Raw genomic sequence first — 144,179 nt, 5'->3', positions numbered from 1 at the left:
TGCTGCTTGGATGGGCATGTTAGCAATTTCATCTAAGAAAACCCAAGGCTATTCAAGGAAGAGCAGGCAGGGTGCGCAAGGAATTATAAGATTATGGCCCTTAACGACCAAATGAGGCGAGTAGCAGTCTCATTAAAAAGAGCTTGATTGCTGCGATTGTCTCAAAGAATGTTGCTCTTTATTACTAGGTTGAGTCCAAATATTTTAGCTCATGCCAATTCTTTTAACTCTTATATTAATATCAATTTAAATAAGTATGGTATATCTAGAGTCAAAAGCAAATATTCTTTTTCAATAAAATTGGGAACAGACAATTTTAGAGATTTTTTTTCACCATTTCTTTTTAAGACAAAGGGTACAAGTACGCTATCTACATATTGAACAGTTAAATTCTGATTTACTGATTTAGTCAGCGTTGTAATCTTTTTTTTTTTGTCATGCTAATTTAATAATGTTTCTGACAGTATATAGTATATTCCAATATAAGTAGAACAAAACCATGAAATTGAACAAAATTACTTTTTCTCTAAATGAAACCAAGGTCTCTGCTGTGGAGTTAACCTTAGCACCACATGACCTTCTGTTCATATTCTAGCTTCCATAATGAAAGGCGTGGGGAAGTACTTGCTCATAGGGTTCTGGTATTACATAAGTGACTGTGGAGACATTGAGGGCGAGCCAAAAATTAATCGGTGCGATTAATTACAAGAGCCATATGGTCAGCAGCGTCTCAGTGCCATTTCCAGTTAGACTGCTTGGGAGGTGCTTGGAGGCCTGCTGACATTTACACAAAGTCCCTGAATCCAATATTACAGGCTACAGTCTCTCTCTCTCTCACACACACACACACACACACACACACACACACACACACACACACACACACTCGCTCTGTCACAAAAGCATTAAAGAAAACAAGCTTACATTTTATCTAGTAATTAAAAAATATAATTATAATAAAAGACCTCATGATTACAAGTTCAGATCTCACAATTATAGGAAAAGTTATGGTATTGTAACTTGTAATGATCTGGTTAATTAAAACGGACTACATCTTTCCTTTTTTAATGGAAGTGAAAACCCACCACAGACAGTGTGAAACGAGGACGTAGCTACAATGATGGCACCCAATTCGCAAACCAATGACATCTCCAAGTTTTGAAACCTGTAATGTTAAGGAAGATTTGACTGGCTTGTCAATCACAAGTAAACAGCCACCCCGTATATTCCTCCTTTCTGACACTTAGAATGACCTTTTTTTTTTTTAGGTATTATTTAGTAAGACCCAAAAAGATTAACTGAGATGATAAACACTGCAGGAAAGTGTTTACAGAAGCCCACATCATCCTTCACTCCTGGATGTACTCTGTGTTATAGGTTTAAATGGGCTGACTATGAAACAGGAAACCTTTTGGTCAGTTGTCATTGATGTCAATAGTAGAAGTAATATATGTAGAAGTATTGCTGTTACATGTTGGACTGCATTTAAAAGACACTTTCAGTGAGATCTATTTTCGCTGTTACTTTAAATGTAACATTAACTGCATACTTGAAAAACACCATAATAACAAAATGACGAGACAAGCATTGACAGCAGTATCTGAAACACCACCAAGTCAGCTGGGTGCATTTCAAATGCAGGACTTTATATCAACGAAGCATTAGTTAAGCAGTTTACGCGGGAAGAGAGTGACGTCCAGCTGGTCAGACTAGAGCATAATGACTCGAGATGGTTCTGTGATAGACTCACGACCTGTTCAGGGTGTATCCTGCCTCTCGCCCACTCACCCCTCATGGCCCTGAGTTAAACAACTGGAAGAAAATTCATGGATGGATGTGAACATACTACTATTAATGACACCCACATTACGTTACATCACTGTTTCTCAGTGCCTCATACATGGGTATGGAGATTGAATGAGATAATCCCATGATTACCTACAGTCTTTGTCGTAGTGTTGAACTATTTCAGTTTAAGCTCTCGATTTTATTTATTTCCTTTATTGCCAAAATTACCCCTTTTCCCGTGTCTCCTATGTTTCCTTGTCTGTGTCTTCCTGTGGTTGAGTATGTACGCTTCTCATCTTTCAGCATTTACAAAAGAACAATACAGTGATTAAAAAACACCCCACCACCAGTTAACAGTTGGTAAAATGCAAATAAACCGCTCAATGTTTGATTGCCTGTTTTTCTCCAGTCGTCCCTCAGTTTACTGAATTTACTTTGTCCTAAGGGGGAAACTTAGGTTTTTCACTCCTAAGTTGTTTTCCCTACCATGGTTTCTTGTATCTGAATACAAATTTGTTGGTTGAATGGCTGAATTAGGCTTGTAGTAAGTAAGGACACTGATGCTCAAACTGAGTAGAAAAGCACTATATACAGTAAATGCAGTCCATTTATCTATAGGTAACAACAATTGATAATTAGAGGCTTAACTTTTCATAATTATGAGATGGAGTGGTTTGAGTGATCAATAAGACTAGGAAAGTGCTACGTAAATGCATTCAGTTAATTACTGACTGATGAGTAATCAGGCAATAGGAATTCATAATGCTGGTATTTGTGTGTGTGTGTGTGTGTGTGTGTGCGTGTGTGTGCGTGCGTGTGTGCGTGCGTGTGTGTGTGTGTATGCTTCCTTAACCATACTCCACTGTTACCAATTTCCATAAATATTTACTTCCACCAGTCATTTATTATTATTAAACCATAAAACTTTTGTTGGCGTTGAATATTTAAAACATTGGTGACTCCCCCCTGAAAGGAACACGTCATTAGTGACTAGACTTCAGCACAGGTCACAGATTTTTTTCACTTCTTTCTAGTGACTATATGTAAGTATGAATGGGAAATTGAAGTTATTAACAGCAGAGAAGATTCAAGAGCTTACTTAATCAAAATGACAGGTGATCGTAAAGCGTTAAAAATGACAAAGCAGAGGATAGCACTAACACTCCTCAGAAATTAGATGGATACTGTCCCACCTGCCAAAGGCTGTATGAGTCATGGTAGACACTAGTTACATGGTGAGTGTGCTGTATACACAGCAGTCGTATTAATCATGCATACATTCCCGTAGGGAGTGTAAGGATTTTTCAGCTCCAACTCCACATCTCCCTGCTGATAAACACTTTTCTTGGCCAGAAGTGCAACATGTAGGGAACTCTGAATAATTGTGTAAGCAGTGCAGTTAGTATCAAGAATGCTTTTAAATACCTGCAATGTGTTGTAGTGTTGCATTGCACTGATGATGAACAACACCTAAGAATCACTGTAAATATAATGTAAATATAATGAGTATTTCTGTGAGTTTATGTTATACACTGATTGACCATTTTTTAGGTACACCTGTTCAACTACTCACTGATGCAAAAATCCAATCAGCCAATCACAAGGCAGCAACTTAGTGCATTTGGTTATGCAGAAATGGTCAAGGTGGTCCACTTTAAATGAATCTGAGTATTAGAATATGGAAGAAAAGTGATTTACACTTTGACTGTAGCTGGGTTGCTGGGTTTGAGAATTTCAGACACTACAGCTCTACTGTGATTTTCCCACACAGCCAGCTCTGGGAGGAGAATAGTCTGAGAAAGTGAAAATATCCAGTGCGCAGCAGAGCTCTGGAATAAATGCCTTGTTGGAAGGCAACAATAACTTAAATAACTACTTGTTATAATCAAGGGATGCAACATGTCTGGAAACACAACACGTTGAACACTGAAGCAGCAAAAGAGTATGGGAAATATATTTCCAGGTCTGATGAGTCACAGTTTCTAAAGCTAGATTTGGGTGGGTGGCTGGGTCAGATATGGTGTAAACAGCATAAAAGCATGCATTCATCCAGCCTTGTATAAACAGTTCAGATTACAGAGGTTGAAGGGTGTGGCACACTTTTCTGGGCCCACTTGGCACCAACTGAGCATTGTTGGTATTGTTGCTGACGACCTCCATCACTTAATGACTGGAGTCTACCCATTTCTGATGTTTCCAGGAGAATAATGCCGCCATGTCATCTAGCTCAAATCATGTCAAACGTTTTTCTTGAGCATGCCACTAAAAGTCCACTGCACCCCAGTGGCCTCCACAGTTACCAGATCTCAATTCAATAAAGCACCGTGTTGGGTGGAATGGCAGATTCACATCATGGATGTGCAGCCTATAAAGTTGCCGCAACTTTGTGATGCTATCATGCTAATATGGACTAAAATCTCTGAGGAACGTTTCCAGCACCTTGTTGAATCTATGTCACATCGGATTAAGGCAGGTCTGAAGGTAACGGCAGTAAAACCTTGTATTGATATTGTTCAGTGAGCCTCCAGGAACAAATACATGTTTCTCTTTTGATTAGACATAATAATCACAGACCGGGTTCAAATCAGCGAGTGCTGACAATGTGCGTTTGTGTTGGCTATGCTCAGTGCTGCTTTTCATGAATGTGTAGCATATTGGTGTTTAAATACGCAGCCAGTGTGTTCTTGATGTACATTAAGATTTAGTGAGATTTCCATTCATTAGATAATTTAAATATTTATGCTAGTGTTTAGTACATTTGTTTCATGACACTGAAAGACAATATCAAGGATCTCATAGTGATCAACATTTCTAAAGATGAACTGTCTGAGTTTCAGTAAAGTCTATACAGATTTTTCTTCATATTAAGATTTACACAGTGACAGCCTCCAGAGATTTAGCAGCAGGCAAAGGGTAGCTGTAAAGAAAAGGCTGATTTAAAATCCTCCAACCAATATAAGACAGAATCTGCCTTCCTTTCTCTAATTATTTGTTTATCCTTGTGGGTCAGACCAGCCTAAAGTTTAAAGTAGGTAGCAGTAAAAACTAAGGATGCTTTGTGTAACAGAAATCAAAGGGAAAAAATGTAATATTGCAGAACAGTTCAATAAAAAATGAGTCCAATGCACAGTAATTCTGGAAAGCCAGACTGAGCCACAAGTAATGATCATTTCTGACCAATTGTAAAGCTCAATCTTTGGCGGCTCCGTTGAGCCTCATGACTCTAGAGGTTAAAGAGAATCTGAACAAAATTGCTAACTAAATGATCTCTCAGAGGAACCAGTCGTTTGTTATCAAGTCAATTAACCAATGGCACACACCCACAAAACTCACACATGCCTATCAAATTATTTCATCCTCAAATGCATAAAAAAGGAAGAAAAATCCTGCAAATGATTCCACACATTATCTTTAATTGCACTGGTGTACACTGATGTACTCATTGAGTAACTACCAGCCTTCTATCTAGTATGTTATTATAGCTGTGCCTGTAGTTGGACCTGATGAGGACTTGTCAGAGAAGATCCAAATGTACTTGATTTTCCGTGCAGTGATTGACAACAGCTCCGACTGCCCTAGGATATTCTGTCCTACCATTCCAGGATGATAGGATTGAATGACGGCTTTTCTCTCTCTTCAACAGCATTTTACTTATTAATCACATTGAGCGTATGAACCGTGAAATGAAAGCCAACCCGCTAAACTACTCTGGCCTTGACTAAATAAATGATCCTCCAAGGGAAATAACTTTCCACGGGATTGGCTCCAAGACTATGCAAAATGCCCAAAATATGTTGTAAATCAAACACTGACATCAACCCCGAGAAGGATCAAACGAGCCTCTTTGGAAACTTTAGATTGCAGGAGATTGTTATAAAAAATACGAAAATTGCAGAAGTCCTTTGTGCACGCTTGTTAATACCAAGTGTACTTTCATCATTATTATTATTTTTATTTATTTATTTTATTTTTACACTCCTTCAGTCCAGGAAATCTTGGCATGCATGTTGTTTTTGGATTTCGAGGCAAAATCTAGCTAGTGTTACTGCTAATTTAAGAGGAATGCGTTCCAGATAGGATTTAATAAGACACATGTATTTCGCCTAAGAGCAGACTTTAAAAACAGGAGACTTGAACATAGAGTGTAGTATGCCAAGCCAACTCCCAGGGAAACCACAATTTTCTTAACAACATAAATACAGTAGGGCCTAATGCTGCACAGCTTTGCCACATTATATGAAAATGAGTCAGTTGCATCTTTTGATTCATTTAAATGAGCTCAATGAACTGTGAAAAATGTTAATTTACTTCATGGGGGCCTTTTGTGTTCCACATCCCTAAGGAAATGGCAAGAATACATTTGGAAAGTTGGACCAGCTCAAACTTGGTTTCCATTCAAATATGATGTCACTCTTTGGGCATGGTGAAGGATTTTATTTTAGGTGAGCTTTGCTTCACTGATACGTGATGCTTTTGGTCTAATAAAAACATGAGGAAGAGCTCTTAAGCCCATATTTAAAAATAATTACGAAATAAAAACTTGCAAGGTGTGACTCCATTTAGAAAATAAGACACTCTGAGTTACAGGACACGGCAGCGTGCATACACGCATTTACATCCTAGTTGCTCTGTATATATCTTAGTTCAGTTCAAGCTTCATATACGAGGCTCTAACTACTGATTTGCATGTTATGTGAATTTAGTTTGATCTTTATGGTAGGACTTTTTTTCTTCATTTTTCTTGCATCAATTTAGAAAAAGATCAAAGAGTGACACTGATATAAAGCGTATATGCCCCCTGGAATCTGTGGACATTATAATTCAAAATGTTTAATCTGCGATTATAAACTATGGATGTTCATAATCAACCTCAACATTTTATCTGATGGCTCCGTTTGTAAGAGGCTTTAAAGCTATGTAAAGCTTGAATGATAATGACACCGCCTCTCACTTTCTAGACTTTTTTCCTCTCTATTCAGTGCTCAAACTATTGTTCTGTTACAAACTAATAAAATCTACCTCACCAAGCTCAGTCCTGCGCCGAGACATATCAATACAGGCATTTATTTTAACAATAACAAGCATGTGGGATTCATACTGATCATTTAACTTGGGGGGGGGGGGGATCATGTTGGTCTGTGGGAGAAATACATAGCCTGTGAGTCATGTAGCACTGTTACATTGAACCTTGGCTTATGGAGCTGACGCTTACTTCCTGAAGCAAAGGTGCAGTGTTGACCACAATCCCTCCTTTCACTCCTACCAACTCTGCACATAATAGATGTAGAACGGCAGTTCCCAGCTATACAAATAATCCTCAGGGCAAACCTGATCTTGAGCTTGGCTTCAGACGGGGAATGTGTCAAACATATTTTCCATAAATCAAAAACACAGTTATGACTATTGAATAGCACTGAAAATATGATATTTTTCATTTAAATTGAATTCAATTTCGTTTATTTAGTACCGCTTCACAACATGAGTCATCTCAGGGCACTTGATGTAGTTAAGGTCTTGACAGCATTATAGAGAGGATACCAACAGTTCCTTTTTGGGGGGTTTGCAGTTGACATCATGGGATAGCTCTGTGTTAACAGAAAGAAACCTCCAGCAAACCAAGGCTCAGGAAGGCCAGCTGTCTGCCCCGACTAGTGGGGGTGAGGAGAAAACTGAAGGCAAAGAAAAAAAGTGAACTAAAAAACTAAAACCCAGAAGGTTGTGAGGCTAGCAATGCAGATCAGGACCATGCAGCTGAGACACACAGGAAGAAACAAGGACAGAGAGGACAGATGACAGACAGGACAGGGCAAGAAAGAGAAGACACAAAGTTAATGACATGTAATAGCGGCATATAAATGCATAGGGAGTAGCATGTAAGCATTAAATGTCTGAGGGGCATTTTCCTTGGCAGTGGAATGGGGCATTTGAGGGCAATTGTTGGTAGAAGGCTGTCTGTGAACTGTCATTGTGTGCTACTGTGAGGTTTTTATAGAGTGCGATGCAAAAGTCTTGAGTCACCCCCTCATTTCTTTATAGTTTATCTCCAAGGACCAAAAACCTTCTTGTCATTTGTAAAGTGATCTTGAACAATAGGTCTCCAGACTTTCTGAAGTTTGGACTCATCACTCCATAAGAGCTGTTGACACTGTTTTTAGTGCAGTTCTTGTACAATTTGTCAAGAAGTCTTTTCTCTCCTTTTCCCTGCCTTAAGACTTCTTGACAACCAGCCCTCCACTGTGAGCATTTCTTTTTCATTTATAGGCCTGTCACTACTTTTTTGTCCTTCACTTGTCCAGTTTCCTCAAACATTTTCAAGGACACACAGCACACCATGCTGAGATCTGCCAAATCTTCAACTAGCTCTTTGTGAAAAATCACGTGTTTTTGCAAAAGGTTGCAGTAACAATGTGTCAAGCGATAATATGTAAAACTGGGTTCGTTTTTGTTATGTATGGCTACAACACTTGGTCATCCCTTGAGCCAGGTTTTTTTTATGCCTGAATAAGTCAGAGGTGTTAATGTTAATGATTTATATGAAAAGAAAACGTAGAAAAACTGGACAACAAAAACGAGTGAAAAAGCATTAAGTGTCCAAACAAAAACATAGAAAGAGCTTCAGAAAACCTGCAGAATTATTGCTCAAGACCGCTTTAAAAAATGAAAAGAAAGTCTGGCTACTTAAAAAATAAAGGGCAGATTAAGACTTTTGCACAGTACTCTAAATATTACATTTTTCACGTGTAGTTACAGAAAATAATGCTTTAAATATTTGCAATTGCAACATACACACCATGTTTAAAAGGGACTGAATTAGGGCTACATCACAACTGTCTCACGCAACTCTGAAGGCAAAAATCCAAACTGTATTCCCACCAAAACCTTTACAAATAAAGTAGCACTATGCATCAGGCCTTTTATTACACCAAAATAGCTTGGAATAATTGTTAGTCTTTTTTTAGGGCAGTTTCTTTTATTAGAAAAAAAAAAGACAAATGACCTTCTTTGTCTATGCGAATGGAGATTAATGGAGATTTATACCTTTAGGTAAATTTGAGTGCAGCAGTCTTGATGACTGTTCATCAGAAGGAAATTCAGGACGCCACTATAAAGGTCTCAGGTTTGTGCTCTTTCAGGCTTCGGTTGCTGAAGATGAGAGTGGTTTCATGTGGTGCAGCCTGTGACAAGACAAGGCATTGATGAAGGAAACAGCAGGGGCCACACACTCTACGTCCCATCTCCATGGTGCAACATATTAAATTCTCATTTACTGACAAAAGACATTCAGCCCTGCTGTTAGTCACACTAGTTCTACAACAAGTAGTGTCAGAATGAGAGATGGCCTCTCTTTGTCTTAATCACCGTTCAACATATTTGCTCTCTAAGCCTTTTTCAGTAGCTCCAAACATGAAATTTTAAATGCAGTAAAGGACAAAACTTATCAGAAAATTCATACTGAAGCACTTGCAGTAACAAGTAGGAAGATAGACACTGCTGAGTACTTTGATTGTTTTTTTTTTCATGTTTCACATCCAGGAAATGTAAATTTTCTCAACACATTTTGGTTCCTATGTTGACAGACTCACTATTTTCCATATCAAACGGGAATTGGAAAGAAAATCCTTTTACCAGAGGCATCAAAATTCCTACAGTACAGTAAGTGGTTTAAAAGCTGTGGACAAGGATAAAAAAAACACGACTGTCTGTTTAATGGGTGGATTTTGACATAGAAATACCCTAATCTGCTGTTTCTTCTGTTGTAAACAGAAGTACTCAAGAGAGCTTTGTCAAAGGCAGCGCCATCATTTTACTCTGCTGTTTCCCTAACTAACCCAAATGCTTTTTGGTAATTTCATTTCTCACTGTGCAGTTGGCTGTGTATTTTAGCAAATTTAAGCCTACGTGTTGAGTTACACAGTTATTAACAGTGAAGGTACACACATGCCTCTAACCATTTTTATTTAATTTCATTTAGAAAAACAACCCCTAGCTGCCTGGCTCGCACCCTTCAATTTTGAATACAGCTTAAACCAACAATACAAGAATTAGTACAAAGTAAAGGGCCTCAAACCGCCCTTAAGTTTTAAGGAACACAATTATTTACTTTGGCCTTTTTCAAAGGCAGAATTGTTATAAGAGCATCAGTATTATTTCATTGATTTTTGAGTGTTCATAATGTTTTGGCTCGCTGAGTGGTAATAATTAGAGTATTAATGTGTACTAATATAAACTTAGGAGGGATACACACATTTTTTTCTTGTAGTTCTGTGACTTTGTATCATACACCCAGCAGCCAATTTGTTAATACAGGCATCCAATCAGATAACCACATGGCAGAATTTATGTGTCGTTAGGAATGAACACAACCTCAAGACCTCCTGGAGCTCACACTGAACATGAGGATGAGGAAGAAAGTAGATTTAAGTGACTTTAAATGTGACATGATTGGTGGTTCTACATGTGCTGGTCTGAGTATTTCAGAAACTGCTGATCTACTGAGATTTTCCCACGCAACCATCACTTTACAGAGAATAGTTTGAAGAAGAGAAATTACCCATTTAGCAGCAGTTCTCTGGGGGAGAATGGCAGAGTTCAGAGAAGAATGGCCTATCTACATTAAGGTAATAGGAAAGAAACAGTAACTCAAATAATCACTCATTACAGCCAAGATATGTGAACATGCAACACATCAAACGTTCAGGGAGATGAGCAACAGCAGTACAAAACAACCCTGGGTTTCACTCCTGTCAGCTAAGAACAGGAAACTGAAGCTACAATTTGCACTTGCTCCTCAAAATTAGACAACAGAAGATTGGAAAACAGCACCCGGTCTGATGAGTCTTGTTTTCGACTGGAACATTCAGAGGTTAGAGTCCAAATTTGGCGCAAACAACATGAAGGCATGGATCCATCCTGCCTCGTATAAACAGTTCAGGCTGATGCTGCTGGTGGTGTAAGGGTGCGGGGGATATTTTCTTGGCACACTTTAAATGTCATTATTGTTGCTGATCATGTCCATTCCTTTATGATCACACTGTAACTGCTGTATCTTCTGATGGATGCAGGATTAAGGTCCATCTCATGATGGCTTCTTCACCGTGAAAACGAGTTTGGTGTACTTAAATGATCTCCATGGTCTCAATCTAATAGAGCACCTTTGGGATGTGGTTGAATGGGAGATTGATATGGATGTGCAGCCAACAAATCTGCAGTGCCCGTGTGATGCTATTACATCTATATGGAACAAAAATCTCAGAGGCAACTTTCCAGCACCTCAATGAATCTATGTCAAAAAGTAGTAAGGCAGTTCTGAAAGCAGAAAAGGATCTAACCCAGTACTAGCAAGCTGTACTGAAAAGCCTGGGGAATGTATGTCTAATATATTTTATTTCAGTTATTTCAATGGGTGATTGCAAAATCAACACGGTGGTGCACTAGTTAGCGCTCTCCAGGTATTCCTGCTTCCTCTCACAGTCCAAAGACATGTAGTTGGTGGGGCTAGGTTAATTAGTTATTCTAAATTTCCCAAATGGTGTGAATTGGAGTGCAAATGGTCCTCTGTCTCTCTGCGTCAGGCTGGCAACCTGTCAATGGTGTACCCTGCCTCTCGCGCTATGGTGGTTGGGCTAGGCTCAACACCCCCCCACCCCCCAGTGAGAATAAGCAAAAGAGAATGGATGGATGATTGCAAGATTCATTTTCTTGTTTGTTTATTTTTTTCTTTAATTATACCCACATATTTTTTTAATTAATGGAATATAAAACAGGAGTCATCACATTCCCATGATCTCCCATATGTAACCTAATACTGATTTGGTTGCATGATGGAGAAAAAAAAGGTTCTGCTTTAATCAAGACTACTATTGTGGTGCCATTCTAAATAAACTTCATGATTAATGTCTTTCTTACCCCTTAGTGTCTTTTTTGGTTATGTAGATACATAATACCAGGTTGTAGCGATCAAGAAAGTTTGGTTGTGTTGACTTTCAGGTTATATTTGAAGCATAAACTTTTCAAAAAATACCCTAAGCAACAAATCAAACAAAACAGCAATAACAAACCACAAAATGCATCTGACAAAGTCTGAATCATTTATGTGAAACCAGTGGAGACTTTGGTCATTCAGAAGTTTATCTTATCGCTCTGCATGCAGGCTTAAGTCTGCAAGGTCTTTAATTCTGCAGACTGGTGCAACACCCGTATGTTAAGAATGCCTTGATTCAACTGAGTGCAATGTTTCTTACAACATGACCAGAAATTTGCATAAAAATAAATAAATTAAAAAAAACCCTTTTCAGAAACATTTGTTTCTGTAAGATAAACAGGAACAATAGAGAAGTTCAGCAATAACTGGCAGTGGTTTCCTCAGTGTGCAAAATGACTGTTTATGCTTAATCAGGAACTTTTAGGACTTATAATGGGAACAGAACAAATAAATAGCAAAAACCCAGACACAGAATGAAGAATCTCCCTAAAAGAGAAAGACATTTAAACACACATTTCTCAGCTGATGGTAATATGAAGGTTTACCCTCACACCTACATAAGATCTGCTGGAAACACTGTATTTACAAAGTGAAGCCTTTTATAATAGAAACCTAATTGGAATAATGACTGCATTCTGTATCGCAAAATATTAAAATATGATTGTTAACATTTCCTTGACACACTGCCCAGTGTACTCTGCATTCACGGCCGGAGTAGGTCTGTGATATTGCCTCGCCTTTACTCATTCACCTTGTTCACAGCAGCTTTGGGTGACAAACCCAAACGGAGCATAACACGCTGAGGAGTGTTGCAGGGAGAGGTATTGGTGCCCAGAGAATGAAAGCTGTTCGCGTTCGACACGCTTATGTCAATGAACTGTGATCTCCTAAAGACACTACAACCCCACTGGACACAGTTTCAACTGTGTGAAGCCTCAGGGGCATGCCAGGCCTGATGATGAGTGTGCTACGCAGCCATTCTCCATTTGAAGGCTCATGTGAAATTCATGTACCTGAATCTTTTTTCAGGATGATGCATGCGTGGAGAGAGAAAAGAAAACACCACAAACTTTTATCCACCTGTTTGCCAAATTGATGATTAGTTAACAGCGAGGGCCAATAAATACAGTTAGTATTGGGTCCAAGCTTATATTGGCTATTTCTTAACAAATTCTTATCCCTTCACAATAAAATAGAAAAGAAACAACAGTGTTGCCACTGCATAGTTAGTTTAATGCTAGTTAAACTATTTTTAATTGAACTATACTACTACTCCTTATATGCTTTGTGTAAGTGAAGAGTCTTTTGATATATGTTTCTAGGGCTTCAGCATGTACAGAGATTAAAAACACTCTTCTGAATAGAGATGGTTTACTTTTAGGAATAAAGAGGTTTTAGTTTAATTTGTTGCACTTTCCTGTTAACAACAAACAGTGTATCTCTAAGCTTCAAATGAACATTTCTTTCTTTTAAATAAAGACAAAGCTCTACGGAGAGGGGTTATTTATAAGACAACATTCTATCCTACTCCTTTTTTTTAACAAAAAAAAAAAAAAAAAGATAACTTGGCACCTACTAATTTAATTGCCTTTAAATCTGGTCATTTAGAATAATTTACTCTTTCGGTTCAGCGCTGTGGGTGGCTTGTTTCATATATTATTCTGTGGAATAACAAAGGTGTTAAAATTGGGGCCATTGTAGAAATAAATCATTTCATAGAGCAGTACATCAGTGTTTTGACTCTGTCTTTAGAGCTGAGTGAAAATCCCATTACCAATTATCGCAGCTGCCTGTTACCACATGAGGGTAAAGCTGTTATTATAATGCAGGTTCTCTTTTCTTTTTTTTAAGACAAAACATTCAGTGGCAACAACCAGAGGTAAAAGCGACTGTTTGCACAAATCATTTTTCTTCATTACTTGCTCTGCAAAAGCAAGAACCATGTAAATGACAGCTACATTCTAGGGGCGATCGTGGCTCAGGAGGTTGGGAATCGCATCTGTAACCGGAAGGTCGCCGGTTCAATCCCTGGCCTCTCTGTCCTGGTCGTTGTGTCCTTGGGCAAGACACTTTACCCTACTTGCCTGGTGTTGGCCAGAGGGGCCGATGGCGCGATATGGCAGCCTCGCTTCTGTCAGTCTGCCCCAGGGCAGCTGTGGCTACAACTGTAGCTGCCTCCACCAGTGTATGAATGTGAGAGTGAATGAATAGTGGTATTGTAAAGCGCTTTGGGTGCCTTGAAAAGCGCTATATAAATCCAATCCATTATTATTATTATTATTATTCAAACAGCCAACTTAAATATATTTGTGAGTATTTTTGTCTCCTGGATTTTCTGGGAGTCGTCCTCTAAAACTGAAGAAATCGAAAACATGTTTCCTGTCTCCCCTCTACTGCTGATAGCTGTCATGTGACTCTTCCTCATATTCATCTGTATAGCTCTTTATAATTTAGTACCATAAAAAAGTAAAAAAAAATTTGACTTCAAAACAAATCACAAGTGGCAGATTATTTTACAGGCCAACGTCAAATATGTTGGAGGCTGTGGACCTGCTCTGCCTCACCGTTTGCTAATTGGAAGGTCGGCGGTTCTATCTCTGGCTCCTCAAGTCTGTATGCCAAAGTGTCCCTGGGCAAGACACTGACCTGAACCAAATTGCCCCCTGATGCATCATCAGTGTGTCAGTGTGTGCGTGATAGGTAAAAGCACTTAAAGTGCACAGAGTGAGGCACAGTGTTAATTAGTGAAAGCGGCTTGTTGTGTAAAAGCTCTGTGTGAGAGAAAGGGGCTATTTAAATAGCAGCTATTTTATCCAAAGCCCTGAAGGTCATTTTGGTACTTAAAATAAGGTTTCTAGATTCAGTGTGCTACAAGTATTTGATTTGAAATGGATCTAAAGACTTGTGTGACAGGAAATAACAATGTGATGTAAATCACTGTGACACTTTATAAACATTGTGCATTTTCATGGACTTTTGAATGTAACATTCAAATTTGCAGAACTGTCAGTGTAAATTCATATAAAAATGTGAGTTCATTGGTTGAAATATGCCATCATGTCCTAACAGCATTTATATTCTTATTGAATCAGTGACCTGTAGTGTGCTGATCGGAGTCTACAAAAGACCCATCTGAAATATTCTTGCAACAATCGTGAGATAATCTTGAAACGCAAAGATAAATTTAATAAAATTCTTCAACACTCATTTCTTCTAACATTAAATGGGCCACATTGACTGAATGGGGAAAATGGCATAAAGCAGCGGTCCCCAACCCCCGGGCCTCGGACCGGTACCGGTCCGTGAGTCGTTTGGTACCAGGCCGCGAGAGTTGAGGCTCAGGTGTGAAATGGTGTGTATGGTTTTCAGCGTTATTTTGTTATCGTTTTGATCGTTAACTCGGTTTTCCTGGGTCTTTTCACGTGTGTTATGAATAAATCTTCTTTTTTTCGGTACTGGTACTAGTTTTATTTTGTTGTATTTATCCGCGACACCTTAAAGGCCGGTCCGTGAAAATATTGTCGGCCATAAACCGGTCCGTGGCACAAAAAAGGTTGGGGACCGCTGGCATACAAGATAAGTACAATCTCTAAATAGTGCTCATAGAGCTCATGCATTGCACTAGCGCAAGCTGGTGCTAGCACTATCAGTATTTAAAAAGAGAGCACAGTGAAAAGATTGTATGAGATTAGGTTTTGTAAATCACCTGTAAAACCTGTAAAACTAACCACAGCTACGAGCGCTACCTGGGGTTTGCACTCAAACACTGCTTTGCCCCATTTAGTAAATCTGGCCTCTATGTGTGGGTAGCTTTACTCATGATTTATAAAAGTTTCGCTGTTTTCTAGATGATGAGGTCTTTTGTTGTTAAATATCAGTGGAATTGCATGTGTGATGATCCACCCTATGTTATGCCCCTTGAGAAAGGAACTGCCTAAAACACATATGGAACAGGGTCATCAGCAAAAATCTCTTTACCTACACTGCCACCTTCAATGCAATCGTGTCACTGTGCTTTCTTTGTGAATAATGCTTTTTTTATGCTAAAACCCAGTTTGCACTGGTGCAACACGTTAGTAAATCTGGCCCTATGTATGTTAAAAGGCTTACCGAATCATTTACGATCTTAAAACATGTAAACATTAGTATCGCAAAATACAGAATGAGATCTTTACTGGATACATATTCTAATGCCTACAAGTGTCTCGACAACATCAAAAGACTGAGCTGAGCGAAAGCTCTCCTCTTTCAGTTTCTGGGTATTTTCTGCAGGCAGGTCCCCACTGTGTAGTTGTAACAGCAGCCTGGATGGTGCTCTGGGCCACTGCAGGGGCAGATTATATAACATCTTAATATTGTACTGCAAAAGAGATGAAGTCTCTCAGTGATAGTGTGTGTTTACCCCCTGATGTAGATACAGGATTATACCTAATAAAGCTAGACAAACAAGACAACTAAGATTTCCAGAGAAGCAAGATGCCTGCAGTGCATGGAGCAATATTAGATTAAACGCAGGGTGTTTTCACGCATGGAGGAATTTTTAGCACTCAACGCCCAAAGAGGCTTTTTGTGAGCCCCAGAGGGACATCCTCCCCTCCCTTCCAGTGTTACAGTAAAATTATTTTTAAATCAAATTTGTTAACTGGGGTTTAATTTGCTCATGCAAGATGGAACGTTTTGTTTAGCACACAGTCAAAAATTACATTAAAATGCATAGATTTGTGTGATTTCTGTTAAATGAAGTAATAGAGTCATTGCATTTATTCTACACAGAGCTCATGCTTACTGCCAGACAGAATGATTGCCCATAGAGCCATTCTGAGTGTGGTATAAATCCTAAATTGTAGGTATTTTTTGTCTTTTGAATTCATGACCTTTGCATTTTATATCCAGTGTGTATGAAAAAGAATCATCTGATTTCAAAGAGCTTTAGGTCTGCAGCGGTTCACTGGTAACAAATAAAACAGGTACTGCTAAAGCGAGGGGATTTATGAGTTTCACGTGGCAAGCTCCCAGCCCATTACTTTCAGTCAAGATGGCGATCGTGCAGCAGAAAGACTTCTGGGGCCCAACTTTTGGTCACTGGCCACCAATATCTCGCTGTTTGTGATTCTTTGTTGTGGGGGTCCATCAAATCGCAGAACAACAGTATTGGCTGCATTAACTCCAGACATGCATGCAAAAGCTGGCTATCGTATGGACGTATGCCGCGAGTGGGAGAATTTTCTAAGAGAACATTATAAGTTTTGTATGTAAAACCTTTAACATTTACAACAAGCTTCTGTGTCCATTGCTTTAAAAACTACCTGGAAACACACACAAGCAAGCATACATCCACCCCTGTGCTCCAAACAGTTAACCAGCAGAAGTCTGCAAGATGATAAATGAATACTGTCACTCAGCTAAACACCCACTTGCACTTTTATTACAGTCGTGTTCTCTAGTAAAGTCTTTTGTTTTGTTGTAATTTTTTTCATGTGTGCAGTGCTCCAATAGCAGAGCGATGTTTTTCTTCAAAAATTAAAGCACTCGCACGTACCCCAAAAAATCAGGATAAACATCAGAGCTTGTCCCTAACTACACAAAAGAGTAGTTTTATTTTGAATGGACTCTTGTATCTCTGGTAAAGTGCACACTTCAATAATAGAGCAAATTTGACTAGACAGAGAAGTGGCTGAAAAAACCCGTAACCCTGTGACCTTCACGCCACCCACTTTTGCACATCCATCCGTGGGCCATTAGGGGAGTCGCTGAGAGAGTGAGTGTCACTTTGCGTTAGTCCAGCAGTCTTGTCCATTCATTCCATCCTGTCTGATAGAATACAGTCATTAAACATCACCCTCTGTATCAAACCTGAGTACTATTTTATGCAAAGACTTTGATAATGTCTGGGTGAAATTGCTGAGATGATCTTCATACAGGAGGATTCTGGTAATCCGTACTACTGCAGCTGGCTGCTGTGGCCTACTTCCGAAAAAAGCGTTTAAAAAAAAAAGAAAAGAAGTGGTGATAAAACATCAACATATTAAAAATGAAAAGCACTTAATTATTCTGCATGTGTGAGTGCAGAAGGTGACGTTTAAACTAATCAGGGACTTTAATGTGTGTATGTGCAGAGTGCAGAAGGACGTATTTATTTCATGCGATGTGACTTCTTTCAATTTTACCAGTTATGAGCATTATTTAAGGTCTCACAGTTTCTCGAGAGGTTCTTGGATGATCTGCATGGATGATACATCCTGCCCATTGTCAATCATAATAACACATAACTAATTTATAATAGTTACACAGGGATTTACGAGTTTATTAAAAAATAAAAACCTTAACAAACAAAACACGCTTACTACTGATTTAGTTGGCAAAAGAATACACACACATATACATATATATAAAAAAAAACACCCAGCACGCCCCTGCGGGCGGTTTATCCTTCAAGCTCGGGTCCTCTACCAGAGGCCTGGGAGCTTGAGGGTCCTGCGCAGTATCTTAGCTGTTCCGAGGACTGTGCTCTTCTGGACAGAGATCTCCGATGTTATTCCCGGGATCTGCTGGAGCCACTCGCCTAGCTTGGGAGTCACCGCAACTAGTGCTCCGATTACCACGGGGACCACCGTTACCTTCACCCTCCACATCCTATCTAGCTCTTCTCTGAGCCCTTGGTATTTCTCCAGCTTCTCGTGTTCCTTAGCTCGGTCATTCTCCACCACCCTTGGGGGCATCTCCCATTTTGACCTCGGGAGATATATGTATGTATATATATGTATATATATATATATATATATATATATATATATATATATATATATATATATATACATATATATACATACATATATATATATGTATATATATATATACACACACACACACACACACACACACACACACACACAGTGGGGCAAAAAAGTATTTAGTCAGCCACCGATTGTGCAAGTTCCCCGACTTAAAATGATGACAGAGGTCAGTAATTTGCACCAGAGGTACACTTCAACTGTGAGAGACAGAATGTGAAAAAAAATCCATGAATTCACATGGTAGGATTTGTAAAGAATTTATTCGTAAATTAGGGTGGAAAATAAGTATTTGGTCACCTCAAACAAGGAAAATCTCTGGCTCTCACAGACCTGTAACGTCTTCTGTAAGAAACTTTTCTGTCCCCCACTCGTTACCTGTATGAATGGCACCTGTTGGAACTCATCATCTGTATAAAAGACACCTGTCCACAGCCTCAAACAGTCAGACTCCAAACTCTGCCATGGCCAAGACCAAAGAGCTTTCGAAGGACACCAGGAAAAGTATTGTAGACCTGCACCAGACTGGGAAGAGTGAATCTACAATAGGCAAGCAGCTTGGTGTGAAAAAATCAACTGTGGGAGCAATCATCAGAAAATGGAAGACATACAAGACCACACTACAACGGCAGGGAATCACATCACGTCACGGTTCGATATTTTTTCGATACGAAAAAATGTTCATGCCTTTTTAATTTGTCATTTATTAAAATTATAAATATATATTTTAACTCAAAAGTACAGTTTTTAAATTTAACCCTAACCCTTGTGCGTGTTTTTTATTTTGACAGCGAATGCGCACCTGCAGACCACTTATGTGCAGCCCTGGTTATTTAGCTCGTCATATTGCAGCCACAGAAATTATTTTGTCCATGAAACCATAAAGCTGCACTTTCTTTTTGCCTTATAGTCTGATTTGTCATAACTTCTCCGTTTTGTGGTAAGCTTTTCTTTGGCTGTCACTTCTTCACCCTGACCTCTCTTATTTGGCTCAGCAGAACTAAAATATATATCCTGCTGCTTTTACACACACACGCACTCACATAAGCTCAGCGATTCTCTGCGCGATCAACCTCTCACATGTTTAAGCTGCGGGAGATTTCACTTGTCATGTTTGCATAGTAAGCTAACGATTAATAAGACGATGTCAGAGGAATTGGTGCACAAATTATCATCACTCACAGATCAGTGCTGTCGCTCTCTATACACACAGTTCGCACGATTGCAAAGTGAAAGCAAAAAACAAGGGCAAATTCAAACGCGACTTCAATATGTCACATATTGACAGTGGCTCACCGATGCCAATGACATAATTACCCAGCTACATTTCTGAAAGAATGCAAAAGCATTGACATATATTTTTCCTACAATAGCCCGATGGGCAGGGAAGAGATAGATTTTGGTAGCCCGACTGAAAAAAATCGCTAGCCCCAGGACGTCGGGCTAGCGATATTGCGAGCCCTGTATCTGATTGAGGAATCACTCATCTTTGGAAAAGAGAGTTTATTACAGAGAAATGGCTCTTTCCAAAATAAAAGCTATACTATACGCTTCTTCTGGGCTATATTCTCAGCAGCATAAGGAGAATCATGTGCTAACAGCTGTCTAAATGACTCGGCTAAAGTTAGTAGCATGCTTGTTGTTTTTGTCTTTGCACTAGGATGATGTCGGCGTAAATGTGCAGTCATATTCGTTGTGTTCCCACTAGTGCTTTCAGGTTAATCTCGTTGAAATGACCTTAACGCCACAACACGGCAAATCTCCGTTAACGAGCTACCGCCGATCGCCCCGTGCATGGGGCTAGACGGCCAACACGTTAACGAGCTAACTGCGCTAACACACTAGTTCCCACCCATGTAATTGAGCATTGCATGGCACATCCAACATACTGTTTTACTTTAGTCCATGACTCGCTTACCTTCAGGGTCATACGTCACATGAAAACCAAAATAATTCCAAACGCCAGATCTGAATGAGGGTGGGGGAGGTCCATGTTGCAAGGAGAGCTTAACTTCTGTCTCGCTAGCTTGCCCTGCGCTCTTCCTTCTGACTATGCTGTCTGTGTTGAGGGCTCAGTGGATCTGCGCTCGACAGTGCAGCCTAGGCGGAGTAGTCGAACGCAGATTCACTGAGCGCTCAACACAGACAGCATCATCAGAAGGAAAGTTGATAAAATAAATTACAAATGTTGTATTGTTCGATACATATGCGTACCGAACCGAAAGCACTGTATCGAACGGTTCAATATCGATACGAATATCGTTGCACCCCTAATATATACACATATATATACATATATGCGCGCTTGATAGCATATGTAATATCGAGGCGCTGCATTTTTATATCAATTCAGAATCCAGTTGGAAGATAAAGAAAGAGTATGTTTCTTACAATGCATAGCAGAACAAGATAATCCATAAGCTTTTGGTGTGTGTTTATGCTGATAAAAAAAAAAATGCATGCATTGGCTTAAATAAATAGAACAGGGGTTAGGATTGTATTTTACTGCCTGTGTTTCTGTAGCTTGTATTCACTTGTACTGTTACAAAGGAAGAGGGCAATAGGATGACAAATAACCGATTTATCTTACCAATATTATCTTGGATAAGAGCTTTGGCCGGAGTTGCTGCTTCAGTGAAAAATTTGCTGAATCTGATCGAGATTCACAACTATTAACTTTGCAATATAATGCTCTGATAAACCTGCATGCAGGAGCCCCTTCCAAAAAAATACTGCAGTATGAAATTCATTGGAAGTTATGTGCATCTTAAAAATGTCCTGATAAATTCTAGATTTAATCTCTGTAGAGGAAACTAACTAAATTCTCATGGATACAGCAGAAGCACCAACTTCGTATCCCTGGTTGTGGCACACAGGAAAAAAGAGATTATTTACAATAATAATTTTCAAGTGTAAATCCAGACCAAATGTAACATTTTGAAATAATATTTGAGTCTGAAATTGCAAATGTTTCAAATATATAAATATATATATAAATTTAAGCAGCTCTTTTTGAAAAATGTACAAGGGACAACACTATAAACTTGTAGCTCATCCAGACAAAGGACTAATGATGTCTTTCTGTGCTGGGGCATTTGTCCATTATCCTGCCCACAACTCACAAGAATCTCTCATGGTTCTGCTGAATTTAATCAAACTAATGCTACAGTCACACTAGGGAAAACAGTGGTTGGAGACTGTGGCTTGATCAAAATTGAAGGTATTGCACACTCAACTTCTGGACAATTACTTGCAATTGGTCTCAAATGGAAAATAAATACATAAATTAAAAAATTCACTGCAGTCACTGGCAAACCATCAGTTTTTCCTCGTCGCAAGGAGATTGCAGTCCTGCTTTAGTGTGACTGAGTCATTACAAACTATCATCACCTGAAGGGTCTTCACCCAAATTGTTCTCAGCTGTGCTTTAACATCTTCAAGAGCTGAACTACTTATGCCTAAAACCCTGTCTGAAAAACAAGAGAGAATGACTTATTAAATCACTGTCATAATAATTAAAAGCAGAGGTGGCAAACGTACAGACAAGTACAGATATTTGTGTTAACGAGTAGTCTGGTAAAAGCTGTCGATTTAAATAATTTTCTCAGGTGAAAGTGAAAAAGAGCTGAAATATACTCAAAGTATAAAAATAAAAAAATAAAAACTATTTAAAGAGTATTTCTGCCAGCTATTTCTGGGCAAAGGAAACCGAATCTGATGTCATATTAATATAATAATGAAATAATATTAATGCAAGGAAAGCCATACTTCAATCTAAATTCTACTTCTAGTGGAAACACTAAAAAATGTGGGGGGGTTTTAAAAATGGGGTAAAAAAAAAAAAAAAGCTCCATATGTTGTTGCCTTCATTGTAGATCATGGCTTTTCCTCCACACCTAAACAGGAAATGAGTATAGACAGGGGTTAATGTTATGTGGGCTTCAACAGATGTGGGAACACTAAGACCAGCCGTAGTGATGCAGTGTGCAGAAGACTAATAATAATTTCTATTGACAGCTCCTGTAGGTTTTCTTTGTGCGCAGGCTGCGGTCAGCTGACATGTTGCTGCTGCTGGTCTGAGCATTACTCCTTGCTGTGGAGTTATGCAATGCAATTCATCAAGATAAAAGCAGATGTTGCACAAGTTCTCATGGCTGATTTCCCACCATTAGACGGCATGAAGCTAGTATGAAGGAAGAATTCAATGAGTGAATCTCATCAGCATCATCAGCTTAAATTCAATGTGATCTCTGCCAACCTTGATGTAACGAAACAGCTGCTCTGCACCAGTTAAACATTTTACGACTGCAACGCAAACTAACCAGCGTAGCATCCACCAAGCTCTCTGTTATTTTCATGCAATAGTGATGGGATTTCCGGCTCTTTTTAGAGACCCGGCTCTTTCGGTTCGGCTCACTAAAAAGAGCCGGCTCTTTCGGCTCCGAACCGGCTCTTCAGGTTGTTCTGTTGCTTTAATTAATTTATTATTAACAATAATATAAAATTATGCACAAAAGGAATTACTAACGTAAAAACAAGTGGTTTTATTTATATATGTTTATATATAAATATATGCGGTGGCCCCTAGAGACAAAACACGTACAAACTCCAAAACACATTTCTAGCATGAACTGAACTTCCAAAGCAGAGCTACTAGATCACTTAAATTACACAATTGAAAGCATGTGTGTATTGTTTGTGTATTTATACACAGGCACTCATATATATATTCAAATAATTTAAAAAAAAAAGTTCATTTACCTGTTATTACCACACACCAAATCCGGTCGTTGGTACTTGCTGGCTTGTGTAGCCAAAAGATAACAAAGGCTCAACACTGCGCCCAGCATCCTGGAGCACTTCTGTTGTCTTTTGTACGTGTTTTGAGTTTTTATGTGCTTCTGAGTTTTTATATGCTTCTGAGTTTTTACGTGCTTCGGAGTTTGTATGTGTTTTTACGTGTTTTGGAGTTTTTACGTGTTTTGGAGTTTGTACGTGTTTTTACGTGTTTTGGAGTTTGTACATGCTTCAGAGTTCGTACGTGATTTGAAGTTTGTATGTGCTTTGTCTCTAGGGGCCACCGTAAATATACTTTTATTTATTCACTCCACATAAAATGTAATAAATAAATCATATAATACAAAAATCAACTATTCACATTTCAAGTTTTAACTATTTAAATTTTCAGCTTTTTCCTTTCACAAATTTAAAGTGAAAAGAACACAAAACACTGCAAACCACAACACAATTAAATATAAATTATAATATGAAAACTAAAAGAACATGCATATTCTCTGTCATATGGACCTGCATGAATAAACTTTCTCAATCCTTTATCATCTGCAACCGAAAATAGTTGTGGATGATTACTATACCTTTCTAATGTTGTTGTCCCTGCCTCTCTTTCTCTCTCTCTGGCTCTGTTCCTGTGCTACTGAGTGTAACTACCGCCCCTTCCCCCCTCTGCCCAGCGTAAAGCACAAGGCTCGCGTGCAGAGTGAAGCGGAAAAAAAAGTGCGAGAGAGAGGCTGAGAGAAAGAAAAAGAAAAAAAACCACGTGACGGCTCGCGATAAGGAGCCGGCTCGCGTCGTTCACGTCAAAGAGCCGGCTCTAAGAGCCATTTCGTTCGCGAACGACCCATCACTATCATGCAACCCTAGTAAGTTCACTTCAATTTGTTTTGCACAATTTTTCACAAAACGAAAAAACAACATGATGTACAGCTCCAGTATCCCATTAAAAACTTGAACTGTCTGAGGACATTACATGTAAGTTTCCAGTTTACCACATGTCACCAAGCAGTCCTTAGATTTACAAATAATCTGTCTTCCGCCCGTTTCTCTCCCTGGGAGATACAGCAACTGGACCTTTAGCTTAACTGCACAATATTTGTTGAGCTGTTAGAAATGTTGCATTTAAAATGTACCCTTTAAGACTTATTGGAGCAGCGCGTTAGTAACCATTTTTAAATCCCGGCAGAACTGCAACCATATAAGCTAGCGCAATAAATATTTTTGCATAGCAACCCTGAGGAGTTGTACTTACATGTTATGCATTCAGCTTGTCCTAGGTTATGGTTTCCTTCCACATATTGTTTTGCAAAACTTGCATAAAAAGCATTTGCAGCAACAAAAATATAATATTCCAGAAAAAGCTTTACCGATCTGATCAGCTGTTCATAGCACTTCCTACCTTGGAATAGACGTCAGCATGAACTAACGCATGTCCCCCATTACCTGCCCAAACCGGAAGTGCCGTCACATTTTGTGGGAAACGTGTTTTTTTCCCCTCCAGGGCCTTTTTAAACATATACTGGTGTTATTCAAATTGCAGTTTATTTTGATGTATTTTATTTATTTATTTATTTCAAATTTGCATTATAATATTTATTTTCATTTTTCCTTCAGTATATAAAAATTGGTGTATCTCAAAAATAAAACTATGAAGACACCCAAAATAAAATTCCTGTGGTTGGAAACTATTTTGTGCAATTTTTTGGCTTTTACAGTTTTGAGGGAAATACATTTGAAATTTCTCTAACTATAAATATGTGTAAAAAATATATATTTTTCTAGTTTATTGCACTTTTTTGCAATTTATGTAGTTACTATTGACTTAATGCATACATATGATTAAAATTCGGAATATAACAGATGTATTGATGTATAGAAACTTGAAATGCTCCCCAAAATAGCACTACAGCATGTAAACATATAAAGATAAGCTCTGGCGGACTTGGTTCTATGGTAGATCTTAATGGGTTAAAAAACACTACCCCCTTTATGCTAGCTCCTCTTTTGTTTCACTATAGATAGATGCTGAAGCACCCCGACCACAACTGACAGACACCTGCACAAAAAAAAAAAAAAAAAAAATGTTTCAGATTGTTATGGACCTCTTCAACCCCGGAGCGCTATAAATGATGCATAAATAATGTTTGTTATGTATACCGGAATAGGAGTGTCTCTCAATTGTTACTGGTCCCTTGATTTAGATTAAAATTGGTTTGATGTTTGAAGCCGTGTAATGACGGGAAATAATACCTTCCCACAAAAAAGTGTTAAACTTAACGTAACAAACCTGCTTTGAAAATGTAAGGAGTGTGTTGGTATTTCACAAGAAGATCCATCGGTAAGTAAAATCACTGACAGCGCTCGTCTTCTTCCATTTCAAAGAGACTCAGATATAACCTCGTACATGCTTTTCAGCCAAATAGTTCTAACCATACTAGGCTCCATTTAAAATGGAGTCAGAATCGTACTACTGTATTTCCATAAATATTATGATGTATATGGGCTCAGAAAGTGAATTACCCTTTAGTAAACTTTTTAAGTAAATGGGCCAAACTGCTGTGCATAAACCACATGTTCTTCCACAATCTGAAGAAGGCCACAAGGCTGAAACGCTGGTACATTTTTGCTTTGAAATTTGCACGTTTAATAACTGTGCAGTTTTCTAGAAAAACAAAAATAAGAGTGATTAAAAAAACCAGAAAAACGCTTAACTATGCACACAGCTGCTTTTGCAGCTTCATTTATGTTTCTTCAATGTTTGTCAAAATCTGAAGCCCAACAGGCCTCCTGTGCTTAGTTAACTCATAATTAGACAATTGCAGTTTGGGAGAAGGGCTTTGGCAAATTGTGTAGCTTTGAATTCTAGTCATTGTTGAATGGTGCAAACTGATTAGCTTAGAGTCTGATGGAATTGAATTGCTTAATATGGTAGTCCCAAAAAAGTGTGCTCAATGTGACACGCTTGTGTGCTTCCTCTAAAGTGCTTCTAAATGATGATCTAATATTTCTGAGATACATCTCCACAGTGATTAGCTGATATTTTTCTCTTTGAGAAGAAATTGTTTAATTAGCTTGGCCTTTCCAGGGAGCTTAACCTTTAAAATGTCAGGTGAAGAGGTTTTAAAATAAGTGTGCCATATTCTCAGAAAATTTCTGTTTTAGTGCGCTCGTGATGACCTATAGAAACATGGCAAGAAAGAAGGTCTGACAGTGATGAATCTTACAGCCCAGGGCAATTTGTTATAGTTTTAGATAAGTTCCTGGAAATCCCTTTTAAAGCAGAACTCCCACTCAGGTGCACTGACCCAACTGGGGACTTGCATAACAACCGCCGGTCCAGACTTTTGATGAACTCGGGGAATTTGTCATATTAGCTTTGTGCTCAGGTAGGTGCTTTTGTTTCAACATAGCATTAACCAAAAATCTGGGTTTACTAGATAGGCAATAGACGATAAAGTATAGCCATTCCGCTCGCTGACAGGACCATTTGTTTGATCCGAGGCAGATCAATCCAACTCTATCTTCTTCGGGTTTCCTCTGCCTTTGTTGTCACCACTCTAACTGTCTTTAGTAATCATCAGCTTTCATGTCAAATAAATGGGCTGTCTTATTGCCGGTGTTGCCGAGGCTCCACCACCGTTCAAAATAAATGGAAATGAATAAGGGTTATTTCGCAAGGACATACGAACATGCAGAGTAAACGTGGCCGAGCTATAAAGGCTCCCGTCAGAGCGAATTGGATCACTCGGATGACACGACTGGTGCACTTTACCTTTAGAAGAAAGAAAGAAAATATGTGAAAATTTAATGACTCTAAGAGGAATATGATGTTCAGGAAATGTTATGTGATAAACTGCAGCATGCCCCCATACACACGCACATACAAAGGAGGTTAAAAATAAAAGTTACGGGTAAAAAAATTAAAAAGCATTTTTGCATGTTCAGTGTTTTTATATTGATTGTGTTATTTTGTTGATTATAACAATGCAGTGTATACTCATACCTTTTTTTGGACATCTGTCAGTTCAAAAACAGACACTAGTCTCATGAATACTGCAATACCAAGTATTCTTACTTTGGATATTCAAGACATTTCCTATGCTGGTGTAGCTGGTGTACTTCTGTCCATCTGTTGCCTTCCTTAATGAATTATTCACACAGTGTATGCTGTGTCAGTCACACAAGAGATTTGACGCTACATAAAACCATCACCACAGTTTGCTACTGAGTTTTTATTTGATCTTTAAAATACTTCATAGCAAACTTGTTTTGTGCTTTGTCACTTATTACAGTCAGCCTTGCCCAGCACCTGTAATACCTGATCTTGATCTATCTTGATGTGTCTTTATATAAAATTTAATAGTGAACCACATTAATTTTTTATTTTCTGCTGTTGTTTGGCTTGTTTCTGTCTAGTTTCTTTTATTTGTTTTTTTCTGTTTTCCCCACGTTATTTCATCTTGTATGAATCACCACTCGCAGTAACCTTTCTGAGCTGGATCCAGCTCAGGCTCTGGCTATAGTATTTCACGGAGTCACATTATAGTGCAGAGATTGTTTTGGAGTCCTTGCATCCCTGCAGTTGAAATATATAGCCTGACTGTGGCCTTGCAGATCTTCTAATATAATTATAGCAGTAGTTGTTTGCCAAACTGTACTCTGGAGCCTCACCGTGCTCCAATACCACCCGCTGCTGCCCCTGACAGCACGCTATATTAGAATATAATATGCCTCAGAAAAAAATGGGGAATTTACATTGCAGTTCATATTCCAGTGTGCTCTTTCTGGGATAATTTGTGAGTTCAAAAAAAAAAGAGAAGAAAAGAAAACGACTTCATTCTCACGTGCAGACAAGCTGCCCGGCTCTGGCCTCATCAAACACTTGTCAATATCGTGATTGGGAAATATTGCAAGTGAGTTTGGCCGTCTTCGCTCCGACAAAAAGGAGAAAAAGTGGTGTCATTTTATGCTTGCACTGCCACGCCGTTCTGCGAGAGCATTGCATTAGGCTGATTACAGTTTTATCTGTCAAATGAATGCACAGAAATAGCTGACATAACATTATGTTCCAAATCCAATTTCATATTGATTGACAGTGTGCGATTCACCAAGCCCATGCAATGGCTTTCTGCACTATTAGAGCATATTGTGATGTTATTTGCATTGGAAAGAAGGGGCATTTGCTGGGAGTAATTAGTTAAGCTCCCCTGACTTTGGAAATTTAATTGCAGGTACAGTAGAAGCAGCTAACAATGGGATAACTGAAGCATTACAGTCTGTGTGGGACTAACAAACAGCAGGAGTCTCCCTCCTGACAAACAGCAGACGCACAAACATGCTAGCATGGACATACAGTGACACACGAACACTCAATAGAGTATATGTTTGCTTCCAGGCCTGTTTTTTATTATTATAGGCTGACTAGACAGTTGCCTGGGGCGCCACCAACTGGAAGAATGCCAAAGATGAGAAAGAAAGATATTATAATTGCCCCAGATCTTCTGAAACTGACATCCAGTACGCCCCATACTTGTTAAAACATTGGCATTGGCTCCTGACCGCTTCGTTCTTTGATCCAGTAATGACATGCAATATCAATTTCCCAGCTACTGAATGTTTCATTCTAACTACAGAGACGCTGAGTGCATTTTAACAAGTATGGCAGAGCCTCCAGAATGTTTATCACTCATCACGGTCTCGGGTCTTTAGCGTGTTTTCCCGTAAAACCCTCAACCTTTAATTTTTCCCCTTTACTCGTATGCTGGGAACGGGCATGAGGGAGTACCACTGGTTTAATATCATGCGGTGAACGCATCTGGGAATGTGTACGCACGCCTGTGATATAAAGATAAACACACACACGCACACCCCGCTTTTCTAACATGCCCGTGGTTGTCGTTATTCACGCACATTTTATGAACAAGTGAATTTAGTGCTGCTCATCATATTTACTGCTCAGCCTACACAAACACCTTATGTAACAGTGTTTGTCAACTCACCTTAAACTCTAGTATTTACTCATGGAGAAAATGTCATTCACACGATAATGTGCAAGACTGCCAACACCCCCCTTTTCCTTTACATTAACAAGTTTATATTAACAGGAGTAACAGCTGAAACATAAATCACCGGATGTGGCAATGTAACAAAACAGGCACTGTTAATCATTTAAAAGGATCACTGACTATTAATGGTATTTCGCCTCACCTTTCCCATTATCTGTAGCAACCAGTTTGTTTTCCTCTCAATTAGACACGCAGGCACTGAACAACACCCATCTCCTATTACTGGGATATGGCAACTGAGGCCATGGGGGAAGGGAAAATAACAGGCTGCTGTTGTTACTGATGCTGCTGCTGCCACTGAGGGATTGTTTTGAGTATTTCTTGGCTGCATTTTTGTTTCTTTATTCTCTCCAACATAACTTGCTTGGCTCTCAACCCTCTGTCACTCCCTTTTTGAGGTCTTGAAATGATTGCGTCACAGACGTCTGACCCGAGAAATCAGAGTCAGAGACATGTGACGTCCTTTTTTGTCTTTTCATATATCTGCATATAGCTGTGCATAAAGCATATTTGCCAGTATACAGGAGTCCCTAAATGGGTTCTGTTCCACAAATCCAGTATCATTAAATTTTGAAAATATATATATACTGTAATTTTATTTTGTTTTTTTCACCAGACACACATGTCAAACGGTGCCATCATTAATCGTAAACGCACAGCGATTTGCCCAGTGCACTCACGCGTGTGTACATAACCATGTAGGTCCTGTACATATTTGTGTGTCAGTTAGGTGGGGGGAGTAGATACCGTTCTGTGTGCTGACAGCCTAGTCCATGTAGCTCAAGCCTCATGTGGTGAAGATGTCTTCCTGCCACAGTGAAGTGACTGCTGTGGTCGCATAGTTCTGACTGTGCAAAGCCCGAGGCGAGAGACTGAAGTGTGTCAGCCTGTGCAGCTGATAACACCGCCTCTGTCACAGTCAGGCCAAAGAGTGTTTGCCGGGAAGCCAAAGCTCGTGATGGGTTTGTGACGCAGCATACAGTGCCATTCAAACATAGTGGAATTGGGGTGGGCACTCTTTCTTCATGCGCTGAACTGTGTCACGTCATTTATTTTGCACCACTAGATGTGTTTTCATTTTCCTCATGGGGAGTTCACAACGATTATGTCTGAACATCTTTTCCATCAAAAGGTTCTGCCGCTTGACATACAGTGAGTTTTATCCCAGTGGAGATATTTTTACACTTTGTTAACCAAATGCGATTTCCACATCGTACCGTGTTTTTCACAAAATGTTTTTTGTTCAACTAGATTTGTTGCTTCTTTACATCTGTGTGACACTCTACCACAATGGCAAGAGCTTCTCTGTCTCCTTAGGCCATTGCCTTCCCACAATTTCTTTCATGGAAAGAGGTACTGACAGAATAAAGAAGCGCTCCTTGAGAGCAGACTCTCTTATCAGCTCCCAACATCTGGCCAAGACTGATAGGCTCTTGGAAAGGCTCTCCAAATATCTTTGAGTTCAAGCTGCATAATGCTTGTTTAACTGCATCCCTCCTACAATACTAACTCAGCCCCCTCTCATTATGTGTCTTTCACCAGAGGAACTTGCTTTTATGATTACTTAAATGAGTTCCTCAGCAGGGCAGGAGTGATGTGAAGAAGCACAGCAAAGGGTGGAAAAATGAAAGACTGAAAGGTGAGTAAAGCCATAAGTGATAAAAGTCAATGAAATTGGGTTTGAAAAGCCCCTTTCATACATTACAAGTCCTAAAAATGTAGAACTTGCAAACTGTTGAGAAGAAAAGCGGTGCACCTTTTTTTGATTGCAGAAAATTGCCAAATTGAAGCCATCATTGATGTTTTAAAACAAATGGTCTCAGTGCCTCGTTATCCGTTAGATTAAAGCTCCAAGGTAATCTGCACCAGATTTAAGAATTTATCCAACCACCTGGTTCAGTAGCTGCGAGTCACAGGTGCCAAGCCTCTGATCGCAGCAAAGGAGGGTGTAGCAAAGCAGATGTGTCACACAGAGCCAGATTTGTTCTTGTCACAACAGTCTGACATGAGCAGGATGGACCAATTAATTAAGTTGAGATTTCTTCTCTTCTGTTTGCTGAAGAGTTATCTCCGTGCACAACGAGATTTGTTTTCATGTGATCTTGAAATAATTAAAATGTAATCATCAAAGTGGTGTTCTTTTTGTGACAAAGAGCATTTTCTTTGGAACCCACCTGCGGTGTTTTGTTTTTATTTGGTGGCTTTCTTTTCGCCTTTTTCTCCCCATCTCCACCCCCCGGCCCCCTTGTTTTTAAAGACCAAATCCCTGCGTATACCCAGACCTGCGGAGCTGACTCCCACTGTTCACCAGAGGAGGCTGTAGGCAGCGAGGCGCTGTCTCCGACACAAATGGAGTTACCAGCTGTTTTTTTTGACCTGGCAGCGAGGAGCTTCACAGGAAACGCAGAGATTCAGAGAACCTCCTGCAGACCCACACATCTTGGCACAGATGCTCTTATCAACCAGTAGGAGTCACCGGCTCAGGTGAACTCAGCCAAATGAGTTTTGTAGAGTTGGAGAGACACTGTGGCCATGGATTACATCTCCATATGAACCTTTTACACAACCCAGATGTCATCCAATGATACATTTTAGGCTTACGAATATGAATATAAAAAGATGGGCCATTTGATTCCCAAATGCTTGCAACACTGTAGTTTTTTGCTTAATTAGAGTGAGAGGAAAGCCTAAACTCGGAGCTGCAGAGCTGCGTGTTAAGCCATACAGAAAAAAAGCCATAAAGCACTGCAGTGTTTGGACCTTTGAATTTAAAAAAGGAATTACGCAAATGTTTTGAGGTGCATTCAAATAAAAATAATGATTTATAAAGTATCCAAGTAATGATATACTCAGGAACAGATGGAGAAAGACTAAAATTGTTTCACATTTTGTTGCTTATGGTGATCTTGCATCCTGGGTACCCACCTTTAAACTGTGCATATTGTACATCTTCTGTGCTGCCAGGTTAATAAAAAGTTTGCTATTTGTAGCTTCTTTGCAGCAGCATCTGTATTTGAAGCATCGTCTTCTGTCATGGTTTCAATGTTGTCCTTTATCAGATTAAGATTTATTGTCAGCGCAAAGAAATTCGACTGTTTTTATTCCTCTCACACTAATACAGTAGACACACAAACAGCAAAGCTGAAAGGCAAGTCGAATGCAATGGATTTGCATATCCCTTCATCACATATCAAGAATTTGCCTCAAGGGGCTTCACGTTCTGTAGAGCAAACGACACCCTCTATCCTTAGACCGTCAAGATGGATGAGGAACAGCTCTCAGTAATGGGCAACGCGGAAACAAATATGTGAACTCAAGCTTGGCTGCTTGGCAGAGACACAGCTGCAAGGTGGCAAGATCCTCTGCCAAGGCAGGAGCTAAGTTGGAGGTTATGATGCTTTCAGTTTGTCTTTTACAAGCTATAAAGAAAATAGCTAAAAGCTGAATTCTATGAACTCAGATGCAAATTAGACGATTTTCATTTGAAATTGGGGGTCAGGGAGGCTTTTGGCTTTTGCTGACAAACAGCCTTGTGGCCAGGTAAGGTATGTTCCATTATTTTATGACAAATGAAGCACATTTAATGCCTCAAATTTATTCAAAGCACTTTTTATTGTAATTCTAAACACAAAGAGATGTCACTGCAGGTAAAGGAGTCCATCAGTAGGCTGGAAAAACAAACAAACAAACAAAATAAATGAAGAGAGAGCGAAGCCGAAACTTTAGGAGTGGTTAAATTAACCATTTAGTACAATTGGAGATAAACCATCTGGATTTCAGGAGCGTTACCACACCTCCAAACATGCCACTTCCAGTTCTTATCTATATATGACACCCCCAGCTTTACAAGCTGTTTATTCTCGCTTTCTTGTCCCTCCCTCGCCTTTTTTCAATTCTTTCACTTCTCATGGGATTTGCCAGGCCTTCCCCAAAACGCATCTCAATTCATGTTTAAGCCATCTGCCTTTATCTACTAAAAATGCTGTCAAACCTAAAATGAGGATGTGGGCCCAGATACTGAATCTTAAAAATGATGAATGTCTATGAAAGCTCAGAAACAACAAAAGGCCTGAAAACCCACAGAAGACAACTGGAGTGCATGATGGCAGATTTATTTCCATAGTTAAAAAAAAAAACAAAAAAAAAAAACCTTCACTCAACAACTGAGACATGCCATCATTAATGGAAATACAGGTAATCTACAACAATATGGAAACCACTGGTTACACTCAGGAACTGGAAGACCAGATTGAACTTCGCCTAAAAACATCTCAAAGAAAAGAAACCCTTGGACAGATGTGAAGCCAAGGTGAACTTATATCAGAATGATGGGAAGAGAAAAAGTATGGAGGAGAGAAAAAGCTCATTAGCTGAAGCATACCACATCATCTGTCAAGCATGGTGGAGGTATTGTTATGGTATAGGTGTGTATTTCAATAAAGGAGTGAAAACCTTTATAACCATTAAAATAAATCCTTATTTTTAATACTACATTAGTTTGTCCAGTTCATGAGCCTCTGAAAATGGGCGACTCTGTATAAAAATGCCACTAATTTTAAAGCTATTCCTAGAAAACGTTTTGTTAAAGCCCTTAAATAAAAGCTAAAACTCTGCACCTCTATCACATCTTGATTGTTTGATTTAAATTCCACTGCGCTGGCGTACAAAACTACAAAAATCATGTCTTTGTCCTACAAAAATATGAGCCTAACTGCATTCAATATGTTCAACGTTTATGCAGCAACAGCAGAAACTTTCCAGCTGGCCAGGAGCCACGAGCTCAAAAAAGTTTGAGAACTACCGACATGAGGCAATCTGTGGCAATAAATAATAGAAACTCCTTCCACCTGCTGATTATAAATGATTACCACATTACACATGTTCGCATGTCGAGATTATTTTCTGATCCTGGAGAAAACATAAGCTTGTTATGTCGGGATGACAAAATAATTACCCAGCAATCACGAGCAAATCAACTCTAAAAATAGCTGCACTTATTGCCTCCAGGCCTCCCACAGAGGCACGCTGTCATTTTTAATAAATATTAGAGTTTCTAACTTATTTGCTCACATATCCTCTAATGGGCAAAGACGAAGGTTCCATCCTGTTGTGTTAGGAGGAGGATGCAGGGAACAAATGAATAACTCTTGCTGGTAAGCCTTGCCTTGCTCTGAGCTATTGCCTGTGAATCATCGTCATCATCGTGAGATAAAAAGAAACATCTTTTCATCTGCTTTTTAGTCTCTTCATTACGCCTGCTCGAGTAACACTCCTCTCAAATCCCCCCAAAAGGCCGGATCATATAATTATTTGTTTTCACGTAGATTGTATCTTCACATTTCTACACTCTGTAATTCCTGCAGAGGATAATGCGCCATGGCCAAAATGTCCTAATTGCAAATAATGCAGCACAGTCATCGTCATTTAATATCAATTATACTGAGGTCTTATCTCAATTACTTGGGCTCCCCTTGTAGCGAATAATGCTTTTTCTTTGTAGGTTTTGTTTGAAATGATGCATGATTAGGTTGGTTTACACAGAGAATCAGCATCTACTGTAAATGATCTATTAAACAGCTCCTTTGGTATTCCTCCAAATAACTGTTTTGCATCGCTTGTAACCAAATCAGCAGGTGGTCTCTTATTCCCCCTCAAACCACAGCCCGTTCTACGCTTTGGGAGTGACAACATGTTGCAAACCACCGATGAGATTTTAAACCAGGCTATGGTGTGATGTGAATTTGTGGAAATAGCAGGCAAGAAAAATCTTCAGGTCATGGTTTAACATTGATCATCATGACTTCAGCCTTTAGGGTCAAGTAACCAACATCCTGAACTTTGGACACAGAAGCAATAAAGGGACCAGAGAATCGATGTGATGTCATCGCAGTTTTTCCCCAGAGAGCTGCCCAGTGGGGGGGGGGGGACAGATGTCATCTGACCCCTGGTGAAAAGGAAGTGTCACTCTCTGATGACGAGGTCATGCAGCATCATTGCTGGGTTGACGCGGGTGACTAACACACACCTTCACGTGCATGATCCTAGTTCCATATTATTTATTTGCTAATGATGCTTGACCAGCTGCCCCATACTTGATCTCACTGCTGGCTCTTATAAATGCCAATAAGAAATATGACTGCAAGAAATCAGGTTGCATCGTGATGCTGCCTTTTAATGCAAAATAAAAATAATGGTAGAAAGTTAAACACAGAATGCACAGTCTGCCCTGTGTTAAAAGGAACTCAGTACATTGCAATATCAATAGCGGAAGCCCCAGTCATTTGGAATGCAATTAAAAACTCAATTTTCAAGGCGCTTTGGTGAGGGTGATAAATGGGCCAGTAATCCCTTAATTGTTCTCTCACAGAATCACAGGGGTGATAGATGTTTCAATAGAGGAGTACAACTTAAAGTAAATAACACGAGTTTGTTGATGGCTGTCTGATATTGGATTATCCCCAAGTTGTCAAAGAAAGCCGAATATGTATTTTGCATGTTTATATTTTCAGGTGAGGTCAATAGAAACACTGCAGTATGCATGTTTTTTGCTTTCTTTTAGACTTGTTTTTTAGACGTTTTCAGGACCACGGACAGTTCTGTTGGCTCTGCGTACCCAGGGCGCTCTGGGTGTCCTACAAGTATTTATCACACGTAGCCTTCAAAGTGTTGTTTTCTCGACAGTGGATCGATACAGTGATAGCGGAATTTCTTGCACACAAACTTTTTAGATATGCCACAAACGTGGAAACAGAAAAAACCCGCCGGTTGAATCATATGGTGCAAATCCAGCGTCTTCATCGAGCCTTGAAATGCAGCAACTACCACAGCTGGAAGCGGCCGGGCTGTACGGAATCATCGGCCACCTGAGATTGCAGTGTTTTTCTTTTTATTATTATTTTATTTTTTCTCCTTTAATTGATTCATCCCACAGCAGGCTAATATCGCAAGTGCTGCTCTTATAACTTGTCGTCGCTTGCGGGCTGAGGTTTTTTTTTTTTTTTTTTAAATTTAACATCAGATCAAGTTTGACCAACATTGGCGGATCCAATCGGAGTCCAGATCAGCTCCTTCTTTCCCCCACCACCCCCACCCCTCCTCCCTCTCTCCCTCTCTATCCTTCTTGCTCACTCGGTTCCCCCTCTCTTTCTTTAGTTGCAAAAAAATGCTCTGCAGCTGGGCAGCACCTCAATGAATGAATTGGTGCACTGTGAGCGACCATCATCTATCCGCTGGATTTTCTTTTGCGCCCGGCTTTCAATCCAGAACATATGAATTTTCTTAGGCAGAGCCTTTTAAGGAGTTGAACAGACAGGTCGGAGAAAATGGCACAGCGCGTGGTTTTCTTTCTACTGTGGCTCTTTGACCGCTCATTCGCTGGATTTCCCAATCAGATAAATATCGGTAAGTGTTTTGTTGTTACACGGCTGCAGATTTGTGATTTTTGTTTTTAACGGACATTTGAACTGCAAGATTGCGTTTTAAAGAGGATACGGCGCGCGGAGCTCTGCGCAATGATAAGAGACCAACTTGATTTCTCATATGTTGCAGGCTGAAATCCACTGAATTTAAAAAAAAAATACATTAAAGCCACTACTGACTGTGTCACTGTCATCTTTAGGGTTTTTATTAAACATAAGATATACGTGACACTGGCGGTTCATCTGCGTTGTCCGAAGAGTTACAGAGAAGCGCGCGGGTTAAAAAAAAATAAACATAAAAATTCGTATTCTTTTAAATAACAGCTGCGTGTTTTAAATCACTACACGGAGTTCTCCCTCACTCCTTAAAATGCCGGTCAGAGCTGGCGGTCGTGTGTGAGCGCTTTGTCTGATCTCGGGTTTTCATCTCTTCCAGGGGGACTGTTCATGCGTTCCACGGTGCAGGAGCACAGCGCGTTCAGGTTCGCTGTCCAACTCTACAACACCAACCAGAACACCACGGAAAAGCCTTTCCACCTCAACTACAATGTCGACAACCTCGAGTCGTCCAACAGCTTCTCGGTCACCCATGCCTGTAAGTCTGCTTTTTTTCTTTTTCTTTTTTTAATGTGTTTCTGTGCTCGAAAAGTGACCGCGATTATTCACGAGCTTATAGATGTTACAGCATCTGCAGGAGGAAACAAGACAAGTTCTTCTCACTTCACTGTGATTCTTAAAGTCACAGCGGGGAATAAAATTAGGACGTTTTCTCGCACAAATCTTTGTTCTAATAAAATCATGTTTTTTTTCTTTCAATATATCCTGAATTTTCTAGAAATTTCTCCAACATTTAAATGTGTCTTTCACATTTTTAACGACATCGGCTACAGTTAGGGAGCACGCAGTGTTAGTACATTTATGGCACTCCTGCATGAGTTTTACGTGAGCTGGTATGAATCCCACATTGTAAAAGAAGTTCCCTTGGCAACATGCAGTAAACATGCTGCCAGTTGCACAAACCAGGGGCTCAGCCCTGGAGGAGTTCACATCTGTAGTCCAATTTCATGGAGTTTATAGATTTTCAGCGTCTTTGTTATAGCAAGTAGTGTGAATGCCTTTAATTTCATCACACAAATGATGTTTTGTCTTATTATTTGGTTATCAGACTTCTCTTGTGCAACTGGTGTAACTTTGCTTAGTTGCTGATGTAGTAAATAACCTGTTTTTGTAATCCTTTTAGCTGCAGTTTCTTGAAATAAGCAGAAACACAGATTCAACACGAACAAAACTGGAAGAAACAGGCTCCGGAGAGCCATTTTGTTATGTCATTTCAGAGGAGGAGTTCAGTTTAGGCTGAATGGCTGACTTTGTGGGCACGCAGCTCTGTCTGGATGGTGAGGTTGTGTCCCTGTAACCCCTCTGTGGCACGCTCATAACGGCCCCTCTGACTCTCCCTGTGCCAGAGCGCCTCCGCCTGCTCCGTCCTCTGACTCCCCCCTGTGTTACAGTGCATCTCCCCCAGCATTGCAGAGTCAGCTCATTAGCACTCAGCCCTCATAGCACCTCACCGTGCTGTCATTGGGTGAAAGGGGAAAAAAATCCATAGCTCCCCAACCAACGCCAGCAAATGAGTTGGGCTCAGACCTGCAGAGGAGGTGGGTCTGAGCAGTGAGGGAGATGAAGCAGAGCATCCTATCACAGGCAGCAGAGCTGCAAGTGCCTTAACAAAGGCATCCATAAGAAACAATAAGCAAATGAGAGTGAATAAATAATAGATAGTGCCATGCAATTTCACGCGTGTTGAAGAGGAAGGGAAGCATAGGAGAGGAAGGCTTGATATCAGAATCTAATTAAATTTGGGGGCAGACAGAGTTTTAGCAAAAGGAAGGGGATCCTGTGGGAGACGTGACCCCATTTCCTGCTGCCGTGTCTCTGCGTCTCCATCAAGAGCACTGTCTCAACCCTGCCTTAAACTTCAGATGAGAAAACTCTAAACCTTTCATGATGCAAACAAAAAGATGGGCAATCATCAATGTCACAGTGTGGTGCTTTAAAATGCATGTTTGATAACTCGTTCTCTGGCAGAGTGCTTACCTGCTACATCATATTAAAAAAAAAAAAGTTGCGTGCTTAACACACAAAAAGTCTTCTTAATTGCAAAATCAATGCACGATCTGATGCCTTTGTCGAGCGAGTGCCCTGAGTCTCTTGTCAAGCTGAGCTCGCAAACCGCAGACAGCTCATGCTGAGCTCACAACAGTCCACAAGCACCTCCGATTGTCTCTACCGATGTACTGAACAAAGTAGAGATGACGGTTATTAAATATCACTTATCTGCTGACTTCTAGGCCTAAGAGATTTTGCCTCTAGTGATTGTGGAGCTCTTGTGCTCTGGGTTTTACTTTTGTCAGCACTGCTGTTTGTTCTGCAAGCTGTCACAATTATTTAGTGGACATTCAGATTCTCCTTTGTCATCAATAGCCCCATGTGAATGACTCAGACCTTTGTCAGCAGCAGCACACATCTACTCTATGAACAGATGCGGTTTTACAAAAGTAGGGTTCAGGGAGTGTTTTGAAACAAGCTCCAGTGCTTTGATTAAGATGAGATCTGGCTTCTTTTTGTTTTTCTCTGCAGTTTCACATTTGATATTGCTTTAGTGAGCGTTCCCTCTTTGGTCTGGGACAGCCAGTGCCAAAGCTCTCCACTCTGACTCATCATAAAGATCACGCCCCCTCATTTGCTGCGCATCCTTTAACACATAATGCAATACTGGGAGAGCAACTAGAAGGCGTGCACAAATTCAAATTAAACTTCAGTTTAGCTGCTGAGCCTTTCAGAAACCAAGCACAGAAATCCAAGAAAGCCTGCTCTTGTTTCGGAACCATTTCTTTCAAGCTGGTTTGAAGCTGTTAGCATGTGCTGTTAATTGAATTAGTGGCCATCAGAAAAGAAAAGAAAAAAACAATGCGTGGCTTCAATAATCCTCGAGGCTTTGCTTTGTACTTCAGCGACTCGGTGTGTGCTTTCGTGGCAAGACTGTTGTTGCTTTGAAGTGACATCAGAAATTGCGAAATGTGTAATTACCAGTGGAGGGATCCATAATAGCCATGGAAGCTAGGAGTCAGGAATACCCACAAAGAAGGCAGGAGTAGTTCAAAGCAAAGGGTACCAGTTTGAAGAAAGCACAGCAGACAGCATTAATGCTCCTGATGGTCACGGCTAGCCAACTTAATGGCACCACTATCCTTTTCTCTGCTGTTTACCCTTCTTCTTCTTCCTTTACCTGAGGCAGAGGGGGGAAAAACATCAAGCCCTCTCTGCCTCTCCTTGCCACGCTACTTATTAGATTACTCGCCTTGATTCCTGTTAAAGGCAAATTTTGCACTGGTTGGCTTTTGAATCTCATCTCGCTATTCCTCATTCCTCATTCTGTCATTAAGCTAATGGTGTGTGTCCCCTCTGCCAGCCTTTTTTTACATGGTCCTACCCTTCTTTTATTGAATCCTGCAGCTCCTTAAACCTTGTAGCAGATGCTTTTCTGACGCCACCGTTCACCCACCTTCTCCCGCCATTGTCAGCCACAGATAAAACCGTTTCACTCCGAGAGTGTGGAAAAGAACACTGGTAAAACTGGACATTTTGACTGCATTTGTCTTTTTTTCTAGTTACAAGAATAGGAAGAAGGACAAGAGAGTACCTGCAAGGTGCACAGTGTCACTGTAAAGAGAAAGAAGGCGAGAGGAAAGGGATAGTTTGAGATTTCAGGAAAAGCACGTTTGCTATAAATATCTAACAAATATCTTCAACACAGCTCTGCATGTTGCACATTGTGTATGTGTTGCACTCTGACTTGGTGTTAGATTGGATGTAATGCAAGACGATCTCTGGCGATCGTACGTGGGAATACTGTAAGCATCGGAACGTGCGAGAAGCCTATTAAGGCACATTTAATTTAATGGCCGCGAGGAAAAACTCCAGCAGATGCTTGTATTTACACCGAGGTGGGAATGTCAGCATCACTGATGAGCACCATCATGAGTACTCCAGAAAGCAATGCCTAATATTTGTCTAGACACTTCATTCGAAAAATCATCTTTACTAACCTTTACCTTTAACCTTTACATCTGCACATGTTGCTGAGAAACACCAACGGTCTCTTTACACCAGCGGCCTGCTCTGTGACCGAGCACATGTGACAAATGACATATGTTGCGGAGCACACACTGAAAGAGCCCTTACTAAATATTTTCATATACTTTAGCTTTTGGGGGTTTGTTGTGGAGGTGGTGTTGGTGGTGTGAATGGACGGTAAACAAAGCGACAGGGAGACATGTTTTTTTGCAGTGCTTGGTCTGAGAGAGACAGGGTATGGCCGAGAGAAGCTCCTCAGGTGATTGTAGAGGTGCCACGGTTCTTGTTCTCGCAGGCTGTAACTCAGTTTGAAAGGTGTGACGAGGGAAACATGGCAGCTGAAAGAGGGAGAGGGAAGCTGAGGGGGGGAGGAGGGATAGAGACAAAAGACTGCAGTGAGAAAAAGCAAGAGGAAAAAAGAATATAAGTAAGGATGTTTTTTAAGGTTGCTAAGTGTGTTTGTGTGTGTGTGAGTGTATAACCAAGGCAGAGAGAGGGAGAGCTCTTTAGGCTATGGAGGGGGGAGGTTGTACCAGGACATGCCATCATAGTCCAGCTGTGTTGAAAGCACAGATGGGGGTTTGTTTGTGGATGTACGAGCCATGTGCTTATACACGTTTGTGTATGCATGTATGTAGAGACGTGCAAACACCCTTAAACACTACAAGTCTGGTCTGGACCTTAATATTTGTTTCTGGGTAAATTTTAGTGTTTTGTGCCGAATGCCTCTTGACACACTTCATCATTCATCAAAAATAAAGGTCAGGGTCAAAATATGGTGGGCTTGCTCCATGATTTTGGTGCAAAAGAAGAGAATTTGAGAAAAGACATAGTTTTATTATATATGCAGACTACGACGTTTTGCAAAAATAAAAATAATCCCCCAAATTTAGCTAAAACATGTATTTCATAAGCACAGTGACTGTGCAAAATCCTCTGAGGCTAACATAAGCCACGCTACAGTGATGTGAATTTGAGGCCAGCAGGCCGGGGCTGTCTCAGAGGCCTGTTTGGATGGCTTGATATGGGCCTAAGTCAAATGAGTGCTACAGAAATGGCCACGGATGAGGTTACATGCTTGGAGAGCTGCAAAGCCTCTGGGAGGGGAGCAGGATGTCAGCAGAAGAGGGTGACTGACAGCCCTGTTTTCAAATAACACACTTAAAATGTAAATTTAAACAAAAAAAAACAAACCTGAGTTTAAAGATAGATGACAAGTTATCGAGTTAGGGATGCTCTGATCCGATAGTTATGTCAGCTATTTGTGTGAGACTGACTCAAACAACTGGACAACTGGAACATTGATGGCTGCAGTGTTCAGTTCAGTTCTGTGCTGCATCTTGCGTCAGCAGTGCACTCGCATAATTTAGCTACGAGCTCGTGATCTCGTTTCGATTGTGAACAGGGGTCAAGTGAGTGGATGAAAACAGAAAAACACCACTCATATCGCCATTAACATAACAAGCTCTCGTCAACTCGATTAGCAAAATACATTCGGTAACTAAGATGAAGTGATAGAGAAACCTGAAATTTGTTGTCTTGATGCCACTTTGAATCCCATATGGGGCTTAAATTATTTACCAATCCTGCGCTGCTTTATTGAAGATGATATCAACACTGCCCTCTGATGAACAAGAGGAGCTGGCTGACCAATCCTTGTTGATGGCGACTGTGTCCAATTAGGTCACAATTTGTAACATTTTTTAATGTGTTATTATCATTATTATCTTTTAAGAGCTACTTTGGAATCATAAGTAATTGTTAACACAAGTGCTACAGAAATAACTGCTAGTTTAGCAGCACACTGCATCTCATGCTTAATGTTACTGCTGATACAATTCTAATGAGTTATCCTGAATTTCTTGCCGTTTTCTTGAAATACTCCTGGCATGATTTCAGCCACTGCTACTGTTTGCCACAGTCATATGAGGCTTCCTGGTAAAGCCAACACAAAAAAAAGAGCTGGAAAAATTCCAAAGGCCAAATCTCCGAAGGGAACATTATTTTGACCTAATTTGCTGGTCATTAGATGCCCTTCGCTGTATTTTATTAAGTCGGGCGCATAGCTGAAACAGTAATGAGATTCAAAATACAAAAACACAGAACACACTCCAAGGCAGTTTCAACACAATGAATTTTTAATCAGAATTTCAAAAGATCTTCTTAAACCCAACCTGAGAAGAAGTGCTGCTGTCGGGGTGTTATTTGTCTTGGAATCAATGTAGCTGGCAGATGTTGTTTGTTAAAACAACAGATTTCCTCCCTTGCCACCGCGGTGGCTTCAAATCTCCATTTATCTTTCACAAACGCCGGGCATTTGGCCACTTTCAGCAGCTGTGAAGTCAGTGTAAGGAAAGAGTTTTTTGATTTTTGAAATCAGCATATCCTATGATTGCATCAAACATTTGTGTTGCTGCTTTTAAAGATTTCTCCAGCTTCTGACAGTCATCAGTCTTTATGGGTTTTTTTTTTCCAAAGTACTCAGACCATCTGGCGAGTGTTGGTGTCTTTGAATTGTCTATTGATTTCCTTTATGTATCTGCTCAGTTTTCTTGGGCAAATATCATAAATTGTAAGTGATAAGGGGGAAATGGTTATAGATGAAATGTCATGGCACACTGAAGATATCATTGTCAGCAGATGGCATTTGCTAAGATAGCCAAACAGAATGATTAGAATTTCCATTGTTTTAATGTGATAACTGATGCTTTTATATTGTGAGTGAGTCAGTGATTGTGGGCTTTGAAAAAACCAGCAAGACAGGCCCATCTCTGCTTCACACATCAGTTCACCACAACTCAAATAATGGTGTAGTTTCTGAACTATAAGTCGACAACGACAGGCCAAGTCTGCGTTCCTTTATTGAAGATGATATCAACGCTGCCCTCTGATGAACAAGAGAAGCTGGCTGACCACATAAAAGACGGCAATAAACACTGCAGGAACCACACAGGAGGAGACACGCAAAATCTTAGTGGTCCATTAAACAAATTCGCTGCTGTGAAGGAAACACTGTTCCCGACGAGGAATGGCGTCTAAATGCTGTGCATTTTAAGTCAAAACCAACAGGGAGAAAGCTACAGTTTTTTTGTTGTTGCTGTTGTTTTTTCTCTTTCTTTTCTTTTTTTTTCTTTTTTTTTTTTTACAAACGGCTTATATCAGGTGCATCGGGGATGTGTGTGCCAGCAGTCTAGCTCCGTGTGACGGCTGTTTTCCATTTTGTTAGCTCAGTGAGCAAAACTTCTCGAGGAGAGTGGGCAATGTTGTTTGTGGCAGAGATTATATTTCATTTCAAAATGTCATTTACCTGCATGGAGCAGATGTGAAAAGCCAAGGGAGGAGTAGATTAAAGAAAAGAAAAGGAGGCGCATTTTCAAACCTTGTCACTTGTAAAGATCTGTAACACTGTAGTCAGCATTTTTCTTTTTTTTGAAACTTTTATTCTCCCTCTCTGTCTTTCTCATTTCTATCTCCATGTCTTAACATATATTTAATCTCTTCCACAAAGCCCATTACAGTTATGTTCTTGCAGCTATTGCAGTCACACTCAGCTAGCTATTGGCTATTCACTAGACTCCCTGACAATACCCGTAATCACTGGATCAGTAATCCCCCTGCTTGAGCTGGAATAGCACATCCGCATCGTGCTTCATTGGAAGTTTCTGCATTGGTTTGGCTTCACCGAGTCTTAAGGGAAAGAAAGAGAACTCTCTGGTCTTCTTCAGAAGGAGCTGCGGACTGCATTGTCCTAACCAAGGTCAGACAGCGTTTGACTAAAATGCTTTTATGATCTTTCAAGAACCTCAAGAACCTCGTTCATTGACACCGTTGGTGCTGTCTAAACATACCAAAACACTTGGTTTAAACCATCAGCTTGTTTTGACGTTCCTCTGCATGTGTGTTGCACTCAGTTTTATTTGTGTATGTGTGTGCTAAAGACAATCTAAAATGAGGAGGACGTCACTGTTGTGTTGAATTCAAAACACCAACAGGGAGTGTCACGATGTACTCTCCCAATGAGTAAATATTGGATCACAGTGCGATGGGGCTTCCAGCTCTCCGTCTGCCGACTGAGCAGATTGATCCGCACGTTTCTGGCCTGTTTCAAAAGAGGCAGTCGCTAGCAGAGCCCTGCCAAAGCGGCATGTCTGTGCAGAAACAAGGGCTCCATCATAACTGATTGCTTGTGACAGTTCACAGTCGCTGGGCCACTGAAGCATCATAACCTTGTGAAACTAGTGGATGAGCACTCATACATGCTGAAGGAGAGGAGGAGGAGGAGGAGAAGGAAATAAAATTATTAGCATATTCCTTGCAGTGGTAGAAAAAAGAGAAAAAAATGCGAGTAACACTCACTGTGCCGTGAATGTGGTTAATATTAAACACATCTTACACAGTCAACAACATAATGCAGACCAACACCTTTGCAGATTTACAGCCAATTACGGCAACAGTTGCAGAACAAAACCGCTAGCAGTGTCAGAGAGAGAGGGGGGGGGGGGTCAGCTGGTGTGATGGAAGTGCTAATGACAATCAAACAAGAAGATCTTCTGGCAGGAGATGAGGAGCAAAATCTGCATGGCTGTGATCGCTTTAGTTGGATCGAATGCTGCCACCATTACAAAAAAAGCACCGATTTATTTCAGAGTGTTTAAATCTACACAAGCGCTGTGAGGAGAAGAATGAATAACAAAACAAGCGTGGGTACGATTCTTTGAATCTGTCCTGGGTAACTATAAAGCAGAGATTGGTGCTGATGAAGGTGGCTGTCCATCATTTTCTCCATCTTGTGTTGGGAAAACGCGCATCAGGCAAAAATGTTTAAAAGCAGCACGGCGGTGTGGTTGTGCTTTACATATTTCCTACTGGTATTCTCCCATCCTTAGAGCTCACTATACCCATGAGTGAGAATTAAGTGAACATGATGTGCTCTTTCAACCATGACCCTCCTCTCTTTCTCTCTCCAACAGTTAATTCGGAGAGTGCTGTTGTGTGGCTCTTGCCATTTCACACATGGATACGTAAAACCTGTGGGCGGTAGCTCCCAGGCCGCTGTCCATGTTAGTGTGTCCATGCATAACTGTGCTGTGAAATATTGAAGTGTTCTATCATTCTACCATCAACTATTCGGTAGCCGTCAGTGCCATTCCTTAATTGTTATTTTTCAACCCCACCCCCTCCCTCCATAAAAAAAAAATCCTGGTTGTGTGGCTTTATGTGGCGCAGTGTGGCCTGCAGATCAGGGAAGCAAACTTCATCTGGACCCATGACAGAGCTAATCCATCGCAGCTGCAGAATGAAAAGGCCGTTTGGAGTGAATCTATTCCAGAGGCCTGAATGGAAAGCTTCTCACAGAAGCCGGTGCCCTTTGCAGCCCTGACAGTGTTAGAATGTGATGAAAAAGGACATGAACGAGTTCAGTGGATTAGCCATGTTTGTGAAAGAAGGGAACAGTGGACGAGAGAGGCACAGTAGATGGAAAGATGAAGTGACCAGCAACGGTGTTAGCGCACGCTGGGTTGTGCACATGCAAGTGGTGTGAACTGGATTCTCAATCGCTGACACAGAAGCTCCCACTTGTACGCTGAAGTTGAGTGTTTGGAATATGCTGTCAGCTGATATGTGAGATTTTATACATCTCTGCGGATGAGCCGCACCCGCTTTCTAGCAGAACTGCGATGGCGGCGATTTGAGGAGGAGCCAAAAGTAGGACTTTTGAAATTAACTTTGTGTAAAGGAATGTACAATATGTTTAAAGGGTGGATGCCGAATAGCACCTTTCTATTTCTGCTGGAAATGGAGAGTAAGACTGAATAACATGTATTTCTCCAGTGTGTCAAGGGCGCGCATTTCTCATCAGGCTCGCTTTATGTGCCTTTGCTTTCTTCTCAGGACTTTGTTCATTCTATTTTCCTTCTGCCCATTGTAGTGCTGCTAGTGCTGCTACTGTACATGCACCATCACTAAGCTGTAAGGGGATAGACTTTGGGTCTTTTATGCGTAAAGAAGCTTAAGTTTGGAAATTGCTCTCATGTGGCCAAAGTTTGTGAAAAGTCAGTGAACATTTCACTCCCAATTTCTGCGGTTTGTCTCTGAGTAAAGCTTTTTAGCCCTAGGACACCATGTAAGTGAATGAAATATTTAGGATTAATGAAGCCTCTTGTTGCACGAGGGGTTAACCAAATCCTGCAATGGGGACTCAAATTCTGAATTTAATAAAATGTTATTATGAAATTTAGGTCAGAAAATTGTGGTATCAATCATTGTGTATTTAAAAGAATGATAAAGAGTTTTTAGTTGTAGTTTCAAGCCACCTGTGACATTAGCTATACCTAGAATAATTTTGTGAATGCTGATATCTTGGAGCTCAGCTGCATTGCTAAAAGTTGGTCCACTGGGCCAGTCAGTCAAGTGCCAACAAAACCGAGAGAAAGCAGAAATGAGCAACATGCAAAAACAGCTATCAAGGCTGTCCTTTGTTTGCAAAGCTGCTATTGCAAAAAAGTAAATGGGTTCTCAGCATCTCAGTAAAAAGGTGCAACCAGCTTTTTGGAGGTATGACCGAAAAGTGATCTGAGAAAAAAGCCTGACTTGAATTTGACTTGTATCCCTTCAAGGTAATCTCCTCAGGCAGCACTGCAGCGCTTTCAGCATTCCTGCTAGTTTCACACTGTCCTCTGATTATCTTTCTTGAACTGCTTCCATTTGATTTCATGATGGAATCCAAACATGCATTGAGAGCAAGCGTCATTTCTGCTTCAAACTGACCCAAACTTAATGCTGAGGAACATCACTGTTAGGCCGAGTTAGAGCTTTAGGTCTGACGCACAGTGTTGTTTGGCACTGCAGGTTTTTCCTTTTTTTAAAATCTATGCAGGGAGTTCATTCACCAGCTTCAGACTGTTCATTCGGAGTATTACTGAACCATCCTAAGATCTCCGTGTGAGTAAAAGCCAGCACAAGCTGTGGCTCGTGGCATCCTGAGCGCTCTCACAGCAGATGGTTTATTGGTCCACCGGTTTGAGCACCGAAACAATAAAACCTTTATGCAGGCACGTGTTTATAATTGCGTTGCATCACAACACCATCGATCGACTGCTGTAGTTTTATCTTGCTTGATATATGATTTCAACCACTTAACTGCACAAGATCTGATTTGTTATGCTATTTGTTTCATGAAGCCTCAGATCTTGTCATTGGGTGACATGTCTGGACAGCTAGAAAGAAGAAATTCTCACTTTGTGGTATTTTCAATTAAATACAGGGTTTAGGTGATTAGCAAACCACTGGATGTTTTTATATTTACCATTTCTGCAACATCCCTCTATTATTATAATAATTATTATAATTTTATTAACAAATAAGCTATTGATATTGACATATCCAGGACATGGACAAGATACATATAAGAACAACACAAACTGGAAAACAATCTACTATCCACCATGTTCCAACAATCATTGGAATAAGGGGATAGTAGAGATATAAGAAGACGTGTAGTGTGTATAATGTGGAAAGAACTGCTGTATAACTATATTCAGCCAGTGATCAAATAAAAGAAGGGACAAAATAAGCTAATAGTAACAGTAATAACAACAGTCTTTTTACATTCTTGCTTGATATACGATTTCAAATGCTCGGCTGCTCGAGGCTGCGTTTGTTGTAATATTTGTTTTAATGATGTCCCAGATGTTTTCACTGGGTGACAGGCATGGACACCTGTTGTCATCCAATTTGAGAAGAACTCAAAATAACTAATTTGTGGTATTTTCAGTTAAATATAAGATTTAAGAGATTAGCAAACCATTGAGTGTTTATTTATTTTCTGGAAGTTGGCCTGTTTGCGGGGTTTGTACACAGCCCTATATAAGCCTTATCCATTTATCTATGTCTCAAAAAATATAGCGGATAGTATTTTGCTTTCTCCAGTCTCTTAGTCTCATAAAATGAATCTATTACAGAGTGTCTTTGTCGGGATAAAAAGAGATATTTTAATACCTGTGGCTTATTATGACTTGATTACATTGTAGCATGGCGACTATATCAGGCAATATATCAGACTGCTATTAAGTCTTTTAATTGGTATGTGTGCCCAGCACATCCAGACAATGACGAGTCCACTGAGAATAAAAAATAGGAGGTCTTTTCATCAAATGAGAAAAGAGAACCTTCTTGCCCGCTATACGAAGTGGATCTCAAGTGAAGCCACTTACCAAAAATCTTTATTTGTATTTGTGGGGAAATTGGTTTTTAGAAAAGTGTGCATGCCGAGGCCCCAGAATATAAGGGGATTACAACTTATTCCCTTACATAGCTCTCCGTTTTCCATTTCAGCCTCTCCCCTACTTCCCCCTAGCTTTATCATTCAGGGACGGAGCACCATCTCAGGAAGGGCACTAATAAGATGAAAAGTGGTGTTGGACTCTACATACTTAACTATGCCGGCACCAAGGCTGAAAAGGAGAGGGAAGTCTTTAAGTGATGCCTTCAAGGTTAAACAACTGGTCCCATCTCCTGTCCTCATTGACTTATTCTATTATTCTTCACTGAAAGACAAAAGGCTCGGGGAGAATGGGCTCAGAGAGGTGCTGTTTTAAAATTCTCTGTACTCTGTAATCAAGCTTCACAATGGAAATCCTTCATGGCTCGACTTGGATTGTTCCACCGTCATAGGATATGGATTGCAATATGAAATTTGATTAGTGTCACCAGGGGCAAAGGCTTAGTTTACATGCACGGTAAGCAGACCTCGTGAGATTGGCAGATAGTCATCCCGTCTCAGTTTCCCTAGGCAGCACACTCTTGGCTTTGCAGGTGCATATAACTCTGACTGTACACAAAAAACAGGCATCCGAAATCCCCCTAAAGGATGGAAACAACCAGTCAGAAACATTAAAATCAGACGGTGTTCACTCTAACAGCAGCATGAGACTTTCAAGACTTCTTGCTGTTCAGTCTTGCAGATGAGGAAAAGAGAAAATGACAAACACACACTGGTTTGTGAGGCACAGACGGAACTGGGGTATACGTGAGGTCAGAGGGGGGAAAGGGAGCATTTTGACACTGATGGAAAACTATGTGTGCCTGCCAGATATCCACGAAGTTTACTCTTATTTTTCTTTTGTTTTTTTAACAATCCATCCAAATGATAGCAGGAACAGGAGAGGTTTGCGGCTGCCAGGTATTTTTCCCGCTGTGGTGAATAGAATTCAAAACAAGTCAGTTGGGTGCAGCACTCTATACCTGAAATATCACCACAAATCTTTACTCAGGCAAGCCCAGCTCTCCTGTAGTCAAGTCGAATAATTTAGAGGCATCTTCTTATCCCATTCCTTTAATCTCTTTGATGGAGCTAAGAGGTTTTTTCTTATGTCTTCTTTTCTTAAAGGCAGTCCTTAGGTGAGCTGTTTCCTGCAATTCAGCAGAGCCAATCTGCCCATTTTATCAGAGACTGCTCTCCCACAAAGAATGACCCTATAGGTCGATTGTGTGAGAAGCTTATTACAACCAGTAGTGTCAAAATTAAGCAAATTCTAGCAGCCGCTAGTCTGGAGATATACATTTTCCAGCATGTTTACTGTTGTGGACGGGTTTATTTCACCGTGTAGCTACTTAAGTTTCTAAAAGGGTCCCACATGTAAATCAAACCCCAGCGTTCTTGTTGAAAGTCAAGTGCTGGCACACCTTTGGCGGCTCGCCATCCCTGTAGTGCAGTCCACACCAGTCTTCTTCTACGATCATCCACCATTCTCTTCCTCCATATTCATTTGCGAGGAAGGGCATGCTTTAGTCCCGCAGTGCTGATTGGGAGGATTAGTGGTATGTGAGGGACTTTGTCACCAGCTTTCTGGGAAATCCAATTACAGAATATCATAAGCCTTACATGTTTCACACTTGGCTGAATCCTCCTTAAAAATGCACACCGGCAGCCTCAAAAGGGTCAGCGTTTAGCAGCTGTCCTCGCTCTGTACAGCGGTGACATCCTTCTGAAGGTGAAAGGAACGATCATCTTTGAAAGGATAAGACAAGTCCTGTAGCACTCCTCTTGCCTCTGCATTGCAGCAAATGGTAGACTACACAAGCCTGAGAGAGAGGGGATTGTTATTTGTTCAATGTAATGGGCCAGTATCTCAGAGCATGGCTGTCAAGGTGAAGCGAGGGCCAAGGGTTTAGTTCTGTTATCTGCTTCCACAGATAGTCCTTAATTGCATGTGTCAAGGAAATGACATGCAGTGGACAGGGCCAGGCAAAGTGAGATTTCTGCATGTATCGCTTGAGTGCTATCAAACTGATTTTCCCAGAGATGCTCGGCAACTTGTCCAATCGTCCAGCTCCGCCACTACAATGTTATCTGAACTTTAGAAATGTCCAGCGCATTAAACATAAGAACAGCACTCTCGTGCAACCTCCTGCTCCCATACTCTGCATCACAATGAGCAGATGGCATCGCCACAATAATAAAGACATCACCGCATGCGCAGGCCAGGTCCTCTGTGTACGCAGTGTATGTCTGTTTGACCCGCACGGTGCTTCTCAGCCCAGTGTGTTGTTCTGTGTTCAAAGAAAAGCATGATGGTAGGACCAGAAAATATCTGTCAGAAGGAGATGGAGTTGAGAGTCATTGAGTCCCTTGAGGTTTGTTCACCGGCCATGCTCACAAGTACAGGACTATATCACCAAGATGGCAGGTGGAGAGGAGAGGGAGCTGATGGGTGAAAGGCTGCAGAGAAAAACGAGGAAATATAGCAATAGTTAATGAACCTTAGTGATGCTACGTGCGTGGACTCCGGATTTAACCTGAGTGACTCCGGTCCCCTGGTCAGTTTCACAGCTCACTGTTTCATTCTGAGTCGCAGCAGTTGAAGCTTTAATGTGTCAGGCGTTATTAACGAAGGCACAAAGGCTTCGGATGCAGACCATAAACGGGACCTGAGCTCGACTTAGAAATGACGTTGGCTCAGTTCTTTTTAAAACATTATTTGACAGGGAGAAAACCCGATACCTGCTTTATCTGTGCCCAAATGATAAGCACCACTTTGAGTAAATAAGAATTAATCATTCATATTTTAAATGTATGAGTGATTTTTTTTTTTAGCATGGTTGTTGCAGTAACACCATATTAACATAATCAGTTTCATATAGTTGTCACAGAGTCCTATTTTTTAATATTAGTACTAGTACATTATTATTTTTTAGTATTAGTTTTCCTATTTAAAAATGCTTGAAATCAAAGCCATCACTTTCGTATTTAACTACTTTTATTTAATTAGATAAATTAGCCAATATTTGAAACAGTCATGTAAATGAACTGAGATACATTTCCTGATATTTTAATCCTGTGTCTGAGATAACAACACCGAACAGCTGGCTGTGTCTTGTTCGGACCTACTGTTTTTTAGGTCAGATATCATCCTTCTGTGAGAACGCTGTAATACAATACAAACGTTCTTTGCTAAGAAGTTGCACAACCAAGATTGCAGGCAGCCAGTCAGACATCACTTTGATAGATATAAATGCTTATTTGAACATTAAGGTTACTGGACAGTTGCCTTTTTGTGTGTGGCTGTTATTAAGGTGTCATACAAATAGGAAATCCACAGGGTTTTTACAGTTTGCAGTGGTGTACACTTTATAGATACAATAAAACGCACACAGCCATTTTCTGTCAGGAATTTGCCTTACGACGCACTTCGGTGCAGCTTAACGTGACGAAAGTGTGATATATGAATCTTTAAATGCCGTTTACAGAACAGTGCATGAACACACAGATTCCGATTAGGTTTGACAGTCAGTTTGTGACAGTTGCTTAAACGCTGTGTATAATTATACAGGAGACACAACACAAGAATGCGACAGGGAGCATCAGTTGGACAGTTTAATATGATTGCTTGAGAACAGCATTTTATTGTAATGTGAGCTCAATCTCAGTTCATTTCAATTCAATTTACAAAGCACAAGCACTTTGTCATGGTGGGAAGGAAAAACCCACTTTTAACATGAAGGAACCTCTAGTGGAACCAGGCTCAGAGAGGAGCTGCCGTCTGCCGTCGTGTGGCAAGAAAAGAAGAAAGAAAGCACAGGGAGACAGGAGACAAGTTATTGTCAGTAGTACTCCCTATCACTCTCAAATTAATTTATCATAATGCATCTTTGGCCGAACAATATTTGTTCAGATGAAGCCGTGGGATATGGTGATGACAGTGTTCAAAACAGTTTTCAAAACAATAATGGCAGCCTGTAGCATAAATGGCACTGTGACTCTGGCAGACGTTATAGGAGTCTGTCTGCTCGGACTACAAGACTTAAAAACAGTTTTTACCACCAAGCCATACGACACCTCAACCACAACACTTAAACACACACAACACAGTCCACAGGACGCACTCAGAAGCTACCTGCAGCTTCACAAGTACTCTGTTTAATCTGCACTGGTCACTCCACTTTATTGTTATTGATATTTATATTTAAAAGTGCAATACTGTAATTTTCTGCTGCTCATTCCTGTGCAATATCCCATCTGCCCTCCCGTCATATTTTCTTATTTAATCACTAGTGTACATATATTTATATTTATAGATACATATATATTTAGTCATCTTTTCTCTTTTACCATGTCTCTTTAATATTTTGCTCCTTACTATTTTTCTATTTTTTTTATTATTTTATTATATTTTATTATATTTTCTTCTACTGTATCATGCTGCTGAGTGACTGCTGCTCGTCAAACACATTTCATTGCAATGTTGACCCTGTGCTAACTTGCATATGACAAATAAAACTGAAAACTGAAACTGAAAACTGTGAGATCAGTTACGTTGAGACCATTTTGTTAACTGAGAGCTGTACGATATACATCTCTGTCAAGAGATGTATTCTAAAACACTTCTTCAGCTGAGAATCAGAGAGGAGAAACACACAGGTTCACTTGCTAGCAAGGGCAGCCACCAGAGCTCTCGTACAAGAGTGAGGGCTCAGGGACTCGCAGCTCTGAGACTACCCTGGTCTTTATTTTATACATCAGTGGGTGTTTGTTCCTTACATTGGAATGTGGATGTGTATATGTGTGTGTGTGTGTGTGGGTGTAGGTATGGAGTCAGTGTGTGACCCCATAACCGACTTCCCTAAACCTGCTGGTCTGGAAGTCCAACAGTTCATCTAAGCACTTAGACTAAAACTTGACATAGCTACGTTTATCCTACCATAAAACAATAAGACAAGGTACGACCTCTCCCATGCTCCCAGGATGTGGGTGTGAATGCCAGAGCACTCTGGAATGCACACAAAGCCTTTGCAGACTATTAAGGATCGCACATCCTATCACTACCATATGCAAACTTATATTATTAAAAGATTATACTGACTACTAAGTACAATTTTCTATTGACAATCTCTGAAGTTCTTTTAGCGAAAGGTATTTTTCCCAGTTATACCGACTAGCATGTTCACAGGTGGTAGACACCAAAAATCATTACTAGCAATAAACCAAATGTCACGAAAAAAGAACAAAACATACAAACTAGAATTGCACCCAGAGAGGCCAGTACTGGGACCTTATACTCATTTATTCAGACATAATAAAGAGCACCATGATGTAACACATGCTTACAATATGAAACAGCTAGTGTGCTTTTCAAAAGCCCTCTGTTGCACCACATGAGAGAAACTGTTCATTGGTGGTTTTGGAGTTATTTGTTCAAGTTTGTTATATATATTTATTATACTAAAAATATGTATATTTACATTATTTATTATGTCTTTTACCAAGGTGAAGGAAAATACTTTCCATACTGATTTTCATGTATATGTGTGTGTGTTTGCTTGTCTTCAAGACAGATCTCTAGGTGGGTGGGCTCAAGGGTAAGGGTGAAAAAGTATCCGTAGGCTGGGATCTTCATCCCTGTATCATCCATCATGCACTCCACCAGACTAACACTCACATACATGCTTCAGGACACATGTATAGCTGCTTCCTACACGGCAGAGGAGGTATATTTAGCAAAGGGGATTCCCAGCGTTCCTCTTTACATTCAGCGTATCCTTGAGAATTAGCAAGCATGCTGACTTAATGTCAGCATGCTATCTTTTATAATGCCTCGAAGTCCTTTTTTCCCCCTCCCCTGCAAATTGCATATACATTTAAAAAATATGCAAATTACTACCACAGTTTTGTGCAAAAGGATCATACCTTTATGCATAGAATCACTTCTCAGCAGCCAGAAACTCCTTCGGTACTTTTACCGAAGTTATAAAGGCACGGTATCACTGAGGTATACTGATTGATTCTGTATTCTCTGGTGTTTTCTGTGTTATTATCATGTTGTTGTTTTTTTACTGTTTTCCTGTAGTCGTATTGCCATTTTCTTTAGCTTGTGTTTTCACAGGACTCAGCTCTCGACCACACAGTACAGAGCCTTGTTAAACAGCAGCATGATTGTTTGACATCATTACGAGTCACATATCAGTAATGTAAAAAATATAGCCCTGTTCGAATACCCACTACAGCTGTATTGAAGCGTGTGAGTGTTTATACCGCATACTTTCTTTTTTTCAGTGTGTGCACTGGTGTCATTTAGCCCAGCAGATCATGTGAAGTCTAAATAGATTGGAGACGTTGATTCAGCAGGACTAGTAACAGCTTCCTTTTAACGTTTCGCAGCACCACTGCAGTTGAGTAGTTCTTGAATCCGGCTCTACCATTTGTGTTAACGGTTTGAGGCACTTCACATCTCTATATGACAAGACTCGATGCAATTCCCCAGGGCACTTACAAGCTATCTCCCTGTGACAGCATCCCTTTTTCAGAGCAGGACTGACTGGTCCTGATGTAGGCAGGCGACAGTGGGGGGTGCGAGTGGGGGGACCAGAGGCAGAAGGAGATCCAGACACAGGCAGGAAATGGAGGACAACTGGCTGAGAGAAGAAAGAACGAAGCCAAAGAGAGAAAGTGAGAATGTGGAAAAATGGAAAACAGCTAAAACGATACAATCAGCAATGACATTTACCCTTTGCTGCAACCCTCTGCACCGCACACCGTCCCAAGGCAGTGCAAGACCCTGGCTTGTGGGCCACAAAAGAGAAAAAAGGTTGTTTTTTTTCCTTTTTTCTTTTTTATGAATTAGCCGTGCGTGCCTACAGGACACCACATATCCCTCTGAACGAGCATTCCAGGCCAGGCATCTCAAGTGATGCATCAGAAATGTAACATCCCTGTAGCACTAGCGACTGTCCTGATTATGGAAGGGAATGAGGGCGGCACACTGTGTGTGTTTGACCAGTGAACTGGAGATGGGATGCATGGTTCCCTGCAGCAGGAAGGGGGAGTGGGTGGGTGACGGGGTGGGGGGTGGAGGCACAGTTAGCTGCAGAGGAAGAAAAAAATGAAAAAAGAGGGGCAAATGAGATTGGAGAATGAAGAAAAGAGAGGGAGCAGATGAGAGGGAGTTATCTATGTAGTCTTGTTTACCACACAGTCCTCATACAAGCTCCTATAATGACTCTACATGCACACAGCTGTCTGAGGACTCTTGAATAAATTAGTATTATTGAAACTCAAGGTGACACAGAACCACTGAATCTTATTATCTGATGTGTTATTTCTTCAGAGTTGGAGACAGGCCGCTTATTTCCAAGCGGAGCAAAACATTTCTATCACGTTTATTTAATTACAGAGACATAAAGCTGAGGGCAGGACATTTCTCCACAGTAGCCCTGTCCCCTGACTGTACCATGTTTTTTTTTTTTCTTTCCCCAACACCAATCTTCGGTCCACTGATGGACTGGGGGCAATAATATGGGGAGGGAACAATTCGAGTGTGGAAAGAGGGAGGCGCTCAGGTGGAAAGAGATCCTGCCATGCTTGAAGAAGATGTGTGCTTTGGGGGATGACCAGATGGCTGGGGCGAAAGAAAAAACACAGGCAACAAAAGAAGAGGTCAAATAAGGTGGCGAGGACGGAGGACAAGAGAGCGGAGTTAGACAGTGAAGGACGTGGAGAGAAGTGCCGTATGGAGAGGTGTATGACACTACTCGGATTTGAGTTTGTCTCTTCAGAATCACACACGAGGGGCATCTTGATACTAGAAGGTTAAGAAATACTGATGCAACAAGTTCTTTGTGTTGAGACAGCAAGAGATTCCCACAAGTTTGTCCAAATGAATTTCCCTTTCACTGCAAAGAACCAGCTTGATCGGTGTTTCTACTGATTGCTCTCTGGCTGCTGCAAACAAAAATCCCAATGTGCTGTATGTGCTCTGCTGCTCCACTGTCTTGTTATTCACTCTTAAAATATTAGTATTATTAAAAAATGCATTCAAATTAAATTAATTAAAGTTATTGGCAAAGTAGCGATGTAGGAAATTGGTTCCGCTTTCAACAACGAAATGTAAAACAAAAAGAAAGTTACAATATCGCACAAAAGCCGGTGCCTTGATTTAAGAAAAAAACCCACTTACTCATCCCTTTTGTGAGTTCCCTGCTGTTGATGATAAGAGCAAACACGACTTTGTTTTTTCATCCTTCTGCACCGAGTTAAAAAGCAAGTTGCTCGTTGCTATTTTCTCACAGCAGATTGTAAAAATTGGGGGGAAAAGGGATAATTTTTTGATGAGATGATGTTTCTTTTCCAGAATCATCCTTTAAGGGGTTGCAGCTCATCTTCAGGCTATGCTACATGAACAATTCAATTTTATTTACACAGTGCTAAATCACAACAACAGTCACCTCAAGGTGCTTTATTGTAAGATAAAGACCCCACAATAGTACAGAGAAAATGCCCAACAATGACCCCTATAAGGATCCACTTGGTAAAAGTAGGAAGGAAAAACTGTAGTGAGCAGCTGGTAGTGATGGGATGGAGAGAGGACACACTGTGGACACCTCTAAGCCTTAAGGTGCCATCTTTAGTTGGCCCGTACTGTTAGTAATAATGGCTCCACCATGCTAAAGGCCAAAACAAATCCTGTTCCGACATCAGACTTCTGAGGTATCTGGAACGCAACATGACTCCGGAGGTGGACAGTACGGAGAGACTGAGGAAAAGAGTGTGGAGCTCTTGAAGCAGAAGAGTTCACTGTGAATTATATCTAAGGGGTGGAGTTTGAGGATGCTGGCAGATCTGTTGCAGTGTGCGTAACTGGTGCATGTCTCCCCCCAAAAAAGCAGTATATCAGTTTTTAGCAGAACCTACCCTCATGGGATCAACGCAACACAGAGCTTTGCACTTCTGTGAGGGGACAAACCGTGGAAGAAGATGAGAGCAAAAAAGACCAGTGTGAGCAGAGCGAGAAGGGATTGCATGGACATACATGTTATTGAAACTTAGGCTTGCTCAAGCTCAACCTAATAAGAAGAGGACAGCTGAGCAGAGAGAAAGAGGCTGCCAGATCTGGTCCCGTAGGATAGGTTCTGTGTCAGTACCGGGCCAAATTAAGAGGGAGTGCAGAGAAAAGTGGGCCTCGACGAGAGCTGGAACTCCTACTGGCTCCCATTCATTGTGGGAGATTGCACCACTTACCCAGCAGCACTTACCCACAATACTGCTGTCCATCTGTTGATTCACTTATCAAGGAGCTGCGTCGCGGCTGTGTGCGTACGTGCTTGCGACTCTGCATCCGTGCACGTGCCTGCCTGTGGTGTGTGTGAGACTGAGACTGCTTATACCTTGAACGAGGTGTCTGTACCAGGACAGATAGGGGAGGGAACAGAATTAAAGAGGATGAGGAAAATCCCAGCAGATCTCTTATTCACACAGCAATTGTGCTAAAGAGTCAAATACATAAGCGCTGTTGTGTTGTCCTCTGAGCATCAGAAAGGTTTGTGCATGCTGTAGCACAGTTCTTTACAAAGTCAGATGAGTCCTTGCGGGCACAAGAAAAGGAAAACAAGTTATTTTGTGTTTGTGATTGCATCTTCTCCTTGATTAAGATGGACACACAAAATGCCAACTGTCACTTTGGTGATGGATTTCTGTTTTGTTTTCAGTTTAAAGAATACTACCAGAGATTATTTAAAGAAGTGAGCAAGAGCCAAAGCGATATCTGATGTTTCCCCATCATATGACTTATATTTTTTTGTCCATTAGCCAATCAAAAATAAATTTTTAACATAGCCATTACATAAGATTGGCTAGAGCTTTCCTCCCCGTCCTTTTCCTTCCCATCATCCTCTGGAATATTCAAAGTGTTTACGGATGTTAAGAATGCTTGATTACCCAGCGGGAACGCTTGAGAGTCAATCAGAATAAGTGAACAGTCATTCATGATAGGGTAGGAAAGCAAAACACACCTGTAGCTCTAAATATTAGTTTACACATTAATGGCTTCTGAGTGAATGGAAGTTGCCCCTGCCTAACAATTTACGCCAATCCCGCCAGAGTGCGCGATGAATACACAAACAAATCAAAACGTCTCTCAAGAAATGTTGCTGATCAAAAATGCTACTGGTGCTACTGAGATGTTGGAGTGAAAATGATTGTGTAACTGTTTATTTTCTTTAAGTTCCACCTTTGGTCTCCTTAGATAGCAGTCTTATAAAACAGGGTCTTTTTTGTGCATCTAGTTAAAGTGGTTGTTTTTTTCCCTCAGAAGCTGACCTTCTGGGTCAGTCTATTGAAATGTGATCCTCATTTGCACGTCTTAAAACTGTTTTGTCTTTTTGTTTTGACTCTGTTCACATTAGATATGAAACTGAAACACTGTGATACTAAGAGACAAAAATCCTGGGCCACATCACACCTACTGTACAGGAGTTGACTGGCCATTGAAACGCATACTACCAAGCTCTTGGCGTACGGTTTTTGTGCTGATGTTAATGCCAGAGGAGGTTTGGGACACTATGCACCTCAGCTCTGTAACATTATGTGGTCTCCTACTTTGTGACTGAGATATATCACTTGATCCACCCCATCCATGGCTCGAATTCGGTGACCTCTTTAAAACGACCCATTCTTTCACAAATATTTGTAAAGACAAACCGCATGGCTTGGCGTTCACTTTATACACTGTGGAAATGGGCCTGAAAACACCAAGAGGTGTGACCCAATACTTCTCATCATGCAGCGCACATTGGAGAATAGCAAACACTGTGTGGAGTTGTTGAAACACAAACATGTGTGTAAGGTCACTGAAAATGAAACTAGATTCACTTGGCACTCGAGGCACAAAGAGTTGTCTTTTTCAGCTCTTCCGTGGGAGGCAACAGAAGCGACGACAGGCAGCAGCGGTGCACACAGCTGCTGTGAATGCTGCAGTAAGTCGTTCACCGTGGAAGAGGGAGCAAAGCGATAACCGGTGGGAGCTCCTAGTGGGTGCGGGAGACCTTGAGTGAATGGCGTGATGTTTCTATCACTTGACTGCCACGCAGACACACAGAAATGCTGCAATTCTTGCATTTCTGAACCACTACCACTGGATCTGTTCCCCTTCAGATAGAATGCTGTCTCCATACTTAATGAACGTTACCCCTTAAGCCACAGGAAAACATGTAAAGGCTCAATACAGATCAACTGCAGCCTCCGTACATAAGTATTCACAGGAAGATTTTTTTAAGTCCCCTTTTTTGTATCACTACTTCAGGGTGAGACTTGAAATAGACAAATCAGCATTCAAATTAAAAATGCTTTTACCTATCACTGGAACAGGGGCAGTTTGGGGTTCAGCATCTTATCAAAGTATACTTTGACGTACTGACGGGAGAAACTGGAGCTACCAAATCTTTCTCCATCTGCCATTACTGATGGAACAAATATAAAACACAACAAACACTCCGTGTGCACACAGTCATAGGTTACTTTCTTAAAAATTGCTTTTAATAACTCTTGCAAGGACCTCAAGGGAGGAACTAGTGGTAAGACAGGTTGCATACCAGGTTTACAAGAAATGTGAAAGCATTTTGGGGAGGCAACGCTAGGAATTGTTTTATATTGATTCCTTTCTAGATTGTTTTCAAAATTAAGGGGTTAATCTAAAGCCAGAGGACTCGAAACAGCTTATAAAATAATGGGTAATAATTTTAGCCACAAAGGCTTTTAGGGTCTTTTATTGGCCGGCTTTTACTGTTCAGAAAATTCAAGTTCCCCAGTTTGTAACTCACAATAGGTACACTATTGAGTTCTCTCCAAACCTACTCTGAATTAGCCGTGTCGATATATTTGATTGTTCATTCTATAAGATATGAGAACGTTGCAGACGTTGTATTGCTTATTTTTAAAATCTCAACAATGCTGGCACAAAAGACAAAGAAAGTTTGATTTAATTTTTTTTAATTTGGGTTTAACAACGCTTAATAATGATTTGAAAGAAATTGAGAAATCAATGTATTTTTTGAAGCTACATCGTAAAAAAAAAAAACAAAGACAACAACATTAAGATTCTGACTCTTAAGCTATTTATGTTGTTAACAATTTATCAAGTGCGCTGAGCTTCCTTTAGAGTCATACGAACCCTCGATTGGATATTATTGAGGGGTCAAGTATCCAAAATAAAGTGTTCTTGCGGAGAATGATCATGTTTTTTTTTAACTCGTGTCCTTCATGTACTTTGCTGTCCCTGCAGTTTGCTCTCAGTTCTCCCGCGGGGTGTACGCCATCTTCGGATTCTACGACAAGAAGTCCATGAACACCTTGACCTCGTTCTGCGGCGCTTTGCACACCTCCTTTGTCACACCCAGTTACCCCACCGATAATGAGGTGCAGTTTGTCATCCAGATGCGACCTGCCCTCCGGGGTGCTGTCCTCAGCCTCCTCTCTCACTACAAATGGCAGAAGTTCGTCTACCTCTACGACACCGACCGAGGTAGGTGACAGCGCGAGCCTCGACTCGGGACTTAGAGCCGGAATTACATCACGGAAACATGTTGCAGTGACTCAGAATGGCAGACGAACAGCAGGGTTAGTAAGGGATAGATTTACCCTGTAATGCTTCATGAAAGCCCTGTAAATGCTTGAACTGTTAACACTGCACTATTTTATACAGTGGTTTGGCTGTTATGTAAATGTGAAATAAATTCACCAGCAGCTCATAACACTGGTAATAACTATTATGCTTTAAGAGACGGCATGCTCTATGAGCTATAACCTTTGGATTCTTCAAACAGTTGGCTGCTTGGTGTCAGTTAATCTCCTGTTTAATCTTGTTGTTGATATTGGCTCGTCTTTCATCTGAAATGAGGTATGTCACAGCTGCTACTAAAATGTTTTCTACAGAAATCAGAGTCTCTGCCTGCCTGTGGGGGCTGCTTATTGTTTGTGTCAATGAGGGTTCTCTGTAGTTCCCAGATTGCATTGCCTTGTTGACGCCGTGTATATGACAACCTGTCAATGTAGCCAAGTGTTCATTTCTGGGATTTTTAATGTCAGGTGAGAAAATGAGCTCATTATCTCTCCGTAGAATAATGATCCCCTCCTCCTACAAAAACTTCAATTTATTCAAACACCACCTGGGCAGAGGGGGGAATGGATATGTTCGGGATATGACAGACAAAGCCAAATTATGTCTTCCTCTTTGTGAAGGTGTCAGTAACAGTCACTACATATTCCTCCTGCACTTTTTTTTTATTTGTCTTGTTTATTTGCTCATTATAGAAAGGTCCTGACCCACAGATGTGCTTCAAGCCACCTGTCTTCCCTTCAGCAAGATTTCTGCTTTTCTTTGGTTCTATTTTTTCATGGTCCTGCCTCACGCCCCCACCTCTCTCTCTGTCTTGCTTTGAGGCAGAATATGAAGTGTGCTTTAGCAGAGAGTCTCTGTCTATGGGTCTCCAGGCCTGTAGGGTCTAGAGCTGAGGGCCTTAATCCTCCACACAGCCTGCAGATAATATGTGGTTAATTAGGGTCACTCTGACTAGGACACTCATTGGATCTTCCCTGCGGATGCTAGCAACCCACTCGTCCTTCAGCACAACCAATACTGCCCGTCCCCCATCCTTCTGCTTTTCCGCTTCTGTCTGGCAAGTTAGACCGTCTGGGGCAGAGTGGGATACATAGCGGAGGTGGGCAAAATAGCCTGAGATAAAAAAGAGAAAATAAAAACAGAGGCGGTGTTATAGGACGAGAGTGATAACAAACAGACATATAGACTAAAGAGTGAAAAAGGGCGATAGAGGGCAAAGGAGCGAGGGAAAATAAGGAGGAGGAGGAAACAAAACACCAATTCCGTCCTGCAATTAAGGCAACAGCAGGCGCGTTTGATTTACAGCCTTTTACCTGTGTACAGACAATTCCCAGTGTACAGTACATCCCCGTGCTGAAGCCCCTGCCAAGTCACTTTTACCTCTCTCCTTTCTGCCAGTGGTGTAAGACGATCCCTTATTAGGGGGAGGACATTGGCCCCAGGAGGGGATTAAAGTCGTTTATTGATGCACTCCATCCAGCACTTTGGGGGGCTTTGACACTTGGCTCATCAAGCAGACAGATGTGTCAGAGAACCTCTACCTCTGCTTATCAGGTAGTGCAGCTCCCTTGGCAATATGGACACTGACTGCTGGCTAAACCAAGAGGAGTGACTGAGGAAATGGTCTTCAAGGGTGCATGATTTTTTTACCTCTCTGGAGCAAAAGAGAGCTGACAGACAACTCTCTGCATTTTCAAAGCATGACGGAGCCTCCACCATGTTTTGCAGATTTCTGTAAACTCACGGTTGTAGCTCTCTCCTGACCTGCTCCATACATATTGATGAGGATTTTAACTGAAAACATCAGATTTGGATTCATCAGACCTCTTGCCATGGATGTTCAGTCCAGTTCTTGTGTAATTTGGCAAATGTCAGTCTTTTATCCCTGTTTCCTTCCCTTAGGAATGGTTTATTGACAACCACCCTCCACTGAGACCATTTTTAAGGCTTAGGTGAACATTAGATGGATCCAGTGACAACCTAGATGCATTTCTCAAGTCCTGTGTCAGGTCCTGGATTTCTTTCCTGTTTGTAAAGGATACGACTTGTAGATATTGTTTATCTGGTGTAGATAGTATTTATAGGTCTGGCAGTTCTTCTAAAGATACAAGTTTTCTTTTATGTTTGGACAAAACACAGGTTCATCCCTTGCGTTAGATGCCTCTTTTGTTTGAAGGACTGATAGGTCACAGTTAAAAAAAATCTTTAAAACAAATCTCTGGAAATGGTCGGGTACAAGGCCTAGAGTATCCTGAGAAAAACTCTGAAAGATCTTCAGAAAGTCTGAAGAACTATTGTACTATTGTTCAAGACCCCTTTAAAACAGTACAGGAAAGTCTGGCTCCTTGAAAGCACAATGTAAAGAAACATTGTGCTTTCACAATGTTTCTTTACATTGTAAGTACTTTAATTTCAAAGTTTTTTACTTAACTTTTCAAACTTGAATCTATCTCTCGGTTTCAGGAAACTATTTAAAGTTCTGCTCACGTACTAACCTTGTAGTTCTCATGCTCTGACTTACAGCTGACTCATGTGAGTGGGAGGTATGGTGAGCAGTTAGTCGCTTTTAGCCGACGGCTTGCTGATTATATTGTGACACTATAGGTCAGCATCACATCAATTTATTATTTTTTTTATAATTGCTTATTATTATTATTATTATTATTATTATTATTATTATTATTATTATTATTATTAAATGAGCTTAAGATGTCCTCCTTCGGAGGATAGAAGTAGCATGTTCAACACCTTAATCTGTCACAGTGCTCTGGGTCTCTCTTTTTTAATTTTTGTCTGAGGATTGTAATTAATTATTAAAAAGTCTAAATTATGTCCCTGCATGCAGGTGGCTGTGACAGATTTCTGACTTTGAAGTATGCAATCAGCGAAATGAACAAACAAGCAGAAATCACAGCTGACCCTCTGCTCTGCTTCAGGCTCATGTTTGCTACAAAGCACCTGCTTCGATGTATTAGTTTCTTGAGTGCCTTTTTTGCCTTTTAATTTGTGTTTTATAAAAGCATTGATCATTCATAATACTGGAAGCAACTTTGCAATTATTCTCCAAACTCTTCTATTAGGGATGGAAAACACACAGCGCTACAGAGGGGGGGGGAAAAATCACATAGCTGAGTTCCACCAAGAGGTTTTATTCAGTCAATAGAAAAGATTAATTACAGCCACACTATTCATTTGGCTCTGTTATTGGACTGGCAAAAAATGCTTTTAGGCCTCAGTGCAGTGCTTTCAGCCGGAGAGTGATGGTCCATATGCTTCAGGCTCAGATGTATTGGAGGGAAATGGAGGGAAATTTGTACCCTAAATGCCAATATCAGACAGCTGTTTGAAAGCAGACGTTATGATGAAGGAACTGCACTGGAAGCAAATGGAGCCTCCGTAGGCAGTGTTATACCAGCCTAATGAGTGGCTACTCTCCTCTTATCTGAGGTAATATATTGACAGGATACATTATGCGTGTGTGTTAATATGTGTGTGGATGGAACGAGATGAAAGATCCAAACAGCTACTTTGATTCAACCCACTACATTTCATACATGAAAAAAGACTATCCCAGCAACACTTCTTCTCAATATCAATAGTACTCCTGGAGTTTCTTTTTTTCTTCTTCTTTGCTTTCAGCTTGCGTCAGTACATGAATTTCCCCTTAAAAGCTGGAGCTCTATAGGGTGATAGGGTGAAGGTAGATGGATCTTGCCCTTTCTGTTCTGGCGGTCAGGTATGGGCAGATAATTGCCAGTTCTGTGCAGCAGAGACAGATGATTACAGGCTTTATTGTCTCTCCCAGGCACAATCAACCCTGATTCAGCAATCTCACCTCTACTTGATTTATGAGTCTCTGTCTCTCCTTCTTTCCTATTTCACTTCATTCTATACCTCTTCCTTATATGTTTTTAGCTTGCTCTTATGTCCCTTCGTCTTGGAGCTTACCGTTGTTGTCTAGTAGACGCAACCTTTCCTTAAGCACAGCAAAGTAGTCAAGAAATGATGAATGGGAAGAACAAACTGTAAGCAGTCATAAGAAATGGTGCATGTTTGACAAAAGAAAACAAATTGGGATTTTCAGGTTCAGTTAGCTCAGTGTGGATGTCAGAGCTGCCGTGTTCGTAGCACTTTTGAAGTAACTGGCCCTTTAAAAACAAAAGCAGGCATACTTGATGACATTTTGCTGGCTGGAATGAAAATTTTACCTGTCGCTAATGCCTGACATTAGCTTCGTGAGTTGGTTGTTGCTGCTATTTTTGACTTTTTAATTTCAGGGAAACCTTTAGTATTACATGAAACAGCAACAACAGAAATATTTCAAATGTCAACATCTATAAAGACCAGTTGATCAGTCATGAAAAAGCAGCCTTTTGTTCTTTTGAAGTTATAGCCAGTCAACTACTATACATAAAATAAGCAGGTATAATTAGCTAAAATGCTATACTAGGGCTGTGCAATATGACCAAAATCTCATATCCCGATATAAGACATCTATTGTCCGGATAACGATATAAAATCACAAAAATTTTACATTTTCTGAAAATTCTGTGAATCTCGGGCAGCTCGACTTGTGTAAAGTGTTTCCAGCTGAGCGTCATGTAGCTGGAGTCGAGTGTTTTAACCGATGCATGAAACTATACATTTTTAGACATAAGCTGTAAACGGCCTCTGTTTTCTATGTGAGTATTTATTACACGGCGTGCTGCGGGGAAAAGCCTGTTCTAACGTTTGAGTCTAAGGTTTATTTTTTAGCACCTGGCAGCTCTTTTTTGCTTCTCATCCGTAAACACTGCATACTCTTTCACGTGATTCAGTTTATTTTGAAAAGTGTAAACAGGATCTTGAGCTTTATTGTGAAAGGTTTATGTGGAAAATAAACAAGCGGATACGCGATGGTTTTACCGTCGTTGTTGCTAACGACAATGCATAAAAACAGTCGCTTGTCCGTCTGTAGTGTGGTTATATTCAATATAAGAGAATAAGAAATTAATATAGCCACTACAGTGACCATCAAAACGATGAAAAAATATTGCCGTAAACAGTTTATTTTATGACACCACGAAACAAACGATAGCGTAAAATGAAAGATAGACGTTTTTATATCGTCATCCGATATTTATCGTTATATCGAACAGCCCTATGCTATACTGTGTAAAATTATTGAAACACACCTCATTTATATCATATTATGGAAATGTGCAAACAGCCAGCACGTTTTCACTCCCAAAGTGTAACATTTTACACTACTTGACAAATCGTCGGTATATTACGCTTTCGGCCACCCAACGCGTCCCTATATTACGAGTTGGGAAAAATGAGGAAACATGAGAACCATTTGGAATGAATCTACACATGTACGTTTATTTTATTTAAATCGCTTTGGAAGAAACTATCTAACACGATTAAGGTGGTGGTTGACGTTAGGTATAAGGCTAGGGTTACGGCTGGAATACACGGCTGGAACGTGTGCTACTAGGAGCGTCACTCTATTCGATTTCATCCTTCCCAGATCTAGTAAAATAATTGCTACTTAATAGCCCCTGAACTCCGTTAGCATTCATTTGTATTCACTCCAGGTGTGTCAATACAATTCTGTGAAAATCATCAATGGGATTTTTTAAACGTAACCCCCAAGCCCACAAATAAGGGTCTGTTTAGGGTGGTGTTAGCTGTAACTCTTCTGCCTTTTACAGTGTCTTAGGCTAGTTATCCAGCCATGCTAACAACTGCAGCTTAATCAGGGCAGATAATCCTGTCCTAAAGCTCTGTCTGAAAAGACATGAACACACAAACAGTTAAGATGCACTGTATACCTATAAATCCAAAGCTTGACAGGCCCGTTGTGACCAGTTACTGTTGCAAAGCTGGAACTGATCAGTCTGTATGGGAGAGGAGCTCAGACATCAGGAGGACAGTTGCCTGTTCATTCTTCTTTCATCTCTGCTGTGTCATCCTGCTCTAACACTGTTTAATTCACTGAGCTACCTTTTTGCATTACTTTATTTTGTCAGTCTGGAGAGACAACAGGATAACAAGATAAATAAATAATAATAAAACATTTATGAAAGATGACGTAAATATGACCGAGTCTTCTGAAAGTGTGAAGGCACTTTTTATGTTTGACGTGTGAAGAAAAATTCACACAAGATATTCACTTCCGGCTAGATTTTGTCACAAGAGCTGGAGCCGCCACCTCTTGAAATCTATCATGATGAGACAGAAGATTTTAGCATTTCGTGCAATATCTATCACCACACCAAGGCATTGATGACATGATGAAAAAAATCCCGCTGTCTCTTTCCATCATCTTCTCTACCAATCAATATTCTAAATGTGATACATTTAGATGGAAAATGATCCAACACAGCTGAAGCAGGGAGCGCAGAGCTATTTACTGTTATCATTTAACTGCTGACAGTTGAAACTATAGTGCTCAATGTCACAGCCCCACTACAGTACAAAGAAGTCAAATGTTCTCCGAGCAGAAATCTTCCAGGTGGAAGCTGTATCCCAGCTTTTAGTCTTAAAAATATCCCCAGAGCATGTTTTTGATTTACTCTGCCAATATTTTCAATGACCCCAACTACAGCTGAGTCACTTCAGCAAACTAATCTGGACCAATAAGGTGCGTGCAGAGTATTGATTAGAGCTTGCCGCAGCCACAGTGGGACTGGATTGTTATGAAACATGCAAATGTCTACGAGCTTATTCTGATTGATTATATGGAGACTTTACAGTATTTGAAGCTGAACTGCACACAAGCTGTCCCCAAGACAAATATATTTACTTCCTAAACAAAAGTTACTTGCTCTTTCATTATCACCCAGACAGCTGTCTCCCAGACAACAGTCTGAACCTAAACCTAAAACAAACAAGTCAGTCTGTGATTTCCATAATAGAAGCAATAATTTGTGTCTGTGTGTTTGGAAAGCAAATAACTTGATTTTTTTTAAAATTGTCCTCTGTGGAAAAATGTAACATAATTATGCAAAGATGTAGTTATTTGTTTTATAGTTCACTGTGGTTAGCAGTTTTTGGTTTTCAGCTTGAAACACCAACTCAAAATGACCAAGTAACCAGCAAACTAAAATCCGAGGTACAAAACTGAAAAGGAGAAATCCTACATTTGTGATAATTAATGTTACATTTAAAAACAACAACAACAAATCTCATAAATCTGTGTTCACTGTCAGCTAATTTTCAGGCTATGATTCCAAGCAAAAAGCCACTCACCCGTAGACTATAAAAGATGAAAACTTAAAATAAAGCTAATGTGGGAAATGGCTGCATTCTGTCTAATGGCCAGCAGGGGGGTGACTCCTATGGCTGCAATAAACTAAAGACCAAAATAACCCAACAGCTCACATGATTTATGATTTCAATAAACATTATCCAGAAGAGTTTATGGCCTCCATCGGTCATTTCATGTCTTATTTAATTATGTTAATTTTGTAAATTATGCCCCCATTTAGAGGATAACAGAAGATAAAGCAGGGCATCCTTTACACTGTACTACAGTGTGGTTACCTTGCATTTGACAACTGGCTACTGTATAAACATGCAGTGTCCTGATTTTCTCAGTAAGAGTCATCTGTAGCTCATAATGTCAAAAAACTAATCTCAGGATTCAAGAAGCAGGCTGCAAACAGGTGGGCTAGGCCATGCTGACCATGTCCATTTTGTGTTTACAGGTTGGTTTTGTTTTAAAGAATGATAGTTCTTAGGAGCATGGTGGGTCTGTTATCTCCGTCAGAAGATGGTGACTACATGTGACAAAAAAGACCGACTGGAACAAGAGTGACACTGACAGAGGACACGCTCACAGTGCTGACATGCTACTTGTGTGACGTGCAGAACGTCAGTACAGCACACGTCACATTTTAGCTTTTTAGCTAAGTCACAGGTTCGGTTGTTATTTTTATGCATAAAAGGTTTGGTGCAGTTTAATTTTGCTGAACTGTGTGTAAAAAATATTTGCAAGCACACTAAAATGAGATTAAAAAAATTATCTGTCAGATTCTATTAATCTGCAGGCATCGATCGAAGACCACTTGGCTTTGTATTAAACTTCTATGTCTCCCCACAGACACAGTGAAACAGGCAGAGAAGATAACTCCTGGCCTGGCACAACTGGCTGAGGAATGTGCCAACAAGGCCAGGAGGCTTTTGAATGGGAGGATGACCGCACATAGTTAGCTTAATCTCTACTTCCTGCCAAGCTACAGAACACAGACAGACAGAAAGACAGATATGTGGATGGGGTGAGCAATCATGCACAGCCGGTTGTACTGTAACCAAAGCGAACCTTGCTCCCTATTCTTCAGCGATCCCTCTAATTGGCTATCCAGAGACAGTTGCCTTTGTTCTCTGAAAGAGTCAAACGATAAATGCCTCCCGCTGCTCTCCTGCAATGTCTTCGATGGCAAACCAAATCAAGCCTGGCCTTTAATTTGATTGAAGTGGTTTGGCATTGTTCTCACTGGTGTAAACAGCATAACAAATTAAGAGATGTGACACGTTAGCAGAAGAGCAAAAGTGTAGTCCAAACTACAGTGATTCAACACAAAAAAACCATGAAATATTATTGCTTATTATTCTGAATATTAAGCAGCAATGATCTGGAAAAAGATTTTTAAAAAAGACAAAGACAAAGAAAACATTCCTTAAGATTAAAAATACTTTTTGCAGCCATCATCTATAGCCCGAATGCAGTGGCTCACTCAGTTTGGCAGCTCCACACATATAAACACATGTTATATGTAGGATTTTTTAGCAATAGTTTGTACTATAGTTCAAAGGTTATCATAAAAACAACCCAAAGGAACAAAACCTCTCTGAAAGACCTGTGATTGGCTAACATCTTCCACCACAAGTCAACCTGAAAAGGAATCCAAGAGATGCCGACGTCTACTTTTCTTTTAGACCACTTAAATTAAACCACGCTGAAAGGTTATTAGGAAATTTTTACCCAGTAACAAAGACTTAGAGCCTCTCTTAGCTTCAAGAAGCTGCTGTTTTACGTGCAGCTTTTCAGCTTTTCAGCTTTTCATATGTGCGGAGAAGCCTAAGCGATATTTTTCATGCAGGATTACACACCATTAGTCGTTTCTCTCCCTTTTCAATTTGTTAAGCAAATTTCACACAAATAACGTCTAGTCAAGTGCAATATTGTCACCCACAACTGTTGATTTATACTCGCCGCTCGCAATGTGAGATAATAAGTGTGAATGCCAGTTCTCTACTGAAACCAGGTCTATGTCATGGACCACACTTTACTTCCACAGCTTTGTGGTCTCATCTCAGCCATTATAATAGGACATCAGTTGCACCCAGCTGAGACTTTATGCAGACACACACACATGCACATACACCTCTTGTGCTTTAGTGGCCCTCTCCTTCACGGCGGCTTCATAAAAACTAAATTATGCATGCATCAGAAGAATAAATCAGCTTGGACACACTGACAAGAAAGGGCACATCAGAGAAGCCATAAAATGCACAAGAAAAATAATATTAAAGAAATATGGAGGAAGCTATACAACGCTGGCATTCTTTCTCACGTTTTTATTTTGCGCACATGAAGTGACATCTCAATATACAGATAATCCAACCTGCACCAGGAACCTGCGTGATTCAGTAACCTTTCGATATACTACAAGTCAAGCACCTGTAAAAAATAAAAAGCATCATATGAGAGCCATCGTCTGTCACAATAAGCACACAATAAACCCCGTGCTCTCTCTGTGTCCTCTTAACTGAACCTGGAATAAAGCCATTTTACCACCTACCCATTGCTAGCTTCAGCAGCCATGAAATTACTGCTGGGAGCTTCTTTTTTCATTATAACAAAATGTCCTGGCCTTTGCTTCAAGCAGTCATAGAAGAGGTAGATTGCCTTGATGGTCGGTCTATGTCACACAGCCAATTTGTTTGTTCGAAATGACAAATAAAATGTCATCCTCAAGAGTAAACACAAAAAGTAGAATAATATTTGGACTTATTTTGTAAAAGGCTCTGTCTTCACTCTTTCGGTTTCTGCAGATTAGAAAAAAGCTGCTGGGAGACTTTTGTGATCAGTCTATTGTCATCATTATTGATCATCCCCTCTGAGACGTGCACACACAGCTCTACATGTGTGCACGGATGTCCCGCCCCCCTCTTCGTGTTATAGTACGTGCTAATAATATGTCACAGTATGTGTGAGGGATAGACAAGAAAGACTGACGGAAGGGGGAGGGAGATGGAGACGCTCTGAAAAATCTGTGGGAGGATTTTCAGAGTGGTGAAGCAGCTCTTCTCCCTCCTGCATATATGCACTTCTAACGATACAGACAGCATGCTGCTTCTGTTTGATTTGACATGCGCTGTCTTTCTGATTAGGACAACACTTGGCAGTAAAACTGTTGTGGTTATAGGCCTACTGTAAATACCACATCAAAGCCTTGGCTACACACTTTTGGGCTACTTTGCTTCACGGTGAATGCTACGTCTCTAATGCGTTCTTCTCCTGTGGGCAGGAAGAAGCTGAGGAGCTCTAACACAGCGCGACCTGATTTCACATCACATCACGTTTCTTTTCTTTTTAAAAAAAAAAAAAACAAGTTGATCTGTTTCAAAGCCTAGTTTTTTCTGTTAATTGGCAGTTTTTCTTCTTTTTTTTCAGCTGTTTGCTTTAGAAGTCAATAATACACAACCCTTTTAAACCGCAGCCTATTGTATACAAGTTGTGTGGCTATACCAGATAAGACTAATAGTAGGCCAGGTAAAGCCTTCCACCTAAGCCCAAGATTTTGATCTCCACTGCACAAACACTAGAGCAGGGGTCAGCAACCTTTAAGACCCAAAGAGCCATTTCGACCTGGTTTCCATGCAAAAGAAAACACTGGGAGCCACAAATACTTTTTGACATCTAAAATGAAGATAACACTGTATATATTGTTTTTTAGGTGTGTTGCTTATGAAATCCATGAAGTGCTACAGAGAAAATTACATTTTATTTATGTATTTAACACATTTTGAACTCTTAAAGAAATATAACAAAAGGAAAGACACACAGCTGAACTAAAATGATCCATGTAGCAAACAAAAACTGTTGTGCTGCCACCCTTATATCGCCTTTGTGCTTTTGGAGCCTTGACCTATGCTGCTAAAAAATGAAAAATAGATATTTGCAAAATTCTGCCTAAATATGTATTTTACCTGGTTAATGTGTGTGGCGGGACGTCGTCTGCAACGCCGCTGCAGAGGAGGCGGACGCACCTGAGCGGCACCCGCAATCACGCCTCGCCGCCTTAACGTCTGTGCCATCTATGCTGTTGTTGGTATGTGTCGGGCTGTGAGCTGAAAAGCTACAGCCAGCTGTGTGCGCACAGCAACCGTGTGTGAAAAGTGGTCAATAAAGAGATGCTGAAAAGCATGTTCATGCAAACATCGTCAGGTCTGCTGTGGTATGTTTACAATGGGACTTCTGCGCCTGAACCTCTGCGCACAGCGTCTGCAAATTGGGGCTGTACGAAGTCACTTTTATCTTTACGCAGGACTGTAAGCTGTCGTCTGTGAGGCGTGAGCGGTGTTTGTTTTTAACAAAGTTCACAGAGGAGAATAGCTGCTGACATAATGTGGATCCGAAGATCCATAATTGGCCTACCTGGGGTTGAAAGTCTTGATAAATGCACGGCGTTTGGCGGCTTCCGCGAGTGTGACACTTATTTTGAGCAATGAAAAAATAATAAAATATAATTTTATTTTTATATGTCAATATCACAATAATCTTCCAATTTAGAACTACAAGTTAAAAAAACTAAGTTAAAAAAAAGAACTAACATAAATAAAGTACACTTCAGCTAAATACTTATAATTTATTTTCCCAAACCACGCAGAGCCGCACTATAAGGACTAAAAAGCCGCAGGTTGCCGACCCCTGCACTAGAGGGATCCTCAGAGCCCCGTGAGCATACTTAGCCCAGAGGCAAAGACTCGCCAGACCTTAAATCTTTTAACTATTTATACTGGTTTCCTCAAAAGACAATAGAGGGGGGAGGGGGGGGGGGACCACACATGGTAATGTCTACATAATAAAATATAAATGCAGGAACAGTTAATGAAGAGTGAGATTTTGACAGCTTGAGAATTTTAAACAGATTGTTGCTCTGTTGTTTCACAGCTTTTCAACTTCAACCAAGGCGTCTCATTAATGGCACTCGATGTAGCTGTGCACCCATAAAGAAGTGATACCAAATATAAAAACTGTCCAAAGAAAGTTGTCCTGAAATATATAAGGCTAGTCATGAAAAACAATTGTGTGGCTGTTATGACTTAATTGTAGTTAAATGTATACAGCTAGCTCCATAACACGTTGGACAAAGGCACTATTTGTTCATTCAGTTCTTCCTCTGTACACCACCACTTTGGATTTTAAGAGAAAGCGTTTGCATGAATTGTTTAGGAATTGCAGCCATTTTAAGACATATACATAGCATAAATATAAGGATTGTTTCTTTTATTCCTAGATAAAAATCCATTTGAGGCAGCACCTGCCTGAAGCAACATGCATCATATGACTAACTGGCTGTCAATTGTCCATTTACTTATGAGCCTTTGAAAACGTGGGACCATGTATGAAAATGTGTGTAATTCTCAGAAGTGTCACTGTTCACCAGTGTTGGGGAGTAATGGAATACATGTACCACCGTTACGTATTTAAAATACAAAATATGAGCAACTGTATTCCGTTACAGTTACTGTTTAAAAGGGTGGTATTTAGAATACAGTTACTTTGTTGAAAAGAAGGGATTACACAGAAGTCTTTTCCTGTTTCATATGTTAGGCTATGCCCTCTCTATTTTTGGTAATTCCACGCCAGTGGAAACCCAAACAAAACACGCATTAAGAGACTCAAATGCCTGTCTCAATCTCGCGTCTCATAATGACGTGGAAAAGTACGAGTTGTCACCGAGCAGAAACGGGAGCTGGAAGCATGTAAATATAATAATAACCACTGCAGCCAAAAAGAGAGCCTGACGAGCCCAGTTTTAAGTAAGCTATTAAGACTCGACTGTACACTGTGTTCGTGTTTTCCTCCGAAACAATAAGTTCAGTTGGAGCAGCCTCTCTCTGTGTCTCACTAGAAAAGCGAACCTAGACAACAAAGTAAAGCTAGTTTTCGGCTACGAGCCCGACACGGAACCGGACGTATTAGCCAGAGGTCCCTTTACTACGGTTCGGAGCCGCGGACCTATTTTATACACGCGCGGAATAGTTTTCTATACAAGATCGCTGCAAAAAGTGCAGCCTTACCTAATGTCCGCCCTACTGTTACTCATTTCATATTAAGATTTAAAAATCTAGTTGCTATTGGTATTGCGAGTAGCCTACAGTAATAGTAATCAATCACACAGCAATAGAACATTCATAAATTGTAAAAAGCACGATAATAAATTAAGTAATTAAGTAATCCAAAGTATTCAGAATATATTACTCTCATTGACAAAATACATTTTGGGGCATGTATTCTGTAATCTGTAGTGGAATACATTTTAAAAGTAACCTTCCCAACACTGCTGTTCACATATTTATGGATTATGAGTAAAATGTGGAACTGCTTGCCCCCCAAACACTTTCCTCTAGTGTTAACCAGAAATGCAGAACATTTGACACACCTATTTTGTCATTTCTGCCGCAATATTGTGCAACTAAATAAAAAAAAAATTTTAAACCTACAAGACGCTTAATCTAGAAATCTGGAAAAAAGAAAAAATTCACCTGCATGACTTTACCAGCAGAGGTAAATGGTTTAAGCATATTTTTAAAAACGACCTCTGAAAATTCAGTTTTCCCTTGAACTACACACTTATGTAATTATCTAAAACGCATAAAGATGACATCCCAACTGTCTCAAAAGATGTTCAGCGCAACTCAAGTATCAAGCCTACAATTAAGAATCAAAGGCATTATCTTCACCGTTTCCATTCAGTTGTTTAAGATGCCCTTTTAGACCATGAACAGTGCTCAGCGGGGCGTTTCAGCTCCCCAGAGACTCTCATTTACCAGAGGATTGACAAGCTACAGGGAAAAGCAGCCACATTTACTGCCTGCTCAGTGGACAACACCTCTTTTTCACATGTGCTCTTTAGATTTATCCTTCAGAAATTGGTTCAGATTGAACTGGTTTTACCCTCCATCTCTCCTTCTTTGCCATTAAGTGGTAGCTTTAGTTGTTTGTGGCCACTGTTATTTATTGTGTACCACAGTGTGCTTAACGTCGACTCATCTGCTTACATTTCATTATTTGATAAGATCAGTAGAGTTTGACGCAGTATGGATTATTATAATACCAGTGATAATACAGTGTAATGATATGAGGTAATATGAGTGAGTGCTATACTGCAGTTGTGCCTCTGAAGCTCACAGTCAGTCGTGGCTAATGCGGAGGTGTATGGCTTGAGGAATTTGCAATATTTCTCTGAATTGCCTAGTTAGACTGGATCGGCTGTGAGATATGAGAGACGGCTGTGAGTAATAGAGGGGGAGAGAGAGAGATGGAGGCCTGTGACACTCTGCATCGAACCCTAATGAGAGGCAGGGAACCAAAGGAGCTGGGCAATGAGATTAGATGCAACTCAATTCAATTACTGCTGAGCCGCCACGGGTGACGCTTCAAAACTCATCCTGTTAAGATCCGGTTCACAGACGAAGAAGAGGACTGCAGCTCTCACTCAGCCACTGTACGCTACACTGCCACAACATCTCATTCGCAACAGTTCTGATTTATAAGCACACAGGCCGTCTTTAGGCTCCTTCTGGATTTGATAGCAGAGAAATGCAGAAATAATTGAGTTTTCACCCATCGCAGCGGTTCCTGCACTGCATGCTCCACAAACTATACAGTTGTTTCAAGTGTGTGTTTCAGATTAAAGAGCAACTTAACTCCACTTTTTTATATGCGGGGGGGTCTAAAGTCAGACCAGGACGCAAGCCTTCTGCCCTCGAGTTACCCCTCTCCTCTGTCTCTCCAGTACTCATTATACTTCCTTCATCTTAACTCTGATTCCTGTTCACTGTTCGCTGAAATAACTCTTTTGAAGATACACATTGTGACTGACCACACAGAAAGCTGTTATGAGTCACCATAGGTCGCAAAGGCTCCAAAGAGAAAACACACACACACACACACACACACACACACACACACACACACACACACACACACACACACACACATATATATATATATATATATGATTATAACATTTATATATATATATATATTTATATATATATATATATATATATATATACATATATATATATATATATATATATATATATATATATATATATATATATATATATATATGTATATATATATATATATATATATAAATGTTATAATCAGGCCTAAGCAAATATGAAACATCTCTGAATGACCTCACCTGTATATGGCGCTCAGGGATGTTTCAACACTGACGAATTCAGCCGTGTGTTTTCTCTTTTGCTGCAGTATTCATTTGTCAGAGTTAACATTTATTTTGGCCCGTATCCTGGCAACATATAGTAGAAACACTCGTGCACTTTATCAGTGGAAAAAAAACCACTGCAGCATTACTGGTGGCTAACGTCACCGCCTCGTTCTTTAGGGCGAGGACGCAGAATTGTTGTTCATCAGCCCCAAAGCACAGAGGTTCATTTCCCACATACATACAGAACAAAATATCAGATAACTATATATAAAGAATGAGTTTGCATAAGGGTAGTGATAAAATTTTAAAGACATTTTGATGAAATAAAGTGTTTTATAATCTATCATTTGAGCGCTGATGAAATGGTGGGTTGTGCAGTTCTATAGTATTTAAAAGTTATATAAAATGTTTATGTGCACCAATGTTTTTGTGAAAAGGGCTGTATCTTGAATGTGTAGTTAGAGTCACCACGCTTATAGATGTTGTCCACATTTTATTACGCTGTACCGCCTCGTTCTTGTTTGAGTCGTGTTTGAGTCGCAAGCGGTGCGTGAAAAGTCTCCCTGTCTCGATGGCATGATTAGCCCCGAGGAGCATTTGCAGCAGAAGCCGCTGCATGCCGCTGGATTTGTACTGCAGGGATTTATAGGTGGTGATAAGGAAGCCTTGTTGTTGTCGTCCATAATTTATGTAGTTGACTGTATTACATTTTCAGATGCAACACAGATGTGGGGTTCCTGTTGGTGGAAAAAAAAAAAGGAAGGTGTATAGAATTTATGGATTTTCTCCATGTTGGAAATAAATATTAGTAACAAAAGCATTTATGAAGGTCTCCAGTGCTCTTTAGGAAGATTAATTTACTGATTGGCTGAATCTGGAGATGGACTCTGGTCCAAGAAAGGTAAGTGGCTGATGTAATCTTGGAAGAGCTGCATGAAGTACCAAAGACATTTATTATATTTACTTGCTGGTGGAGATGAAGAAGGAACTATCAGTCTTCTCAGGGCTGTCAGATTAAGTTGCGCTCAAAGGATACTGTTCGGTTTTTTGATAGTCCCAATCAGAATGCATGCAAACTTTTATGCTGACTTTTGAGAAAACAGCAGCAAAAAGCAGGCCTAATCCTTTTTTGGACAGACTATTTACCACCACTAGATTCCATCTCTTAATTTCCATACAAATGTAAAACTAGGCAGGCATGGAATCTTCTGTGAATCTTAAATGAATCCAATTGTTCCCACACAGTCCAGGGTTTGCCAGAGGCAGAGGGGGAGACAAAATGCTGCACAAATCAGCAATTTCAAAATAAAAGAACTATTTGATTGTAATCTGATTGACAGTATATCCCTCCTCCACATAAAAGCATAATTCATGTTTTTCACTTCCCACTTCATCTCGAAAGTGAAAATAGGATTTTTTTTGTTTGTTTCATTTTCTGGACAGCACACTGTAGATCCTTGCATATGTAAAGCCCAAATTTCCAAATCATTCCCGCTGTGAGAATTTAGTTTTTCTAACATTTAAAATTATTCTGAGACATACTATTGTGCCTTTCAAGGAGCACGGGAATCACAGATTACACTACCCTAAACAAATACATACACGCAGCCCTGAAACAATGAGCACCCTATCATTTTAACCCACATGCATGGCATGTCGTACACCCAATGTGATTAGCGTGTGGTAAATGATACACTGGCATTTTTACCTTTACCAGCCTTCTCAACAGTTCCCAAACCAACAGAGACCATTTTGACCCAGTTAATCTGCGTGACATCTCTTAATGTGAGAAGCTTTTTATTGCCGGGAAGACTGCCATGCTATCCAGCTGGCTTGTGGTTGGTGAGGTTGTGAGCATATGCCTCAGGAAAATGAATAATGCATCCATGTTATTCAAACCTTCACTCTGTAACTTGTGCTTTAGGTAAAGGAGATCTGAGGAAGTTTAGCACATGAGTGCTCTGCTCCACTCATGTAAAAATGATGATAGTTTAGAAAATTACATCTATATCCATATTGTTTTTAACTCACTACAGTGTAAAGTTTTTGACCTTTAATTCTGGTAAGACCTGTTAGCTAGACTCACTCTTTACATACAGTAGTATGTAAACTGTGTTTTGCTACAGGTTACATTCATAAGCTATGAGCTGAATCCTTAGAGCCCTTTCACCTGATAACCAGGTTGCCACATAACCTTGAGATCTGGCAGCTTAATGTCTCTAGGCAGTATGCCACCGCTCCTATGGACAGATGACACAGTGTGTGTCGGTCTCCACTACTTGCTGTACTGCTTGCCAAAAGGTCGTCTGGTGGAGATGTGGCTGTGTGCTAAAGCAATGTTGGCACACCAGGAGCACAGACACACATGGTACAGTAGTCTCAAAGTACGTGGAAATCCAAAAAATAACAACAACAAAAAAAAAGAGAGCTACTTGACCAAATGAAAAAGAAAAGACATGCAGAAGACAAATGCAGTGAATCACAAAGAGGCTTCCTTGTTAGAGCTGCTGTTGTTGCTTCTTTGGTCTCTGTGCAGGCTTTGTTGGCTGTCTGCAGCCGGTTCACAGAGATAAAGTTGTACAGAAAAATAGCTCAAAATAAATAACAAAGGTAAAGTAAAAAAATAAATAAATAAAAGTAAAATGTTTACTTTTCCCACTTATTTCATATTATGTCAGACAATTTCCATAACAGCCTCCACAGACAGGTTTTAATGGTTACAAAGTCTGCTCGGTTTTTTAAAAGGAGAAAACCGCTCTGGCAGTCGGTCACCAGATTGAAGTTAAACATTGTTATTGACTTCTTAATAATGTTGTCTGTAATTTCTTCCAGCCTTCATATTAAAATGCCATATCAAAATTGAATCTGTTTGTTTGCCTTTCATTTCCATATTGATGTAAAATTATGTTTAGCAGGCAAAAGTATCAGGTGTCTGAATGAAGTGGCCCATGCACTAAACCTGCCAAAGTTTGGCTAAAAGAAGCTAACTATAAAAAATATATTGTTGGCATGCTCTTGGTTTGAATTTAGCAAGCTTTGAATGTTTTTAGTTGGATGTTGAGTGTGTCTGTCATTTCCTTATTTAACAATATCGTAGCATGGGTTTAGTGTTAATGTTTGTTGCTAATTTAGTAAATGTGAAGGTTAGCAGGTTAGAATGCTTCTCGACTTGCCACAACTGCTGTAAGCATATTGTACCAAACATAAGGTACTGTAGGTATTCAATTCGAATCAATCCAATAAGGTTTAAATGTTTACAGTGTCAAATGCAAAACTTAAGCCAAAAAGTAAACACTAAACCTAATTATAAAGAGAAGCTAAATGGACTGTTAGCTAGCTGTGAGACAGTCAGCTAAATCTGGGATTGTTATTGATGATGCAAAAAGCCTCGGTAATTCTGACCATAAATTATATCAATGAACTTATTCTTTGTAATGGTGGGAATGCTTATGCCCATACAGTTATGTTGTTTGTCTTTGTGTGCAGAAGCTAATTTGAAAGTTAGCAGGTTAGCATACTTCTTGACCTGCTATAACTCCTGTAAGCATGCTGTACCAGACATAAGGTACTGTAGGCATTGAGTTCAAATCAATTCAATAATGTTTTAATGTTTATAGCACCAAAAACAAAACTTAAGCCAACAAAATAAACACTAACTAATTATAAAAAGAAGCAACATGGGCTGTTAGCTAGCTGTGATAGTCAGTTAAATCTGGGATTGTTATTGATGATACAAGAAGCCTCGGTAATTCTGACCATAAATTATATTAATGAACTTATTCTTTGTAATGTGAGAATGCTGATGTGCATACAGTTATGTTGTTTGTCTTTGTGTACAAAAGCTAAAGTTTGGGATATGTCCAAAGGATTAACCATATTGAGAATAAGGGTCCAAGCACTGTAAAGAACCTTGCTGGCTTTAGGACCGACAGGAATTCATTTAGTGGTCTGGGTTCATATTCCTCTTCTGTTCTTAGCATAGGCACATGATTCCCTTGGATTATTTAACATTTCCCATCCATCTTTTTTTTCAGCCTTGTCTCTGCTTTGGAGCCTGGCTCCGCTGCCTTGAAGAGTTACTTTTTGCCCCCAACATCGCTGTGATGATGTTGCACAGAAACAAAATCTATATTTGTCTACATGTTTGCCAGGGCATGCTGTTGCTGAAAGATTATTTTTTCTCCTTGTTTCCCTTTCTGTATCAGCTACGCACATGACAGATCATGTGAATATTATAAAAAAATTTGAAAAATAAGCTTATTGCACATGTTATGACTGCATTCTGCTTGGCCTAATGATGTTTGATTTTCACAATCTTCATCACGTTCATGCCCATTTGTTATACACTGGAGACGATTTAAGCCATTTTTATTTCAGCTTGTCCTACATGCAATCTATCCCTCCAGAAATATGGTTACATTATTCATTGTGTGGTATGTGATTTGACCATAGTGTTTCTGAGCACTCTGTTAAATGAAAATATTTCATGTGTGAATTAATCATTAGAAGGGCTCATTTTCCATTCTTCTAGTATTATAATGATCACTTGCTACCACTGGCTTGGATAAATCTTTCATTGTCTTTATCTTAAAATGAGTTGGCAGGATCCTCCAAGGAGACACAGGCTGCAATGTGTTTCACCGCACTGTCAAAGTTAACATGTGGCTGAGCTAAATGCCATAATTTAATTGATGCCAAGTGCAATAACATCACCCACTGATCTTTTAATAATATGGAGATACGATTCCTGTCCTTTCACTTCATTATGATACTGCCTTGTCAATATGCAAATGTGAATTAAACACACATACACACAGGCACACAAAGTCTAGACTCAAGAAAATATTTTAGTGGGCTTGCAGACTTTGTAATGCTATTTTAGATTGTAATGAGATGGCCTTTAACCTCTGGATTCAAGCAAAAACCTCTCCAGAATAAATTAGAAGCCACTCGGCTCTGCATAACTCTTGATGTGTGCTGGTCGATTTTTTTGTTTAATCCTCTGAGTTACGTGCTCTCACTCTCTCTCTCCCTGTAGGTTTCTCCATACTGCAGGCCATCATGGAGGCAGCAGTCGCTAACAACTGGCAGGTGACCGCTCGCTCTGTTAGCAGCACAACGGACGCAGCCGAGTTCAAGCGCATCATTGAGGAGATGGACAGGAGGCAGGAGAAGCGCTATGTGATTGACTGCGAGGTGGATAGGATCAACACTATATTAGAGCAGGTGAGCCTCTGAGCCTCAGTGTATAGGCATGCTCATTATATCACCGCCTACACTTACACTCTACCTCAAGTCCTTTTTTTTTCGCTTGCAGTAGTAGCAGACTAAAACAGCAGATATTAAAAGGACTTATTTTATTATATACCAAAGTTTATTTAGCAGTCTTCTTGAACACTAGTTGCATCTAAATACATGCTTTGAGTTATCTTTGGCTGAGAGGCAAGATCATTATGTGTAATAAAAATTGTGCACTTGTCAGGCTAGGTTAACAGAACATCTAGCATTATGGGAAATGTAGTCTCTGTAGTTTGTTTATAATACTTACAGTCGGGATATCTTTGTGTCTTTGTGCTGCCAATGTTTCAGTGTCGAATGACTGATGTGTAGCGTAAAAAGCGTTAACCTCCAGAACTCTGCAGGTCCTCTTAGCTCTTTTTTTATCAGGTTTAAATTAATGTGTTCCTTTTTTACACATTTATTTTTCAGTTGCAGAGAAAAAGCTCCACTTTATCAGTGAAGTGATAAAATCAAGAAACATTTAATCCGTCTATAATTTATTATCTAAGACTTTCAGGTTTTTGCTAATACTGGTGTTTTTTAAGTATGCGTTTGACTCACCATAGCTAATTTTGGAACCAAACCTTCTTTCTTTTTTCTTTCTTTTTTCCTATACTCACTCAGTTTGGGATCACCTAAGGCCTATGAGACATAGCAGCAACCCTGCCTATTTGAAGAGCCCTATTTGGCATTGTTTGGTTGCAACGTCTGATGCTGTCTCGTTTGAAAATCTTTGTGTATTGAAGCTGCCCGAGAGCCCAAGGTAGCGAGAGGTCTGAGTGTGAGCAGCCATTTGAAGAGACCACTGATGATGCAGCCCTTTTAATCCTCTCCTAACAACCCAAAACCCCTCCGTTCCTCTATCACGTCCATTGCCTGAGGAGAAAATGAAAGGTCCACCAGTCCTTGTAGTAGGGGAAACACAATTACCATGAATAGATGAGTGGCTATTATGCCATGCATCTCCTCTGCTCGCTTGCTCCTCTCCAGCCTGCACCCCTGCCTGCTGCCGCCTGCTTATAAGGCAATCAGTTCCTGAATTGGATTCTGCTCGTTAACATTCATTTAGATATTGGCTTCTCTTTGCCTCACAATATCCCCTCAATGACTGTTAGTTTCACTTGTTTTTTATGAATCTAATTTGATCCCAGAGTCATAGTTTAAAACAGAATAGCTTTTAGTAATAATTTGCTGTGTCTAATTTAATTCTTGAACTGCAAATTTCCTCCCTTTACAATTCTGGGACTATATCGAAATACGTTTCCGTTCAAAGTGCTGGAATATGCTTCAGCTTTTAAGAAAAGCTTAGAACACTCATTGCACATCACGTGTGAGGCATATTAATGGTTGCGTTTTTAATTGCTTTCTCCCTGTAAACAATAATAAGGATGCGGGGCAGTAATCTGTTTGATGTTATTCTGTTCCTGTCTTTGTTCCCGTTAATGATTTTTTCTTTCTTTTTTATGTTGAGCTCTTTCCTCCTCAACACGCGACGATAATCATCATCATTCATTTTTCTGCCTTGGCTTTTTTTTTCTACAAAGAGGGGAAAAATGTAGCTTTTGCAGAAGCTAACCTTCAAAGCAGCAGCGTGCTCAGTTTTGCCCCTTGTTTCAGTGACAATCTCAGCGTGGGATTGTTTTTTTGTTAGAGCTAATTGAAATAATCCAGCTAGCTCTGCCAATATAGATGAGTCATGAGGCATTCAGGGAAGCTGCTGGACTTCACTCTGCAGCTGCCTCCTATCGGGCCATTATACATTGAAACAGGAATGGACCGTCTCCCACGGGGGCAATCATGCCAAAAATGGCACCCACTGTCTGCTATGTGGTAAAACCCGCTGCTTCTACCTGCTGTAGTAGTTCTATTAACCAATGATTGTCGACAGATAGAGTTTAATCTGTGGCAGACTGGTGGCTGAGTTCGAACAGAACCGGTGTGCAGGCACTGGTGTCTGCGTGTCATAATGTTGCTCCAATCCATCAAGGTCAGTGCCTGTTGAGAGAGGATCATGACGCCGAGCAGATCCAGCTAGCTGATTGCTGGGGGAAATGGGAATCAGCTCGGTGGCTTAGTTTTATGATTTCAGTCTGAGTAATCCCACTGCTGAATGGATTTTTTTTTTCTTCCTTTAAGCAGACAATGATGTTCGTGGAGTGTCGTTATCGCAATGGGAAAGTGACGAGCTTGCACAATTGTTGCACAGAAAGAGAAACCTCTGTGCTGCTCTTCATTAACACCGCTTTTGATACAGTGCCTGTGAACGCTCTGCTGGTTCGATCTAGTATAGTTATTCAACTTCCAAATGTCAGTATGGTACAGATATTTTATGCATCCCTAAACTTTAAAAAAAATACCTTGAAAAAAGTGTTAACTTTGTACTTTTAAATAAAATTAGATATAATAGATATTCGGGTGTTTTTATAGTTATTGTTACTTCTTTTCTGTATTTTAGAATTTTTCATTTAATATAAATGAACAGCGAAATAAACTATCAAGTAATTAGACTGCTGCTCAAATGCTAATGCATCACAATTACAATTGCACAGTCATAACAAAGTTTTTAAAAATCGGTCATTATGCATACTTGATACTTCAGGTACAGTATATTGTGCCATTCACAACTAGATACCGTAGTAAAATATACTACAGTTCAGGGCTAGCTTGCATAACTCATCGGTGTGGTAAGAACATATTGTCTGAAGAAAAGCAGCCGTGGGAAGCAGTTATAATGTGAAAGTCAAAGATCTCTGTGTGCACAGTTCCATTCAGGTATCAGCTTTGCAAATTGTATTACCACTAGCTGTACAGAAGCACAGTAAACACGCAGGTTAGCTGTTTACCTTTAAAAGAAAATAATTTGTAATTTAGAGGAAACTGTAGACCACTACTCTTTGTACGATGAATAACCATCTAGTAAAACGTTCTTATGTTATTCTTCTGAATAGCTAACTATATAAAAAGCCAAGGCAAGCGTGGGTTCTGTATATAGCATTTTTCAACAGCGAGGTCATCCTGAGTGCTTTTTACAAGATTTAAGAAGCCTTGCAATAAAACTGAACATATGCTGAGAAGGTAGAAGGCTTTCTCTTCTCTCTTGATCAAATTACTATGATTAAATTGTTATTTAAGTGGTCATGGTTCCCTTCTAGAATCATAATCAATTAATTGGCTTGCTTTAGTTCACCTACCATGTTCTTAAATGGAGGTTTCTACAGACAAACACAAAACAGAATGTGCCTCTTCTGTGGTTGGCGCCCACCCACCCACCTGAACCTTTCTTTTATTCCCTTCGTTTTTCATTTGACATGATGTAAAAGCTTCATAAGAGAAGTATTTGCATACTGCTGCATCAGGCCAAGTTTTGTTTACTCGTACGAGAGCTGACTGAGCGTCCCTACAAATTTGTTTTGAGATGCTGAGGAGAATGCTACGCCCGGGCCATTATCATTTTATGCTGTAACAACCACTCAGGATTTATCGTCTATAGGACTTCTCCATCAATACTGCACTGCAGATAAATTAACCCTATGGCAAATCTTTCCTTATGACTAGAATATCAGACCCTCTGCCAGCTCTGCTCTCCTAAACATATCCAATCAATGTGTTTCATTGAACCATCTAGGTTTATGATAGCATACATGAACCAAAATATTTATACCGTTAAAGGAGCCCTGTAAACAAACAGCGATCATCTCTGTATTGCTACCACTGGTGGCTTTTAAAAGTGAGTGTATGTATTGCAGCCTCTGAGTGTATGCTTGTTTACTTGACTGTATGTGTTGTCATGCCTAATCTGATTCATCAGTGAGATTGCTCGTACATGTATCAGTTTCTGTGCTCCTTGCTGGCTGCCTCTTCTCCTGGGATTTCTGCACTGGAGTCTGTTTAGAGGCAACAACTTGCTCATCACTAGTGTAAAGAGAGACAGGCGGGCAAGCAGACAGGAAAGAAAAAAACAAAATAATAAAATTAAAAAAAAACACAACACACACACACACACACAGACAATGGCATCTTGGACAGGCCCAGGGCAAGCAAGCTGTTCAAAGACAGGCTGGCAGTGAGCACCCTGCCAGCCACAAAGCTGCATTTTCATACAGGAAAAAAAACAATAAAAAGCAAAAAGGATTCACTGAAAGAGCAAGAAAAAAAGTAGGTGCATTTGGGGATTTGTTAGAACAACATTTTGCTGCCTGTAGAGGAATTAAGGGTGGCCACATTGCCTCCCCATGGAGAACTGGAGATTGTCCATCCGTTTCTCCCCTCTCCAATAGAGAGTTCTGAGAAAACCAGCAGTTCGATGTATTATAGAATCTCAAGTCTTTGCATGATATCGAATTTAAGAAAAGGGTAGGACGTTTTACCATGGGAGATAAGAAGTAGTGGGAGAGGGAGAGAATGGATGACAGATCGCCAGCAGCATATAAAAGAAGGCTGTCAGCAATAAACAGAAGAGTCTCAATCAATGTTGCAGATGACTCAGTGAAAACCCAGGGATGACATATTGTGACATGCTGGCAAACATGGATGTGAGTGAAGGTATTAAAGAATGGGAGGAAAAACCAAATCTGAATAAATGCACTCTGGCAATCTCCGAGTTACAAGTAAAACACCACGTTAATCCCTCTCTTGCAGTCATCGCCCTTTGATTACACATCGTTGAGAAAACTGCTAAGAAAGCAAGCTAATCTCTCCACTGATATAAAAGACACTTCTGATCTCAACATCAGCTCGTTGCCCCCATGTTGCTTGATGTAAAGCTAGGTGCTGCTTTCAAATCCCTTACACCAACCTTAGGTGTTGAGGGCCATTTATTAACTGTGATTATAGAATTAAATGGGATTAAAGTGTTATCATTAAAAAGAATGTGACCTGCTGACTCAACCAATGAATGAGAGGCTGAGACCCGGGCGCTGTGACTGTGAGATTTGAACATGTTGCTATAACTGTGTGAGAATACAGTGTATAATATTGCAATATATAAACCAGAGGAGCCCCTTTCACCTTATCAGTCATGTGAAATTGCCTCGTTCATTTTCAATAAAAACTGAGTAAGCCATCTTTCTCCTTTAAAGTTTTGGCACACAAGCATGCGGCTGTCTCTGCTACGTTTCCAATGATTTCTTCCTCCCAAGGTATCAACTCTAAGTAGTTCTTGTATCTCAGCGCAATGATAGACATAATCATTTGAATATGAGTCAGGTGTTTCTAAAACGTTCCGCATTTGGGGGAAGGCCAACACTTCAGGGGCATATATCACGGCCGCCAAGAAAAGCGTCTCAGCCACAGCCGCTATTTGCTGTTAATTAGAGAGTGCTCCACTAAAAGCACTTCTATAAGCGCCTTGAAGTAAAAAATGGGAGTTCGAAAAAGGCGAAAGTCCTTTTACATCAAAGCATATAAAACTAAAATTCAGCCTTCTGCCCCATCCTAATTGAAGTGGGACACTTAGGAATCTCTACAGTCGCAAGATTATACAATGAAGTCCAGAAATGTACAACGGACAGTGCCACACTTTTCACAATGTTGGCCATGTACACCACCACAATAGATTTGAAATTAAGCAATTAAGATGCTATTGAAGCTCAGACTTTCAGCTTTAATTGATTGGGCTCAATAGGAATTACAGGGATTTTCATACACAGTTCTAAACTATAGTCAAACTATGCCAAGAAAGTTTGTTAAAATTTGCATTGGAAACAGTTGTATGTTCAATTAGCCAAAGACGGTTTGCTACTTTGTATTGTTGTGATATTTAAAAAACACTAATGATTGATATTTCTGTGCACTAGAATTTCAAACCAGTACCCAGGAAAATAATGTTTGCTGCCTAGCTCCCATGTTAACATTTTGTGAATTAGCCAAAGTTGCTAGCTGCTCCTATATTGATAACTTATAAAATGCAGGTTAATGCATAAGAGGACACTTGGCCCAGTCATGAAGAACTTTAATAATACTGTTTGCTTAACGAAAATTTTAACATATGTAAACGATGCCTTCTCTGTGCGGTTAATGAATGGTGAAACAAAAAATGTCATATAGGCTTTTACAAGTCAACAAGGGCAAATAATTAACTTAAAAACCTCTGGAATTAAATAATGGTACAAAAGTAAGGCCTCATCTGTATAAGAAAAATTACCAGTACCGGGACGGTACGAGGGAAATTTCTTTTGCAGTTCGTCTGAAAAGCTGTATTTGCGCTTTGGCATCTTTCAAACATCACCAGGCGCTCCTGTGCGCTGTCTGTCCCGTCTGTGAGCGCTGAACAACAACTCACAAAGTAGCAGCTCGGGGATGACGTCACACATATGGGTTCTCTATAGCCCTATAGGAAAACCCGGACTTGGTCACCCTATGATAACAGTTAAGTAATTTAATTTTAATTTGAAGAACTTTACTGACTACTTTTATACTTTTATAACTTATAAAATGTTAATGTGGTTTATTGCTAATAGTTAAACATCTAACGTTTGGCTGGCCAGGTTAACATACAGGAAGTGCAGAATTATTAGGCAAATGAGTATTTTGTCCACATCATCCGCTTCATGCATGTTGTCTTACTCCAAGCTGTATAGGCTCAAAAGCCTACTACCAATTAAGCATATTAGGTGATGTGCATCTCTGTAATGAGAAGGGGTGTGGTCTAATGACATCAACACCCTATATCAGGTGTGCATAATTATTAGGCAACGTCCTTTCCTTTGGCAAAATGGGTCAAAAGAAGGACTTGACAGGCTCAGAAAAGTCAAAAATAGTGAGATATCTTGCAGAGGGATGCAGCAGTCTCAAAATTGCAAAGCTTCTGAAGCGTGATCATCGAACAATCAAGCGTTTCATTCAAAATAGTCAACAGGGTCGCAAGAAGCGTGTGAAAAAACCAAGGCGCAAAATAACTGCCCATGAACTGAGAAAAGTCAAGCGTGCAGCTGCCAAGATGCCACTTGCCACCAGTTTGGCCATATTTCAGAGCTGCAACATCACTGGAGTGCCCAAAAGCACAAGGTGTGCAATACTCAGAGACATGGCCAAGGTAAGAAAGGCTGAAAGACGACCACCACTGAACAAGACACACAAGCTGAAACGTCAAGACTGGGCCAAGACTGATTTTTCTAAGGTTTTATGGACTGATGAAATGAGAGTGAGTCTTGATGGGCCAGATGGATGGGCCCGTGGCTGGATTGGTAAAGGGCAGAGAGCTCCAGTCCGACTCAGACGCCAGCAAGGTGGAGGTGGAGTACTGGTTTGGGCTGGTATCATCAAAGATGAGCTTGTGGGGCCTTTTCGGGTTGAGGATGGAGTCAAGCTCAACTCCCAGTCCTACTGCCAGTTTCTGGAAGACACCTTCTTCAAGCAGTGGTACAGGAAGAAGTCTGCATCCTTCAAGAAAAACATGATTTTCATGCAGGACAATGCTCCATCACACGCGTCCACGTACTCCACAGCGTGGCTGGCAAGAAAGGGTATAAAAGAAGAAAAACTAATGACATGGCCTCCTTGTTCATCTGATCTGAACCCCATTGAGAACCTGTGGTCCATCATCAAATGTGAGATTTACAAGGAGGGAAAACAGTACACCTCTCTGAACAGTGTCTGGGAGGCTGTGGTTGCTGCTGCATGCAATGTTGATGGTGAACAGATCAAAACACTGACAGAATCCATGGATGGCAGGCTTTTGAGTGTCCTTGCAAAGAAAGGTGGCTATATTGATCGCTGATTTGTTTTTGTTTTGTTTTTGAATGTCAGAAATGTATATTTGTGAATGTGGAGATGTTATATTGGTTTCACTGGTAAAAATAAATAATTGAAATGGGTATATATTTGTTTTTTGTTAAGTTGTCTAATAATTATGCACAGTAATAGTCACCTGCACACACAGATATCCCCCTAAAATAGCTAAAACTAAAAACAAACTAAAAACTACTTCCAAAAACATTCAGCTTTGATATTAATGAGTTTTTTGGGTTCATTGAGAACATGGTTGTTGTTCAATAATAAAATTATTCCTCAAAAATACAACTTGCCTAATAATTCTGCACTCCCTGTATATGATAAGTTAAAAAAATTGAATGTTATTTAGAAGAGCTTTACTGACCTTATGAAACTCTTCATGAAGCCCAGGGTGTCCCTCTTGATTCACCAAGCTGCTGTGCTACTGTTCTTGCAATTAGCTGCCATCAATACTTTTGCTAATGGGTATTTAATGTAATAATAGATTTCAGTACCAATTAGTGTCCAAGAATCCATTCTTTTGAGAACTCTGCTCAGTACCAGTGTTAGGGTCGTTAATCAACAAATATAATTATTACACCCACAGTTTTCTTAAAAGTAACACTGATTACATTACTTTCTTATTACTCCATAAAATGTCGTAAAGGGCGCTGTCTCATAATTACCAGTTAACAGTATAATCTTTAGTCCTACACACCAACACAAATCCCTGACCTAATGAGACCGCACATGGGGTCCTTCTTTTAGTATTTATGTTTGAACAGAGCCAACAAATGAAAACCAGTCGAAAAGAGACTTCAAAGCGATCGCCACAGTAATTCTACTTTAGAAACATGAACAGGTAAAAATGGAGGCTACAAACCTGACTGCTCATCACTGCCTGTGTTACCTGTTGAAGATCAGACTTTGACTGCTGGGCTGGAGTCGGCAAAAACTCAACTTTAACATCACTCTGGGTTCTTGGCTAGCTTTGCGTTAGCATGCTGTCCGTGCAGATGCTTGCAAAGAGCCAAACTAAGGTTAGCAGTATGAAGCTTGAAAAAAACAAACAAATATTGTTTCTTTTTTTTTAAATTTTTGCTTTAAGAAATGTCTTGAGCGTCCATTCTGGTGACAACAGACTAACAAAAAACCAAGAAACAAAGATCTGACATTAGCGTAGAGTAAAACACCTTTAGGCATATCACATCAGCATCTTGAGCACCATGAGCTGCAGCCTTTCAGTCTATGAATTTTAAATGTTAGCTAATGTCAACTCAGCAGCCAAAGGGGAGACTGAAAACACACATCTTAGCTTTCACTGTATGAGACTTACTAGGACTGACATTTAGTATTATAAGTCATAGCACAGCGATGGAGCCATTATCACTCAAAGTGAGTTGCAGTGAAAGTATTAATATTCATAGACTGTTGTTTCTTTAAACATACCTGTTTCTGACCTTGGCTTTAGAGTAAAAATATAGATTACTTCAAAATATATGTAAGCACAAATCACACATGACACAACTCACAAATAACACCAATGATTTCATATCATTGGTGTTAAATGTCCTTTTGATGGAGCATTGACCCTTGCAAGAAAGCTGTGCCGACTGAACCTCTTCCTGGACATTCCTTACTAAAACACTGATCTGTAACAATTACAGCAAATAGATTAGTAGACTGATGGAAAATTATCTTCCGTTCTAATAGTGATTGATTGTTAAATCAAACAAAATTGTTTGTCTTTGTATTCTTTCTAGTGGAATATCTTTGAGGTAAAACGAGTTGAACAAAACAAGATATTCAATTACTTTTTTTTTCACTAATCTTAAAAATTAAAATTTAAAGAATAATCAGCCAACTGTTAAACTGTGAAGACTCAGTAAAGATTAATTTTATGAAGCCCTATGAGTTTAATGGTGCTTTGGATTCTGGGTTTCCATAGTTCAGAGAGAGGCTAAAAACTATTGCATCATTATTTGCTTGTCTTTCATATGCCTCGCAGTGAATGGTATGATATTTACAAACTCTGGGGAGCCTATCATTTTCCTCCTGCCTCTTCGTGTGTTGTGTGGCAAACTCTGCACTGGAAAGGTCAAATTTGGAGGAAGATGTTTATTAGAAACGTGTAGGTGTAGTTTTGCATTTAGGGCTCTCTGTCTGGGAGGTCTGAAGCAGGCAGAGACTGGATGAGGGTAAAGTCAAGGTCACCCTAGTTGTCAGGCTTTAAAGAAAACTGCAGTCTGCAAAATGCAGGCTTTCTTTCAGCTGCAGAACAAATGGCTGTGGGACCAGCTAGTGGATCGATGTGGAAGGGGTAAAGTGTACTAAAAAGAGGAATTACTGAAGGGGGAGACACACCAAGCACACTTCTCTTCAGTGTCACTGGGACATGGAATAATTGGCTAGTGGGCTTGTATGGACAGTACATCCTCTAAAGATAATAATCAAAAACCCAAAGAATATTATAAACCCCACAGTTTTAAAATATTTCAAGGTGTCTATTAAAGATAAAATTAATAAAACCGTTCATAAAATGATAGCAGTTTAACCATAGCAGCTAAAAATAATGGTAAACAACAGTTGAAAATATTTTGAGGAGCCAAATGTGACAATAAATATCACCATATTATTTTCAGCACAGATCTACATAAAAAGTGTAGGCAGGTGAAAGAGCTAGCCCTGATTAAAGTTGAGCAGCAAATCATCTACCAACACCTCTAAAACTCACTAATTAATACACTGTAACCTATTTGTTAAAACTATCTGCAGAATTTGGTAGGTGGATTTAGTTAAATTAATTCTTTTTTACATGTATATATTTAAATCAATTGTTAACTCTTTCACCTGCCTACACTTTTTATGTAAATCTGTGCTGAAAACAATAAAGTGATATTTAGTTTCACATTTGGCTCCTCAAAATAATTTTTACCATTATGTTTATCTTAGATGCTATAATTTTATGAACCATTTTATTTATCTTTAATAGAAACCTTTGAATATTCTGAAATGGTATTTGGCTTTTTATTGATCTTTACATGACATACTATCCATAGATACACAATGTTTTAGGAGAGGAAGCAAATTTTTAGGAGAGGACAGAACAGGGAGAAAAGTTTGAATTGGACCAAAAATCAGTGGCAACAAGTCTTATAGAGTGAAAAATCTACATTTAATTTTTTTTTGTTTCAAAAAATATGTACACTAATAAGTTCACCAATATATATAGAGGATCTCTGGAGATAAACAGTGAGTTTCTACAGCCATACGTAAACACAGTGGAGGTACTGTCATGGTTTGGGGGTTTATTTCAGCCAATGATGTTAGAGATCTTGTTAAATTGATAAAAAGCATTTAACCTGAAAAGGATTTTGGAATACCATCTGGAAAGCATCTAATTTTCTTCATTTTTCAGCAGGACAATGATTCCAAACACAGCGCTAACTTAGTAAAAGCATACATGGATTGAATACTGAAGGCTACTTAAAGAAATTACAAGAAAGGTTTCTTAGGAGAGAGCTGGCTGAAAAATAAAGGTGGTTGTAGACTAACAAATATAATGAACTATTGCTCTATCAACAAATTAGAAACCACTGCTGTCTCTTTAGATTTAGAGAAAGCATTTAACCAGTGTGGTGTGGGGTTGGTCTGTGCCCCTTTGGCAGACTCGCTGTGTGAGATGGGTTGGCCCACACTGGGAATTCTGGTCTGTGCCTTGGCGGCTCGTGGGTGCCCGCAGGCCCATAGGGTGGGGTGGGGTGCCCAGGTGAGGGAGCAACTGTAGTTGTAATTGAATAGATGGCTGTTATTGTGGCTCAGCGTGCAGATCAGCCCCAAGACTTTGGACTGATATCCACACTCCAAAGTATAAAAAGCCTTCTCTTCAAGTAACGGTGTCATTATTGAGAACCCATAACAACATAAAGAAACAAGACAGAGGGTTGTGGGTCACGTAGGTCTCAGTGGGTAGACCCCATCATGTGCCTCTGCTGGCTGGTGACCTGCTCCTTGTTTTTAATGTCACTGTAGTCATCAAGGGAGGTGTTCACCCTCTCCACCACTCTCCACTGGATGCTGCTACCCCCCAGAGCGTGTGGTTGGATAAGCTGACATGGTCATTAACCCACTCCCTTGGTGATTTGGGGTGGCTTGGATCTCTTCCATGTCGGGGAAGCAGGGGGCGGTCTCTGCCAGGTACTGAGCGGTTCTGGGAGGCCTGAGAGTGTGGCCTTACATCTTCAGTACTCTTGGGGGCTGCAAATGGCCTGATTGAGGCTTCCCACCCTCATTTTCAAGTATATTTCGTAACAAAGACACACTCTCGCTTTCTTTCTCTCTCTGTCACACACACACACACACACCAAAAGAAGATTGCTGATGTATGTACCTGTGCATTTTCACACACAGTGGCAGTTGGCGAAACATTGTGCATTTCTATTTGTACTCTAACCCCCTATTACGTCCCCCCCCACCACCTCCCTTTTATTTTTCCTCCAGCCTTTCCTGCCTTCGACATTGTTATACTGTATACCACATATAATGTAATAACTGAAATAACATGAATAGAAATAAAGAAATAATCAGATAAACCCTAAACAAGAAGAGCCTATAGAGAATTTATAGAGCTGATTTTGGAAAAGCAAAATGTGTTCAGCAAAGCAGTGTTATCATAATTCTGTTTGTAAAAGCTCCCAGATAGCACAGGATTTAAAAAAAAAGAAGACGAAGAGTAAAGCTGGTCATAATAAAATTAACTTTCAGAACATCCTCTTTCACTGAGCTGAAGTATTGTGTGTATAAATTCTGCAATATCAAAAGGACTTTTAAAAAGAACGTTTAATTTAACAACGAAATCTGTCCATGTCACCTGGAGCAGCTGAGGGTGTTGCTGTCTGCCTAATTAAAGAGGTTGAGGGGAAAGGTTTGTGTACTCTGGCTGGAGGTTCTGTGTGTCTCTGTCATCAATGTCTCGCTGTGCTCCATCCCAAGGTTGCCTCTTGTAGCCGTTGCCAGACTGGCTGCGAGCTCTAGGTTGCAGGCAGGTGGTGAGGTCTTTCTTTGCCCAGTTCCTGAGCAGGTGTGATGAGGCTTATGGCCAGAGTCAAGGTTAGCACACAGTGAAGGAAACTGGAGCCACTTGGTTTGTCCAGCGAAAATGCAGCAGTGCAAAGAGTCCAAATTGGCTCGTGAAGAATTATCCTGATCTGTCTCGCTGTGATTTCACTGCAGTAAAAGTGTTGCAGAGAGCTATTTTCATGAAGCTTTGTGTCACTTAATCATTAGAAGGAGATTGATGGATTCTAACAGTCGTCTCTGGCTATTTCTGCATCATAATCAGCTCACTTCCCCTTTGTTTCTATTTCACTTTTCTTTGGTTTGTTCTTGTCTGTCTGACATTCAGCAGTGGTGGAAGTTTAAAGCCTTAATGATGGGGAGGCTGTCAGACCCACCCAAGCAGCTTGATGGCATGAGTGAAAGGCTTTGTGAGTTTGTGAAAAACACTAAAGATGTCTCTTCCCTTCGTGGGCAACCTTCAAATGTCCACAAGGAGACGAGTGGTCTGTTTGATTTTTGAGTATGCTCAGTCCAAGCGAGGGAGGTTGTTCAATCATTTCCTACTGCTACCGCTACATAGGTCATGCACATAGGTTAGTTAAAATGATGCTATAATTATACTTAAAGCAGGAGAAACTGTTTCCCTTTTTTTTTTTTCCCCAAAGACATTTTTTTGTGCCAAAATGCGTAGATGCAAGAGTGCTTTGCATCACTCTCTCCTGCTCTGTGGGAATGTCATAAACGACCCACTGTAACAAATATCCAACGTCCCCAGCCGAACACGCATGCACAAACAGATGATAAACTGACAGTTTGCTTTTGCAACGGAGCCAGAACATGTGCAAACATGCTGATTTTGCTGTAAACTTGTGTTGCTCTGTTTGTAGAGCGCAGATGAAAACGGAGACATGGTTGACAGGTTTTCTGCATGGCAGCCACTCAGAAGTCCATCCGCATAAGACTGCAAACTCACGAGGTCCGACTGAAAAAACCTGTCCAGCATGTAATGCACAGACAAGCCAGAGCTGTTTAGAGTTTCAGTATTGGATTTATCTGCAGGGCCAGAGCAAAAAAGAAAAAAAAGATGAAGAAAATCTAGAATAAAAGACAGCATATGGTTAGTACCACAGTGATGGAATGGCTTAGAACACCACTTACTATTTTCAGACAAACTGTGTGGGTTGAAACATGCTGTTATGCTCCAAAGGTGTGATATTTTCAAAGCAGGGAGAGATCTACATCTTACTCTCTCGCTACAAATTCTTTTGAAACATCTTTCTACCTTCTGTCCAGCAGCTACCGAGGACTCACGTCCCAGCGCCGTGAATGACTTAAAAGCGATCAAGGATGTTCCACGTTGCTGCTGTTTCTCTCTCATTATCAATTCCTCTTTAATGAACACCCCCCCCCCCCCCCCCCCCCCAACAGTGCCCCTTCCGTGTTATTCCTTAGAAGATCTGCTTTGTTTAAACGTCTGTGGCGGCATCCTGCGTGCTCACGGGATGCCGCCGCGTTTACTGTGATTGCTGTAGTCACTTACATTAGCCCTGGCTCTTAACTCTCATCTCATGGGTGGTTTACTGTATCGATGTTTTTCTCCCATAGGTTGTAACCCTGGGGAAGAACAGCCGTGGTTACCACTACATTCTGGCCAATCTTGTGAGTAATAACTATGCTGCTCCCCTGGGGTGGGGGGTGTGGGGAGGGGGACACCAGCTTTTTTTCTGCATGGAGTCTAAGTCTCAGCCTTGGGCGCAAATGTGCATGGACAATAAGTGGATTAAAGGCTTTTATATAGGACTGTATATAGTTTTTTCTCTCTCTTCATATATATATATATATATATATATAAGGCTTTCAATGTTTGTGCCTCATGCTTTATAAATCACAGTCCAGCAGTCACACTACATTGCAATTTTGCTTCAGTATACAGTCATATTTGAATATCAGTGAGCATCCTTAGCAATAAATAAACAGGATTTAACCTTTTTAACGATCCTTGGAGGGCAGCCATATTTTTTCCCTTCACTCTCGGGAATGTAATGTTCATTTAGCCTTGGTATTAGCATGAGCGTTTTTAAGTGAAAGGCCGGCCCCGCTCTCACTCGCTGATCTCCTGCTGCCATTTCTCCGAGTTTAGAAGATGTGATTATGCAGCAGTCAGACTCGTGTCCTTGCACAACATGACACAATTCTGCACTTAAAAAACAGTGATTTGACCATAAAAAGAAATAACTGTCATAGCTCCAGGGTCAAGAAGGAAATTTAAAGGCAGCTGGTGCAGCGTACGTTTTTAAAATGCATTAAAAAGTGTTAGGGGGGCTTTTTTTGTTGTTGTTTTTTAACATGGTAAGGCTTTCTGAATGAAACTAGGCCAGTTGGTTCAAGTAAAAAATTTAGACTCTACATGGTATGACACAAACTCTAAAGTATCTTCTGGCTGCTTGTGTATGTGAAAATGAATTCAGGTTCCACCGCAAAGTGTGAAGAGAAACATTTGCTTCAGTGTAATTGCAAACACATGCTGCTCTCTCCGACAGCACAGGATCCTTAATAAAATGCACCTTGCGCGCTGCCAGAATGGCTGCTAATATTTTGTGGAGCTTTGCCCCGGGTTATATTAAAAAACCTCAAAGAAAAACAAGTTACATGAGTCTCATCCTCCCCCGTTTCTCTTTTGTCTCGTCTCAGGGATTTTCTAATGTGAGCCTGGACAAAGTCTTCGCCGGTGGAGCCAACATTTCAGGGTTTCAGATAGTCAACCCTGAGAACCCGATTGTGCAGCAGTTTATTCAGCGCTGGGAGCGGCTAGATGAAAGAGAATTCCCAGAGGCCCGAAACGCCCCTCTGAAGGTGCTATGCTTGCAAGGCCTTTCATTGTGCATGCGGAGTGCAACGATCATCCTTTCTAAAGTGCTGTCTATTGGTTCTTCTCCTCTCATCCTCTGTTTGCCTTTGTCATTCTCTTGTCTTTCCCACCCTTTGCTTCCTCTGTCTTAGCGTTGCATCCCTCAGAGCAATCGATATATTGATAGGCAGCGCAAGCCAAGGTTATATTGCTGCTTCAATTTACATCTAATTAAACAATGATCAAGAAAGAAATGGATTTTGAATGGCATTTAATTAGATTTTGTCACGGTGCGCTGGTCAACAAACAAGTGGCTCTAGCCTCCGTGGTGAAAAGGTCAGGCGAAGTTGGAAGGGAAGTGCGTGGGAGATAAAATCATGCATTAATTCTCTATTTAATTCTCCCCGCTAAAAAGTTTTCAAAGAGGTCCTGACCCTTAGAGAAGTCCTGGCTTTTCTAATCCAATCTATCTAATCTAGCTATTTTTAGCATGAGCAAGCTGTCAGAGGTTTCGCCAGCGCCGCCCAGACTGACCCGCCTGGCAAGTGCTGAAATGCAAGTCATGAGAGCAACATATAGGCTGAACAAATTACACCAGGATTTTCTCATTTTAACAGCTTTATTAAAAAAGCAGCAGTCTTTTTTTTATTGATTTGTTTTTACCTCACACCAATTCAGCGTGTCTTTAGCTGTTTTGTTGTTTGACTTGCGTGTGTGTCTGTGTGCAGTACACTTCAGCTTTGACCCACGATGCAATCCTGGTGATAGCAGAGGCCTTCAGGTACCTGCGGCGCCAACGTGTGGATGTCTCTCGTCGAGGCAGCGCCGGAGACTGCCTAGCCAATCCCGCTGTACCTTGGAGCCAAGGCATAGACATCGAGAGAGCTCTCAAAACGGTAGGGTGGGGGCGGGGAAAATGGAAAGCGAGTGGCAAGCTAAAAACTAAAGAAAAGGCTGGAGGAAGCGAAGCACAAATAGCAAGTGAGAGAGTGATAAAGATGGAAAGTGACAGAGAGAAGGGAAGAGAGTGTAGAGCTATTCTCCTCCCTCTGCCTGCAGATATCTCTGCACAGAGCTCACTCAAAAATCCAGGCCCTCATTACCATAAAACTACATCTTTTATTAAAGCGTATCCAGTTCATCATTTGATTAACAGACAGCATGCACTTCAGTAGCTCCGTGGACTCCAAGTACCTTAATGCCAGCTACAGTATGCAACCTGGGTTATAACTACTGCACATTCCACTGTGTCTTTCTGTCTGCCCATTAGGTCCAAGTACAGGGGATGACTGGGAACATCCAGTTTGACAACTATGGCCGCAGGACCAATTACACCATAGATGTTTACGAAATGAAAACAGGTGGGCCGAGGAAGGTAAGAGAGGCCGGTGGCTGTCATCTATCAAATGTGACGTACAGACCTGATCAAAAAAACAAAAAACATTTCATCTCTCTCTTTAAAAAATCTAACAGCTGGCACACATCAAAATCATGGAATCTGGCCAAAGTGTAATTTATAAATGATTTATTTCTCGGCTCTAAAAGAACAAAACTCAGTGACTGTTGGTCACATGTTGCCTCGAGCCATTTAGAGACTAATGCATGATTGTGCAGAAGTGGAAAACATTTTCAAGCAAGCCTGTACTGCCATTTATTAAAGTACTGAGGGCCAGGTGGGACCAGCAGGGCTGAGAGGACAGCAGAGAGTAATGCTGATTGCCTTTCTCCACCTCTGTTAGGTAGCAGCACTGATGAGCTATGCCGAGTATTACAAGCCTCACAAATCAGTTGTAGCCTGCAATCTGATAGCTAAAGCTGTCCTATCAAAAGAATGATAGAGAACTATTTCGTTGCTGTAGGATAGCACAGATTTGATATTTGGTCCTCTTCTGACAGTAATTACCATTCAAATAACCAATTACTGTAAAGGAGGATCCAAGAATTCCTCTGGCTCCTCTTCAAAATGCTAATTCCCAGTGGTACATTCACATTATAACCAGCACCATATGATGACCTCTGGTTTTATTTCATAACCTCTCTGAGTTCCAAGAGACAGCTGTGAATTTCTCGTTAGCTGGATAAGTGTGGGCTCAGTGTGATGTGATGTGTGATTATGCCGCCTGCCTCCCAGGCCTCTAAAGCCCACACTTCAATTAGCATTGCAAAGCCCTCACAGCTATCCCTACACTGTCAAACAGAGGAGGAGAGAGCGGGGAGAGGGGCCGGGAGAAAGGAGGTCAGCGGGAGAGAGTGAGGGAGCGAGGGAAGACGAGACAAGTCGGGCAGGCTGGGCGGCACTTTGTCATGGACCTGGAGCCCCAGTCACCCCAGTGACAGTTTCGAGGATGAAGGTTCTTAGCTGTGACTGTCACGATTGATGCATGGGCTGATATCTGTCCCAGCTGCTAGGGGGTGAGATCAGGACAGTGCCACTGGAGCAATACTCCGTGACACAGGTCCCAGCAGCCGTGTCCCTCGAGCAAAGTGTCTCAAATATCACTCAAGGACTAGAGAGCCTGGAATAAGCATTTAATAACGTCCAGCACCGCCCCGCCCGCCACCCCAAATCACCCAGTCTGCCAAGTGCACTTAATACAGCCACAGCTGTAACGATCGGGAGCTCAATTCTGAGGCGTCTGCTGCTTTCTAGCGCCCCCACTTGGTGCTCAGTCTCTGCTGTACACCTGTTTGTCCCAAACATGAAAGATCTCATGCAAAAGAGAAAAAAAAGAAAAGGAAAAGAAAAAATGCAGACCAGATGTGAAGGAAAGAAAAATCCAAGCCAGCAACAGTTAGACTTTTGGCAATAACATATGCAACACGTTTCATCACGAGCCAGAGCAGCCATTATTTCAGACGGGCAAACAAACACTTGACATTGGTTTGACTTAAGCATCTGTAGAGCAGAATGCAGAGTAACTACAGCGGCAGGACAGAGTAAAACTGAGGAGCCACTGCAATATTATGCTAGATTATTAAACGTGTATGCGGTTCACAGGTTTGAATATCAATTATTTACCATAAAAAGGTGGAAGGGATTGAAGTTGCCATTTGCTCACGGATTGCAAAGGAGCAATTGGGTATCTGAATTTCGGGTGGATCGTAAAAGGCAAAAGTCCCTCTGTAATCACGTCCGTTATCTGCACGTTGAATGCAGAAATGTAAACGCAGCATTCTATGCCCAGAAAACTGTACCTGTTTATCTGGTCTGTTTTAGTACTCTGCTCATGTGGTTGAACATCAGGGCAGAGGCAGCAAGTCTCTGGGGAAAGCTCCGTTGTTTCAATGAGCTCTGCAGCGCTGCATTTCCCTGTAATATTTGTTCATTTCCCTTCTGTATGCTCACTTATATCTGGACCGTGGGCCGGAGTGCATCACTAACCGCTGTTTTCTCTTTGCAGATCGGATACTGGAATGAGTACTCGCGGTTTGTAAATATTATGGATCTGCAGGTCTCCAACGACTCCTCAGTGGAAAACCGAACGATTGTGGTCACTACTATTATGGTACACTTTCCACGCAATTTTAAATGTTTCACGTATTCTGCCACTCAAGGTCATGGTGTTGATTCCAATGAGTGATACATTCTGTCCTGGGCGGGTAGAACCACATCTTTCTTGTGTTGCTTTCCATCCACTCACTACACGTTGAAACAGTCGATCCGGCTTGGAGGAGTGTTTCAACTGTATCCGTGTGGGTGTCAAAGCATTTTGATTTTCCATACTTCAGTGGCCTGTCGTAGCAGTGACATCACAATAATGGTATAAATGATTATGGTTGACTCCATCAGTTACAAAAAAAAAAAGCATACAAATGCATACGTAAGTAGACCTGTCTGTCCTCATCAAGTAAATGTTCAATGACACTTGGGATAGACTGGCCGCAGAATGACTACAGAATGATACTGCAATGGTTTCCCAGGTGGGGCAAAGCAAAATAAACAGTATTGGATGGGGATGATGAGAAGGTGCTGTATTTCTTTTCCCTTGTTATCTCCCCTTCAATCTATTTTGTATTGCTCCTGCTATGTGTTCTGTGTTGAAGTATGCACAGCTTGTTAGCCTTTTAAACGGAGGATCATGTTCGAGGCACTTTCACAAAGGAACATATAATCACCAAATATATTTTCGATTTCTTTTCTTTAAACTGGATTTAGTAGGTAAATATTTCGGGCTTATTGGACGGCTCCCATATTTACTGACTGTTTAATGGCATTCTAATTACCTGTTCTCCGCAAACAAACGCTTCAAAATGACAAAGAAAAACGTTTGGAAAAGTGATAAGTGTCCATGGGATTTATGCAAAGCTAGATCTTCATCTGTATTCCGAGCCGTAAGCCGGCGTCACTCAATAGCGAGAGGAAACATTTAACATCTCCAGGTGAAAAATACAGTCAGGAGGCAAACACGTGTTAACAAGCAGAAAATACTCAATGGATCCAAGGTTAGGGGATACGTTCAGCACAGAACAAACAAACCATTGCTCTCCTACTTGCACTCTAATTGTGTGTGGCTGTAATGACAATGCCTGCTCTCCTGAGCAGTCCTATTGTTTGATAATGATGATGATGTGCTCAGTAAGAGAAAAGACGAGCTGCACCGGCATTTTGAAAAGGAGAGGAACACTAGCACGCTCCTGCTCTCCTGATCTAGTTATTTTATTTTACAGAGTACTCGTTTGCTCTTTTTTTTCCTAGATAGCAAACAACAGCTTTTTATAATCATTTTATTTTATATTATGGTTTTTTTTTGGTTTGGTTTTTTTGGAATGAAACAGCCTTTAACTGCGCATTGATGCAATGTGCTTGAATATGTCGAGATACTATGGGCACTCTCTGATCCCTCTCCTGTCACTGGCATTTACTTATGAAACCCATTCCCATCCCCACCCACCTCTGAGCTGACCCACACCTTGCCTACCAATGACTCCCAGCCCAGCTTACTCTGTGGAAGTGAAAAACTTTTCTTTTTTCTAAATTATTTCCCATTGAAACGATTATCCTCTTTTTCATTGACCCCCTTTATTACGGCCTTGGGCTCAAAAATGGGTTGGGTACATTGGCCTTGGTGTCTGCTGGCTGCCACCGCTTGATGAAAGCAGTGTGAACACTCGGTCACGCTGCTGTTATCAGTGCGTATTTGTGCATTCGCAGGGCATCATCTGTGTATGCACGACTGCATGGATGTGGTTATAGCAGCTTCTCATATTCTGTGTGTGTGCGGGAGTGCGTGCGTGCACGGAGTTATGTGAGAGCGTGCATGCATACATCTGTATAATGGAATCTGTGCGATGGCATGGGAGTGAATAAACCAGCGTGTGTTTGAATCAACAGGAAGCTCCTTATGTGATGTACAAGAAAAATTATATGCATCTGGAGGGGAATGACAGATATGAAGGCTACTGCGTCGATTTAGCATCTGAGATTGCCAAACATGTTGGAATTAAGTACAAACTGTCTATAGTAATGGATGGAAAGTACGGAGCCCGAGACCCTGAGACCAAGACGTGGAACGGGATGGTGGGTGAACTGGTCTATGGGGTGAGTACTGGGAGTCTCACTGATTACATGACAGTTTGCAAGGAACTTCAACATGAGAGGAGATCTCATTTTTCTATCTTAAGGTTATCACCAACCCATAGTGAACTCATCAGCTCTCGCCCAGTGCAAAAGCCTAATGCTGGCCCAGGAAGCTCAGCTGTGAGTGAATTTGTCAAATGCAGCCTGAAGCATTGGGGAGTTGGTGATCATCTTGAGATGGAGAAAATGAAATCATTTCTCAGTGCTGTTCATTGCAATTAATGCTCTTTGCTTTAGCCTGAAAATCCTAACTCTCTTGCAGGCGATACCGAGGTAGGTGGAAGGCAAAAGAAGGAGTCCATATGGCAAACACACTGTAATAACTTTGATGAATGAAAGAGTGTATGCCTTTGAAGTGATTGTGTAATTATGCTCAATGTTTCATGTGTATGATGAATACGCCGCATTGTAAATTCACAGCTGAGAAAATCTGCTTTAGAATCAACAGCTAAATTGTGGCTTGCGGTTTGGAACAACAAGATCCATATGTGGCGCGCTCCATAAACGTTGAACCTCTCAGATTAGCGAAGGGTCACACCGTGTTTTACATCTGACGGCGCCCGGGCCCGTGCGACACCTCCAGCAATCCAAAATTGCCTCCCCTCCCGCCGCCCCATCCAACCCCACCAACCCGCTCACCCCTCTCCAAGGCCACAGCGGTTGAGCGGGGGCCAAATGCAAAATGCATGAGGGTTTGGCTTCCTCATCTGTTCAATTTCCTAACTATCAGCTTGAGAGATTGCCTGGTTTGATGTGCTATCGCCACCAAATTATCTTTCAAATGGGAAAAGACCACTCCTTGCAGATGGAAGGGGAGGAGGCGGGGAGAAAAAAAAATCTTCCAATCACATCTCTGTCAAGTCTTTCCAGGCCTGTAATTTTACAGCAGGTGGGCCGGGACTAATAGTTTTGTACATTTTGACCTTTTGACCAGTAAATTAATTTGATTTTAGTTGTCTTTTAAAGGTTAGGCCCGAGGCTGCTCTTTATTGCTTTGTTTCCCTCACCATTGATTGAGTGCTGCTTACGCCCGCACCCCGGATTAAATGGTTATAGCTGCTCGCAACGTTGTGTTGACAGGGCAAAGAAAACAGTCGTGTTTATCGGCTCTATTTGTGTTGCTCCTCGGCTGACCTTGTAAGAAACATTTTCTGCCTCCTGCTGATTCAGTCCAATGTTTTCTCGGTTTCGCCGCGAAAAAAAGAGAAAAAAAACAACAGCCCAGGCCAATATGAAGAATCGTCTTCTGCGTATTGTCTGCTTTGAAGAGGAGCAGTTATTTAATTAATCACATACACAAGCTGCAGTAACACTGTTGAACATGATTAATTATTTTCTTCTGCCTTTACAGAGAAACCCATTGTGATTTCTAAAAAGGCAGCACCACCTCCGTGGATGTGTTTTGATAATATAATGTGATTGAAGCAGCAGAGCAAAGGAGGGGGATAAAGAGAAACAGCTTGGGAAAAAAAAAAGAAAAAAAAAGCTAATGCCAGAATAAACAGTTTGGGAAACCCGGCGTGCTGAATGCCATGTGATGAAGTGTACACAGGGAGGGCTCGCAGATTTCTCTATGCAGCAACCTGTTTACATTTCGCAAATTAAAAGTTAACAGTTCTAATTAGCATGCGCACTTAACACTTAATTTTGCCTTGTGTTTGATTGCAAACAGTTTGTTTTGATTCATTTAGCGCTCCAAGTGTTGGCTAATATCCCAGGTCACGACAAAACACACGGCGCAAATGTGACCGTGCTTTCTCTCTTTGTGTGCGTGACTGTGCATGTGTGTGTGTGTGTGTTTGTGTGTTTTTCAGCCTGTCTTCCAATGTGGTGGCTCATTTATGAAAATGATATGTATAAAATGTATAATAAAATATTGTTGTTTTATATCCCCCTCAGCTCCAGCCATTCAAACATAAAGAAAAGAAATAAATAAATAACCTCTTTCTTTATGCAGGTCATAACTAACACTTGCTGTGCATGTCCCTGTTTCCAGAGAGCAGATATAGCCATTGCACCTCTCACCATTACACTGGTGCGAGAAGAGGTGATAGACTTTTCCAAGCCATTTATGAGCTTGGGCATCTCCATTATGATAAAGAAGCCGCAAAAGTCCAAGCCCGGTGTTTTTTCCTTCCTGGACCCTCTGGCCTATGAAATCTGGATGTGTATAGTGTTTGCCTATATCGGGGTGAGCGTGGTCCTGTTCCTGGTCAGTCGGTTTAGTCCTTATGAGTGGAACCTCGAGGAACAGGATGAGACCAAAGACCCTCAGACTCCCCCCGATCCTCCCAATGACTTTGGCATCTTCAATTCTCTCTGGTTCTCGCTGGGCGCCTTCATGCAGCAGGGCTGTGACATCTCCCCCAGGTGGGTCAGCTCCAGTAGACACAAGGAGTGGACAGCAGATGAAAATAGAAAAACAAATCTGATGACTACATGAAATCTTAATTTTCTGTTCTTCTCCTTTTAGGTGTTCATTGCTCGTGCTAATTTTGCATTCGTTGCAGCTATCATACAGTGGGGCAAAAAAGTATTTAGTCAGCCACCGATTGTGCAAGTTCCCCCACTTAAAATGATGACAGAGGTCAGTAATTTGCACCAGAGGTACACTTCAACTGTGAGAGACAGAATGTGAAAAAAAAATCCATGAATCCACATGGTAGGATTTGTAAAGAATTTATTCGTAAATTAGGGTGGAAAATAAGTATTTGGTCACCTCAAACAAGGAAAATCTCTGGCTCTCACAGACCTGTAACGTCTTCTGTAAGAAACTTTTCTGTCCCCCACTCGTTACCTGTATGATTGGCACCTGTTTGAACTCATCATCTGTATAAAAGACACCTGTCCACAGCCTCAAACAGTCAGACTCCAAACTCCGCCATGGCCAAGACCAAAGGGCTTTCGAAGGACACCAGGAAAAGTATTGTAGACCTGCACCAGACTGGGAAGAGTGAATCTACAATAGGCAAGCAGCTTGGTGTGAAAAAATCAACTGTGGGAGCAATCATCAGAAAATGGAAGACATACAAGACCACTGATAATCTCCCTCGATCTGGGGCTCCACGCAAGATCTCATCCCGTGGTGTCAAAATGATCATGAGAACGGTGAGCAAAGATCCCAGAACCACACGGGGGGACCTGGTGAATGACCTGCAGAGAGCTGGGACCAAAGTAACAAAGGTCACCATCAGTAACACACTACAACGGCAGGGAATCAAATCCCGCAGTGCCAGACGTGTTCCGCTGCTGAAGCCAGTGCATGTCCAGGCCCGTCTGAAGTTTGCCAGAGAGCACATGGATGATACAGCAGAGGATTGGGAGAATGTCATGTGGTCAGATGAAACCAAAGTAGAACTTTTTGATATAAACTCAACTCGTCGTGTTTGGAGGAAGAAGAATACTGAGTTGCATCCCAAGAACACCATACCTACTGTGAAGCATGGGGGTGGAAACATCATGCTATGGGGCTGTTTTTCTGCCAAGGGGACAGGACGACTGATCCGTGTTAAGGACAGAATGAATGGGGCCATGTATCGTGAGATTTTGAGCCAAAACCTCCTTCCATCAGTGAGAACTTTGAAGATGAAACGGGCTGGGTCTTCCAACATGACAATGATCCAAAACACACCGCCCGGGCAACAAAGGAGTGGCTCCGTAAGAAGCATTTGAAAGTCCTGGAGTGGCCTAGCCAGTCTCCAGACCTCAACCCCATAGAAATCTGTGGCGGGAGTTGAAAGTCCGTGTTGCTCGGCGACAGCCCCAAAACATCACTGCTCTCGAGAAGATCTGCATGGAGGAATGGGCCAAAATACCAGCTACTGTGTGTGCAAACCTGGTAAATACCTATAGTAAACGTTTGACCTCTGTTATTGCCAACAAAGGTTATGTTACAAAGTATTGAGTTGTATTTTTGTTATTGACCAAATACTTATTTTCCACCCTGATTTACGAATAAATTCTTTACAAATCCTACCATGTGGATTCATGGATTTTTTTTTTCACATTCTGTCTCTCACAGTTGAAGTGTACCTCTGGTGCAAATTACTGACCTCTGTCATCATTTTAGGTGGGGGAACTTGCACAATCGGTGGCTGACTAAATACTTTTTTGCCCCACTGTATATGCAATGTCAGTGTCAGTGAGCGTACGATGAAATATTTATCACCATAGTAGACAGATCAATACGTTCCACAGGCTGTGAAATGACTTTTGAACCCTGATTGTTTCACAAGCAAATAAAGACTTGGATTGGAGTACATTTAAACAACTTGCCTTTACTTGTTCCGTGGAAATGTGCTGTTTCAGAGTGCTGATGCAGCACCAGGTTGCCGTTAATGATTTACATGGAAATTCTGATGACTGATGCAATTAGGTACATTAAACACAACTGGCAGATCTTAGCTGGTTGATGGCCACCACATGCCACCGTGTAATTACATCCCGTGTTTCCCTGTCGTCAACCCCTCTCTCGCAGGTCTCTGTCAGGCCGAATTGTTGGCGGTGTGTGGTGGTTCTTCACCCTCATCATCATCTCCTCCTACACAGCCAACCTGGCTGCCTTCTTGACAGTTGAAAGAATGGTCTCTCCTATAGAAAGTGCCGAAGATCTGGCAAAGCAGACAGAGATAGCATATGGCACTTTGGACTCAGGCTCCACTAAAGAGTTCTTTAGGGTGAGTAGTGTCAAGAAACTGCTTTATGCACGCATACACACACACAGCACAACACTAATCAGCCAGCGGCTCCTTTTTCTTTCAGCTCAAATGGCAAATAATGCATTTGGTTTAAATATTTTGCACTCAGGCGTTCTGAATCATAAAAAACTGCTCTGTGCAATGTCCTTGATCAACTCCTCCTTGCAACTTTTCCATTTTGTACCTTTAGTGCAGCACTCTTGACCTGCACAAGATTGCTCCAAATGAGGCGTGTTGACACAGAAGCAGTTCTTGAACTCTTATGACACAAACGTGAAATTTATGCAGTACTACTGCAGTGTGCAACCTTGAGGCACGGGGCCTGTCAGCAAAAAGCGTGGTAACAACACGGAAGACTCAGAGGTGATAAAAACAGGAGGCTAATCAAAGTACCCACATCAGACTCAAACTCAGAAGGGTCAGTTCATGAAGTGTAATTAGCTAGCTGGCCATGGCAGGCAAATTGGACCTGATGAAGAAGAGCCCTGTAGGTCAAACAGAGCAGTCTGAAAGACATTTTAGAGGGAATAAGCAATATGTCCGTTGGTGTGAGAGACTAAGCAGGCAATTAGGTTATAAATGAACTAAAATCTGAAGCAAAAGTGTATTAGTCTGCGAAAGGCTACACAGCAGTTAGACAGTGCTCATATCTGAGACAATCAGGCTTCTGATGTGAAACGCAGAGATGGCTAAAGCTCATGGCTGTGGCTACACTAGCAGTCCAGTGTTGAAAAAGCATTAACGAAACAGCACTCAGCCTGTGATGACGAAAAGGCAATATGACAGTCTTTTATCTTACGCTCCCTCATTACTCATCAGCAGGAGAGAAACAATTCATATGTTTCACAGCTGCAGCCTGTTGGCAGAAAGAGCACTTCATTTGTATTACCCCTGGGTTGCGTTGCTCACGACAACAAAATGCAAAGTCAATTCTGTGCTTTTTTTGGGGGGGGGTTAAAACAAAGAAGGGAAAGATAGTGTCTGCACAGCTTAATGTTTAAAACCCTTTTCTTTTTAAGTCTGCAAACTCTGGGGCTGTTTAAAAAAAGGGGGCTGCACTCAACGGTAACATCGCACATTCTAGGACACATGGCGCATGACCGCATCTTTTTTTAATTCTCTATACACCACCTCATAAATCTGTCATCACTTTCCCTTTCGCCAGAGATGCCGCGCAGGTGTGTAAACAGTGTACTATACGCCTTTGTGTCACACACATGACGGATGCCGGTTACAAATTAGCTTTAGAGTCTGACGACGGAGCCACCGAAGGTCTGCTGGTAGGAACTGTCTGAGAAGTGGTCGGGAAGTCTGGAGTTTTCTTGTGTTCTGTATAATGAGCGTCCTAGATACATCCCCGAGTCTTCAAATAGGAAATGACATGTGTGAGCTGCTCTTCCAAGGGACTTTTAATTAAAGCTGTAGAAAGCTGACAAGGAAAAAAACACACTGATTAATCGGAGTTCAAGTTCTATTTCAGATCTGTTTTCAGGAAATACATTCAGGCTTAATTAGACCCATACGGCATCAACCAGCTGGAAATTTTAAATCAAGTCCAAATTTTCAAACAAGACATATGTCATCATCTCTGACATTGCTGGCCTTGAATTTTTCATGATTTCACCTGGTTTATTTTCCAGAGCTCCCCGACAAAGAGGAACAGTGCTGCAAAACATATTTATTACCTTTTTAGTACAAAGAAATACATAAAAAAGAATATTGCTTGTGGTAATAAGCTACCAAGCTCTCTAACTCCTGTGTGGATTTTAATGTATTAATATTAGTTGAATTATCCCATTATCTACTGGAGTTCAGACATTCCTCCAAGGCTGTTTTCCTCTGTGCCTGATAAATTGACACAGCTGACAGTGTGGCAATATTGCCATCGCTGTGTACACCTATGACAGAAATTTTAGAAAAGCTGCAGAGGAATTTTCAAAGAGCGGTGTCAGAGTCTGCTGATTCTGCTGCCCACAACAAGCTAGGACAGCTGGCCTGGGAGTCCGCTGACGTGCCCAGCGGAAGCCTGACTGGCTCTAGGCGCTTGGCACTGCCTCTGCCCGTTCTTGGCTCGTCTTCCCAAGACTACCCTGCTTGTTTGGGCACCCTTCTCTCCTCGGTCCTCTGTCTTCAGCCCGTCTGCTGCATTACCTTGAGACAGTGGCGGGATAGCTTCAAGCTTTGTAATGCTCTTCCTCAACACAGCAGCTGTCATGCTCTACTGCACTGCTGTGGTTTGTTTCATCATTTGAATTCCTGTCATGGATCTTTTCATGCAGCCAGTTGAATATTTGGGTTTTGGATGATTAGAAAATGATGAGTTGTACCAGCGAGGCCATGTTTATCCTCTTGATGAGGTTTTATTCCATCAGAAAGGCTTGGCTCGGTTACATTTCCAAATGTACATGGAGGCAGAAGCTGGATCATAATAACGGCCGGGATGATAAAATGAGCTGATGTGGCTGTTTAATTATGTGTAAAGACTGGGGTGAGACCATCAAAGACAACCACACTGCTGTCCCTTCATGCACCTCATTTAACAGTGTAATAATGAAAGAATGATAATTGCACAGAGAAATGAGAGTGCAGCATTGTTTTCTATTGTCCTCATAAGACTGCACATTACTCGCAAGCCTCAAGAGCGAACATCATGCATCTTACTGATCAGCAGGTGTGTTGGAGATGAGAGCAGCAGCTTGAGTGCAGTCACCAATGCATTTTACTAAGCATGAAAATCAATTTCACGTCTCAGCTACTGTGGTACAGACACGGTGGCTTCAGCAGGGTCCAACGCAATGTTTAATAAGCAGCTTTTCTTTTTTTATGCAGAGTAGACCTGCATTAGGGCACGGTAGCACGAAGAAGAGCAGTCAAGGAGATTTATGCAAGAAATTCTTAGGTTGCCCTGCAGTCATATGCAGCGCATTGTAACACAACTCCCCGAGCTCTTGTCACTTTGTGTTTCAGTACAGTGCCGGGTAAAGGGGTGGCTCCTATAAAGATTAGAGGCTGTTTGCATAAAAGGGAAAGCTGACAAAAGTGTCTAGCGCAAGATAGGCATAACCTCTGAGGAAAAACACCATACTCTGAGGGCCCAGGCGAACTTTAGATCAGCGGCAACAGCGGGCGCGAGAGCGGTTATTGGAGTCCAGCAACGAGCATCAAAGACGAGCAATTGGTATTCAGGGTGTAGCATGTGGCACTTCAATGACAAAGTACACCCCCAGAGCCTCAACTTTCATCTCTGCATACTTGAGATACAGGTAGTCCTGGCACACAGGATATTGGAGGAAAGTGGTGATGTCTACAAACAAAACGGAAGTGAAGTAAAGTCGAATGAAATGTAGTGGCGGTGTGTTTGGAGATGGCCTTTAAGATACACAAGCAGTGGAGCGTATGTAGGGGAGGCTATAATGAAAGCAGCCGGCCACGCCGAAGGAAGAATAAAAAACAGGTTGCGGTTCGAAGGGCAGTGGACAGCATCCTGGAAACGCTACGTAATTCCAAATCAATACAGATTAAGCGGTTATTTAGAACAGAGAGGTCAGTTTCTTTGACTTTGAACTTTAAATACGTGTTTCTCCTTGAACAATTTAATGACATTATTAGCAGTATTGCAATAATAGAATCTTCAGCTGATTTCAAGGAGAAGTGATCTTCAAAATACAGAAATGTAAACCTTCTTCACCTTTGTTTTCTCTTCCTCTGCATCACAGAAGACTTTAAAGACTGTTTTCAGGCCAATAAGCATTCTCTAGATTGCAAAGAGATACTTGCAGGGTAACCTGATTAGTCTCAGAGGAAAATCTTTTGTATCTAAAGTAGTTTAAGGTGAATAGTTGGTAATGGCAGAAAAAAAAATCTTCGTTTAAAGTTTTAACATAACTTTTCTGCAACTTCTTTTGTACTCGAAAATCCAAGACTTGTGTAAATCCAAATAAGACCATGTTTCACTAACTTCTGCAACTCGACTCAACTGCAATCTCAGTGAAACGTGTTTCTTTTTAAGCAGCCATTGTTTGAAAAAAAAAAAAACGACCATATTCTTGGGGATTTTGTATTCTACAATCAATGACCACTCTCTTCACTCACCTCCTTTCACTCTCGGTGTGTTTATACACCACTCTGCATTTAATCATTAGTTATTATTAATCTCTGGCTCTCTTCCACAGCGTGTCTTTTGTCCTGTCTTCCTCCCCTTCACCACCAACCAGTCACGGCAGAAGGCCAGTCATCCATGAGCTGATTGTGCCGGATGTTTCTTCCTGTTAAAAGGGAGTTTTTCCTTCCCACTGACGCCAAAAGCTTGTTGATAGGGGGTTGTCTGATTGTTGGGGTTTTCATGAATCTATTATTGTAGGGTCTTTACCTTACAATATAAAGCAACCTGATGAATGTAAAAACAAAGAATTAATTTTTTTACCTGATTTTTGTTTCTCAGAGAAATGAGATCCACATATAAGGACATTTGTTTTAAATGTCGATAGAACAGCGGCAGTATAATGTCCTCGTATCTGGATATCAGGCCCTTGTAGAGCAAAATGTACTATTTTGGTCTAGACATCCCAAAATGTGATGTCCACATACGTGGACGCCAGGGCCCTATTTCAGGAAGCCGGTTTAGAAAACTCAGAGTGAAAAACGATACTCAGGGTTGAGTAACCCCGAACTGTCCAACTCGGAATATTCGGTTTCAGAAAGGCTGATAACAATTAGTTCAATCAACGCGGAGTTGCTTTAACCCCAAATTAAGCGCGCGCACGAGGATACATAAAGCCCTGATTAGTGGAGCACAGATTAAGCGAGTCACCATGGAGACGGAGGGAAAGAAGGCGCGGTCAATGTATTTTACAGCGCTTGAGGCCGAAATTCTGATGGCAGCATATGCCGATAACATGCAAATTTTGCAGAAAAAAAGTAACACAGCCTCAGCTGCAAAAGAAAGGGAGCATGCATGGCAAAACATAGCCGACAGAGTCAATGCGTGAGTGTTAATTTAAACATTGATCTAGGGATTTCCACCCATTTAACACGTTATTTTATTATGTTTTATTTTTTATTTCATACATTTTATTTTGTGATGTGATGTGAGTGCAGGTGCAACCCAACAGGCCCCAAACGTTCCTGGCAGCAAGTAAAAATGAAATATAAAAATATAGTCCAAACAGGTAAGGTGTAATTGTATTATGAGCCATAGTGTCTGTTTGTCCGATGTAAATCAATTGCAGTTAGAGGCTACATTAATTTCCCCTCTGTAAGCACTTATTGAAATTATCTGAGCATTACAAGTACATATTTGCTTACTCTGTATGCTCAAATGTGACCCGTTATGGCCACTAAAAAAAAAAGCGGAGGCCCGAAAAACAGGTGGGGGTCCTCCACCACCACCACTCACAGAGCCTGGCCACTTGGCTTCCACATTTGTGATAATGTTGGCAGCATCACATATGATCTTCACAGTGCAGAGAACACAAATTAGCATCCATTACTAATAATGAAATAATTTGTTAGTTTGAAATGCTACAGGGAACTATGTACCTGTACATTAATGCTGTGGAAAGACTTCCAGTTCACATAGTCTCCTTCATTTACTGAAGGAGCAATGATTGGAATGTGAGTGCCATCTATACAGCCAATCACGCCTGGGAACCGTGAAAATAAATGTAAAATTTAAGTAGTAGTTCAAGTATCACCACATCATGAATTAAATTTCGTTCATCCTGATACCTGCAATTTTGTGGAATCCCTCTTTGATAAATCTTGTGGGTCTATGACCAGGGAACACCACAAACGAGTACAGGAGACGTTTCAGTGCAACTGTAACATTCCTGACTGCCCGACAGACGGTAGCCTTGGAAACGTGCTCAGCGTCACCAATATTATACAGAAAGCTCCTGTTTGCAAAAAACCGAAGTGCGATACAAATAATATGTACAGAACTGAGAGGATGTCCACGATGTGTCACATGAGCAATATTAGGCCTGAGGATGTTATTCAAATAAATTGCAGATTGTGCTGAAAAACGGTAACGTTCACACAGGAAATCATCAGGAAATGATAAAATGTCCAAACGCGCTCTAATCACTCTCTCCCGGCGGAGAGCTCTGCGGAGAATTTGGGCTTCAACATCTACTGGCTCTTCAAGGAAGGGACACGCCATGTCTGACACTTCCTACAGTCAGGTTTCCGACAAAGAGGCGGAGAACGTCAGGGTTAGTTGAAGTAAACCTGCTAGGGGGCAGGTTAGCTTCACGGAGTGTGTCGTCATAGTAACTCACTCAGAATTAATCTAAACTCGCTTTGTGAAACCGAAAACCCAGAGTTTTCGTTAACTCAGGGTATACTTACTCAGAGTTTGCACTAAACCGGCTTCCTGAAATAGGGCCCAGGTCCTAGGAGGTTAAAAACACAAAACAAAAAAACTACAATAAAACTCACTTTTATCCCAATTTATATTTGAAATCTGGTTCTTATGTCAGTTTCCATTAAGGCAACGACAGCGATACTTCCATTCAAGCATTAATGATGCCGACCAACATTTACTGGCTGGATACCCTTTTAATTAAATATCTTCTCTTATATTGCGACACAATATCTTTGCATATGAGTCATTTACTAGCAACTATAGTGTTTTAATGTTAACATCCTACTGGGAAAATGCAATCCATAAACTGTGAACCCACTGCAGTTATTGGAGACTCACAAACAGAGCCAAATGAACCAACGTTTTTCCCCTGACTGTGTTTTACTCGAGGAAAGTCCTGCTCTTTTTATTCCTCCTCTTAGGTCGGGAGGCTTAAATAACAGACCGGAGCCTGTCTTTATGCAGGAAACTCGCAGTTTCAGACAGACTTGCAGGAAAACCACCTACACAGATGATGTAACAATGTCGCCTAGGTAGGCAGATAGGTAAGTAGGAAGGAGAGTAGGCTGAGACTCACTATTTAGGTACTTTGTTATAAAGATAGCAACACTGTGCTTGATCTTAGTAATTTAAAAGACATCTAGAGAAGGAGGGTTGTGACATTTGCATGATAGCGAACACAGAGCCATGCAACACAGGCATCACAGCCATTCCCTGTCAAATCGTGGGAATCTCATTTAGGACACAGCAGTATATTCTAACAGGGCCATTATATAGTGTAAAGGAGTGGCAAGTGTATAAATCTGTATTTATGGCCGTATTTAACTGCTCAACAAATTGTCTGTTCATTGATTATGGACTTTTACAGTCATTATTCCCTAATTGAATTTTAAATGACCACCATAGATGGGAATGTGAATGATTACATTGTAAGGGAGTAGGCTCTTAGTGGCGTGTTCTTGTGGGTGTACTGTACGTGCCATTGTGCACCAGCATTCAATAATCAAACGTCCCTCCTTCCCTGCTGGGCTCTCTCACTGAGTCTTATTTTCTCTCTCTCTATCTTGTCTAAGCGTCTCAGTGGTGACTTAGCAGAAGCAGTGAAACCAGCCTATTTAGGTTTCGGCCGCACTTGGTCCCTACTCCCCGTCTTGCTATTGATGAATTGACTTCATAAAGCACTGAGGCAGCACACTCTGTCGTCAGTAATCAATGCCCAGATCCATTCTTTTCTCTTCATTCTAGGAGGCGTCTGGAGCTTTCCCACCACTGAACAGATGAGCCCCGTGCCTTTGGGGAAATGTCCTCCAAAAACTAGCGTCCTCTTCACGCTGTCTGACACATGCAAACTGAAGTCATTGAATGTGGCTGTTGTCAAATATAGCACATCTAACTCTCCTTTGCCTCATCTGTTGTATTTGAATTAAAGCAGATCAGCTATCGTTACAGCTTGAATTCCTTTTCATCTGAGCTCTGAACATTTTTCATGCAGGCTTTTTAATTTGTGTTATGCTGCTGTCTCATTTCATTCTCACCCTTCGCCCGGTTAGACTGTGACAGATGCCAGCAAACAAATTGTATATGATTACATAAAGCAAGTAAAAGCACTTTTGTTGGTCAAGGTTAATGCTTTTGTTTATTAACAGAAATGCATCAGAGATGGATTTGCTCTAATTATAGGGGGCTTTTTACCAATTCATGTGCCTGTGCTCTGGTCAGTATGTTTGGGCGCATAAAGCCACAGGTGTCAGCACGTTAACTTAACTGTATGACAATTGTGCCCATTGTTTTTTTTTTTTAATTAAGCATGCTAAATATATAAAATATCAAAGGTAAAACACTTTTTGTACAGCAAGCTGTCATGTTCCTGTGAGGATCATGAGAGGATTGTTTTCACAGACAGGCACCAGGTTATATCAGGGTATATCATTGTCCCTGGCAGGTCCCTGAGGTCCTGTAACTAGGGCCTGCTGTTGGTACCCTAGACTAAGCTGAAAAAAAGGAGACAGAGTTTTCTGTTCAGTGGCCACCAGACTGTGGAACTGTCTTCTTTATGATTTTAAATCAGTGGTCTCTTTTAAAAGCCAGTTAAAAACACATCTTTTAAAATCTGATTTCTATTAATTTCTCTTGATTTGTTTTTTTTATCAGTTGTTGGCTGTTGTGAAGCTGTCATGATCCTGGGTCTCTGACCCAGCGTTTTCAGTTTACGTTTTGAGTTTCTAATAGTGCTGTCTGCGTTAATCTCATTGAAATAACGCTAACGCCATAACCGCATTAACGCGGCAAATCTCCCTTAGCAAGCTAGCGCGGATCGCCCTGTGCATGGGGCTGCATGGCTGCGTTAAGGCGGTTAGCTCGTTAGTGCGGTTAGCTCGCTAACGCATTTGCGCAGCCCCACGCACAAGGCGATCCACGCTAACTCACTAAGGAAGATTTGCCGTGTTAAAGCGGTTATGGCGTTAGCGTCATTTTAATGAGATTAACGCTGACGGCACTGGTTCTTAAGTTATCCCTTTAAATATGTTGAGTAATGGGATTATCATTTGGTTACCTTAAGTTTAGTTTAGTTAGGTTTCACTTTGGTCTTCTCTGTTAGTCTGTCATGTTTCTTGGCTTCTTGTCCATGTTGTCAAGTTTGTGTTGTCATGTTGTCGTGGTTCCATCTTCCATCTTCCAGGTATATTTGTATCCACGTGTCCAGGTCAAGTTTCATGTTTAAGATTTTTCCCCAATTAGGTTGTTTATTGTTTATTCTCATCTTTGTTTGCCTTAGTATTTTTCCATCAGCCATATTAAACGGCTCGCCTTTTGTCCTCCTCACATTCATACAGTCTGCTTCGACATACTGTGACAGAAGCACTCTATGATTTTATATTTTGAAAGGTGCTTTATAAATAAAGTTTTACTTACTTACAAGCTTTAATAATAGCAATGCTAATGATGCTAATAGTGCAGGGGAATAACAAAGTCTAAAAACCAGGAAACACTTGGAATATCTAGCTCGGGGCAGAGAAAGGATACACAGCTAGAGGGGATAGCTCAAAAAATGGGCAAGGGAGTACTGGAACAATATATACAAAAGGTAATCACTCCCTCTATACCCACACCCAGTCTTGTTATCTTAATTTACTAACATTATGAATTATTCATTCTTGTTACACTAATGATTTGTGGTATGAAGAAAAAAAAGGCCACAGCAAAGTACGCTATGTTGCCAAAAGTAAATATTCCACTGTCAGCTGTTAGTGGTATTATAACAAAGCAGAAGTGGCTGAATTGCTCCATCACAGAGCAGATGCTGAGGCGCATAGTGCATCCAAACTTCATGTGGCCAAAAAAATTAGCTCAAGGACACTTTGTAGAGAGCTTCATGGAAACTACAGCTCTACACATCCAAGCCTTACAGTGCAAAGCACATTGCCACTGGACTCTAGAGCAGTCGAGACTTGCTCCCTGGAGTGACGAATCACGCTTCTCCATCTGGCAATCTGATGGACGAGTCTGGGTTTGGCAGTATCCAGGAGAACAGTACGACTTTTTGGACAATTTCATGTTCCCAACTTTATGGGAACAGTTTGGGGATGCCCCTTTCTGTTTCCTCATCGTGCACCAGTAGACAAAACAAGGTCCATAAAGACATGGATGAGCAAGTTTGGTGTGGAAGTACTTGACTGGCCTGCAAAGAGTTCTGCCCTCAACCTGAAAGAACACCTTTTGGGGTGAATTAGTGCAGAGACTTTGAGCCAGGCCTTCTCGTCCAACATCAGTGTCTGACCCGACTAATGCATTTCTGGACGAATAATAAAAAATTCTGATAAACACACTCTAAAACCTTTCAAGAAACTGTTACAGCTGCAAATATTTGGCCGACATCATTTTAAACCCTGTAGATTAAAAATAAGATGCTTCTCCAGTCCATGTGTGTTTGAAAGCAGATGAGCAAACACTTTTGGCAATATAGTGTATCTCTGGCAGATTTTGGCATTTTCTACGTGCAAATTTATGATTTTTTATTTTTTACTTTTTGCTCTTCCTTTTTCTGGCCTTTGCTTAAAAGAAAGCGTGTTGGCTTTTTTTGTTTGTTTGTTTGTTTTTTAATCTGGGATCCAATCTTCAGCACTTGGAAAGTATGGCTCATCACTGCTTGGACCAGGATCACACCGGGATGTGTGAAATGCCTATGCCAAAATAAATCCAGCGGCATTGAATAATTTAATTGATGCTTATTATAGATAGTGCCCGACTCCTCCAGATTTTACAGGCTCACTAAGCCTGTCTGCGGGCGCCGGGAAAATGCTCATCCTTGTCACTTTGTGATGGGTTGCCTTGTTGTTCGCTTCTCTCGCTTCGTCTACAGTGCAGAGTCACAGTTGAGATATTTCATTAGCAGTGTTGTTGAAATAAATGAATGTAATAAGTTCTACAAGTTAAATTAGGACCATAAACTCAGGCTCAGCCCACTGAGGCTGAACTTTCAGGAAACAAATCCGAGGCCTGTGCAAATTTTTCAGATAGAATGATCATTACCTGCAATTTACACCCTTTCAATTGTTAAAGATCTTTTTTTGCATAACTGATTTTTCCATTCAGTGAATTTCAAGTGACGTACTTAAAGGGTACATTTTCAGAATGCTGATAAAAGGAATGGATTTTGTAAATTCTTGTACTTCATGATCTCATAAAGGTCTGTCAGCTCTATTCCCTGGAAGTATTTAAAGATATCACACATTTTCATTCCAAGATGTCTATAAATACTTCACGATGCCATTTTTTAAATCGTATGATCACGAAGCACAAAAATATGCCGAAATCCATTGCACATGTGTGATTTTTCAGATTTCTAAGCTACTCCTTTTCTCCCTCTCTTCTCTGCGCAGCGATCCAAAATAGCAGTTTACGAGAAGATGTGGTCGTACATGAAATCCGCTGAGCCCTCTGTGTTTGTTAAGACCACACCCGATGGCGTAGCCCGGGTACGAAAGTCGAAGGGCAAGTTCGCCTTTCTCCTCGAGTCCACCATGAACGAGTACATCGAGCAGCGGAAGCCGTGCGACACCATGAAAGTCGGCGGGAACCTCGACTCGAAAGGCTACGGTGTGGCGACGCCCAAAGGCTCAGCATTAAGGTGGGTGGAATAATATAACAATATCCCCTATGTTGTTATAGTATTCCACCTACCCTGATGTTCCCCTGTTGTCATTCTCTTCTCTTCCTCTCCTTACTTTTTTTTTCTTGTTAATGGACACAGAGGTAACGGTTGTATGCCTTTCATTGCACTTGGATACAAAAGTTAATTAACGATATTTAATGTTGTATTTCTAAAGAGTTGCCGTTTTATAGCAGAGCAGTCAAATCCAGATAATGAGACTAAAGCTAACAATAATTTCATATTTATGTCTCTCCCACTGCTTTTCTCTCTCCTTCGATCTCTCCTTCTGTCCCGTGTGCTGTCCTACCTGACTGTTGTGTTGTCACTTTTAATTTAACAGTTCAATGGTTTTTCAATTTAGCCCTTAAAAGCTGCGCTGTCACTTGTGACGAATGTTAATTGCATGATGTTTGTTGTTGTTACTTTTCTTCTCAATGACAAGTGTCCCCATCCCGCACACTTCAGTTCTAAACTACGTAACCCTTTATGCCACCTTTTTCCAAGATTTAACACTGTCTCTACCTCATACGAGCCTTTCTTATCTCTCTATATTCCTGAAATTCTTAAACAATTTGTCCTTCCCTAGACCATTCTGATTTTAACCGATAGTTTTCTGTGCATAAGCCCCCTGCTTTGACAGTGGTAGCCTCTCTACCATTAACTACTCTCATGATGCTTAGTACGATTATTACCTTGCATTAGATTTCTCACGGACCTGTGCATTTTCTTACAAGTTATGTTTTATCGTTTCAAGAAATGCTGTTAACCTGGCAGTTTTAAAACTGAATGAGCAAGGCCTCTTGGACAAATTGAAAAACAAATGGTGGTACGACAAGGGAGAGTGCGGCAGCGGGGGAGGTGACTCCAAGGTCAGCCTCGATGTCACCACAATCGGGTACCATAGTGCAGAGTAATCGGCAAGGCTGTTGGAACAAACCAACCAGAACCAAACCAACTGTCTGCCCCCAACCAACCTGGTGCTGCCCCAAAGGCAGATTACCAAATTTACCGACAGTCTGACCAGACGGCTTAACGGCTCAGATCAAACTGAGGAGCTCTTGTTTAACCAACAGAAAAATATTTATGGATGCCAAAGGTAAACTTCTACAAGACGAAGAAGAGTACAGAAGAGAGTTAGGACACATGTTTCTGTTTGACAAAGTAGTGTTTACAGGAAAGGACAAATGTGAATGTGTCTGCCCTGCCGCTGTGAAAGGTTGAGCCTTGTTTATTCACCCTTACTCACGTGTGGGACAGATCACCCAGCCTCAAATATTAGGGCTTTATTTAGGCAGCTTTGATGAGTATAGCCAGTTGGTCTAATTCAAGAACAGACTTTGCCAGCGACACTGAACTGAAAAGGCTTTCATTTTAGGTGAGATGAGGTGAGGTGAGGTGAGATTTGCTAATCCTTTAAAATATGGCTTCGCAGTACTTCACCACTGCTGCTTCACTTCTATGACAGTGGACGACAACTTAAAAGCCAGTTCACCTTAATAGCAAACAAATAAAAAACAGATCAACCGCTAAACGGCCGCTCAACAGAGGCCGACAAGAAAGCAAGGGGAACAGCGGCGTCTTGAGGGGACTAAGCATTGCAGGCAAACGTGAGAAGTCTAATTAAAGAAAAAGACTTTTTAATGGGAGCTCTGGTAACCCACCTGTGGTTTGGTTCCACTGCATGCAGTTTTAATTGAACACATTAATAACCCAGCTGTGACCCTTTTGACCATCAGATCTCTCCATCTTTAACATGTGGTTAAATGATGAATGACTGTCCCGTGACAGCTTAGCGTAATGCCACTTAGACCTAAGTACCATTAAGCATTGTGCTTCTCTCTCCAGATTACATATACCATAAGGCACGAGTATGATATCTTTTAAAACGCAGGTCATTTTTATGACAAACGATGCTGTCGACACACATAGGATGATATAGGTGGGCGACATGGCGACATTACAGTCAAGCTGCAAGATCCCATGAAATGCAGATTGTGTCTTTATGCTCTGTCATTTCTGTCATGATTGGCTTGGACTCCAATGAGCAGGTAAGGAGCTGCGATGCATTTCTGTACTCACCGCAAGAGGCTTCATGAGGCACACGTGAAATAAAGCTAAACAAGGGCTTTCATTACTGAAAAGCGTTGTTCAAAAGTCACATTCTTTTTCAGTGTTTTGCTAACATCGTTGTGTTCTGTAGTCAATGAGCTCAGGATGCCTCCCTGTGCTGTTCAGAGCTTTTGAAAGCATCTGTCTCTTGCGCTGCCATCGATCTATTATCATGCACAGGTATGTACCGTCTGTCTGTTTCCTGGCTTGTTTTGACTCTCCGGGACTCAGTGGAAAGGTCTGATTAGGTGGAAATAAAGCGGCCTGAAGCGCTGTGTTCCAAACAGTGAATCGCCTGGCCCCTGTCCTGCTCACAACTACATGCTCCAGCCGACATCTGGAGATGCACATAAGCGTGCACGCGTGCTGCATGCGCACGCACTTAACACTGCTCTTTCTTGCCCTTAGGCGAAACACGGCGCTGCCTAGATTGAGTTTCAGACACAGAGCATGTTACAGGGTAATTGCATTGTTAATCAATGTCTCTCCAAGCCAAGACAATGGTATGGTCTTCACAGTCTGTTTCTCCAGATTGGTGATGAGGGATATATAGTGGTGTAATCTTCTCTCAGTGCATTATGCATTGCAAGAGATCCCCTCAGGGGACATTGTTCACAGGGAGTAGTCACTAATTTATCGATCCACTACATTTTCTTTGCTTCCAGTTTGCTTTTCCTTCTCACAGAGAGATTTACTTAAACCAATATAGTCATAATACAACTACAAAATGTGATCTTTATTGAGCTATGCAAAGAAATTTTTTTACCTCCTCTGAAGTAATTTACCCCAATAGACTATTATGCAAATGTATGTTGACATGCAATACTACAATGTCATGATATACCTTCTGGAGTTATCAAGCAGCAGGAAACAGCTGTGTCAAACGTCAGATTGTGCAGCTGCAGGCAAATACGAGATGAGTTAAATTCCACCGAATCTTTTTGAGCTTAGTCCTGCAGCTGCCTGCAGTTTAGTTGGGACACACTCATCTGACACTAATCTGGTGTAATTGGAAGATAAGGTTTTCTTAGCGATATGTCAGGATAGAACATGCGAGAATTAATTAGGCTTTCACTTTTGGGCACAGTTGCTTGAATGGGAAATTGGTTGTAATACCTCCAGAATTGACTGTTGTCACTGCAGTGACAGTTAGCATTAGCCGACGCAGGATTACACTGACATTGCATATGCAAAGGTTTCTTTCACTGCTTAGATTTTTCTGTTTGTTAAGACAACTGCTCATGTTGGAATGAACTTGTTAAATGCTGCACTGAAAGCCTCTGCGACTACTACACCCCCCACACACAAAGAACCAGCGTGCACCAAGGCGCTTTTTGATGTTTATAGACTTGCAGATTGTACTTTGCGTACCTGCTTGTCGCCCCATGAACAGCGTCTGCCGATTACTCAAAGCGATATGGGTAGGTCCTGGCTTTAGAGTAGGGGTTTAAAGGTAATAGGTAGAATGCCTGCTCTTTGTGATGTTGAATAGCCAGGTGCCCTGCTTTATCGCTTTGTAAAGTATGTAGTAGTTTAAAAGTTGAATAACATAAAATAACATAATATAATGTTATTTATGTTATTTCCCACGTGAAGAACTCCTGTAAACCTTGCAGTATTGAAACTCAGTGAACAAGGCATCTTAGACAAGCTGAAAAACAAATGGTGGTACGATAAGGGTGAATGTGGAACCAAGGACTCTGGAAGTAAGGTCAGTCGCTGCAGGTCTTTTGTACTGATTCCAAATTGCATTTTGACGTACTGTTCATATGCAAGACAAAGACTTCTCTGACATCTATAGTATGCATTCTGTTTATTTGCTACACATAGTTTTTTTCTTTTCTTCAGTTTTTCTGCCACGAGCTGTTAACACAGCTCACCGGTGGCTTTAATCTAAGGCACTGTTTCCCCAGATTCACCGTTTTTTTTTTTTCTTTTTATGCTGTAGAAATGACTTTTTGACAACATAAAGACTCATTTTTGTGTGTGAAAACTGTAATGGTAATGCTGCGGGGACGTTTCTAAAGTGCCTTTAAGACACACTCTTTTGATTGAATCACAGCAGTTAATAGTTGTTGATAAATGCTATTTTTTGCTCATTTTCATTCTTGACATTCATGATACTTTGACCATTATGCTGCTGCTTCTATTTACCACACTGTTAATGAAAATTTGATTTATTTGTGTTGTTACTAGTTTGCATCAAGATGTGTCTATTAGATTCTTTGGCCTCCTGTGGTGTGATGAACAAGCAAAGCCTCGTATTGTGATGATTTACACAAATTCAACTTCTCGAAGCGGAGAGAGCACCGTAGGGTGTCCTCTAAAATCATCTGGCTGCTGTCGGATGAGGTTAGAGGTTTTGTTTGCACATTGCAAGAAGTTGAGGAATGTAATACACCCACTATTTAACCCTCTGAGATACAGTTAAAGCTTCAGGTTACAGGTTAGAGTTGCTAGATAGCATCATGGTAACGCCATGCTCATAGGGTTAAACTGCAAATAGTAAAACTCCAATGAACAAATTTTATTGAATATGTTTGGTAAGTGAACAGCAGCAAAATGGTTTGATATATATTTTTATATAGTGTTTTTTAATTGAGCTATCATTCATCTACTATGAATTTGACTGTATTGTATGACAGTGTTGCCATTAGAGAATTGAAAGGGCAGGGATGTTCACAGCTGTCGACCTATGCGATACTGACCAGCTTCCTTATATGGTCAAGAGCAGAAGCCATTTTACATGTATGAAGCATAGCGCCAGGTTAGCTCTACATTCACCAGCAAGAGTTGGCTTCTTTCTCCTAAGTGGAGAATGGTTTGACTATATCTGAATCTCAAGTTCCTCATAAATTTGTAACATAGCAATATAATTTCAGTTGAAATTGCTTAGCAGCTCGTTACATGTTTCATTTCTTTTGTTTGTAGCTGTTAGTAACCATAAACAACCTTTGGTAGCATCAGTAATATAGAGCATGATAATCTAGAGTATGATCATTTACCACTTAAGTCAGTTTTACTGTTGAGTCGAGGCTCAGTTTGAAGGATGCAGGCTGCATTTTGTTCTTTTGCCCTAGCTCCACTGCAAAACTCTTAACGATGTTATTCACTTCCCCCCAGGACAAGACAAGTGCTCTCAGCCTAAGCAATGTGGCTGGTGTCTTCTATATTCTGGTCGGAGGGCTGGGTCTGGCCATGATGGTGGCACTGATAGAGTTCTGTTATAAATCACGACAAGAAACCAAACGGCTGAAAATGGCCAAGAATGCCCAGAATTTTAAGCCGGCTCCCCCGACCAACACCCAGAACTTTGCCACATACAGAGAAGGCTACAACGTATACGGAACCGAGAGCGTTAAGATCTAGAGGTACGTCGCCTCGCCTTACTGTTCCCATCGTGCACTCTGATGAATCATTTAGCTTCCTGCCATATCAGTCAGAATTAAGTCTTCCACTGTCTGTTTGGTATGTAGCTGCTGTTTGTGAAATTGTTTGATGAAAAAGCACACTGTTGTGTAGCATATAGCTTTGTGTGTAGAATGTCAAGCAGCACGCCCGATCGTATCAACCTACAGTATGCTGTTCTTTGTTTTGTTCTGTGACACAATTTAAAAAATGACCCTGAGAGGTTAAACACACTGCCACCTAAGAAAACACGCGCAAACAGAAAAACGCTACAAAAGGACACAAAACACAAAGAAAGGTGAATAAAAGACAATGAAAGAAGAAAAAACACAACAAAAGTAATAAACTGGTTCTTATACGACACTTTTTACTCTCCTTGAGCATAAAAACCACTTTATACAACCTGCCTCATTCACACAAGCATTTTCTTCTACTGCTAAGTGCTTTCTATTTAACATTCAGGCACATTTACACTTAGATGGATGCATCGGAAAGCAACTTCATCTTGCAAAAGAGTACTTTGGCATGCGGACTGGCTCGAATCACCAACCTTCCAATTAGTAGATGACCTCCTGAACTACAGCCACCAAAAAACTGTGTTTTGGAGGAGACAATAACGTGGCATAAACACTGCACTGAGACATGTTTAAAAGAAGTGGGTGAATCATATGTGTTGTGAGAGGGAAAAAGATGCAGGATAATGTGCGTTTTAATCGCATGATTCATATACATGTTTACCAATAAGCCACTTGTAACTTCCGCAGCTGTTCCATCACTTTATTGTTTCTACAAAAAAACTTTAGTTCTGTTCTGTGATGTTATTTTGGAAACTCTTGCTCCTTTTTTTAAATTTCCGTTGGGTTTTGTATGCTTTTGCAGCATTTTTCTATTTCCTTGTGTTTTCTTAAGTTACAGCGCATTTGATGTCTCAGGGCCACTGTACTCAGCATGAGGTAAAAATGAGGTAAAAACAGCATTAGATAAAGAACAACAACTATCAAACCATGTCATCATTTAACAAAAAGTTAGCTAAAATGCAAAAGCATTGTGTGAAAAGCTAAGTACGCCCATACTGCGTGCTCAGCAATTAAGATTAGCAACCAAATACGGCTAATCAAATGTACTGGATTAACTGATCAACAGCAAGTGTGAGTCTGTCTATAAAGGCAGCGGTTCTGGCAGAATTCGGGTGTGTGTTAACACAATGCCAAAGAGAGAAGACATCAGCAATAATCTTAGAGAAGCAATTGTTCCTGCCCATCAGTCTGGGAAGTCTATTTCCAAACAATTTAAAGTCCATCATTCTACAGTGAAAAAGATTATTCACAAGTGGAAAACATTCAAGACAGCTGCCAATCCTCCCAGGACTGTGCCTCCCAGCAAACTCACCCCGAGGTCAGACCGTGCAATGCTCAGAGAAACTGAAGGAAATTCAAGTTTTTGTTTAGAATTCCTTTAGTTCTACTAATTTTTTCTTTTTTTTAATCTTTAAATCTCACTTACTTTTGTGGCTCAGTCACTCAAGAGTACAAAATCAGATTGCAGCACAGTTGGCCTGCTGGGGTCGACATATCATAAAAGATTTGTAATTTAAAAAAAAGGCTGACAGATTGGCAACATGTTGCAATCAGTTGCAGTCACTCTGCACCAATGAGCGCAAGTGGTCTGCGGAACGTTTCTTTGCAACATGGTTGCCAAATCATTTTATTCTGATGTACAACAGATTTGTGATTTTTGCTGATTTAATACATTTATTGGTGTATTATGTCAGACAGTAGCACTGAACACAGTAGCTGACTGTATATGACTGTAGCATTACTTTGTTTCTGTTAAACTTGTTGCTTAGCTTTTTAGTTTTGGGCTCCATGTAAGCACTAAATTCTCCTGTTTTCACTACCTAATCATTTGTCCTGTACAGGAAGGTAAGATATAGTGCAAGCTTTTCGGGAAACTTTATTTACCAAAGAAAAAAGCTGCATACTCCATCTAGAAGTATTACATGTAAGAGTGCATTCAATTTCCAAAACATGCTGTGTTTTGTGAAACCTCTTGGCTAAAAGACAATTAAAATAGATGTAGGTTCAGGTTCTGGTAACACACTTACGCTTGTTTAAATTTCAGACCTCAATGAAATTGTTCCTTATTACGGGTCTTTCAAATTTCAGCTTATTTAATACAGTATTATCTTCATTTATGACTTCATGGCCCCATTTAGAGAAAAACAGACAATAAAGCAGGATATGTATGCAGCACCCACAGTTTTCAGGCAGATGCCTTTTGCTTGGCTTCAAAAAACAAACTAAAAAAAGCAGCAATGTGCAAAATGGCCAAAATGTGCAAAAAAGGCATTTCCAAACTAGTTTCTGAAGCGACAGCAGGCATCTCTATACTCATTCTAAAGTAAAACCAAATGAAACGGGCCAAAAGGTGTTAAACTACATAGTGATAAAGGAATATGGGATGTGTGATAATTCTCCGAGTGTTTATCACTACAAGCAACCTCCACCACACTGCACAGAGCCATTGCTAATATAAATAGTGTTTTGAAGCTTTAAGAACATCTACCTTATCCTTACCAGGAATATAGACCACATCATCCTGAATGATCCACAGAGTGCACTGACCTGTTTTCATGGGTTTGTTTACTACGCATAATTCTACTGGAAAAAAAAAACCTCCACAGAAAATGTCAGAGACCAATGAGAAGTTGCAGACTACCTCTGCAGCAGTTCTACAGAAATTCACTGAATTAAGATAAGCATGCACTGATAGGGACATAATTAAAAATTAATCTTGGATTTGATCAGATTGTTTGCACGTGTGCTCTCATTAGACACAAAGTGTGACTTGTCAACAGATTTTCATTGAGAACACATTTTTTCAATCAGTTCTTTATTCTGAGCGAAGGAATCCACCGGCGCTCATTTCTTTTCTTTCGTTTCGACTGTTTACACAAGAGGCTTCTGTAGTGTGTTTCTGTGTTCTTCTGACTGGTTTGAAGTGGGCAGGACTTGGTTGGAAAGAGGTGATGTCATGTGCGTCAGACAGTCAAAGTCTGATCACAGTCGAGGGAGTTGTTTGCCTTTCCTTCCCACAAACCGTGTCAGCACAGTCATGATGAAATAGGTTAGGATGGAGGCAGAAAGATGTATTTTTCCCTCATGTTGTTAATTTGGTTAAAGATATTTGATGTTGACGAGTGAATTGTAGAGCCTTTCAAACAAAGCTTTATATAATAAAAGATACTGCATTTCAGCCAATAAGGAAATCCCCACATTTTATTTTGTAATAAAAAGTCATGAGTTCAACATGAGTTGTCCAGAACAAAAGTTAACTTTTTCCATTGTTTGCTTTTGTTTTTTTGTGCTGTCACAGGTTTAGGAAACATTTCCATTTTCCCTTACAACTGTGACTATATCTAAGAAAGGCACAGGATCACGAGGATTGCCAGATCCTCCTGGGCGGACACGGCACGATAATCTGCAATGACGACACGACTGGACTGGTCATGGGACGAGCCTGCGTGGTTCCCTCCTATCAGTGCCTTATGGAACTCCAAGTCCAATCAATGCAACTCATTGATAATATTGCTTTTTGCTTGAAACGCATACAAAACAGAGGACTGGTGCAGTAATATATCTATATATATATATATTTATATATATAGATATATATGACGTGACATGAATGAGAGAACAAAAGCCATCATTTGCAACCCTAAGCACATTTTGAAGTGCCAGAAAGCCGACAAATCTCACATGACAAGTGTATAATTGGTTTCTTGTATTTAATGCGATCAGATTACTCTTCATTCTTCTGCTGCCAGATTTTCACTGGTTCTGTGTGTTCAGATTATTTTATTAGAGCCACACAGTGCACTGTTACACACTGGTTACAATGACATAGCTTTTATACTGCTCTAAGTCACTTCTAGTGACCATGTACTAGTTTTAAAAGATTTATCTTATTAGAGTGAAATGCTATTTCAGTCCAAAACAATGACGTGTGTCGTTTGTACTCTTAACTCTGGTGCTGCTGCCACTGTCTTCTGAAAGTTTGACAGGACCCACGGAGATGAGAAGATGACCTGGTTCAGCTTTCACGCGCTACGGGACCAGGTCATAATTCACACTTCCGATACTGCCAAGAGTGTGTTTTGTATGACGAGTGTGTAAAGCAAAGTATTTATGCCTGGGGAAAGAGAAATCTGTTTGTGATTTACAGTTTGTAAAATATCAAAGGGGCACTGACTCACTAAGGTTTGTCGCTCCGAACAGTGTTTTTTCCCGAGTCATTCAAGTCTTCTGTACATCAAAGTAATACCAAACAAAAAAGGGTAATTCAATTGTAGATTAACTGCAGTCCAATTAAAGGATAACAGTAATGGCTTTTAAACTGTAGTATTTTGGATTACCTTACCATTTTCGTTAACAACTGCACATTTTACAATGAGCTGTGGTTCGCTTTTTGATTTGATTTCCTTTAATGAGCATTACAGTGTTTAGTGACTTCACTTAGTAAATGAAAATTACAAAAAAAAAAATTATGAATAAAATGGAAAATAGATTTCTACAAGGTTAAACCAGGGAGAGTCCTGGAGCTTAGCACATTTACATATTGCTGTAAGAATTTCTTTTCTTTCAAAAAGACTGTGATTCCATAGGATTTAGGGAGACACTTATCAAATCACCTGAAACTATGGGCAGATAGTTTTATATACATAAATATATATAAATATTTAAAAAACTGACAATGTGAAAAAAAGAAAGAGCAAACAGAGAAAGATGTGTACATTTAGATAAACGAGAACTATTTATATGACACAATTGAATATTGATTTCCCCTTTTTTCCTCCTTGTTTGTTGTTTTTTTGTTTTATTTTATAAGAAATTGCATGTGAAATCAATGATGCTTGACGAGCTCTGCTACTCACAAAGCCACCTTAGGTTTAATGCTAGAAAGCCAGCCCTAGTAATTCTTTTAGTAGAATCACTTTCACCGTTTTTGTTTTCTATTTTTTCTCTTTTCTTTTTTTTTGTACGTCTCACCTTCTGCAAAAAGAAAACATAATATCGCCAGGCGTAGTAGTGGGTACAAAAGAGCAAAAGATGCATGCATAATTTGCTGAACCTCATTAGTGAGGCGCTGTATAGAGAATTTTAATACATTTTGTAAATAAAAATGTACAGAAAGGGTTCCTGTGTCCTTGTGCGTGTGCTTTCACAACATTGTTTAAACCCGTCTGCGTTGAACAAAACACTGGGGCTGATTCAGTGGCCTGAAGGGATTATAGGAAAACATCTCAGCAGAGGTTAAACACACTGCATACTTTAACTCGAGCATGATACTGCTGGAGTATGAGCATCCCGGGCAGCCCGCTCCCTCTCCTTGCAGACAGCAACACAGAGAGCAGAGTTTTTCCCTATACCAGTTCAACATTGATCTGTGGAAGTATGTGTGCATGTTTCGGATCAATAGTTAGCACCATCTGGTTCTCTCTCTGTGTCTGCATTGCATCTACTGATTGAGGGCTCCATTGACAGCTTCATCTGGCATGTGATCTTTTTTTCGCCTTCTCTCTCCATCAGATGCTTTGCGACACAATCAATAATGTATTATTACGGCCGCAAACTGCCCGCACACAATACTGCGCACGCACACGTGTCGCATCAGTCATAATTTCATCGCGCGTTTTCAACTTTTTAAAACTATTTTTCAGGGAGGACGCGTTCATGTGGATTTACTAAAACAAATCCAGCCAAGGGAAAGGAGAGTGGGGGGTGTTAATCACGTTAACTCTCAGCTTCTTATTCCCACAGTGTAAATTCTCACATACACTGCAGAGTAAACCAGGCACAAAGCGCAGTAGATTGCCCAGTCTGTGTTATTTTACTAGTCTCTGGGTCTGTATTGTGTGGTAAGAATGAAATTCCTCCTTCCAGAGATGCAGCCTGCCACAGCTCAAATAACAAATCCAACATGGCAAAACACCAGCTTTTTTTTTTTTTGATTCATTTCTGGATGCAGACTCTATGATTCAGGATTTATTCACTGCACCAGTCCTGTGGAACATACTTGGGCTGCATGAAATGCCACTCCACGATCCAAACAACCCATTTCTGACAAAGCATGAAAGGATATTGCTTTTTTTTTTTCGTTCTTCTTTTGCTTCACTGCCTCGCCTTTTGTCATTTTTTTTTCACTTCCCGTTTTTGTCTTTTATTCTTTGTTATGCCTGAACTGCTTCCAAATAGGAATAAGACAACGTGGGGGAGTGGTGTGCAAAGATGGCACTGCACTGCAGTAAACGATGCTCATGAGACTGTTCGCTGGAATTAGTTTATTCACCTATCAAAGGTGGGTGGGGAGGAGGCGACATAGTGGCAGCACTTGTGCTGCGAGACCAGAAGAAAAAAAACAAAGGGGCAACAAGCAATTAGGACGAGTCCTTTCATTCAGAAAGTGACACGGGGAAAGGAAGTGTTAATCTAATCAAAGGACCAGGAGAGGACATTTCCTCCCACAGAGGACAACTCATCATCCCCCACTGTGGGGTAGCACACTTTCTCGAATGTGCTGAACTGTGCGACTAGAGGCTGGCTTCTCGTGATCACTGCCTCTTTGGGCCTGTGGCTGTGAGACATAATCTGATATAACATAGGCTCTGTCACTATGTGTATGTGTGTCTGTGTGTGTGTGAGAGAGAATAAGAGAAAGACAGAGGGAAAACTGAAAAGGCAGAGGGAGGACGTGTCATGGGGAGGATACTTTGATTACTGTAGAATAAAAGAACTTTCTGGTTCAATAGCTCTCTCACTTTGCAGCTTACTGCAGTCTTTCGCCCTATCTCCCTCTCCCTTCAAGGACACAATGAATAAATCAGATTCCAACTCAGTTGTTCTACTTCTCCCTTTCCTCCACTTTAGCTCTTCAGCTGTCTTCAATTGCACCTGAAGAGACCTGCACTTGAAGTTCAGTTGACATTGATCAGCTTCCAAAACATGTGCCCTGATATTTAAACACACACAAAAGAGTAACTCAAAGTCCTTGCTGCGCGCAGAGCACTTTTATCCACTGATTTTTGGCATAAGCACTTTTATCCCAAGTGCAGCTACACTCTAAGCTCTGTTCTTCGCTGTTATGCGATGTTTTAGCATTACCACATTCTCATTTGCTTTCATTAAGCTTTTTGAAGTGCATTTTAATGAATGCAGTGACAATAAAGACGTGGAGAGGTAACATGGAGATCATATATGGAGCCTCTGGGGCACCTCGGGAAAGAGATATGAAATGAATATTAGCACAGAAACATCATTTGTATTCTGCGCTTGAATAATTTACACTAACCGTGGCTCACAAGTCATTCTTTAACATCAACCGTTACATAAAGGATTTACATTTGCTTTGTTTTTGGTAGACGTGTCTCCCATTTATGCAAAACGCCTTTCCTCCAGACGGTGAATAATGCAGGTGTGACTCACAGAAACCATACAGACAGCAAGAGGAGATCCTGTTCCTGTTTGATCAAACCTGAATGGGCAAGACTCGTGATACGACTTTGAACACAGTGTAATCGCTGGCGATAGACGCGCCAGTACATGGATGTGCAGAGACAGCTGTTCTCATGGGAGTGTTGTGCATCAGGGTCCACAGTTAATAGAGAATGAATGGCGCAATATACAAGACACATACACTCGACTACCATCCTGACAGCAAAACACTTCAAAGTGAAAGGTCAGACGAGGATGGAAAAGAGACGCTCAAGCCCTCAGGAAGAGGCTTCTAATATAAAAAGGCACCTACTCCAGCAAAAGCCTTCTCTCAACTGCTGCTGCATACAAGCAGCTAAAGAAAACATTTTAACTTATGTTGGCTGGATTCTCATGTGATCGGTGGCTAAGAAGAAAAAATGGAACGCTTGCTTCAGGTGTCTCAATTTGACAGACAGTTGCATATCACAGAACTCTCCCGACTCTGTGGTCATAATCAAAAACTCTACCCCCCCCCTAACATAAAGTCTCAGATGCTTTTCTTTTTCTTTAACCTGCCATGCTGATACCCTAGGTCATAATTTTCTACATTTCTCATTTCCATCCAAAGATTTAAAAAAGGGACTTGGGGAGGATTCAGATGGTGTTGAACTCCTTGTCCAGAGCACAAAATATCTTGCGGCTGCGTTACGTTATTAATCACTAAAGCTCCAAGGAGAGCTTGGCAGTTCTTCTACAACAAGGAACTTCACCCTAATATTAGGACTCTCTGGGTGTCTAACAAAGCCTTTGCACTTTGATTCTGAGGGACATCTGTACTTCATCTGCAGTCATATTTATTAACATATAAGTGTAAATCATGCACATGTGCGCCTACAGCTGCTGATATGAGAAACACTGGCATATTCTTCAATTACAAAGCAAACAAGTCATTTTTACATGTTGATTTTTGCAAATAAACAAGTTAGAGCATGCTACTTAGGACATTTTTGCGGTGCTGCTATTACTATGACTTGTAACCATGGTGTAGATCTATAATAGCTGTTTCCATATGTTGGCTGTCTGGCTGCTATGCAGCCATATAGCCTGTATAACAAAGACTTAGAACATGTATCAACAGGTGAATCCCTGTTTAAATTCACTTGTATGATTCTAAACAAGTAAACAGAGATGAGATCGAACAGGATCTTCACAACACAGATGAAAACCTGCAGGTGCTACAGGACAGCTGCAAGACAGCATGGGCCCATACCCCTGCAGCGTGTTTCTTAGCATCGAGCTGAATCTGTGTGTTGATGAACTGGAGGGGAAAGCAAGTCCAGTGCAGTGTGCGTGAGCTATTGAGTGTGTTGAACTGATTTATGCCAGCTTTGATTGTTCATGTATGTAGGTTTGTACTTTCACTGAACATGTGGAGGACAGAGAAAAAGCACTGAAGGGATTTGCTGTGTTGTGATCACAAAGATCAGAAAAAAAGAAGAAGGAGGGGCCGAGGGCCTTCAGAGCTTTATTTAAAGCTCCATTAGAACTGACAAGGAGCTCAGTGTGACATCACATCTGGACATTGCACTTGATCATTATAGCTACAGGCTGCAGGCTTTTATACAGAAATAGATTTGGCATACAGTTGAATGCAAAATCATACTTTTTCAAATATGTTGGCCTAGATGTAGTGCACACTTCAGTGTACATTTATGAAATGAAATGATCATTATTCATCAGCTGTCACAAGCTGTCTTATTTCTCGCAAACAACAAATTGCCTTTGTGTCTAGTCTTCTGAGTTGTGCTGGTCACTGGTCTTCAGCACTGGCTTCTGCAGTCTAATCTGTAATCCAAACATCATAATAGCTTTTTCTGTGATGCTATGATTAGTTCCCACACTAACAAAAGGGAATATGAGTCAGCTGTGGTCCTGCCCCCTAGAAACCACAGAATGGCTGATGCTGAAATTTCAGCTGCATGTTGTTGCTCAACTGCAACATTTCCTAAATCACATTATGGATTTTTACTAAACTGTGAGGAATTATAACAGTCTCACGTATTCATAAATAAACAGATGATCCCATCAAAAGGTCACCATGAAATTTCTTCACTCGTACATGAGTCATATGCAGTGATATCAGACACTGATCTGGGCCATGCTTCCCAAAGGCTTCTTGAAGCTTAAATGATTGTAGCACATGGAATTACAATCACATTAAGATTATCTTAGCCTTAAAGGAACAGTTTGACATTTTGGCAGATTTTGCTTATTGGATTTTCTTGCTAAAAGTTAAAGCCCTTTTACAGAGAGAGTATTTCACAATATTTAAACAGGCGGGTGACAAATTAAAGTTTTATGTGTGTGTGTGTGTGTGTGTGTGTGTGTGTGTGTGCCAAGTCAAACATGCAGATCATCAAAAATGAGATATCCATATGAGATCACTAGAGGCTGAAGTTAAAGACCGCCACCAGTGCTGTTGACCAGCAGGGGGCTGGTGGAAACTACCCTACTATTGGCTGAAGACAAAGGAGAAGGAGAAAGGGAAAGCATGCTCGGACATAGTGAGAAAGAAGGAAAAGCAGGATATGTGTGAAAAAGAATATGTAGATATATATACATATATTTAAAATCTCCCTTTTCACTGAAGCTTAAGTCCTCTACCAGAGGCTTGGGAGTTTGAGGGTTTTGCATAGTATCTTTATGTTTATGTCTATTAAGACCCCCATTAGCAGCAGCAATGCAGCAGCTATTTTTCATAGGGTCGCAATTCTTACCTGTTTCTAGGACTGCACTCTTCTGGAAATAGATCTTGGATGTTGTGCCTAGAATCTGCTGGAGCCACTCTTCCAGTTTCAGCATTAGAGCTTCTAATACTCCTGTTACCACTGGGACCACTTTGGACTGTACCTTCCACATTAGTTCCAGTTGTTTCTTCAGCCTCTGGCACTTCCCCATTTTCTCATGCTCATTCTTCCTGATGTTGCTGTCTGCTGTGACTCCTACATCTATTGCAACTGTGGTCTTCTGCTCCTTTTCAACCACCACTATATCTGGTTGGTTAGCTAGCGGCTGTTTGTCTGTCGGGAAATTGAAGTCCCTTGAGACCTTAGCCCTGTTGATTTCAACAAACTTGGTGGTGTCTCCCATTGGGACTTGGGGACTTCTAGTCCATATGGGGCACAGATGTTTCTGTAAACTATTTCAGCCACTTGGTTGTGCCTCTCAGTGTATGCTGCCCCAGCTTGCATCTTACATCCTGCTACTATGTGCTGGATAGTCTCTGGGGCACAGTCTGCAACTTGGGTCCTGTTGGCTGTGGTAGACACTTGTCTCTGTGGATCTGGTGGTTGGGGTCTATTCTTCTGCTTCTGTGATCAGAGCCTCTTTACTGTCTTCTAAGTCAGCCTTTTCTAGCCACCGATCTAGTAAGATTTCTTAATGTCAGCCACTTTCTCTAGCTGTTGATGGTACATCTCAATGTGGGGGCTTAGTTGTCCATGATAGTTCCCCTTCCTGATCACTATCCGTCTTTGGCTGCCAGACTCATCCTTGGAGCAGTTCATCTTGGGGGGCATCATCCCGATATGTTCACGGATGGTCCATGTTTCATTCTAGATTTTGGCTCTGACACTCACTCCTGTATATCTGAACTTCTACCTTGTGGCAATTCTGTCTTCAGTCCGGATCATGTAAATAGTTATTCAGCCACACTTATCCAATCCAAATGTCATCTTGATGTCCTCGCTGTAGATCCTGGTGAGATGTCTCATTCACTCTTGGTGTACAGCTTGATGTCATCCATCTTCAGGAGGTGGTTGATGGTCACTCCAATCCAGAATCTATATCCATATCCACTCTTAGTAATGAGTTGTCTTAGGATGATGAGGCCTATGCAGTGTAGCAGTGGGGACAGTGGGGACCATTATCTCAGTATATTCTGCACTAAATGGTAACTTCTGTGATTGCCTTGGAGTTAGCCTCCAGGATTATCTTCCACAGTTACACTGAGTTCCTAATAAATGTGATTAGCATACTATTAATCTTGTATAGTGCCAAGCACTCCAATAAGTGTGGAGCATTAATTCGTTGTCTTTCTTGTAGTCAATCCATGCAGTGCTTAAGTTGATCTGCTAGGTCTTAGAGTCCTGATGTACAGTTCTATCAACCAGGTGCTTTTATTCACTTATTTGGCATGATGGTAAAGAGCAATGTCTAAGTATGATCTTAAACATATCTTATACCTTTAACATTGGATGACTGATATAGTGTATGGTTGATGTTTTTTCTGTATTGCTGCAGGATCTTTACCTTATAATATAATGTGTCTTGAGGTGACTGTTGTTGTGATTTGGCAATATGTAAATAAAATTAAATTGAAATGAACCTGCATTTTATCTGAAGGCTTCCAGTTCCATAGAAGTGAAAAAAACATCTTTCTGTCTGGACCTCTGTAAAGACTTTCCTGCTGATTTTATGGACTATTTTGGGTGACATTGAATAAAAAATTAAGTGTGCTTTCTTAATCTTGGTCATATCCATCCATCCATTTTTGTCCACTGGTTTTAAAATCTAAAATTACAAGACATTAGCCAATGAGCATATAAACCCGCTCTTCTTTATCACATCAGTTTTTACTGCAATCAAGATGGTAAATTTGGAAATTCTATCCTCTAGAGTTCAAAACAAGACTAACAGGTTATATTATCGCAACTGTATACTCTCTTTGACTAAACCAATCAGTGTCCCTCACGCTCTGTGAAAGAGGGAGGTCACGTCCATCAGTACAGAAATGTTTTATTATCAGATAGATGCCATCACTGATGATCAGTGCGACCGTGGCTCAGGGGGTTGGGAAGCGCATCTGTAACTGGAAGGTCGCTGGTTCGATCCCTGGGCTCTCTGTCCTGGTTTTTGTGTCCCTGGGCAAGACACTTTACCCTACCGCCTACTGGTGTTGGCCAGAGGGGCTGATGGCGCGATATGGCAGCCTCGCTTCTGTCAGTCTGCCCCAGGGCAGCTGTGGCGACGACTGTAGCTTGCCTCCACCAGTGTATGAATGTGAGAGTGAATGAATAGTGGAATTGTAAAGCGCTTTGGGTGCCTTGAAAAGCGCTATATAAATCCAATCCATTATTATTATCACCGTCAAGTAGGGAGGGGTATCGTTTAGATTTTATCCGATACTGGTGCCAAACCGGTACTTTTGAAACGCTGCCGGTGCTTAAACGGTACCTGAACCGGTGCTTAAAGAATGGAGAACACAAACTTTGTCCAAAAACCTCTCATGTTTTTATTTTTAGAAGTCTCTTTTTTTCTGCAAAATGATAACCAAGTTAGCCTTTTCTGTAGATACAACATACCTCCTTTGGTCGAAACAGGTGCTTAAACAAAGGAAAACATAAACTTTGTCCTAAAACCTCTCATGTTTAGCTGTTTTTTTGGAAAATGATAACAATGTTAGCCTTTTCTGTAGCTATAGGGCATATATGGTATCACTCTATCAAACAAGAAGACAGCCGCATGTAACTACAATGGAGTTTGCTAGTTCATTAATTTAATAATTACACACGAACAACATTAAGCTACTCACGCAGAGAAGAACGGCTGCTGCTGCCATCATCATCCGTCATCATTTCTACTACACTGGCAGGGCTAGGGGCCAGGACTCTACTCTTCGGTTTCTTGGGGGATGTTGCTAACTCCGGGTCCGATAACAGGCACCACACCCGCAGTAGATTTGCTCGGTCTTGCAGCAAGCTATCAAATACGGTGCATTTCTCAGCTTTTAAAAAAACGCTATGCGTCGCCAGGTGTTCCATCAGATTCGAGGTGTTACCTCCTTTGCACAGTATCACAGTATCACCTTAAAGCACTTGTTGCAGGCTGCTGAGTTTGCATCTTTTGCTGTGAAGTACAGCCAGACGTTAGACCACTTCGCCTTGGGCATTTTTAATCTGTAGCTCTGCTCTAAAAGAACGTACGTACCTGGGCCCGCCTACTATCCTTGGAAAGGTAAAATGATTGGCTAGAATCCAAAGTGTATGACATCTCAAGAAAAAAAAAAGCAACAAAATATGCGCTGCTTTTCGGTCTGGTTACTACCATTTAGGGCTGCCACGATTTGTCGACTAGTCACGATTACGTCGACTATCAAAATCGTCGACGACTGATTTAATAGTCGACGCGTCGTTTGAAACTTTGTACGATCACAAAAGACGCAGGAATAAGTGGCAGGATTTAAGAGTGTAATAACGGACTGAAACAGAAGATGGCAGCATTGCATGTACAAGGATGTCAGCTACCGTTAAACCCCGAAGAAGAAGAAGAAGAAGCAGCTGTGTCCCAGAATTCATAGCGCGGCCCAGCGCAGTTTCCAACAATGGCGGCAGCTAGTTAGTTTTAATGTTACTCTTATTATTCTTTCTGGGTCACAAAATAAACGTTTAACATATTTTCAGGCGAGAATGTAGCTGTGTAAACCTCAAATATCTGCTCAGTTTATCAGGACACCACATATTTTCAAAAGCGCTCCGACGTTTTCGGAGACATCTGTTACCCACTAGCTCGTTAGCGAGCCGGGGGCTAGGCTCACTAGCGCCGTGAGAACACCGGACTCCCCGCAAATCGTTTTCAAACCCACCGCCGTCTTTCGCTACTCAGGTTAAATATATATGAGTCACTTAGATAACTTAAAATGTTATTGTTTGGCTTTTTTTTTTTAGTATTTTATTTGTTCCTGAGTAAATCAGTTTGTCTAAGATTAAAGTTATAGTTTTTACACAGCTGAATAAACGTCAAGCAGACAGCTGATTATCAGAAGTGTGAGATGCTCCAGAATATACTCCAGTGTCCTGTTATATTTTAGATAGCAAGGAGTTTATTAAACTTCACCGAAACAATCTGCAAATTTCATTAAAATTTAATAAACTATCATCTTGTCTTTATTTTTAGTTAGCACAGACCTTAAACACTTAAAGCTGTAAGCTAATGATAGTTATATAAGAACAGATGCTGCTGGTGCAATAAGCTGTAGTTTTACGTCTAATGGATGATGATCTGATTAGTCAACTAATCGCAAAAATAATCGGTGACTAGTCGACTATCAAAATAATCGTTTGTGGCAGCCCTACTACCATTTATGTCAGACTGGATGTTTGCATGATGCTCATTGTACTAACGGTTCGTTTTGCAACATGGAGATGCATGAACAGCCCGTCACTAATGGCCACTGAATCTGAACAGTCTCGGAGTTGACCAATGACAAATAAAGTGTGTGTCTGACTGTTATGTTATACTGTGGGATTTATATAATGTAACAGAATGGCAACAATTGAACGCGTCACAATAATAACTAGATTCAAAGGAGTACCGTATTTTCCAGACTACAAAGTGCACCTGAATATTAGCCGCACAAGCTAAAATCAGGGAAAAATCCCATTTTGTACATACATTAGCCGCACCTGAATAAAAGCCACAGGTGTTTCAATGTTGACTTATCATATGTAAGAGAATATGCACAAAGGGAATTGTCAGGAAAGAGATGGCTGTTTGGAGACACATCACTTTTATTAATATTTTGAAAAACAAGTTATGGGTACATATTTGCATAACTTTTTAGGTATATGTACAAGTATCTGTAATTACAAGTACGAAACATGTACTGTGCTTCATAAATGAGTAACAAATGTGGTACATAACAATAACTTACAGCACACCAGAAAAATAGATTCCGCCTACCTTTTAGGCTCAGGTGCAATGACACCACCATTGTTCACCACCATCTTTTTCTTCTTCCTGCGCACTAAAGTCCTCTTCTCCAGTGTCGGAAACGAACAGGCTCAGGATGGCTTCGTCATCCACTCTCCGCTTCTCTCTTTCATTGTCACTTTCAAAACCAAAGAAATCCTCATTGTCAGTGTCAGAGTCGAACACCCTCAGAAGGGCCGTGGCAGTGTCCTCCTCTCCATCATGCAGCAGTCCAGCCGTTCGAAATCCGTTGGTGATCGTGGATGTTTTCACACTTTTCCACGCTGTCAGAATCCACTGGTGGAGTTGGGCATAACTTGCTTTTCACAAGTTTATCGCCGCACGTCATCCACGCCTCCCACTGAACGCGTAGCGCTACTTTGAAGTTTGTTTTTCGCGCTACTTCGTACGCACTACGTTGCCTGGCGGACGGACATGTGACCAACATACCACTCTTGAACCCTGATCCTTCCGCCAGGCAACGTAGTGCCGTACAACAGCGGAACAAACAAAACAAATCGTCTTACGATATGACAAAAATCATGGACAATCCATAGAAAAGCCGCAGGGTTCAAAGCTTGTGCAAAAAGTAGCGGCTTATAGCCCGACAATTACGGTACATTATTGTATTTGTAAGTTGGTTTCTGTGCAGTTAGGAACACGTGTTGCTAGCAAGATAGCAACTCATGGCATTCCTCTTTTAATTTTTCTTTTTTTCCCCTTTAAATTTTTTTTTAAAATATTAGTTTAATTAGTTATTTAGAACTTTATACACGTATTACACTCTTCTAATAATTTTCCTTATTACGGCCAGAACCCGTCTCTTAAAATACCAGCAGGCTTATTTCCAAAGCAAAAAGCTCAGTCAGTGTGTGAAAGTGCATGAATTCCCATCAATGTTTTAAAATACCAGGCTTCAACTACTCCTGCAACAAAGTCAAATGAGGTGCAGGCCAAGATGTTACTTGAATAACAAGGATGAGCAGAGTCAGAGAAGTAATTTCCTTCACTCAGCGAAGCATCAGAAGAGAAAAACAGTGTGTTTGTGTGTCTGAAAGCAAGTGTAAGAGGCAGAGAAAAAGACATGGTAATACCCTATTTGTTTGATGTTTCTATTCACAACTGACAGCAGTTACAAGATAATAGCACTGCTTTATAAATTTGACAAGCCCTTGAGCAAATAAATAAAACGTAGCCTCTGAATAAGAGGGGGGGAAAAAACACAAAACCTGCATGAGACGCACAGAGCGACTGTGCCCAGCTCATTACCGTTGGAATAAAGCGTGTGCGTACAGTACAGATGAGCGACACAGTCCACGTCTTTGAAAAGGAAGCGATGTTCCTGTCACAGTTGCGCCACTAAAACCTAATTAAAGCACAAAAGACAAAGCGTCTCGTACTAGTCGTCCAGGTAGGTAGAGAGGATGTACCTAAAAACAACTTTGAGCCATCATCAAAAGTTATATCAAAGCTCGACTGTAAATTGCTTTTCTACACTCCCTTTTAATCACGCATGCTAAGTTTCAGTAGATGAGGTGTATAGTACAAATGCTATGTGTGCATAGAAATGTCTATGCACACAGGAGCCACTAATGATTTTCCATCTGATGCATCTGAAGAAAAATGTCAATTTAAGAGAATTTCTACATATGCCGTTTTACTATACTGGCACTGCAGTCAAGGACGCCTGATATTTAAGCCTCTGCTGATTTTGGTTAATGTCGGAGAATTAATGAGGTGATGTTTTATCCGGTTGTTCAGTGATGACGCGACGAATCCTACTTCCGGGTCTAAAGTAATCTGCGTTTAATATGGCTTTTGTGTTGTTAACATGTTTAATGTTATGTATTTTCTTCTATTTGATCTCAAAAAGCTCCTAAAACAGTCAGTGATCCCTGTTGACCTCCCTCGGCTTTTATTACCACTAATCATTTATTTAAGCTCAGTTTTTAAAACCTTAGGATGTAACTACAGCCCAGCCCATGCAGCAGTATGAATGACTAACCTCGTATTGTGGATGGATTATCTCAGTTGTTCTCCTGGCTGAAGTTTGGTCCTTTTACAGCATCCTGCCATGCCATTACATTTGTTCCTGACCACCGAGAACACTCACGTTAACTTTTATCGAGTGGAAAAAAGTTAGCTTGTTTATATTATGCTAACATAGCTGTGTCGCTAGCGGTCACATAGCACATCATTATATACCAGCTAGCCCAACTTCAGTAACCCTACAAACGTCACTGCTGTTTAGTTTTCTGTCTTCATTTATGCTGGAAGTGATAACAGAGCTGTACGTTTTAATTTGTTTCCAAAACCCCGCAGTCAGGACATGCTATATTATATTTAGATAGAAGCTAGCGAGCTAACTCCCTGCTAACTTCTAACTCGGTTAAATGTCATCAATTCCGTTTTCATGGATGCCTGGATGTTAAACTCAATTGTTACACCTGGTAGAGCAGAACGCTGATCATTTTATTAAAGATGAAAAACTTTAGACAGTTTTTCAACTCTCAGTAATGCCATAGTGATCGTTTGATATATGGACCTGCAGCGGAGTTTAGATCCAGACACGGCTAGTGACGTCAGACTGAACAACCGGATTCTCCCCCAAGTCTCGCGCTTTCAATATTTCATAAAATCCATGAGGTCGGGGTAGCAGTGTTTGCTGGGATTTGTCCGTAATTGAACCATAGAGATGCTTCAGTCTGTACACTTCACATCACTGACATGCGAACATTACGAGGATTTTCTGTAAAATATTTACATCCCTGTGTTTATGTACTCTCTCATTTTGCACTAAGGACTGACAATATGAAAAGAAAAACAGAAAAATCCAGAATTGTTTAAAAAACAAATCTATAGCATGGGCTCAGTTACACATTGTATTCATTGGCTTGGACAGTATCATTTCCCATCATCTCCAAACTGAAATTCCAGCCAACATCATGGGGAACTTCTGGAGGGAGGCGGTGGAAACACTGCCTCGTCTACATTCAGTGCAACTGCTGTTTCAAGTGGAGTCATCAGCATATTTTTGAATTCACTGTCATTTCCTTCATTGACTATAACAGCAAATGCACTTCATCTGCTCCGCCGCTTGAAGGACGCTATACAACAGGGACCGGTTCAATAGAAATGCCGAGCCCGCAGGAAAACCAGGTCCAATCACAGGGAGCGGACAGGCACGCCAGCCTGAGAGGGAGAGAGAGAGGGAGGGAGAGAGAGAGAGCAGTGGGAAAGATACTGTTGTCCACAAATTGCATTACTGGAATGCATAAACAAAAGAAATAGGTCCGATCAATAGATTTGCTCGAAATGTCAGGGAGCCATTTATGGTTACTTAAAAAGTTAAGAGTGAAACTTTGCTGGTGCACTGGGTAAAATGTCTTTCACATTAAAAAGCCACTACTGCTAACCTTAAACACTGTGGACTTTT

The 144,179-nt window shown here is 40.7% G+C and overlaps 1 protein-coding gene across 6 annotated transcripts; it reads left to right on the top strand.

The window, feature by feature from the left end:
• The first annotated feature begins 35,884 nt into the window (after window positions 1–35,884).
• gria3b (glutamate receptor, ionotropic, AMPA 3b) lies at window positions 35,885–130,717 on the top strand. Of its 6 annotated transcripts, none has more exons than XM_082502655.1 (16): window positions 35,885–35,929; window positions 37,275–37,433; window positions 61,522–61,761; window positions 82,357–82,544; window positions 96,972–97,025; window positions 98,058–98,219; window positions 98,943–99,110; window positions 99,485–99,589; window positions 101,616–101,720; window positions 103,547–103,753; window positions 105,789–106,162; window positions 108,270–108,468; window positions 119,734–119,981; window positions 120,760–120,874; window positions 125,238–125,485; window positions 128,898–130,717. In XM_082502655.1, exons 1-15 carry the CDS (start codon window positions 35,914–35,916, stop codon window positions 125,481–125,483), a joined length of 2,586 nt encoding a protein of 861 aa, XP_082358781.1. In that variant the 5' UTR covers window positions 35,885–35,913; the 3' UTR covers window positions 125,484–125,485; window positions 128,898–130,717. The 6 variants fall into 6 exon arrangements, 5 of the variants coding, with proteins under 5 accessions (XP_082358781.1, XP_082358782.1, XP_082358780.1 ...); XR_014270817.1 differs by lacking the exons at window positions 35,885–35,929; window positions 128,898–130,717 and adding exons at window positions 36,521–36,821; window positions 123,711–123,825 and having other exon boundaries at window positions 125,238–125,344; XM_082502654.1 differs by lacking the exons at window positions 35,885–35,929; window positions 120,760–120,874 and adding exons at window positions 36,521–36,821; window positions 123,711–123,825.
• Window positions 130,718–144,179: the final 13,462 nt, after the last annotated feature.

Source organism: Aulonocara stuartgranti (genome assembly GCF_965226115.1).
Source record: "Aulonocara stuartgranti genome assembly, chromosome: 2".
NCBI classification, from domain to species: Eukaryota; Metazoa; Chordata; class Actinopteri; order Cichliformes; family Cichlidae; genus Aulonocara; species Aulonocara stuartgranti.
The sequence above is the reverse complement of the archived record's forward strand: the minus strand, read 5'-3'. Positions and strand labels throughout refer to the sequence as shown.

Coding starts and splice junctions, on each gene's coding strand:
- gria3b (XM_082502654.1), top strand. CDS start 36,743: ATGGCACAGCGCGTGGTTTTCTTTCTACTGTGGCTCTTTGACCGCTCA. Junction 37,434..61,521: donor CTTCTCGGTCACCCATGCCT/GTAAGTCTGCTT, acceptor CTGTCCCTGCAG/TTTGCTCTCAGTTCTCCCGC. Junction 103,754..105,788: donor TGGGTGAACTGGTCTATGGG/GTGAGTACTGGG, acceptor CCCTGTTTCCAG/AGAGCAGATATAGCCATTGC.